General features: G+C 35.5%; 7 protein-coding genes and 1 long non-coding RNA gene across 12 annotated transcripts in view; 3 read left to right on the forward strand and 5 right to left on the reverse strand.

Moving 5' to 3' along the window:
- Positions 1-3,303: 3,303 nt before the first annotated feature.
- Positions 3,304-4,711, forward strand: LOC147291420 (2-oxoglutarate-dependent dioxygenase 19-like). The gene is made up of 4 exons (XM_086237862.1): positions 3,304-3,564; positions 3,656-3,900; positions 4,016-4,343; positions 4,466-4,711. The coding sequence occupies exons 1-4, from the start codon at positions 3,304-3,306 to the stop codon at positions 4,709-4,711; spliced, it is 1,080 nt and encodes a 359-aa protein (XP_086093988.1).
- Positions 4,712-27,287: 22,576 nt separating this feature from the next.
- Positions 27,288-31,402, reverse strand: LOC147291421 (uncharacterized). Its single transcript, XM_086238813.1, has 2 exons — positions 30,667-31,402; positions 27,288-27,662 (listed from the first exon to the last, which is right to left on the reverse strand). The coding sequence occupies exons 1-2, from the start codon at positions 31,208-31,210 to the stop codon at positions 27,421-27,423; spliced, it is 786 nt and encodes a 261-aa protein (XP_086094939.1). The 5' UTR covers positions 31,211-31,402; the 3' UTR covers positions 27,288-27,420.
- A 6,716-nt stretch (positions 31,403-38,118) lies between these two features.
- On the reverse strand, positions 38,119-42,362 carry LOC147291422 (uncharacterized). 3 transcript variants are annotated; one of them, XM_086238711.1, is made up of 4 exons: positions 42,247-42,362; positions 41,140-41,193; positions 39,300-39,669; positions 38,119-38,791 (listed from the first exon to the last, which is right to left on the reverse strand). In XM_086238711.1, exons 3-4 carry the CDS (start codon positions 39,630-39,632, stop codon positions 38,321-38,323), a joined length of 804 nt encoding a protein of 267 aa, XP_086094837.1. In that variant the 5' UTR covers positions 39,633-39,669; positions 41,140-41,193; positions 42,247-42,362; the 3' UTR covers positions 38,119-38,320. The 3 variants fall into 3 exon arrangements, with proteins under 3 accessions (XP_086094837.1, XP_086094838.1, XP_086094839.1); XM_086238712.1 differs by having other exon boundaries at positions 42,204-42,261; XM_086238713.1 differs by lacking the exon at positions 42,247-42,362 and adding an exon at positions 41,294-42,159.
- Positions 42,363-55,598: 13,236 nt separating this feature from the next.
- LOC147291423 (ubiquitin C-terminal hydrolase 13-like) lies at positions 55,599-77,304 on the forward strand. The gene is made up of 32 exons (XM_086234692.1): positions 55,599-55,754; positions 55,890-55,965; positions 57,089-57,233; positions 57,345-57,502; positions 61,330-61,595; positions 61,678-61,896; positions 61,995-62,103; positions 62,191-62,306; positions 62,578-62,676; positions 63,397-63,506; positions 65,010-65,084; positions 66,030-66,108; positions 66,196-66,342; positions 66,442-66,522; positions 66,646-66,765; positions 67,566-67,688; positions 69,584-69,661; positions 69,785-69,873; positions 69,946-70,054; positions 70,445-70,513; positions 70,702-70,812; positions 71,693-71,748; positions 71,885-72,062; positions 72,186-72,287; positions 72,373-72,444; positions 72,700-72,765; positions 74,414-74,479; positions 74,612-74,695; positions 74,935-75,048; positions 75,160-75,234; positions 75,389-75,475; positions 76,643-77,304. The coding sequence occupies exons 1-32, from the start codon at positions 55,725-55,727 to the stop codon at positions 76,682-76,684; spliced, it is 3,351 nt and encodes a 1,116-aa protein (XP_086090818.1). The 5' UTR covers positions 55,599-55,724; the 3' UTR covers positions 76,685-77,304.
- Positions 77,305-79,401: 2,097 nt separating this feature from the next.
- Positions 79,402-80,957, reverse strand: LOC147291424 (uncharacterized). The gene is made up of 2 exons (XR_015121501.1): positions 80,783-80,957; positions 79,402-80,060 (listed from the first exon to the last, which is right to left on the reverse strand). It is a non-coding gene; the product is annotated as an uncharacterized LOC147291424 (long non-coding RNA).
- A 3,421-nt stretch (positions 80,958-84,378) lies between these two features.
- On the reverse strand, positions 84,379-90,939 carry NAP7 (non-intrinsic ABC protein 7). The gene is made up of 8 exons (XM_086238517.1): positions 90,813-90,939; positions 90,211-90,643; positions 89,906-90,127; positions 89,194-89,316; positions 88,522-88,698; positions 87,530-87,630; positions 84,793-84,889; positions 84,379-84,641 (listed from the first exon to the last, which is right to left on the reverse strand). Exons 2-6 carry the CDS (start codon positions 90,586-90,588, stop codon positions 87,544-87,546), a joined length of 987 nt encoding a protein of 328 aa, XP_086094643.1. The 5' UTR covers positions 90,589-90,643; positions 90,813-90,939; the 3' UTR covers positions 84,379-84,641; positions 84,793-84,889; positions 87,530-87,543.
- Positions 90,940-96,242: 5,303 nt separating this feature from the next.
- Positions 96,243-117,039, reverse strand: LOC147291426 (SH3 domain-containing protein). 2 transcript variants are annotated; one of them, XM_086236552.1, is made up of 28 exons: positions 116,903-117,039; positions 116,683-116,795; positions 116,285-116,593; positions 116,092-116,151; positions 115,890-115,982; positions 114,791-115,019; positions 112,951-113,057; positions 112,162-112,224; positions 111,363-111,463; positions 110,674-110,768; positions 110,521-110,541; positions 109,558-109,653; positions 109,329-109,449; positions 109,053-109,196; positions 108,626-108,822; positions 106,177-106,448; positions 104,630-104,731; positions 103,977-104,153; positions 103,550-103,738; positions 102,970-103,211; positions 102,746-102,892; positions 101,546-101,762; positions 99,143-99,271; positions 98,925-99,041; positions 97,581-97,655; positions 97,320-97,499; positions 97,021-97,080; positions 96,243-96,855 (listed from the first exon to the last, which is right to left on the reverse strand). In XM_086236552.1, exons 2-28 carry the CDS (start codon positions 116,686-116,688, stop codon positions 96,781-96,783), a joined length of 3,624 nt encoding a protein of 1,207 aa, XP_086092678.1. In that variant the 5' UTR covers positions 116,689-116,795; positions 116,903-117,039; the 3' UTR covers positions 96,243-96,780. The 2 variants fall into 2 exon arrangements, with proteins under 2 accessions (XP_086092678.1, XP_086092679.1); XM_086236553.1 differs by having other exon boundaries at positions 116,683-116,785; positions 116,903-117,012.
- A 10,831-nt stretch (positions 117,040-127,870) lies between these two features.
- The window catches only part of LOC147291427 (uncharacterized), a 10,720-nt gene continuing 4,304 nt past the window's right edge, over positions 127,871-134,286 (forward strand). The window contains exons 1-7 of one of the 2 annotated variants that reach the window (XM_086238627.1): positions 127,871-127,997; positions 128,087-128,187; positions 128,655-128,751; positions 129,215-129,292; positions 129,476-129,578; positions 131,377-131,465; positions 132,344-132,455. In XM_086238627.1, the coding sequence (XP_086094753.1) occupies positions 128,735-128,751; positions 129,215-129,292; positions 129,476-129,578; positions 131,377-131,465; positions 132,344-132,455 (399 nt within the window). In that variant the 5' untranslated portion in view covers positions 127,871-127,997; positions 128,087-128,187; positions 128,655-128,734. Of the gene's footprint in view, positions 127,998-128,086; positions 128,188-128,654; positions 128,752-129,214; positions 129,293-129,436; positions 129,579-131,376; positions 131,466-132,343; positions 132,456-134,286 lie in introns of those variants that run through there. The other variant, XM_086238628.1, reaches the window with a different exon arrangement.

A 134,286-nucleotide genomic window follows, 5' to 3' on the forward strand; every position in this document is an offset into this window, starting at 1 on the left:
GTGTTGTAGAGATCAAAAGAAAATGTGGGCGACTAAAAATAAATGAAAGGGGTACAGCTTCAACCTCAACAAGGATGAGGCTGAAGCTGAAAAGCTTATACCTTTCTCATACTGCTCTCTCCGTGTAGCGCCGAGACTGGGGGGAGGCGGGGCTGTTTGGTTAGTGGGTTGCCCTTCAATTGTTTCAAAATTTTCCTCTCAGCAAATGCAAGGGAAGCTTGTGAATTAACACCCACACTTAGCTGCTACCCTAATCGAAATACACAATCACAAACACAATTTGAGTCTTCAAGCTTCAGCCTCAGCAAAGCAGGGGCTAAGGATGAAACGCTTCCATCCTACCCACACCTCACAAGACAAACAACAACACATATGCAAGATGAAGCTTCAGCCTCGGCGTGGCTGAAGCCGAGGCGAACACCACTGTTGAAAGCTTTGTTCTTCAACCTCTTTTTGAACTTTACCTAGTTGTTTTCGAACTTTACTTAGCATGACCCATGGTTGAAGAAATGGAAACCATGTAAATGTTAACTCCCACCCTTTAATAATCTTGTTAGCACATGACCGTCTTTTGAAATATTTTGTTTCGTAGTTGTTGTACTAAATATATGTTTTTTTTCTTCTTTCTATTTACTCTATATGCATATATATGTTTTATACACACTATTAATTATTCAATGGTTTTCTTTGGCTACTAAGAAAAAAAATTACTAATAAGAGAAAACGTTTAGTTGTTTCTTGAATCAAGATGGCTGGAATGAAAACAATATTATAATGGTGATTCCAATGGTAGCTTTGGAGTAATAGAAGCTAGTGCTTCCGATCAGATCGGTATTGATCGAGGCTTACCAAAATAAAAAAAAAAATTTGGTATTTTTTAATTTACGTATCTTTCGGTTTTGGTAATTTTTAGTAAACTTCGGATTTCAGTTCGACTTTGGTATCTGATACTTTATGTTCATTTTCGGTTCAGCTCCGGTTTATTTTCTGTATATCTTCAATTCATTTTTATTTTAATTATGATAATACTAATTATATGCTGAAATAAATTGCAATTTAATTAAATATGATGCATACAAATTCCTTCATCGTCCTTGGCTTCGATGATCAACCCTAGGAAAAAATGACCCCGTAACTTCGAGAATGGGTGCTCTCTTATCTTTTGATAACATATAATGTATATTAGTACCTATCTTATTAATTTAGTATGTATATACACCGATAAATATGAATACTATGTATGATATATATATATGCATTACTTACTTATTAATGAGGTTCTTATTTTCTTAAAAATGATAACATTTACTTAATTTATTAGATAATGACTTTACATCTCAATTCACACTTTTGATAATATTAATATGATAACATTATACATTTATATTTTTTTATAATTGTTTATAATATTAGTAGTTTAGTATTTATGGTCATACTAACATAATAGTATTATATAATATAATCATATATATAACTAATAAAATTTCGATAATATATTGTTTTAGTTTTTTTTTTTTTTATATATTTCAGTTTTTGTGTAATAATCGATTTGGTTTTCTCGATAATCAGTCAGTTTATCAACTTTTCCGAATTTTTTTATTTTTTAATTAATTGTGAAAATCAGTTTACCAATCAAAAATATATATGGTGAGACTCGTTACCAAAAATCATAACATGTTTATTGTGCAGTGATGTTATTATTATTTTTTTTTTGAGACGAAAGCAATGCTTTTATTTCTTAACTCATGGTACATGATCATCACCCCCCACTCATCATGCAATCACACACACATGTAATATGTATATATATGCATAACAAAAGGGACCACATTAATCAAGGCTAGCCCTCAAACATTTAACAGGTAAAAAAACAAGGAAATAGCTCAACTAGAAAAGTGATAGCATCTCATGATTCACATGTAATTAGCTCATACTGCTTCTTCATGATACACAATTACACATGTAATTGCCAATTTGTATGATTGGTGCGATTGTTAGGAATTAGGATCACCGCCTTTGAGTCCAAAAAAAATTACGTCGTGATTGATTTTGATTACTGCAATTCAATAATATTACTACTCATTGTTAGTTGTTTCCTTAAAAGAGGGGAAAAAAAAGAGTTACGTGAAAATACGGCCAGATGCTCCTAATAACTATAGCATTAAATTAAAGACCACCAAGAGAGATATTGCTCCCATTAGCATCTAATGCATGATAAATTCAACAGCATCCATGTTCCACCACACAGAGAGAGAGAGAGAGAGAGAGAGAGAGAGAGAGAGAGAGAGAGAGAGAGAGAGAGAGAGAGTGGGTGGTGGGTCAAATAATTACTTGAATCAATGGGTGCTATCATTTTGGTAAGTATCATTTTAATTAGCCTACAATTGGGTAAGTATCATTATTTTTTTTCCCAACACTTTCTCCTATTAATTTCTTCTTGCATGCAGCTAGTATTTATTTCTTCCAAAATCATACAGCAACCAAACCCATTTTATCCATTTTGATCTACCTTCACTTAATTACTAGGGGTTGGTAATTAAGAATCATTTTAGTACTTTCTCAAAAAAAAAAAAAAGGTATATATCATTTTAGTCCTAGTAAATAAATGAAGGTATAAATTAAACATTACCAGTTTAGGTCCATGAAAAAGGACCACCACCTCCCAATTAATTAAAGCTTCAAGGTAGTGAACATATATATTTTACTATTTTAGTGAAAAAAAAAAAAAACAATCACATTTATAACTATTTTTCTAAAGAAAAAAGAAATGGAGGTCAGAAACTCTATTACAGGTAATTGACGATTATGCATGCAATTAATAATAATTAAGTTTTATTTATATTTAATTCTTTATTATCTGTGATAACTGGTGCATAACACATGGGATATGTGAATCATGTTGAAGATACTTTTGAATTTATTGGGCTCTACCTGCACATCCTGCCAACCCATGCATATTCACCACCCATTAATTCAAGTAATTTATTGGTTCTACTCTCTCTCTCTCTCTCTCTCTCTCTCTCTCTGCAAATATTGCAATGCTTATGAGTTTGTGCATGTTGTGTACGTGTACCAATTTATGGGGTAAGGTAACGTATTCTGCATGCATGTTGACCACTTGTAAATTGAGAGTTCCCCTTGAAGACTGAAGTACCTATAAATTTGAACCATTTCCATGACTTACAACTCAACACCCTCCCTCTCTCTCTCTCTCTCTCTCTCTCTCTCTCTCTCTCTATATATATATATATATATCAATCTTCTTAGTAACACTCATCTCACTCTCTTCCAATCATCTGCTCGATGGCTTCTCCAGTTGCTGGTGAAACCTTGGAGGCACTGAAAGTAACAAGCGTCAAAGCACTTGCTGAATCCCCTGCTCTCAGCTCTGTGCCTTCTCCATATGTGTTCACCATCAATCCCAACGATGAAGCTGATCCCAATGATCCTGAATTCGCTATTCCCATCGTTGATATGTCCCTTCTTACCTCTGGTTCTCCAGATCAACGCTCAAAAATCATCCATGACCTCGTCAAAATTTGCCAAGAATGGGGCTTCTTCATTGTATTATATATGTTTGATCAGTTTGTGTCATTCTTTTTGTTAATTAATGATGAATTTCAAAGCTAACCATCGTACCATCTTTCCTAATCAGGTGATTAATCACGGAGTTCCAGAGAGCCTCATGAAGGAGATGATTGACGCATGCTATGGATTTTTCAGTCTTCCAGATGAAGAGAAGCAAGAGTTTAAATCAGGAGATGATGTGTTGGAAATGTTCAAGTATGGCACTAGTTATAATCATAATCAAGCATCGGATAAAGTCCTTTGTTGGAGGGACTCTTTCATGGCTAGAGTGCATCCGGAATTTTACTCCCTCTCCAAACCTGCTCGCTTCAGGTAAATATAATTATCTAGATCATTGATTAATGATTTGCTTAATTACCAAATAATTATATTGTTAGATTGTAAACCTGGACCATTGATTAATGATTTTCTTCTGTGATGCATGTAGTGAGATTTCATTGGAGTATAGCAAAAGAACTAGAGAAGTAGCATTAGAAATCACAAAAGCAATATCAGAAAGCTTGGGATTAGAGGCAGAATACATTAACAAAGCAATGAATATGGATCGTAGCTTACAAATGTTGGTAGCCAACTACTACCCACCATGCCCTCAGCCAGATCATGCAATTGGAATACCCCATCACACTGATCATGGCCTTGTGACTCTCCTCATTCAGAATGAGATGAATGGTTTCCAAGTGGAACATAACGACAAATGGCTCACTGTGAATGGCCCTTCCAATTGTTTCTTTGTAAACCTTGCTGACCAAATGCAGGTACTCATTTTCTCTCCAATATATATATATCAATCATTTTTTTTTATTATTAGTGTACAATATTACTGCAAATTACCAAATGCATGTTCTTAATTTTTTTTGTGTTTGCTTTGTTTTTTTAGATCTTGACCAACGGTAAATACAAGAGTGTGAAGCACCGTGCCACTGTAAACAACAAAGCGATAAGGATATCCATAGCCATGCCACATGGACCATCAGTGGACACACATATTGCACCAGCACCAGAGTTGTGTGAAAGAGAGGGCCAACCTCCAAAATACATTGGCATGAACTACACGGAATACATGCAACTTCGACGAAGTGCCAAAAACAACATGAGGTCCACCTTTGATCTCATAAGAGCATAATTATATAAGCTTTTACAGTGCATGCTTCAACCATATTGAAATACTTGCGCAGCTTCCTTTTGGTTTCGGCTTTATTTCTCTTTCAATAATTAATCATGTTATCTTCGATGTTTGAGGTATGCTACTCAGTTAATGCCTAAGATATATCTTGTTGTTTGATTGGGATGTGGTAGTCATTAAACTTAATTAATTAAGCATGTAATGCATAAGTAATATTATAAATGCATTTCATATTTAATTAGTAATATTTGTTTTTTGTTATAATGCAGAGAATCGAACCCTTAATCAACTTATTTTAAACTTAATATATAACTCATTATCCCACCACCCTCACCATTTGAATGAAACACAATGGCTTCATATTTAATTCTTGTATATAAGATATTGGATAAATCATACTCATTATAACCAAAACCTGGTACGTTTTAGGATCAATCATACTCATGAACTGATGAACCCATCTACCACTGTATATCAATGACGTCCTAAAAAAAGCATACCAAAATAAGAAAACCTCATCATCCAATCCAACCGCTTGCCAACTCCATCAGTCTCTTGCTACTCGTAAAATGATAAAGTAAGGTTCTTAATTAGTTTAATTTCATTTTTCTATGTAAAAGGTGCTCAAACCTACGTACGTGCATGTTGAACAGATAAGGGAATGGGCCACTGCCATTGCCATGTAGTGGTTACTGGAGAAGTGATTTTCATGTGTTTACACAATTTGGTAACGCATCCTTTCAGTTTGAAATTCAAAGTAACAGATGGAATGGTCCAAAACATGTGAGTTGTGACATTTACATCCTTGTATTCTGGAAAACTGTTCTAATTCAGGATTTTTGTAAACAAAAACATAACCTACAATTGAAAGTTGATAGCCCAATTCCAATTATCATTTAATTGTTTTGAATTTGGTAGGTTTGATGGACATTATGCCATGTCGATTTTGGACTCAGTTTGGTGGTATCACCAAGTAATTCTATCAATTTAATTAATATAGGTTTTATTACTATCTCCCCCTCCCCCTCCCCCCCCCCCCCCCCCAAAAAAAATATTTCTCAATCCCACTTTACCTTCTCAAACAATAATCTGACTTAATCATCTAAAAATTATTTTCCTATCTCACTTTACCCAATTTCGTCAATGCCATCATCAGTTTTGACTATGTAGAGCCTATATATATATGGCACCGATATACCTGATTTTTTTTGGCTTGTGTAAGATGCCACGCGAACGCGAAAAAAAAAAAAAAAAAAAAAAAATATTGTTATTTTAAGAAAATGATAACTGCACTCCAAAACTATGCTCTCACACAAGAGATCAAAGTGCAAGTAGTTATTTTTTGTAGGGGTGGGTTCGGTACGGTTATCGTACCGAAACACCATACCGAATTCCGACCGATATGGGTCGGTAACCGATAAGTTCGGCATCGGTCGGAGAGTGGCGGTATCGGTCGGAGAGCGGCAGTCCGACTACAACACCAAAATTAAAAAAATCACAGAGAATCGTGTATCAGAAGCAGAGAATCGTGTATCAGCGACTACACCCTGCAATTCCTTTATCGCACTTGCAGACTAGACCCAAGTGATCAGCTAGCTAGCTTCATCGATCAGCTAACTCTCATAAAGATCGATAGACAGAGAGAGGGAAATAGGGAGGGGTGCAACAGAGAAGGAGAAGGGGCTGGGGCTGATGGTGATGATGAATTGATTGTGGTGGACCTGGTGGTTGGGGCTGTGGTCGCACACAGAAAGAAAAAGAAGGGGAAAAGAAGAGAAGAGAAAAAAAGAAAAGAAGAGATACGGGTGGGAGGAGAGAGAAGAAGAAAAAGAAAAGAAAGAAAGAAAGAAAGAAGAGGGGGGGGGGGGGGGTACTAAAGAACCTCCACAGGACCACAGCCTCCATATTGATTGTATTTCTCGTTCCTTTCTTTTCCTTTAATCTTTTTTATATCATATTATACAATATACTAAATTATTAATATTATATTATATTGATATAAATTATATAGAAAGGTAATACTAAGTATTTTATATTTAGGGTATACCAGTATAGTATAGAAATGTATAAAAATGAATTATTTTAATTATACTTTTTTAATATACGGTCGGTATCGGTATACCGTCGGTACCGAGTTTTGTAAACCAATACCGTTACCGAATTCATCGGTATTTTTCGGTATAAAATCGGTTCGGTATCGGTATTTCGGTATTTTTACCCAGCCCTAATTTTTTGAGTGCAAATAACAGCTCATTTATTTAAAAAATTTGATATCTTAAAAAAATTTTTGATTAAATATATCTTAAAACACTTTAAGTTCACTAAGAAATTAGAATAATAAAAAAAAGGTCCATTTTTTTTTTTTAAATTTCAAAACAGACAATACTATTATAAACGGTACATGTGGATTTTTTTTTTTTATAAAGAAAATAGGATTCATAAAATTAAGAGAAAAAAATATGCAATAGGAGGGCATATATAAATTTAGGCTATTTAATTAGCTATACATCTTTTGACATTCCAAACCCAATGGCTTAATATATTTCATAAGTAGATCAGCAAAAATGTAAAAGGAAACTTAATTGGAATTTTCTAGTTCTTTGATATCATTCTCTTAGTTGTGAGCTTCTGCTTCTAAAATTATAATTCCCAATGTTAATGCACAAACTTACAAAAAGCTAGTCAATTACTGAACTTTTTTGTTAAACTCGCTCAAAAAGACAACGAAAATCATAGGATAATTATTTGATTGAAATTACAATCAAATATTGCATTAAACTACAAAACTTGACAATCTTGTAGTAAAAAATCCATGTCGTTGTCTTCTAATAATGCTTATAACAGATTGCAACTAAAACAGGTTATAATTTCATGCTATAATAAATTAATTTCAAATTCAGTTGCTGCCAATTTTGAGGTTCCATCACAATCCCAGGATTTGAATATACAATCTAATTGACATGAGGATGAAAAAGAAAATCGTGAAAATAAAATATGAAATAGTGGCATACAGAGAAGACATATTTACATATATTTGACTTTTATTACCTCTTATTTAAATGATATAGAAAAAGAGTACAATAAATAAAAAAATCCAATAGTATATAATAGAACTACAATTGTATCTTATTTCCCATTTCCGATACATGCCTTAATTGCAACCCAAATAACAACTACAAGTATAGAGCTTAAAAATATAAAGGTGGTTCCATATAAACACTACTACAAAAAACGTAATACACAACGGATAAAATCCGTTGTGTAAGTTACCAAAATACCGTCGTCTAATCGACCGACGTCTATTGGGGTACCAATAGACAACGGGTAATATCCGTTGTCTTGTAAACATTAATACAATGGTTTTAATTTAAAACCGTTGTATATACACCCTCAAAAACTAATGATTTAGGAGATATCGTTGTTGTGTACTTATCTAGACATCGATTTTTATTTAAAGACCGTTGTGTACTAATAGGCGAGACAACGGTTTCTATACCCTAAAGTATATATTTTACAACTGTTTTAAGTATAAACACGAGGTGAAATAGCCATTAAGACAACGGCTTATGTATAATAACCGTTGTGTAAAAGAACAATTTCAATTTGCTTTTGATGTATATAATGCTTTGGTACATCGATTTCTATTGAACAACGGTTATAACCATATAAACGTTGTACAAGATAATAATTTCAAATTGAGTTTGATGTATATAATGCTTTGGTACAATGGTTTCTGTTGAAAACCATTGTAGGACGACACTTTAAACAACGGTTTTAACCATATAACCATTGTGTAAGATAATAATTCCAATTTGATTTTGATGTATATAATACTTTGGGACATTGGTTTTTATTGAAAAGCAATGCAATACAGCGCTTAATTATAGTATACCAATGCACGCTCATGCTCAGAATTAAACCAAAAGATACTTCATAAATATATGTAATATTACATTACATGATAGGTTCCATAAGTGTGATCAGTTGTACAAAAAATACATTCAGTCAAACTAGCTTAAAAGAAAAGGCACAACAAAAAAAAAAACTAGCTTAACATATATAACACATTTACTTCCTTCCAACTTGACCCCCCTAAGTCACAAGCATATGCATCCATATCTGCCTGCTTCTTACTGTCAACTACAATCAAAACAAAGCTAATAGGATACCAATGCAATGCAAAGCAATAGGTAAGTCATATGCAAGCTCTCAAAGAATTGAAAACACTATTATAATCCTTGATAATTTTGTATATTTACACATCGATATCTTCTTGGGTATAAGTGTTGTCCTTTCTCTTCCCCATACCTTTTTAAGTAGCTGCCCCAACTCCAAAGTTCTAAGAAAACTAACAAAGTTCCTGTAAAAGAGCACAAACACACACAAAGTCACATTTAGATAAATTTCAGAGAAATTTCAAAAAGATACAAATATTCACTTATTTGGTCAAGTAAGAAAGTTTTGAAAGAAGGAAAATCTACTAACTTTTTGTATCTTGACCAAATATTGTTGGGTCTATGCATTTTTTTCATTGTTGGGTTTCTCATTTGCAGAAAAGTGAATATTTTTATCTTTTTGAAATTTCTATAAATAATCATCACTACAAAGTCTATGCAAAAATCATGTTTGGTCCATTTTCCTAGTGCCCGGCCAACTTATTATTTGAATAATCATGCAAGCTTTAAAATTTCATTCTGATCCAGCATTCAATCCCACAAGAAATTAGAATACAAAGCTAGGCTTGAGGTCCAGACCTCACCCTTCAGGACTGGACCTCCAGTAAGATTGGATTTAGAAATTTAGGTTTGAGGTCCGGACCTCATCCTTGAGAACCGGACCTCCAGTAAGATTGGTGTTTGAGACCTAGGCTTGAGGTCCGGACCTCTCCTTTGAGGACCGGACCTCCAGTGGCGAACTCAGTTTTCTGTCAACATGAAGCTGAACAACCAAAATACTGATTCAACTAAAACCAAATCAATAAACAAACCCAATATCAATAAACAAAATCAATAAAGATCAAGCAAAATAAATAAGCATATATCAGTAAATTCATATCAATAAACCCATATAATTTACAAAATCAATAAACAAACCCCATATCAGTAAAACCCAATCAAAAATGTTTTGAAGGTACATTGCCAATAAAATACAATCAGATCAAAAAGATATGATACAATAAATCAATTCATATTTACAAAAAACTAGTTCCAAACATCAGAAAGTAATAGGTTTATTTAAGCACCTTACCATCCACTCCAATTCTCAGTCCACATTTTAGGACTCTTTTGAGGTGAATTGATCACAGTAAAATCCATTAATGCAAGTGCTGATTTGTAAGTAGATACAACTCAAGAAATAAATAACAAATATTAACAATAAAAACTACGGTGAGCTAGCATGAGAATAGAAGCTTCAGTTTTTTGAGTGTAGAAGCCATAAAACTCATACCTCAAATAGCAACTATGATAATTAATATATTCTTGCACCAATGGAGAAATAATGCCAGTTTAAAAAATCTTATATGGCTCTCTGAAGATATTTATCACAGTCATCAAAAAAGAAACCAATACCTCTAAAATCAAAAGTAAAGTTCAAGAAATCAGTAAAATGAAATAAATTAAGAAAAGAATAAATTTGATTAGTGCACTAGAAAGAAGACAATGATAGACATTAGATTTTTTTTTTTTTTTGAAGTGTAAGAGAATAATTACAGACATTAGATGCAGCTAAATAATGTCAGACCCTCATTCTTAGAGTAAACAACATACCACAAATCAAGATGGAGTTTAAGAAAGCACACTACACACTTACGGATACTTGGTCTCCAAAGGATTCCCAATTCTGGATTTCTGAAAAAAAAAAAAAAAAAAAAAAAAAAAAAAAAAAAAAAAAGCTTTACTAATTTACTACTGACCATAGCTTCATAATGAATCTTTGTTTTTCTTTTTGAAATTTTATCAATTAGCATATACAAACCTTTGCCCAAGGAAGCTTGTCATTTGAACAACCTCTTGGAACCCATTATATCTAATTCCTACGGAAGACAAATTAGCATGGAAGTCAAAAAGAAACAACATGTGGGAAAGTTCAATAATCATAGTAATGATAGACAATGGATACCATAAAATAAGAAGCATATGACCAAAACTACCAATGAAATAAGAAACATATGATAGCAGAAATTACCAATCAAGCCTTAGTTAACCTTATGCAAGTCTTCAAACTAGATAATATGTTTATGCAATAGAAACTCTCAAGAAATTAAGAGCAAAACTTATAATTAAGTAGTCTAATCTATAGCATTGTCTTATTGATCAAAAGGAATACAAAAGTTTTTTTTCCCTATTTGATGCTTTTATAACATTATGCAAATACAAATATATGATACTTTCATCAAATATAGAGCTTTAAATCTATAGGCAACTCCTTTTTTTATTTGAAAAGATATATAATATTGGATATTACATTCACCATTTACAAAACAGACATAAATGTATGTAATTGATGCCCCCTCTTTAACTAAAACAGAATGTTTGACCAAAAAAATCATCCAAAATTGTACAGAAACAGAACAAAAAGTCTTTTACATGACAAATATCACTCTTGGTGATTGAAACAAATAACACTAGAATCCTTATTATTTAAATCAAACACCAACTAGGATTGTCAAATATGATATGGAAGTTGAAACAAATAAAATAGAAACTTTTATATTCAAATCAAGCAGCAACTAGAGTTGTCAAATGTAATTGGTAGCTGTAACAAATAACACTAAAAACCTTATTATTCAAATCAAACACCAACTAGCATTTGCAAATATAATTGGTAATTTGGTATCGCCAAAGCATAATCCCCAAGATTCCTATCCATATCAAATACAGGGTCGAACATATAATTAGTACAAAACATAGGAAAATACCTCAGAGAGCAGAACGAGAGAGAGATAAACAGAGAGATCTTTGGTTCATCAGCAAGAGCAATGCAGAAAAACATAAACTTGACTACAAAAATCCAAAATTTCAAGACAAAAATCTCAATACTTCAGACCGGCCCCAGAACATGCCCAATTCCTAGATCCCAAAGAAAATACAGAAAACCTATCAACCCAGCTAAAAATAAAGCATTTACGCACTACCCTAAACCTTAATTTTCCATTAGCCCTAACTAGAAAATGTCTGCAACCACAACTCCATCAATAATATTTCTATTTTTATATATAAAGGAATAGAATAATAATAGACATATAAATCGAACCTTGATCAAGATAGTGTCGCCACAGAAGAGCTGAAGCTTCTCCATGGCCTCTGGGTGGAGATCGAAGACCGAGTTGTCGTCGTTGATAGCTTCATCCTCAACAAGCCGATTCGCAGCCTTCTTGCACTCCAAAATAGTCGTGCTGAAGTCCCTTTTGGTCCCCTTACTGAAACAAAAACCACAATCATATTAAAACCCACAAAACCCCCAAAAAAACAAAGTTCAAAACAAATTTAAGCAAAGCAGAAGCAAGTAAAATTGAAGAAGGATTTGGGGCTTATGGGTCAGAAGATTCGGCTTTGTTCGACATCTTCAAGCCCAGAGCAAAAGACCAACGAAGACGAAGAGAGAGATTTAGATATTGTTTCGGTGTTGAAGAAACACAGAGAGATCTAAGTGCAGAGAGAGAGAGATAGCGTGAAATGAAATTTAGGTAGAGGAGAGAGAGAAAGCGTGTTTTTTTAAGTGGGAGGAGAGAGCGTGTTTTTTTTTTTCACCTGCCCAATACAACGATTTTGCCTAATACTATTGTGTATAATAATTTAGAAAAAATCATCAAACCAAATACCATAGGATAATATACCTTCATATAACGGTTTTTAAAAAACTGTTGTGTGGTAAATTAAGATAACGGACAAAACAAGAACCGTTGTTTATTGACCGATGTCTATTTACATTTTTGTAGTAGTGAAAAGTAACGTTGATACGCATACAATACGGAAAATACAAGATGATTCCTCAAGAGTAGTTTTCAAAGGGAAATTTATACTTTATATTCATATCCAAGAATTCAAATCAAAGACAATATAAATTTAGCACAGTTGAGTAAGGATTTTTTAACATTCAATAGATACAACTTTATAAGTATATTAAGCAAATCAAATTTTTAAATCTTCAACCTGCATGGTTTAAAAGGCTAATAGAGAGAATAAGACATAATAGCCTTCAAAGGATCAACAAAAGCAAATATATAACTAAAGAGAACGTACTACATAACTTTTGCCGTCCAAATTAGTATATATCAATCAAGTCTTCTTAAACCATGATCTCGGTTCTGTATGCATATATGTCTTTGTACACATGTCTATTAGTAGTTTTATATCTAGTTTGGTTTTGTCTTTGTACACATGTCTATATAGTAGTTTTATATATAGTTTAGTTTTAAAAACTCAAGAAACCATACAACTATATATTCGGAATGATTTACCCTTTACACTTTGTATAGGCTGCCTATATGGTTCCAGCGGATGGAAAGGAATCGGGGGGGAGTTCATGCTTCCCCTCACAACTATTGCGTGTAGGAGACTAGTATTGGAGCAAAAAATCGCAGCGACACATAGCAATTTATTATTTGCTATAGAAATTCAAATACCCAGTCAAAGATGATGTGTAATTTACATTTATGGGAGATTTATTAAATTAATCATGGAAATATAATTTGAAAATGATTCTCATCTAATCTTAATTATCAATGATCTCATTTATTTTTATTTATCTAGGGAAATAATTAAGTGGTAATTGTAAGTAAAATAAGGAGGAAAACTGGGAGTGAAACACTTCAACGTACTGTTCACCATGTTTCAACCGAACATGGTTGTTGGAGAAATCCCATGATTTTCTCCAACAAAGCTCATGACCATAGAAGGTTGTTAACAAGGAAGAAATCAAGGAGTTGGTTACAAAAACTACTATAAAATCCCATGGAAGTCACTTGGAAAAGGTACGTTGAAATCTTTTTACAGACTTGAGAGCTTTTCTTGTTCTGACTTTGGCTTTGGAGGGTTTTTTCCATGTAAACCCCACTCATCTTCGAGGAGGAGAAGTTTTGACAAGTCAAGCAAGAAGATACAACCGCAAGTCAGATGTTCATACATCAATCCTAATTATTATTGACTAAATTTCTCTTTGAAAAATTTCGGGTTCAACAGTTGACGCCATCTATGGGAAATATCTCCATTATCGAACAAAATTGCAAGAACGATGACTGGAGTTGATTATCTTGAAGACTTTGACCTGAGCTCAATACAAGATTCAACGCTTCTGGCCATAATCAAAAGAATGGCAAAAGAGACCAAAAGGGCTCGAGAAATTGCTCAACAAAAGATGGAAAAAACATCCGAGCAGTACAAGGAGCCTCACCTAAGAACAGACAAGTACAAGGCGTTGACCTTAAGAATTGATCTCAAGGAAACCAAGAAAGAGGACCTCGAGGAGATCAAGGGCCCAAAAGACTCCTACTCAACGAAGAAACAACAGAACACCGATTTCCGCGAAGCACTTCAAAAGATCATGAAGAATTACGCAACGGCTAGGAACCCCGCCAAGCTCGCCCTCGAGGCGGTGAAAAGCATTTGCAAGTCCCCTTTCACAGACGATATCCTCGAGGCTCAAAAGCCTAAGCTTTTCCAACAACCGGAGTTCAAGTTGTTCGAGGGAACAACCGACCCTCTCGAGCACATCTACCATTACCAACAGCAGCTTGTCTTGGAAATAGACAACGAAGCCTTGATGTGCAAGGTTTTTCCCTCGAGTCTTGCAGAACCAGCCCTGACTTGGTTTCGGAAGCTCAAGCCTAAATCCATTAGGGGGTTTTCTGAATTGTGCGAAGTATACATCGCACAATACATCTACAATCAGAAACAAAAGAACGACATCTATGTACTCTTCAGCATTAAGCAATAGATATGTGAGAGCTTGAGCGACTATCTAGCTCGATTCGTGGTCCAAATGTCCACCCTCAACAGTTGCGATAAGCAGACCGCGACCATAGCTTTCCGTGAAGGCCTAATCTAGGGAAGTAAGTTACACGAATCTCTAGTCATAAGGCCCCGGAAGAACATGCAAGAAGTGATCACTCGAGCCAATGGATGCATCCGTCTCAAGGAGTCTACCTCAAATCGTCAACCAGTCGTCAAACCAATTCTAACATTGTTGAGGAAAAAGTCCCTGAGGTCCTGGACATTAATTAAACGGGGGCAAACATCTCCCGAAGCAATGGAATGCAATCCATCTAGAATTTTATTTTATTTTATGCAAAATAAACTACTGTATCAAGCATGTTCGATCTCTTTTTCCAAGAGGTTGGTCATCTTTTATTTTTTATGCAAATAAATTGTTGTATCAAACATGTTATATCTTTCTCAATTTCCAATCCCCCATTGTAATTGCATGATTTTAATAAAAGAACATCAAGAGTGTTCATTCAAAGAAATACTTCATTCAAAGACCTTCAATGGGGCAACAACCTGGATACACACTCCAGCTTAGACGAGCTCGAATTAGGCCAAAGCTCCGCGAGCTCTAACCAGATAGAACTCATGTTGGAGAGAAGCTGCTAGCTTAACCTGCGAACTCCGGGAAAGCTACAAGCTCACATGCGACAGACTTCGAACTCCGAGCTCGGAGAAGTAGCAACCTCGACTAGAGAACTCGCGCAACTGCAGTGAACTTCAACTAATGATGACCCGCGAGCTCCAACCTACATGCGAACTTCGACCTGCAACGACCGCGAAACCCGAGCTTGACCAAGAAGAGACAAAATAAAAGTACATTCATGATGATGTTTTCAGTTTGAAGGAACAAATTGGCTCTTCGTTTTGGTAATTTTGTGGTAATAGTCCTTATCTGGACGCTTGTGACATCACCATTGCTGACAAAAACAGCAAGTCTGAGTTCCAAGCTAGCTCCTTGCTACACTACAATGTATCCTCGAGAAATTTCACCTCTGCTACGCGTCTGGATTTACACTATCTATACCATTCTGTTTATTTGCCCGAGCTCGACCCAAAGGGAGCTCCCTGCGAGATCGACCGTTGCTAAGAGATGGACCTAAATTCGATTGAAGCTTGGAGAAATTCGATCTTAATGCATGCTTAAACCTCGATCTCGGTGCTCCACGACCCTCCAAAAGGATAATTCAATCTTCCTCCAAATGATGTGAATTATCACCAAAATGAGTGCTAGAAGTACTCAAAGTCTATATATCATCAATACGTGGGGAGGCATGTCATATCTCAATAAAGACTAGTTCACGTACTCCCCAAAAAATGCATAAGCTCAAAGAGAAAACATCATGAATGCTCTTTATGGAAACACTCCATTTTAAGACTTCAACAATTCAAGGCACCAAAACATACAAAAGTTGTCAAAAAATTGAGAAAAAACATGCAAAAAGCAAATCTCAAGGCAAAAAGCTCGGGGGCAACCCTCGAGCACACAAAAAAGACTTGGGCAAAATTTATAGAATACACGCTCAAGCATCAAAGGAAAAAACTCAAGGCAAAGCCTGCATTCGAGAGAAAAATTCCAACGTCTAATACTATCGTTCCAAATTATTACAAAAATTTTGGAAAAATACGTCACAACAGACGACGTTCTAAATTCAATCCATAACTTCCCAATCAATATCTGGGGAAATGATGCAAGCTATTATGCGAAGAAAATTCGAGCCATGAATGAAACCATTGAAGTAACCCGTAGTGTAGGTTGAACTCAGGGATCGATAAGCCTCATTCAACTCGGTCCTTGAGCGCTCGACCTCGGCCTACGCCACCACATGCTTCATCCAAACAAGTAAGACAACGTCATTCTTAAATCAAACGGTGGGCATGGTTTTGATCATAACGTTACCCCGAGCTCGATGAAAGATCTCGTAAAGAATGTTGAACATAATCAACGTTATTAAAGAGATACATGGCACTTAGGCTCAAACTCAGGATCGACATCTTCAAAGCAAGTTTTGGACCCTTGAAGATGGGGCAAACACGAAAAATCCTAAAGGGATAGAGACGACTAAGACTCCTATAGGCCATCTTTGGAGGTCGTGGCGTCAACCATCGTTTCATCATTGGCAACGGTCGCGACCTCGACCTCGGGAGAATCAAAGACTCTTTCGAGGCTAAAGGATCAGGAATAACGTCATCTTTCGCTAAGTCTTTCTCGACATCCACACACTTCATAAGTTCCAATTCAAACTCGAGCTCGAGGCACCGATCTTGAGAAGACAAAAGTTGTCCGGCAAAGGCACCTTTCTCCACTTCCAACAAACTAAACTTTCTGGAAGCTTCACGAGCAGAAACTTCAAGCTCTCGAACTCAGTCATCAAAGTCACGGGCAAGCTTACTTTCTTTTCTCGGCCGCGAGGCGAAAGTCCTAAAGAAACAACACAAAGGACTTGCAGTACAAAAAGAAGTAACGCATGTTGATGTGTTGAACCCGTGTGCTTCAAGGTTAGATAAATAACCTACAACATAGACCCAAGAAATCAAGAATTCTACTTCAACGCGAATGGCCTGAGAAATAATTTCATGTCCCTTCTAACTCAAGGAGTTTGAATGTCAAAAGGAAAAGGAAATGAGGCATCTGTTGAAGCAAAAAATCGCAACGACACATGACAATTTATTATTTGCTATGGAAATTCAAAGACCCAATCAAAGGTGATGTGTAATTTACATTTATGAGAGATTTATTAAATTAATCATGAAGATATAATTTGAAAATGATTCCCATCTAATCTTAATTATCAATTATCTCATTTATTGTTATTTATTTAGAGAAATAATTGAGTGATAATTGTGAGTAAAATAAGGAGGAAAACTGGGAGTGAAACACTTCAAAGTGTTCACCATGTTTCAGCCGAATATGGATGTTGGAGAAATCCCATGATTTCTCCAACAAAACCCATAATCATAGAAGGCTGTTAACAGCTAGGGAGAAATCAAGGGATTAGTTACAAAAACTACTATAAAATCTCATGGAAGTCACTTGGAAAAGGTATGTTGAAATCTTTTTACAAACTTGAAAGCTTTTCTTGTTCTGATTTTGGCATCATAGGGTTTTTTGCTGGTAAACCTCATCCGTCTTCGAGGAGGAGAAGTTTTGACAAGTCAAGCAAGAAGATACAGCGCTCCAAGTCAGACGTTCAACAACTAGCATGATAATTTAATCAAACAAATCATAGCAAGCGGAAACTAAATCAAAGTTTTCTAGTTTTAAATCGAAGATCATATGAGTTGCAAGGTGTAAAACGTGACTTAATAAAATTTAAAGCAAGAGAGGATCAAAATTATACTCTTTCTCTTCATAGGAGGCATACCCAAGTAAAGAGTTTTGTCCAACCCTAAAACACTAAAAGAAACACAAAGATTACAAAATATTTTTTTTTTTTTCTCCAATATCTTCATGTCTAGCTAATTCAATCGTTCTTATTAAGTCAATATTGCCTATCAACCTAATATTATTCCATATATATATGAAGTTCATCATCATGCAAATTTGATTATACAAAACAAGAAATATATGTTTCATGATATATCAATAACACAAGAGAGTTATGATCAGCAATAAAATTGTTGAGCATGATCGGAATCCTCTACCTTGTGTGCTGTTTCCAACCTTTGGAGATACCACGTCCCTTTAATTAATCTAATGATGAGATTTTTTATTTTTTTAATCCAACCTCACCGTTCTTCTCATCTCATGAATCACAACTCAAGTTTGGTAATTAATATTTCAAGATCAATATGATCATCTTCCTTCACTTAAATATAGATCCAAACTCCCTCGCACCATCATTTAACTAAAAACTCCAATAAATTAACAACTATTCCATTTGAAAAACGATGAAAAGTAAATCAAAAAATGATCGAAATTATAAATTCCCGAGGAAAATTTGACAGTGGACAATCTTACTAAATAAGCAACCTAAGCTAATTAAATCAAGAAAATAAATGTGAATTACTTTTTTTAACTAAATAAACTGGCAATATAAAAAAAATATAACAAATGGAAATGAATAAAAAAAGTTGATTTGAAAAATAGTCCAAAGTTAGATGTTGATGTGTATAAAGTATATGCAGTCAATGTCCTAAAATTATATTCTAAAATGTCATCAGGTTTAAATTAAAAATAAATTTTTTAGAGACCCTTAAATCTTTTACAAAAAGAGCTTTGATACTTCCATGCTAAAAATTGGAATAGTTTTGCAGTTATCAGAGAATATGCATGGATTATGCTCATAAATGCATGTGTTAAAGTGCAAAAATCGATGTGTGAGATTCACTACAGATCGAAAACCAATAGCTCCGGCAGCATTGTCTTTCCAAGAAAAATTACTAGACTAGGTCTTAGTCGGCTAGCTCCAAAAAGAGATTGCGAATAATTTCAAGGAAAACAATAATCAAAACACAAAAGAGCTAATGTGGGTGTTAATTTTTTTATTCGTATTTATTTTTAATTTCTTTTCTTTGCTTCTTCTATACATTATTTATTGTCTATGCTTTGTGAACCAACATATTCAACATGTTACGAGGAATTATTTCATTTTGATTTTTCTCATCTATAAGCTTAAGGTTATGATATTCAAAATTATTAAAATAATTTATTACTTTTTTGACATGCTATAATTACCAATTCTTATTGTATAAAAATATTATCAATGTATGTATATATTATAAGGGGCTAGTATTTTTTAAAAGGTTTTTTTAGACAAATACCACATGTACTATAGGGGGTGTACACAAATACCACCCAATAAAAAAGTTTTGGCCATTTACCACCCAGACATACACAAATGTGCCAATTTGACACCTACTGTCACATTCTATCAAATATTATGTTAAGTATAAGGATACTTTCATCAATTCAAATATAACATTTAATTTTTATTTTTTATTAAAAAAATAGTGCTACTATTTGCACACCCAATTTCTTCTCTTTGCACACCCTCCCCAACTTAATTTGTGAATTTACCCCATTGACACAAAGAGAAAAGACCTTACACACCTCATCTCTCTTTCTCTCTCTATCTCCTCTCTCCATTTCTCTGTCTTTGTCTGGAAACACAACCCAACTCCCTCCCTCCCCCACTTCACCCGAACCACCCAGCGCCTCCCCCCTCACCAACCACCTCCCTCCCTCCCCCCTCTTCACCCGACCTACCCAACCCCTCATCTCTCTCTCTGTCTTTTTCCCTATCCTCTCTCCATCTCTCTCCTCTCTATTTCCCTTTCTCTATCTCTGTTCAAGGAAGCCATGGCCCTACCCCGCACCGAGCTGCCGCTGCAGCCATAGTCCAAGCACAACAAGAAGAAACCCATGTCATCACCATGTCGACAACGCAGAGCCCACCGCCAGAGCCAACCCTACCATGCCGCTCTCCTTCAGCGACGCCGCCATCGACGACTCTAAAGAGTCGAGCAAGCTCCCAAGCCCATCGGTGCCGCCCATAACCTTTAAAAAAAAAACTGCAGCTGGTTCGGAAGTCATCCACCAAACAATCCTGTTATATTCGGCGGATGACTGCCGAACGAAACTAACATTTTCAACGGACCAATGCTGAACGAAATGAACCACCTCAGATATGGAGGCTCTCATTCTGTCCAGCCGAGAAGGTGCGAAAGAAAGAGGGGGAAGGAAGAAAGAGAAAGAGAAAGAGAAAGAAATAGAGAGAGAGAGAGAGAGAGGGAAGGAGATGGGGGTGAAAGACGTCGGCGCTGGCAATGACAGAGGTAGGTGGGGTTGGGGTGGGGTGTGTAGTGAGAAATTTGGTTAGATTAATGTGGTTGGGGTATTTCGGTAATTGGGAGGGGCCGGTGTGTATATGAGAAAATTCAAATGTGAGAGGAGTGGGGGGTGTGTAGTGAGAAAGGGTATGCAAGGAAAGAAAATGGGGTGTGCAAATAGCAGCACCTTAAAAAATTTAGACTAAAAGTCAAATTAAAAAGAATAGAAAAACATAAAATAAAATAATAAAAAAACCCACTTGCATCCCCACTCCCCACCAAGTCAATCCCTAACCCACCCTCACCCCACTCCCACCCACCCACCCACCCTGCCGTCGGATCAACCACCGGCGGCTCATCCCTACTCTCTCTCTTCCTTTCTTTGCCCTTAATTTCTCTCTCTCCTCCCCTCTCTCTCTCTCTCTCCCTCTATTTTCTGATATCTTTATTCAGATCTGGACAATGCACATCATCTCTCTCTCTCTCTCTCTCTCTCTCTCTCTCTCTCTCTCTCCTTCAGATCTTGAAAACGCACTTGGACCACCTTGCTCACATCTTTTGTGCTATTTTGGTAGGCTCGAGATCTAAAAAACTGTAATGTGTGTGAATTTGTGATATGGACTAAAGATAATTTAAGGGTTTGTGGAAGAACTCGTGACCTCAAGAAACAATAAGGTTAACAGAGGAGCCTTTGACCTCTAATGTTGTTTACTTAATTCTCTTATCCCTTTTCATTCATTAAGTAGACACCTTATATAGGTGTTTATTACAACCAATATCTCTAGAAATAAGGAAACAACATCCTAGTAACTAACAACTACACCATCCCACGTTAAAAGCAAGATCAAAACCATCCCAATAATCCTACTTATTAGCCCACAACTGATCTATCCTAATCTGACTTCTACTCAAAGACATATCTTATTGAAAGTAAATAAAATAACAACTTAATAAAAATAGAGCACGTAACAATTTGACGATTTAGATTTTATCTGTTTAATTCTTTTTTTATCTGTTTGAATTTTAAAAAGAATGGTAGAACTTGAAGGTGCATCATTCAATGCTTCGTTCTGCATCGTTGACCCATTTGTCTTCGATCCCTTGCTTTTAAGTAAAATTGTGACATTTGCTTAATGGATGATGTACAAGAAAGTTCTGCTTCAGTGTGTGGAACTTGGGTATCAATGGGGGGGTTTGGTTATTTTGTTTTTATTTTTAATTTGATTTAAGTGTTATTATGTAGAAACATTTTTCATTTTTAAATTTTAATTTTTTTAATGTTTATTCAAGGACAAAATGGGAAACTTAAGATAAAACCTTCTGATTTAACAAAGAAATTAACATGAGGTGTCACATTGTCACCTTTGTGTAAGTTTGGGTAGTAAATTGCCAAAAAAACAAATTTTGGGTGGTATTTGTACACATCATTTATAGTATAGGTGATATTTGTACAAAAAAACCTTTTTATTTTACAAAAAAACCGGCCTTGTGTTCATGACACTAGAACAGGTGACTTTATGTCTCATAGGCGTACTTGTTGGGCTAGGCTAAAAGCCAATTGACCGATTCACCTAGGGCTCACCAAATAGCCCAAGGCCTGAAGCCCACCCGAAGCCCGCCCGGCCCATTGGGCCCGAAGCCCGATTTGGCCCGACATTTGGGCCGGCCCGGCCCGGCCCGAAAATTTCTTGGGTTGGGCTTGGGCCATCCCCTTGAAGCCCACGGCCCGCTTAGGCCCGCCCAAAGCCCGGCCCGAAGCCCAAAGCCCAAAGCCCGTTTAATATCTTCAATAAAAAAAATATAGGATTTTGGCTATGTTATGAATTGAACTTGAGACCTCATAGAACAAATTTCAACTCTCAACCAACTGAGCTGACTAGTTTATTTGTCTAATTTGTGAATCATAACATATTTAATAGGTTTTTCGTTTGTTTACTCTAATAAATTATTAATATGCTTATTAAGTTATTATATAATTCTATAATATTAGTAAATAGTAATAGTGTAAAGTGTAAACTATACTATGTAATACCATAAATAATAAACTTTGAAAATTATATACAACATTACAAATTTACAACTATAATAAAACATAAATGTATATGTATATATACAACTTTTATAATACAACTATAATTAAAGTTATTAAACCATGATTGTTCATTAATTTAATAATTTGAACCGTTCATTTTATATGTTGATAGTCAAAGATTATCCTTACAAAAAATCGGCCAAATCGGAATTCATTTACCCATTCGATTATCAATAAAAAAACCATGATCATTCATTAATTCGACCATCGTTACGTCACTTTTACATATAAATACACTTGAAGAGTTGAAGAGTATAATTCTAATAACTTTCTCGTTGAAACCTTATTGTTTTCATAATTGTGAAGACCACAACGTGATTTCAACAATCTGAGCCGTTCATTTTCTATATTCATAGTCAAAGATCATCCTTACAAAAAATCAGCAAAATCAGAACTCATCTACCCATTCGATTATCATTAGAAAAATCACGATCGTTCATAAGTTGGACCACCATTATCTAATTTCTACATTTCCAATTGAACTAATTTTTTGCAGGGATGATCTTTGAGTGAAAAACTAAAAAATGAACGGTTCGGATCATTGAAAACTTGGAAACACGATCGAGATGTGAGCTTCTACATATAAATACACTTGAAGAGTTGAAGAATATAATTCTAATAACTTTCCGGTTGAAACATTGTCGTTTCCATAATTGTGAAGACCACAACGTGATTTTAACAATCTTAGCCGTTCATTTTTTATGTTAATAGTCAAAGATCATCCTTACAAAAAATTGGCTATATCGGAATTCATCTACCCATTCGATTATCATTAGAAAAACCACAATCGTTCATTAATTCGACCACCGTTATGTCACTTTTACATCTCCGATTAAGCTAATTTTTTGCAAGAATTCTCTTTGAGTGGGGAACTAAAACTTGAACGATTCGGATCGTTGAAAACACGATCGATATGTGAACTTCTACATATAAATACACTTGAAGAGTATAATTCTAATAACTTTCCCGTTGAAACCTTATTGTTTCCATAATTATGAAGACCACAACGTGATTTCAACAATTTGACCCGTTCATTTTCTATGTTCATAGTCAAAGATCATCCGTACAAAAAATCGGCTAAAATCGACATTCATCTACCCATTCGATCATCATTAGAAAAACCACGATCGTTCATTAATTCGACCACCATTATGTCACTTTTACATCTCCGATTAAGCTAATTTTTTGCACGAATTATCTTTGAGTGAGGAACTAAAATTTGAACGGTTCGGATCGTTGACAACACAATTGCATCGTTTGTTTATAAAAATATGTAATAAAATATATAAGAAAACATATGTACATTTATGTTTTATTATAGTTGTAATGTTGTATATAATTTTAAAAGTTTATTATTTATGGTATTACACTATTACTAACATAATAGTATTATAGAATAACTTAATAAGCATATTAATAATTTATTGAAGTAAACAAACGAAAAAGCTATTAAATATGTTATGATTCACAAACTTAACAAATAAACTGGTCAGCTCAGTTGGTTGAGAGTTGAAGTTTGTTATGTGAGGTCTCATGTTCAAATCACAACATAGCCAAAATCCTATATTTTTTTTTAACATATATATGTGTCTAAACAGGCTTTGGGCCTATTTGGGCCGCCCGTTTGGGCCTCCCGTTTGGGCCTAGCCCGGCCCGGCCCTCCAAGCCCGCAAGCCAAAGCCCGATGGGCGGGCCTTGGGCTTGTGTATTAAAGCCCAAGCCCGGCCCGAAAGCCCTATTGGGCTTCTATCATTCAAGCCCGAGCCCGGCCCGAACCCGAAAAATTTGGGCCGGGCTAGCCCGGCCCGGCCCATTGCCGACCCCTAGATTCACCTCAAGCCTATTTTAGTCTCCACCAAATCTTAGGAGCGACTCATTGATGTACTTTTTGGGTTGGGCCAAAATGTAGTGATATGAGCAACCCATTGTTGTTGCACGTACAATTGTAAGTGAAGTCTATCTAATATTGTTGTTGCATTTTAAATGCCTAATTTTTGTGTGGATGTCATAAAATGTTCTACCAAACATAAAGAATATGGGTGGTCTGTTGTTATTTTCTTTAGGCTCAATTACAAACATAAAGATTACAAAAGAAGAAATGAAATTTTTAATTTTCTCCAATATCTTCATCTCTAATTCAATCACTGTTATTAAGCAAATATTTGTCTATCAACCTAATATATGTTATTCCACAAATATATTAAATTCTTTTTTTTTTTTTTCAGTTGTTAGACATTACATAAAGTTCACTATCATGCAAATTGGCAAAATAAGAAATATACGTTGCCTGATAATCTGTAAAGCAAGAGAGTTCTCTACCAAATAAAAAGCAAGAAAGTTGTGAGCAGCAAGAATAGTGTTGACCATAATCAGAATCTTTTTTGTTTTTTGTTTTTGGCCAGGACCATAATCAGAATCCTCTGCCTTTAATTTTTGTGTAGTTTTCAGCCTTTTGAGATATTGTATCCCTTTAATTGATCTAATGGTGTTAACTCTTCCACGTAAGCAGTTTTTTAAGCAGACCTCACCATTCTTCTCCCATCGGATCTGCTCGTTTATATTATTCTTTTGATCTTAAATATGTATTTATTATTTAAAAATATAAATAAAAGATGAAATAAATTCGTAATACTTTTTAAGTGTGAGTGAAATTATATATACCTTTATATTTATATTATATAAGAAAAATTAAATATAACAAAGAAAAAACTAGTTGAGAATTCAAATCTCCATCATCCCTCCATCTCCTCTCATGAATTAAATTACAAACTTGGTAATATTCCAACATCAATATCATCTTCCTTCACTTAAATACAAATCCAAACTCCTTCATACCAATCGTCTGACAAACAATTCAAATAAATCCACAACTCTTTGAAAAACAATGGACAAGTAAATGGGGAAAGGATCCAATATATTTTCTTAGGAAACTTTGAGCAACATACAAACCTATATATATAGGAGCACAAAAAAAATTTTGTTTTTTAAATTTTGTTTAAGGACAAAATGAAAAGTTTAGGAAAAAACATTGGTTATTTTGCAAATTTACCACCGGCCTAAACTTTAAATCTTATGCGCAAATATCACTCATACTTTGCATATGATGCTAATGTAGCACCTGTCGTTACATTTTTTGGATGTATTGTAACGGTAGATGCTACATTAGCACCATTTGCAAACTATGGGTCGCAATTGGTCAAAAAAAATTTATGGGTGGTATTTACGTACATGGTGCAAAGTCTGGATATAAAATGTGCAAAAAAGCCAAATATATATATATATATATATATATATTTCTAGGTTTAATAAAATCTTAATGTTATTTTTATTGTTAATGAACTAGCTAATGCTCTAAGAGAATCCTCAATTTTAAAGGTTACGATGAGTGAGGGATCAAGGAAATTGAGTGTTAATGGGTGTCTAATTGGGGTCCTCTGCAAGTGCTTCTCTTTCTGTTGTGTTCTTAGATACTATTTATGAACTGTTCTTTGGGCGTTTTTCTTTGCTATGACCTTAATTGCATGGTGTGTAAAGAAGGGTGGAAAACTAACACAAGCAGGAAAGGTCACAACATGAAAATTATTAGGTATATCTGATGCACTGTCATATAGTGTAACTAATCCAACGTGTAAGGGTATTATTGGACAGTCTATTTATATCGGTTATACAGAATAATTTTTCAACAACATGACCATCCCTTCTTTACAAACCATGCAATTAAGGTCACCAACTCACAACAACTCCATAACTTACAATTCCCTACAACACAAATGTGAATAGAAATAGAGCCTCACTAACTTAATTTATAAGAATCATTTTACATGAAGATGCTAAATATTTACCAAATAAGAAACTGCAAGAAGTCGAATGTTCCAATCCAACGTCCACTGTTTCCCACTGCTTCACTTGGCTTTGTTTTGGCTGTCGTGGAAAACAATGAACCACACATATATATGCCTCATCCAAATCTTTATGCAAAATAGAAACTGATATGTTTGTTGCTGATTTTGATATCCCAATTTTATGATATTCTCATCTATGCAGATTTGTTTCTTCTTCTATATGTAAGTATATTTATGTCTTTATCTTGGAGTTGGAGAAAGAGAGGCCGGATGGAAAAGTGATGATCCGCAGATGTTGGCAGAGAGGGCACCGGCGTCCGGTGGAGAGGTTGCTGGAACGAAGGGAAGGGGAGGGGATGCGCTGCTGCAGATTGGGCATGGGCTGATGGATTTTTCCTTTTTCTTTTTTTTTTCAATTTTAATTTTAAGTTGAGATAATTTTTTTAGTAAACTATAGTAAACCCCTAATTAGAGCTTAGTTATTTTAGAAAATAATAATTTTTTTATTGTTTAATAATTTTCTCTCTCTATCACTTTAGAGTTTAGGCATTTGACAGCATTTATTATGAATAATTAACTATAGTTAGTTTGTAGAACATGTGGCACTGCAAATTCGCTCTCTAAGTAAAGAATTTGTCGTTCTTTTTCTTGTCCACTTAGTACTAAAAAAGCCTTATTTTGTTCGATCATGCAGAAAGAAAAAAACTTTTTTGGCCACCCCTCTGTTGAAGAACACGTTGAATGGAGGCATGCAGAGAGGCGTAACATGATAATGAATTACTGCGTTAACACATGAATTTTACCTGGTTAAAACAAATTTACATTGAAGGAATTCACAAAATGAATGTGTATTGAGTTTTCAATTTCAAGAGGAAAAGAAATCGATAAATGCACAATAGAAAAAATTACTAACATGCACGGAATTGCGTGTCAAGAAACTAGTGTATAAATTACACATAAAGTTGTGGAAGAAGTAATTACCATTCGTCAGTCTAAGAACATTAATTTTTGTTTCCCAACTTAACTGTTCTGTGTGGGTCGAGAAGCATCAGAAAACATGACAGAAGGTACATTCATTTCTCCATTCTTCTTAGAAGGAGATAACCGATGTCTTGACCACTCTTCCAGAGCCTTGCGATGTAGAGCATTCATGCTAATGTAAGGACGTCTTTCTCGAATTAATTTCTCAGCATTCTTCCAATCCTCTGCCACGCCGAGAGCAACTAACAGTGCACACATTACAGCCACACTTCTTCCATGGCCTAACAAAAGAAAAATACAGGACAAATGCCAATTACACCTTAACACCAGCAACCATCCAAATAGTTCAGCCATCAAATATTATGTGAAGGGAAAAGGGGGAGGAGAGAAAACAAACTTGACAGAATTTGTTATGAAAACATAAATGATTCTCAGAGACAAGGATCTTCAAGTCCCACCAGTAAAAGAAAAATTCTCACCATTAAAATGGTAACTCTCTGTATGCATATTCTCTGTATGCATTTGAATTTGAGAATTGAAAATGAAGGTATTTGATTTAACTATTTAATTAAATTATGTAGGGACAAGTTCTCAACATCACCCCAAATCTCCAAATTATATGGAATACCAACCACTGCATCTTTAAGCATAAACTGTAAGGGCTGATCCAAATACTAGAAACCTAGGCAGCTCAGTCTTGTTTGAATTTTTTAAACCAAGTCATTCCCCAATCTCTGTCTAGTTGCATGGTCTCTGGTATTACTATACTAGAATAACCAGGTTATATAACAAAGATTTTAATGAAACAAGTAAAAACCTCAACAAGAAGCTGAAGAAAAAATGATGCTGTTTGTGTACCCTCTTTTCTTGTTCTCAAACATAAAATTGACACTACGTTTATGTGCAGTCACACCAATGAAATTCTTTCACAAAAAAGCTTTGATCCTTTGAGGCTGAAAATTTGGATGCGGAAATCAGGGTGTATGCAATTGATTACCCTCACAAATACATGTGTTAAATTGCAAAAATTAAATTTAATAATTGCATGTGAGATGCACTGCAGAAAACCAACAGCTCCGGCAGCATTGTCTTTCAAAAGGAAATGACTGGAAAAGGTCTTATCCAGCTTCAAAAACAAATGACTGGAAAAAGGCCTTATCAGGCTTCAAAAAGAAACGGTAGGCATAATTTCAAGGGAAATTCATGTGAATGTTACTTTTTTTTCTTTAAAAAAAATAAAAGAAAACATATTAGTGCAGGATATTAGGCTTTTCAAAGACGTGTTGTGAAGCCCAAAGAGTATGAATCATTTCACCTTTTTGTTGTGTTACAACATTTTCACTTATGTAAATATTTTTGTTTTCTGTTGCATGAGGCCTTTAAAGTTATTTCAATTTCACATAACCAAGACAACTACGGAACTGTTTGCTATTAGGTTGCCATCAAGTAGCTACAAGAGATAATAGAGCTTTGTGCAAGCTAAGTATTAAGTTGACAAGTAAAGGTTTACCAATACTGTAGCCATCCAGAGGTCAAGGTTCAGATTACAGAGCTTACATGGGTTTGGATAACAATGGATGGGGAGGTAAGTGAGAAAGTGGTGAACAATGGATGATGACTTGGGTTGGATAGATGGGCTGACTATGAAATCAGAGGGAGCAAGGTAAAAGGAGGCTAAGGAGCTGCAAGAGGGGTCAATGATAGACAAATTGTAACAAGGATACTTGTTAGAATAAGAAACAATTTTTCTTTATTAGAAACAGACTTTTATTGAATAAACAGAATCGTACAATATAGTGGATAAGATATCCACTAAACTTAAATCGAAGGTTAAGAGGTAGGGCCATTTCCCATATGGCTGCAAATAATGAGAACTAAGAATTTGAGGCCTCCACTTAGGAGGATGGCATGACTGAAGCATATGCTTCCTTGTCTGTACTTGTTGGTGTTCCTTTGTTTCCGTTGGTACCGGATTCAAAGGATTAGTGTACAGTTCAAGGCAACATAACAACATTCATTTGGAAACCAAAAAAGAATAATTTATTTGAGAGTTTGTTTTCTTCTTTGTGGAGATAGTTTGCTGGAATGTGCCAGGTGCTGGCAGTAAAAGCTATTGAGCTCTGTTAGAGAGGTGATTAAGTACTACGAAATGGTAGTTTTTTCTATATTTGAACCTTGGGTAAGTAAAGAAAAATCTGGTAAGAGTAGTCAACAAGTTGGGATTTCTTAAAGCTGATGTGATGGATGCCAGTGGTTTTTCAGGAGGTATTTGGATCTTATGGGATGACAGAAGACCATATATAAAGATCATGGCCACTAATAAACAAGTCATCACAGAATGCATTGCTAAGAACTGGCTTTCTTCTGTTATATACGCTATTCATGCCTTACTTTTAGCTGCACTATGGTAGTTTTTTGACACCATTCCTTGCCTTGGGTGCTGTCTTGATACTTAAATGGAATTCTTTGTAGCAGTGAGACGAACGGGTGTGTGCTAACAAGAAAAATGAAAGGTTTAGGCAATGGGTTGATAGGAACCATATCATATATTTGGATTCACAGGATCCAAGTTGGGAAGGTCCAACAAGAGAGCAACTGGAAGAACTATGATGGAATGGATCAATACAGGGCATGTAATGAGGCTTATGTCAGACACATGCTCAAAACTACATCAGATCATTGTCTAATTATGTTTGTCTTGGAGTCAGATAATTCTTAATCAAAACCTTAAACCTTATAGGTTTGAGGCTATCTGGGTGAAACATGAGAACTTTGGTAAGCTGGTGGATGATTGCGAGGAAGTATGATGGGATGACAGATGCACATGGGGGGAAGAATACCGAATGGAACTTTCTCAGACAAATTAGCTTACAATTTAGAGTTTGACGGGTTGGATATTCCATATTTGAAGCGGCTTTTTATGTGGAAAATAAAGATTCCTATTTCCGCCAAAGGTTAGAACTTTCATAGCATAATGTTTATTAAAATTAAATTGTAGTAATATCATTAAAGCTCACATAAGTTATTGAGTTTTACTTGTCTCAAGATTTAAATAGATTACAATGTGACAATGGGTCAGGCAAAACAAAAACAAGAGATCTAAGGCAAGCTTATGTAAATGCCTAACTACCCTCACCTATATATAAATCTAAAGCAAATACCAGAGACGTTTCAAAGAATACATGTACCAAGAAGACCTCAGAATGAATAACAACTATCAAATATGCATTGCAAAACAAGTACCATTCATCATTAATTTCATAAATTCAAAGTTTTCTGGCTTACCATACGCGCAGTGGACCAAAACAGGCCTCTTCTGATCCTTCTTTCGAACAGCCCACTTGACAGCGGATTCAATCTCATTCGGCTGAGGAGCCCTTGTATCCCAAGTTGGGACACACAAATACGAATGCCCCGAAAACTCCGACCTCCTCGGCAACTCACAGGTGCAGTCAACAATGGCAGGGTCACCTGGTGGCAGTTTGTCAGGTGAAGAAGGCCACCCACCAACATACAAACCCTCACAGATTTCAGTGTAAGGAGGCTCCCCACTGCGTGCTCTTCGCAATGCCGAAAAAGCCCGGACGAAATACAAGTACGGGCTGAACATGATTCTTGACCAAATCGGGAAGCTCCCATCTGGGTTTTTGCCCAAGAGCATGGGGAGATTGATTGATGGATGAGAAGCGATTGAAACTAACATGGATACCAAAGATGCATACAAGAATGGTATTGAGAACACTGTGAAACCCAAGTTTTTGAGGAATGCAAAGGACATGAACAATACAGCTGCCTTCAACCCTATCAGAACTGATAGACCCACACCCATCTTTGCTCTACCCTATGCAGAACTGAAGAAGAAGAAGAAGGACTGTGTACACCAAAAAGGGTTGCTTCAAATGGTGAAGTTTCAGAGATTTTGGTCTTTGAAATTGGTCAAACTAACCAAAGCGCGGAGAATGAGTGTCACGAATTAAGCAACACAGCGACATCATCAAGACTCTCAAGAGAAGTAACGAACTAATGATGTGGGCAGTGATTTTATCCTCTATTTTAGGTCTTTGGTGAGACCCAATTTTTGTGACTCAAAATTTATTTTGGGTCTCAAATAGTGTTAGAAACTTAGGCCTGTCCGGTAATGTTTTACAGAATAATTTTTTAAAAATTATATTGTAAAATGAAAATGACAAATTAAATTTTGCATTCTCAAAATATGAAAAGACGTCTGGTAGCGTAATTGAAAAACAATTATATAAAACAAAAATAATGAAAACACATTTGATATTAACCAATTATTACAACCAAATAATTATATTCCCAAAATATATTAATTATAAATTATTATTAACCAATTTCATAAAATATATAATTAAAAAAAAGATAAGTTTTATAAAACCCAACCCACTTCGGCCAGCGCGACTACCTTGAAGGTAAAAGAGTTGTTGGTGGCCGTATTATTAATGGAAACAAGACTGCAAGCACCTATGATCTAGTTGAACGGATGTATTTTCTCTATGTAAGAGTTGTTAAGGCTCGTAAACTTCCTGCCATGAATGTTACGGGGAGTCTTGATCCGTTTATTGAAACGAGAATTGGAAACTATACAGGGATTACAAAGTATATATTTTGAGAGATGGGTAGAGAGAGAGAGAAATAAATAGAGGAATAGAGGAGAGATGAAGAGAGATGGATGAGGTGGGCAGCGGCGAGGGGTAAGGCTGCCGCCGGAGGTGGGTTAGGCTAGGTGGGGAGGAGGTGCATATCACATGTTTTTTCATTTTTCTATTTTTTTTTTCAGTTGTAATTTTTTTTTTTTATTTGTATCCGTATTCTCTATATTTTCTAAATTCATTGAAAACATCATTTAGTTGTTTTCTGAATTTACACTGTAAACTAGAAATTCTATTTTGTGTTTTTCAAAAACTGTTTTCTCAATACGGCAACCAAACGCATTTTTTTCATTTTTTGAATTTGTAAAATGAAAAACTGTTTTGTAAAACGTTACCAAACGCACCCTTATTTCTCCCTCCAACTCCAATGTTGCTGATCTTATTTTGAATCTCAGTATTTTAAATTTATTTAAAATATAATTAATATTAATTAAATGATGTTTAATTTATAATTTAAAACTCAAATAATTATAAAAATTTTATTATTAATTTTATTTTAATAAGATCTTTAAAATAAAATAAGTATTGGATATATTTAGAACGACGACGACAATCTATATACGAACCACGACAAATATTTAAAGGAAAACACACTAAAACAACTAAATAATAGAACGAGTACATAAAATTAACAACAACAACACCCAACGGTCCATTAATCTGGGCCACACAATTTTTTGATTTTTTGAAATTTTTTCCAGTGTTTTTTTTTATTTTTAAATTATTTTTGTAAAAAAAAAAAGGAAGAAGCAATCTGGACCATTGAATCTCAACGATCCATTAATCTGGGCCACACAATTCAAAAACCGACCATTAAAAAAAAAGGACAACTGGTCTTTAATTCAGATCATACATCATCAGCAATCATTTAATTCAGACCGTTGGTGATGCACACAATGTGATGGGCGCGTGGAAGGAAGCAGCGGCAAACAGGCGGGCCCACATATGGCTCACACATTAGTCCAGCTAGCAGCCATTCTCTCTCCTCCTTTTCCTTCACATGGTGGGCCCTCTCCAATTTGGGTCACATTACAAAATAGGTCATACTTTGGGTCTCACAGCTTTTTGGGTTACATAATTCGGCCCGTAGTGGGGAGTTTTGACCAATTTGGTGTCCAAAATGGCTTTTTGGGTCACACTTTCCAGTGCGTAGTGGTAAGCTTTACAAATCGTTGCAATTCAATAACATGTTAACATTTTCGTTCATCAAATCGTCAAATTTATTATGCTTTTGGTTATATATCTTATAAATCATTTCAATTTTGGTCATATATTTTACATATTGTTAACAATTCAATAATAAATTAATGAACAAAAATCTTAATATGACCTTAAATTGTAATAATTTATAAATTATATAATTAAAATTAGAACAATTAAAACTATTAAACGAAAGTAAAACTTAAATCAAAGTACACAAACTAAAAGTGAACTCTGACAAAAACAAAAGGTTTAATTATCGATTTACCACTCAAAACTGTAACTCATTCCCACTTTGCCACCTGAAAGTTTTTTTGTCCCAGATTACCACCTATAACTTACATCCGTGTCCCATTTTACCTTGTTCCGTCAACAATTCCGTTAAAAATGATGACCTGGCAGTTAATGCTGACGTGGCGCGCTGGATGTGCGCCACGTGTCACATCTTTGCTTTTATTTTCAGACTTTTTTATTTTTTTTATTTTTATAAACTTTAAAAATTAATTAAAAATAGCTCCAAACTCAGACAAATACATGAAAAATTCCTACGGACTCGTCTTGACTAGCACTAATTTACTATTAGGTTAAATTACCAATTTGCCCTCTAAAAATTTCCAAAAAATTTAGAAAGTCCAAATTTATTTCTAAAAAATTAAAATAAATTTCCCTCTAGTAAATAAATTCTAGAATTTTCGTAAACTCTTGGACAAATTCTCAAAAATATTTTGGAAATTACCAAAAGCCTGTTTTAGAGAATTATTTCGAGACTTTACAGAAATTCTAGAATTTTTCTAGAATTTATTTTATAGGGAAATTTATTTTCCTCTAAGACCAAGAGGTCTTTTGGGTAGCAAGTGTTCACGAGAAAGGTATTGTTAGTTTTTAGAAGACTAACGGTGCTGACCTCATATTTTTTTGAGTTCGGGAGATTATCGTATGAATTTCCAAAGAGTCTAGAGTATTTTAATTTTCTAGAAATAAATTTGGACTTTCCAAATTTTCTGGAAATTTTTAGAGGGAAAATTGGCATTTTGACCCCATAGTAAATTAGTACTAGTCAAGACAAGTCAATAGAAATGTTCCGTGTATTTTTCTAAGTTCAGAGCTATTTTTAATTAATTTTCAAAGTTTATAAAAATAGGAAAATAAAAAAATCAGAAAATAAAAGAAAAGATGTGACACGTGGCGCACATCCAGCGCGCCACGTCAGCATTAACGGCCAGGTCATCATTTTTAACGGAATTGTTGACGGAACAAGGTAAAATGGGATACGGATGTAAGTTACAGATGGTAATCTGAGACAAAAAAAACTTTCAGGTGGCAAAGCGGGAATGATTTACAGTCTTAGGTTGTAAATCGATAATTAAGCCAAAACAAAATAATGAGGACCAGGTTAGGGAAAAGCGGAAAAGCATATACGCGTGACTCATTTTTGACAAGGCAGTAAAGTAGTTGACCTTTCATGGGCTTAATTTTTGGTTCTCAATTTTTCTTTATTTTAGGTTGGATAAGTTATTCCAATGGCCAAAAAAAAAACTTATTCCAATGGCAATGGCCAATGGGTAAAGAGTGACTCAAGTTGGGCCAAATAATATTTAATCCAGTCCAACCATCATTTAATGAGAGGGCTGCTATTTGCACTTTTTTTTTTTTCTTTTTGCACACTCTTTCTTAAAAAAAAAACTCAAGGGAAAAGATCTTATATCCCATCCTTTTTTCTTTTTGTACACCCTTCCTAAACAGAAAAAAAAAAAAAAAAAAAAAAAACACAGGCACACCCCCAACCACCTCCCTCCCTACCCACCTCTTCTTTCTCCGGCACACACCCCATCCCCGGACCACGCTGAGCAGCCTACCACCACCGGCGACCACCCCACCCCCTCCCTGCCCCTCTCTCCTTTCTCCCTTTCTCTCTTTTTCTCTCTTTCCCCACCCCCACTCTTTCTCTTCTTTTTTTTCCCCTTAGCCCGACCACCTCCCTCCCTCCCCCACCCCCACCCTCACCCGACCCACCCCCTCTCTCCTGCCCACTCCACAACTGCTCATCCAGCTAGCTCACCATCGCCAGAGAGAAGAAAACTTTTTTAAAAAAAATTGCAGGTGGTTCGGCGGACCAATTCTGAAACCACCAGTTTCATTTGGTGGGTATCTGTCGAACGAAACCACCGAGTTTGGCACTGGTTCGCCGAACCCGCTGCAATTTTTTTTTTTTATAAATATTTTGGACCTTTGGCTGTCTGCTTGGGTGAGAGGAGAGAGGGAAGGAGAGATAGATAGAAAAAGAGAGAGAGAGAGAGAGAGAGAGAGAGAGAGAGAGATAGGGGAAAAAGGTGGTGGTGGCTGGTGCATGCGGGGAGGAGGGATTGGGAGGTGGCAAAGAGAGAGGAGCCGGAGAGGAGAGGAGGGGAGGGCTCGGGGGGAGGTGGTTGGGGTGGGGGGAAGAAGAAGAAGAGAAAGGGTGGGGGTGGGCTTCGACGGTGAAGAAGAAAGAAAAAAAAAAAAAGATGGAGATGGAGATGGAGATGGGGATGAGGTGTGTGGGTGAGGGAAGGTGAAAGAGAGGCAAAGAGGGAGGGCCAAAGTGGTCTTTTCCCTTGAGATTTTTTTTTTTTTTTTCAAAAAGGGTGTGCAAAAAAAAAAAAAAAAAAAGATGTGCAAATTGCAGCCTTCATTTAATGATGTTAGTTTCTAGGATTTGTTATATTGGCTATTTTCCTTGTCAAAACCTTTGTATTTAATTTTATTAATCACTCACAAGCTCTAGGCTAGATTAAGGACAAGTTCAGCTGTATTGAAGAAGTCAAGAATGAATAAAGACTCAAGGTATACTGTACTTCATTCAATTCATGAAAAATAACAGTTTTTTGTCCATTTGACTAGTCATAAAGAATAATGTTTTTCACGTACAGTGGTTGATACAGTGACAGACACTGCAGTGGGGCCATTTCGGGTTTTACTTATTAAAGCCCATTTCATTGAAAACCCATTTTTCTATTTTTACTAAACATGCATGTGCATTGCACATGACTTGGTTCCCCCACTGTATCAATCAGATCTGATTGCATCTCATTTATTCACGCCACACACTTACACACACCTCAGCACTATTCATCATCTTCTCCATTTCTGATTTTTGCAAAATAAAGCAATATTTATTTTTACAGCTCCTCATTCCTATCCTTAGTAATACTAGGATACCCCTCTAGGACAAAAGAAATATGCCCCTTATTCGTCTCTTGTGGACAGTCATTGATTGGCTTCCACGTGGCTTGGGCAAATATGAAAATGGCGTGTGTGTGTACGGGTATATGAGATATTCGGTTCAGACTTTTTGGTGTGTGTTGATGAGCATATTTTCAGTGGGTATTTTCGTGTGTTCTTATCTGGGTATTTTCGGGGTGAGTGCTTATCTTTTATCAAGTTAGAAAATGTTTTTTTTATTTTCAAAATCAAAATGATTTTCTGAACTTGTTTGTTTCATCTAAAAATCTGAATGAGCTTGAGTGTTTAAATCTTTTCATATATTTTTCAAACACATTCATTTAGATTTTAGTTAAAGGATTCTGTATCAACCTTTTCATGCCTCTTGTTTGAGAAGGTTGATTTTTTTTTAAAGAATCCAAAATTTTCATATCATGTTCATATATTGATGAATCTACTGGGCTTGGTGTGAATTGGTGCCATGGGTTGATGAGCTTGGAGTTGGAGCTGCCTTCTTCATGAATGACCGATTGCCTTGCTTATGGAAGTTGCACAAAGGGGTAAGAAAGCTGCCACTTAGTTTAGGACTTAGTGATTGAGCTTGTGTGCTGTATGCTCCCTTTGTATTGAACTTCTTTTTTAGTGGATTGCCCGGTCAGCTGAAAAAGACCTCCAGTTTTTACCCTTTGTAGTTTTTCTGGGTGAACATCTTGTGTGCATTCGTCTCCCGTTTTGTGTTGGTATGCTTACTGACTCACTCAACTTATAAACACAAATCTGCACTGGGATGCCTACTGTGATGGGTCCTCTGAGTGTATAGGATGTCACTTGATCCTTTGTTGTGTTTGATTTGTGTTGTTCACAAAAGTGATTTTTGGTTTTAGAAGTCAATCTGGAGTTTCAGATTTTAGTTACTGAATCGTCTGAGTTGTGTCTGTTTGACTAGTTCTTGAATGATCATATAAATCAAAAATTGGGGTCCGATCACTGAAAGTGAAATTAATCAAGTTTATTAAGTGAATAGATCACCCAATACAAACTTTCAAATGACCATACATGATAGTGGATAAAAAATTCTTCAATGATGTGCTTTATCCTGCACTGGCCTTGAGCAACTTATGGTTCATTTTGATACGTAACCAGTTATTCTTATAATCAATTGTTGTTTGTTCATAGATTATCTCAGCTAGCTTTTCTTGTGGTTCCCTCATATACCCTTTTCTACCTGCTAAATATGAGCCATGTGGCCCATGTTGTATAAATGACATTCAGAAAATAGCGAAATACGACACTTGAGAGTTGAGGATCATATAGAGAGAGAATTTTATACACCAAGTAGCCAACTACCTCTCGGAATGCCATAGGGGTTAACCCAAGTGGTGAGAACGAGTGGGGTACTAAAAAAAAAGACGTTTAGGAATGCTCAGCACAGGCTCACCATATATAAGGCTATTTTCACACAAAACCAAAATGATGGCCCCAAAAACCAAACAGCTTCACACGTAAGAAAATATTCTATGAGGTCTAGTTTAATTGGCTACTGTAATTGTTAATTTGTTACTCAATTGAATCCGACAATCATATTAATGCGATAGTTATACAATTTTTTCCCAGTTACATTTCAAAATTTAATTTACTAATACAAAAAATTAATACACATAAGACGAAGAAACAACAATCGCATACACTCCAATTTTATTACTCAGTTACATCAAGTGTTAATAAGTGGCAATCTGTTCAATCAATTGGCATTTAAACAAGAGCACACTATCCAGTCTTCCTTAATACAACCATGTAACAATAATTTCTTGCGGTAGTACAATGAAAACTAAAAAGAGCAAGTATGCCCACTTTTCAATCCAAAACATCTACAGAACATATGGAATGAGTGCCTTGACAGTTTGGGGAAAATCTTCAAACTTGGAAAGATACCATCTCCTCGTAGCATAGCTCCTTCCTATCAAGTAGAATGTTGTTCCCATGGTGAAGGATAATGCATACATAGTCTGAGAAATAAAAGAAACCCCCACAAATCCTATGATTTCAAAAAGATAGTGTGGGCATATTACTAGCTCAAACAAACCACCCTTGGGAATCTTATACTCCTTGTCTCCCTTTGACCTCATTTTGGCAAGAAGGTAGTGATGGTAGAAATTGCCAGTTATCCCTAGTAGAAACAACAGACTCCCAGGGTACTTCAAATCAATTGGTGGCTCCGGATGCCCTAACGTGAGGGATTGAGCATAAATCATGCTTGCAGTAGACAGGAAATAACTGAGAGAGATAAGAACCGCAGAATCAAGAATCATCCCTCCACTGTAGCTGTGGACAAATAGAACCTAAAAAACATGGTAAGACAATATTGCCAAATGAGTACCACAAAAATGAAGAAAATTCTTAAATTAAAACAAAGAGTAACTGGTTGTTTGAGAGTAGTTTATTAAACCTTCCAACATTATTGTTTTCAATTCTACCTGATTATTTGAATGAATTGTTAATTATACAACAATAAATTATCTTCTATAGAGCTGTCAAGAATATGGATATAAAGGAAATATCCTACCATTAAATTTGTAGTACTCTACCTGTCTTGAAATATTATGAGCAAACCTCTCACCAAAAAATATATATATATAGATTATGAGCAAACCAATAATAAAAAAAATTGGAAATTTTAGAATATGCTCAATGAGCAAAATCACTATTGCAATTTTTATTATATCTAAACAGTAACTACCTAGTTAGTGGTTTTCAAAATCACTTAAAGAAATAAGTATGTGTATGTGTGCATCTGTGTGTGTATGTGTGTGTGTGTGTGTGAGAGAGAGAGAGAGAGAGGACTAGTACCTCAAAAATCCTTTTGCTAAAATGAATGGTTAGAGCTGAACAGAGCAATAGAATTCTGATATTCTCTTGGGGAAAAAGCACAAAGGATGAAACACCAGCAAGAAATGCCGGAATATAAAGTATTAGCATGCCTGTTCTACTAGATAGTTTAATTTGCTTTGCTACTGATTTTGTAGAACCGGAATTCCAGAACTTAGAATACAGTAAATGCTTTCCTCTTAGCTCTGAGAACCCAATACTAGCCGATGATGCAATGCTAATCACTGACATTGCTGTGATGAAAAGAGAAGGAGGTGGTGGGAAAATATATGTCGACAACATGGTCACTACCATCGTTAGCCTTTGCTTTCTCTTTCTCTCCCACTAGTCTCTGCAATGAACCACATATGGTTAAGATTTTAGGAAATATTAGATAAACACAAATCCCTCGTTGTGTAAATTAGAATTGGAATTAAAGAAGCACAATATCTGAGAGATAACTTAATATCCCTCCTTGTGTGTGTAAGAACATTGCTTTTTTTTTTTTTTTTTGGTAGGAAACTTAATGCTTATATTGATGAAAAAAGGTTAGTATAATCAAAGTGGACCAGCAGTTCACAAAATATACAGCCCTCTACCATCAATAAACAGAATACATAGAGCAAAATAACCTACAGAACACACCCCAACCCAACAGTAAAGAGAACAGGTCCACCGAAACTGCAATTAAAAGAACCAAGACATTGCAGCTTCTGTATTCCTTAAAAGGAGAAAGAAAGAGCAGTCACTAAATGCAGATGAAACCAAAGTCCAAAATGAGGCACAAATCTAGCCTTGTCCCAAAGACAGTCCACAGACTCCCCAACCTTTCCAACCAAACTACCCAAAAATCCGCTAGCACACTGCATCTCCAAAAGACCTTTGCCTTCTCTCCACAACCAAAAGCACAAAAACTCCCGAAAAATAAATAAATAAAGAGTTAGAGGATGAAGACAAAACCCAACTTAACCTAGTGACCTGAAACAGATTACATCACTATCTCAAAGTCATTAAAATAATAAAATATGCAGAGATTGTCCATGTTCCCTGCTTCCCCTTTTCACATTGAGCACCAATGAGGGGACAAACAAATAAATGGTCTTTTCCGTTGGAGGACCTCACAAGTATTCGGCCTTCTATGAGCAACAATCCAAACAAAAAACTGAACTTAGGGGGAACCTCAGCCTTCCAAACCATAAGAGATGGATTGAAAATGGAGACATTGTGATCCTCAATTAAGGAACTGAAATAAGGCTAGCATAAGATCATTGAAAGAAGTATAATGGTATGACAGTCCAATCTTCAATTTTGATCACTTAAGGTGAGTAACAGAATACTTGTACTGAAATCGAGCAGCCTACAGGCTTAAATGGAAACATTGTTTAGTTGTTTTGCACGTAATAAACAAAAAGAAAATTAGAACATAGAAAGCACAAATTCATTGAAGTGAAAGATTAGCATACCAACTTTGCTTAAGTCAAGATTACATACACCAACATAGCATAACAAAAAGTGCCGTCAATTCAGCATTCCTTAAAAAATATATATATATTTTACAAATTGATCAGCGAGGCAACCAAACAATCATAACTCCCCCAATCTACGAATGCATCAATGACACAATATAATGCTATCACTAAGGCATGTCCCAAACTACAAATACACACAAGCCTAACAAAGTCCTCAAATCTCCACCTCCGAAGTTCCTCAACGAGGCAGCAACAAAACCCATCCATCAATACCATATAAGTCCCTTTATCAACCAACCAAACCTTCAATGTCCAATATCAATAATAAAGATTAAATAAGTTTGAAAGCATACCTCCAAAGGTCTGCCAAACTGCAGCTCACAACACAATAAACAAACAGCGGAAACCTAAAAACCAGAAAACAAGGGCACATTAAAAGTATATCATAATTTACTAAAATTACTCATATGAAAATAACTGCTAGGCATGCATCATGTAATCTATTACCTATAAATCCTTTATCAAAAAGTAGGCCTTAACCCATAGAGGATTGTTCACCGCACTGCATTCAGTATCTAGAGTACTTTTCTTATCCAAAGAAATTTCAGCAGCATTTCCATATTTCCTCTAAATTCCCCAGATACGGAACTAAATATAGGTGCAAATGCACCATACCTAAGTACGTATCCAGAGAATAAAAGGGGAAGACACTGAAATTCCTCCATACAAGAATAAAATACGAGAAAACTGTTGCACTGTATGTGAATTGTACAATAAAATTGATCACTTTTAGACAATTCAAGGATCATAGGTCACTACGTCCTAACCCAGAATACACACAATTCTTGAATGGGAGTTTATATGTTAAAGTACATGCATATATACATACAAATATGACCTGTTGAAAAGAACAGTCCACAAAAGCTGCATAACTAAATGCAGCAGCATCAAGTTACAAGAATTAAATTTTGGTCAGAACTCTCAAGTCATATTCAGCATCAGACTTGATTAGTATTAATTCTAATAATCAATAACTTAATTTAGCAGTGAAAAAGCAATGAGATCATCACATATGTAAATAGCATAATAATCCCACTTCACAGAGTTAACCATAATAATCTCATAACATCAGTATATAGCAATTTCTCAAATTTACATAATCCAAATGGTCAAAAAAAAAATTTACATAATCCAAGAAAAGAAAAAGCATAGAAATATCCAGTCCAAACTTACCAAACCTTATCTCAACATTAAAAAATAGCATAAAAAAAGGCTAAAAATTAGAAATTATATTAATCTGGCACAAAGGAATGAAACATAGTAATGCATATAATTGACAGATGAAAATCTGAAACAGAGAGAGATATCAAAAAATTAACAAATGAAATTCAGGAATCCAGAAGTAAACAAACAAAACCTAAAAATCATTTTGAGAAAGAGAGAAGTAAAAGAAGCTGCACCGGTGGTGGGGGGATTGACTTGGTAGTGGTGCTGAGGCCTGAGAATGAAAGTCAGACAAAAGGAACGCGTTGAAAATAACAAAGACGTCTTTGCCCTGGTGTGTTGCTGTTTAGACACTTGACGCCTAAGGTTACATTTTAGTAATTTGGCCTTATACTTTACAAATTATTGCATTTTAAAGACGTATTAACATTTTTGTCCATTCGTTAAATTCATCTTGAATCGCTAATGGTTTGTAAGCTACCTCACAAAAATTGCAATGGTTTGTAAAGTAAATAATTACTAAATGACAAAAAGCACAATAAAGTTGATTATTTAATAAATAAATAAAAATATTAACATGTCTTTAAATTGTAACAATTTCTAAAATACAGAAAAAAAATCAGAATAATTGAAATTATATGAACCATAGTAACATAGTTGCACTTAGTCCAAACTACAAGAACCAAAAATGAAATTTGGCAAAAAAAAAAAATCATGTCACAATTAAATGTCTTTTAAAAAAAAAAAAACTTTAGGTACGGATTGGTATTTAATTGAATAAATTGAGAGTTGTACACAAAATAATTTATTGATTCATTAATGGAATCAAACTCTACTTGCGATTCGGTGAACAATTTAAGCTAATAGGCTAATAGGCTAATACGAACCAAATCAGATAGAATCTTTTCTAATATTATCATACTCATTACGTATTTGTTTCTTCAAACTCCTTCCATCTCTTCTCCCTTCTTGATCACAGCCTTCCTTAGTCATTGTCTGCATGCCATTTTTTTCTTTGCAACTTCTATATGTCTTCTTCTTTGATTTCATCATATTTTTCTCTCATTCATCTTCATCCCTCGATTATCATTTTCTTTATTTTTTTTTGGTCCTCTCTCATCAAACCATTCAAACTGGCCCAGCCTAATTGACGATGAATGGATCGGTTTGGTTCGGGTTTGTCGTAACCCTAATTTTTCCTTATTTATTTTAGCCCTGCCAAATTATTTTTTGACTCATTTAATAAGAATCAGGCTTTATTCTTCAGTATTGACAAATTTTTCTGAATACCAAGTGACTAAAGATAGGCTTTAGTAACATAGAGCTCAATCTTCTAAAAATAACGACTTTTTGTTCGTTGAAATCGGAGTTCGAGAGAAAGATTTATGAATTTTTGAACTTGGATAATTATTTTTAAGTCATTATTTGATTTACCGGAATTTAATTTTGGAAATTTGTATTTTTCATAAAACTTTTGGAAATCAAAATGATGTTTTGAGGCCCTAGATAAATAGTACTCAGTCTCACGACAAACGTAGAAATTTTCGGGAGTTTTTTCAGAGCTCAGCTGTATTTTTGTGATTTTTCTAAGTTTAGAAAATAGGAAATTTGAAATGCTGACTGGACTGACATGTGGATCGACGCGAATGGCTAGAATCGTTGACGGAGCGCCCACGCGGATGGATCCCAGCTCAAAACGTTAACGGTTTGGCATTTTGAGATTCACGGATCAAATCGATCGGATCCGCATATCTTGGATTTGGGTCACCGCAGTTTTCTCTCTTGTCTTGACCTGCCTTTCTAACCGATTCTCTCTACCCATTTACCCACAGATATATCCATTTCCTCTGACAGAAGATTCGCACCTCGACCTGACAGGTATCGCACGACCCGGTTTGATTTTAGCTTTTGATTTGCTTTTTTTTTTTGGACAAATCTCAACAATTGATTGCCCAAAAAAGATCCTAGCCCTTGATTTTCATGGAGAAATCTCAACCATTCGTTCCCTGTCCTCTCCTATAAATAGGAGGCGACCCCCTCCATTTTTTCTCACTTCTACATTATGAATTCTTAGAGAGTTGAGAGTTTCTCTCTCTAGAAATGTGAAAATATACCATATTTTGAAAATTTCCAATTTTACCCTTGAGACAAACCACTTGTTGAGAGTCTCTTAGTTCAAAATTTTTATTGGAACAAATTTCATTTAATTTTGAAGTATTTCCTAGTTAATATTTGATTGGGTTGTTCCATTGAGTGCCTATAAGGATTTTGCACCTGGAACATAACAATCAAATATTCGGCAATTTGTAGGGAGACTCTGCCAAAATTCTGACTCGCCCTATAGGTAAGGTACACGGTAAGGTACTTTAAGAACCTTGAACTTAGTTATGTTAATTGGAATTAAGTTTGATTATTAATTAGGCTTTAATCCCTTGTAGTCGCTTGTTGATTCGCTCGGTTGAAATTTTAAGCTAAGAAGGTCTACAACCAGATATTTTTTCCAACATTCTTTGTTTATTTATCTCCAGGCTTTAATTTAATAATTGTGCATGTTTAATTAATTAAGTTGGATTTAATTGTTAATTAAGCATGTTTAACTACTTAGTTAATTTGGAGAATTTATTTAATTAAAAGAAATAGTATATATTTTTTTTATTGAAAAATATTTTATTGAAGAAAACTAAACAAGAGTTACAAGACTATTGAAGTTACTATTGAAGCCATACATGAGCTTCTTCCAGCTAATTAGTAAGATCTACACAATATAAAACAAATCAGACAAGAGCATATATGTGTCATATCTCATTATAATTCTAGACACATAACTACAGCAAATTTCAAACAATTGAATCCAATACTCTCTTAGCTAAAAGGTGCCCGTCAAGAGCTAAATCATCTTCCATCTTCAGAAATGGAACGAACTCCAAGAGAAGAGAGGAAAACCCAGCACCTAAGACAAACTGGATCCCATGCAAAAACTCAAATCTCTACTTGTTGGGAGGAAGCAATACGACCAAGAGGGAAGGCCATAACCACCGCAACCTCTTTATGCGATCACGAACAATCAAACCCGCATCACCTACCACTAAAATAGGGTCTAAAGCACCATCAGACCTGAAAAAACACCTAGACTTCGTGACAAAAAGTCAGAGGAAAACCCTAGACAAACCTTTTTAGAGAGTAAGAAAGTTAACTCGACAAAACAAAACTAAAACTAACCCCTGATCAAGAGAAGGACATAAAACCTAAGAAAACTAAAAAGTTGTCCTACAAGAGAGCTTTTTTGGAGGTTGTTTTAGAGACTATTTTTCTCTCTAGCGGCTAGGGTTTTTCTCTAGGCCAGATCCGCAAGAGAGCTTTTTTCACGAAAACAGTGTAGGGAAATATACTTAGAAATAGACTTTTTTATTAAAGAAATTAAGTTGGATTATTTCAAATTGGATAATTAAACTGTTACAAACTAAGACGCGTTTACCCTTGTTAATTAACCAACTTAATTAAATATTGAGGCCATAGCAGTGGTAACTAAACGACGTGATGACTAAGGTCAGTCCATGAGCATACGTGCATTGGGTACTGAGCCAGAGCTCTCTCAGTTTCCCCATACATTGACCTGGTCACGTTGTAGGTTCATATCTGATCAATCTTCTCGACCTAAGTTAAAATTGGACTTAAGTGAATAGAAACCCTTAGGTTTTTCGAAAGTACAGAAATACGATCTTAATAGACAGGCTTATGATACTTTTTGGAAACGGATAACCGAAAGGAAATGTCATGCCGAAACTCTGCCGAATTTTCCTCGTAAACTAAGAGTTTGTCAAATTTGGATTTCCATTTACCCAAGAAGGAGATTAAGTATTGTTGATGGTGTAGAGAAAGCTAACTGGGGTTTGCTTGGAACCTAGGTGGGTAAACCACTATTTCTCAATTTGTATATTTTGGTGAAGACATGTATATAATTTCATTGTAAGGCATAATTGTATGTTTGACTTAGCTGGGGGATTGTGTGTTGTTTGGGTTTGAAATTGAATGGTTCAACTAATGGTAATTTGTTAATCACTTTGGTTAATATGTGAATTAATATGGAAATGGTTATTTTATAAAGATTGTGGAATTAATTCTGGTTTGTAAACCGGTGATTGTATGTGAAGTGAGACCCGAGATGGGTGTGATGGCATAGTTTAATTGTCAATTGTACTCTATTGATTGAGCTGATATATGAGTACAGCGTGGGCTGTTTGAATTAACATTTGAATCACTATTATCTAAGTTATGTGATTGACCTAATTTTTGTAATTTAATTACATGATTCTGAAAAATATTAAATGTGATAGTTATTTACCTGCTCACTTATTTATAAGTGTTTGAGTAAAATAATTGGATTAAGCACTAAGACTTCACTTGTTTGTCTACTTGTCCCCTTAGTTATTAAGCTAATATTTTCATAATAAACTTAAGTGTTAGTAATTCATACTTAATTAGTAATGAAATCTATTTGTCTAGTTTATTACTATTAACTAATAAATAGAATTAAACTAAGTTGGTAATAACTTTTAAGTTATTGGTTTTAAATTGGGAATTTTTTTTAGGGATTCTGTTTAAATACACCTGTGTGTAAGAACTTAAATACCTCTTGAATTCTGAAATTGGGATGCATATATGTTTGGATAGAAGATGGGCCACCTTCCCTTCATGATGTAATTGTCTTGGATGTTCAACATCCTCAATGAAGTATTTTATTACAAAAAGATACACACACTACTACTCCACATGATTAAATAACACAAAATTAACTCATAATAAAATATAAGAATGGTTATATAACTGTATAAGTATAACCGAACATAAACCTGGCAAACGGGTTGTGTTTTACGGGTTTGGGTCAAACCCGACACGACATATTAGTGCTAACGGGTTCACTCGACACGACCCGATAACGTTCGGGTGGTAAAAAACTCCTAAACTAAACCCGACCCGAAAATTATCGGGTATAACTGACACGACCCGTTTCATCCGAAAAAAGAAACCTAATATATTTTTTAAGCAAATATATAGTTATTTTAATAAGATTTCATAAAACAAAAGAAGAAACAAGCATCTAACTATCTAAGCAATAAACAGTCAATTCATTATTTTATTTTTTTCGAATCATCTGCTAGAAACTTAGAGTTGACATAATACAAGCATTTAAGTTTTCGTAACATAATTATTAAAATGTCATTTCCTTAACAGGTGAAATGGGTAACTGCGAATTGATCCGACCTGACCCGTTATCTTAACGGGACACTAACGTGTGACACTTATATCAACCCGGCTTTATAACCTTTAACTCAAACTCGTAAATTTTTGTCTCATGTCATGTCGTGTTATTGGGTTGTGTGTGTTTTTTCCAGGTCTAACCGGACACAATTATTAAGCAATCAAAACAACAGTTCAAAACCAATAACAACTTAAATGGTAGACAGGTTAACAACCAGTTGAATATATATGAACCATTTTCGATGCACAAATTAAATGTTTGATATTTCTTTTTAACATACAAACATATAATTCAAATATTAATCAGATACAATATAAGAACATGCAAGTCATTCAAAAGTGTCAAACTGGCAGCACTACCACTATACATGCCTAAAGCAAATTTATCTATCATGCAATTATAAATATTTATAATGCATGTTTCCCGACAAATAGAAATCCATCAAAGTGCCAGATTTTTTTAAAAAAAATTCTAAGTGTCTCTATCATTCATCAGAAGAGGAGCCAGTGTTTACATCATGGACCAAAGTGGCCATAAGCCATTCAGGACCATCTTCCATCCACACAACTGGGTGATAATAATATATCGATCTAACCCATATATATGTCTAGTTAAGGAATGATCAGATTGATTTATTACAAGAACGAGAAATATAACTGAAGGAACTAAAGTGGAAAGAACCTACAAGCCCAATGATATATCTCTTGCTCAAGTTCACCTTCTATGCAAAGAAGATCATCTCCACAATAGATTTCATAACAGCCAACACTAACTCTCCTGTTATAAAAAAGATTAACAAATTCAACTTGGACTTTCATAAAAGATATATATATATATATATATATAAAGACCTATAGAATAAATTGGTGCAATTGCGTCATGCAATGTGAACATCAAATGAAGCAATTAAATCAAGCAATCTCGTCTAGGAAAGTAGGGTCGAATTGCTATATTTATAAATAAATACATAAACGTACAATTTAATGTATACTTAAAAAATAATTTTTTAAACAAAAAGAGAAAGAGTTTACAAAAACCTTAATATTATATCGAGGCTAGTATTTGATACTATGTCCTTAAGACGAGCTAGATTGCCCCTCTCTAGTGTCTCAAGGTTTGAATTAGCATCGTCTCTTAGGATACAACGATCTTTCTTCTTGCGGAAGTAGCACTCCAATCCACAAGAAACGGCGAACACATAATATGTTGATATCTCTCAATTAGTGACTTTGAATATAACACAAATCATTTTTGTCTCTAAAACTCTGCTTTTAAATGACAAATGGTTTGAGTATTTATAGAAGATGAAGTGCATTTTGAAAAGGTTGTGCTTGTTGAGTAAAGGTAATAGTAATACATTTTTGTTTTAAGACACACTCATTTACAATTATTGTAGTACCCTTTTCTTTTAGAGCACACTCATTCACAATTACTGCATCCTATTAGGCACCTTTTCCAAGTAAATGTCATTTGTATTAAAATTTATGTAATTATTAATTAGTGAATCATTTTTTTAACAGTATTTGCCTCTAGCGCTCATTATATTCATCACATATCACATAAAACCTACCATATAATTTGATTTCTTCAATGTTTTTTATCAATGTAGGAAATATTATGTTAAATAAACATATGGTAAAGTTTCATTCAAAATTTCCGTATTTTGATAGCAATTTCTGTCATTTCCATCTAATTTTGTCGAAATTTAAAAATCTTCGAAATTTCCGTCGAAATTTTCATCAAAATTTTCATCGAAATTTCCTCGAAACCCGAAATTTTATTCCTTATCAATCTCATGTTATTATTTGCAACAGTGGTATTAGAGCCTATGTCATATAATTATGGAATTCATGGTTATTTTATTTTTCCGATTATTGATTGTTTTTTTTTTGGATATCCATCCTATTTCATATATGAATTATATGTTATTGTTTGTTGGTCGTTCTTCATAAGTGTGTGTATATATATGTTTTATGATGGTGGCTTGATCGATCAAGAAGAAGGATGGTGTTAGGGTTTAGGTTCAAGAATGAACCAAAGACAACAGCAGGAAGCTCAACAACACACTCAGTGGCTTAGAGAGCCCTAGCCTGAGGAGCCTAAAAGGACTCCTTACTATCCCTCTTTGGAGGTTTCTATAGCCATAATTGAAAATCAGGATTTAACTAATCCTCCACCAGAAGTTGCTAAAAAGTACCTGGTGAATTACTATAGCCCTTCACAGGGAAATAAAACTCGTGAATGGTACGAGGCAGTCTTAATAGACTGTGGATCAGTGCAAATTAAGCACCACTTCAGAAATAGAGGGATTATTGCCTTTTCTCACTTCATCATCTGTGACTTTATCACACCTGATGAATGAGGAACATCCCTTTTCGCTAAACAGCGATTTAATACTGACCAAGGCCTCATCCCAAACAGATTTGATTACTATGATTATATGAAAGCTTGGGAAGCCTCTTTGGTCTACCAGAACAATGAATTTACTCATTCATGGCTCCAGTTTAAAACAACTGGACTAAAACCCCTCCCAAACTGGCTTAAAGCCTGGTACGCTGTTTTGGGTCATTCTCCAGACATTATTCCTACCTCTGTTATGGACAGCTTGACCCGTTTTAAAAATTTCAATCAAGACGTTGTTCCCAATTGGGAAATTGGGTTATGGTTCTTTTATCTTTACAGTGTACCTTGAATCCTCAAATGGTCATACACAATCTCTTTGCCAAATGAAGATGAAGACATCTACATACCCAACCTTCGCCGCTTTATTTGTGTCAAGTGGTGGGACAAATTTAACTCCAAATCCATTGAAGGAGTTTCTTTTAAGCCTAAAAGGGTTAAAGATATTTTAAGATCCTCCTCATCATCATCTTCTTCCGATTCAGATAGACTAAGGCAACTTGAGGTTGAATGCAATAACCTGAGAAGCCAGCTCCTTCGTAAAACAGGTAAAAGGCCTGACTCTTCAGCAACCAGCCTCACCTTTGACAACGACAACGAAGATGACTGTTTTAGAATCTTCACTCCAACCAAATGACTTTACTAAAAGTAAAGTAAATTCCCGTGATGCTTATCAGTATCCCTTATGGTCCCCTCTTCTCTAGTGGCCACCTTTCAGTGGTTGGCATTATGTAAAATAATTGAGTAATTTACTATTCACTTTTTGACTTTTTTCTCAGTGGTTGTACCAACTCTACTTTCACTATTTGCTTTTAAAAGGATAAGGATTCCTTGTCGGGCTAGTTGTTTGGTCTGGATCCTTCCTTTCTATCTATTTAAGGAGGCTCGAACCTCAGTTGTAATCATCGAATAATTTTCAAGTTTTCAAAAGTGTGTAAGTTTGTAACAAGTCTCCTGTAAAGACTCGGTATTAATAAAGGAGTGAAGTTTGCTTTCAATTTGGAAGAGTGGTGTGCTTTTGAATCCTGTAAGTTTGAATGTTTAATTTAATTTCTGTTCTTCTGTTTGTTTGTTCATTTCAGCTCATATTAATTATACTGTTTATCTTGTACATCTGGACTTTGCCTGTTTTCAAAGTAAAAGATTAAATCTTTGGTTTTAAAACTTTTCTCTTTTTCTGGGATAGTTTTGGTATTAGAGCCATTTTTCACGGGAGATAGTTATTAGGGATTCTAGATTCTTGCATAAGTGTCGAAATCGGTGGAGTGTAAGGGCAATTGAAGGCAGTATTTGCCGTTTGGTAAGTCCCTGGAAGTAACTCGAGTCAGAAATTAGACACTTTGTATTTCTCTAACATCTCTTATGGCAAGTCTCTTTAGAAAAATGTCCAGATCTTCTGAAGCTAGTTCCTCAGGAAAGATGAAGTTGAATAATACTGAAGAAATAGTCTTTGCTAACTATGAAAAGCAACTCTAGAACTGGTCTATACCAGCTTTTCCTACTAAGGAAATATATAAGAAAGGCACCTTCGACTGGAGGACAGACTATGTGATCAAAACAACTGAAAGAACAGTACCTATCTCCAATTCTCAGGACAACTTCCAGTTGTTCACCCCAAGTATGTTAAATCAGCATGTTTCCAAAAAATTCAAATATCTACACATAGGTGTAGTACAGGTTACAGTAAAACCACTGGTAATAACATGTTTAAATATTTCTGTCTTGGTCTGTGTAAGGGATCAAAGACATAATAAATTCTCTGATTCACTCTTGGGAGTAGTTGAATCCTCTCTGAGTGAAGGTCATATATTTTTTAATTGTTTTCCTAATTTCTCAGTATCCTTAACTGAAAAAGGGGTCCTAAAAGCCATAACCCTGAATATTAAGTCCCATGGATTTGATATGATTCCAGGGTCTGAGAACATGGTTATTGTTTACATGATCTATTATAAAGCCATGACTACCTTATGTCCAGGAGCAAAGGATTTGTATGAAGAAGGAAAAACAATTATGTTTCGAACAGATCTAAAACAATCTAATGTGCGTTCCCAAAGGCAATTAGCTGGAACCAAGTCAATCTCCCTTTAGAGTGGACAGTAGCTCAAGAGGCGCCTCAAAAGCCTCTCCAAAACCAGGAAATTGACCAGATTATAGAACATGATAATGGAGAAGTAGAAATTAGAATCTCCAATGAAAGATTTACACGCCTTGGAACAACCACAAACTCCAGGTTTTCTTATTCAGAAAACCCACCAAGACGACCAGTAACCCTGCCAAGATCTGCCTCATCCAGAACTATGGATGAACCCCTGATGGTTGGAACATAAAGAGAAGGATTAATCAGTAAGCCCATATATACTGATTTATTACTAAGGTTTAACTATCTCCCGTCATCACATATCACATGAAACCTACCATATAATTTGATTTCTTCAATGTTTTTTTATCAATGTAGGAAATATTATGTTAAATAAATATATGGTAAAGTTTCATTCAAAATTTCTGAATTTTGATAGCAATTTCCGTCGTTTCCGTCTAATTTTTGTCGAAATTTAAAAATCTTCGAAATTTCTGTCGAAATTTTCATCAAAATTTTCATCGAAATTTCCTCAAAACCTGAAATTTTTTTCCTTGTCAATCTCATGTTATTATTTGCAACAGTGGTATTAGAGCCTAGGTCATATGATTATGGAATTCATGGTTTTTTTATTTTTCCGATTATTGATTGTTTTTTTTTTGGTATCCATCCTATTTCATATATGAATTATATGTTCTTGTTTTTTGGTTGTTCTTCATAAGTGTGTGTATATATATGTTTTATGATGGTGGCTTGATCGATCAAGAAGAAAGATGGTGTTAAAAATTATAGTGCCTAATTTTAAACACCCTAATCACAAAAAAAATTTGTCTAAACCCCCACCCATCTAGAAACTCTTTCAAAACCCCCTACAACTTATAATCCTAAATTACCCTTCTGACGCGCGCTGACGCATGCTGACACGTGCTGACGTCACTGTAACTGAATTTTGGTGAAACTGTTTTTTTTTTTTTTTTGAATTGAAGTTTTTGCTAAAACTCAATATTTCGCTAAAACTAAAATCAAACACTGAAATTGAATTTCATTACACTAAAACTGAATTTCAAAAATTCAGTTACACTGAAATTGAATTTCAAGAATTCAATTACACTGAAACTGAATTTCAGAAATTCAGTTACACTAAATTGAAGAATTCAGTTATGAATTCACTTATTGAAACTGAATTAAGTGATGAAACAATTACACCTCGACTAAAATGCAATTACACCTTAATTAAAAAACAATTACACCTTTACTAAAACAATTACACTTCACTAAAACAGTTACACCTTTACTGAATTCTGTTTCACTAAAAAGAACACAGCAACCTTATAAAAAAAAAAAAAAAAACAACAATACAACAAGTCATTGAGATGAGAGGAGTAGCCAACAATACAATGTCGTCCGATCACCTCACGCGCGACGAGTACACGACAATCGCCACTGCCTCGATCTGTTTCTACCTGCAAATTTGATTCATCATATTTCAGAACCATAATTTCATTCAAAATTCATTCAAAACTCATGTTTCACGAACTGAAACTGTTTCACGAACTGAAACTGTTTCACGAAATGAAACTGTTTAATCAATAAATGAAGTAAATTTGTATATACTTATAAATCAATTAAAAACCATATTTCTATCTGATTTATAACAAATTCAATTAAAACAGATTCACAAATTATACATTTCACAGACAGATTCACAAATCAATTTCAAATTAGGGTTTTCAAATCAGGGCTTTTAAAATTCAATGCAATTGAACCAAAATTTGTATACCAGTAGAGAAAGATTGTCAAGGGGAGAAGAATGAGACCGGAACCACTTCAATCCGCCGCCGGAATCGCCGGCAACGGCGGCGATAAGTCTCAGACTTTCTCGGCGTCGATTCGCCGTCCACGGTGGTCAGTTGGAGAATCAGAGACCACCATCACACTCACCACGTCGAGAGGAAGCTTCTGGAAGTGGAGAGCGGCTGCGACGTCGCCGGAATCTCGAAGTCACCGCCGGAGATGACGATCGGACTTCGAGCTGTATTTGGGTTTTTGTGGATTTTATGGGAAAGAAAAGGCCATGGATAGATAGAGGAGGAAGAGGCAAGAAGAACCCAACCGGTTCGACACCTCGTCGTTGCCGGAATTGACGTATCGCCGGTGAGAGAGCTCGGATTTGCCTAGACCCGATCCGGTGTCGACGTTTGGTTTCACGGCACGTGGAGGGCATAGGGAGGAAGAGAGAAGAGAGACGAGAAGATTGGGACCGGTCTTGCCGGCAACCGTTGCCGGACGACGGAGCACTCGCCGATGACATCCACGCGGAAAAAGAGAGAGAGAGAGAGAGAGAGAGAGAGAGAGAGAGAGAGAGAGAGAGAACGCAGAGGAGAAAGAGAATATGAGAGAGAGAAATGTGATTAACTGATTAAGTAACCAGCTGGGGTTATAATTGGAATATTAGAAAAATTTGGGGTCAAATCCAGCTGGTTGTTAGTTGACCAGAGGGTTTTGGGAGAGTTTAAATAACTAATAGGGGGTTCTGAATTAACTTTAGTACAGCTGGAGGTTTTGAAATAACTAAGCTCTAATTTGAGGGTTTTGAATAGTTTACACTAAAAATTAAATGGGATTTTCGGCAACACCATGGATATGTCCATGAGTGCCGAAAATTATTGATACATGAATTAATGATTTATTAATTTGGGAGACCTCCATTCAGGTTTTTTAATTTTACATTCTATATATAGACATAATGTACTATGTTTTATAATTAAAATGGTTTATAGAAAATTAGAATTTAGTCATTCTAACATTTATTATTTGGACAAAAACCTTATGACTTTGTTTTTTTTTTTTTTGTCTGAAAAAAGCTCTTTGACCATTGCCTTGTCAAAGAAATATGTCATTATTTTTTTTTTTTTTAGGGTATAGGATATGAGTTCACTTCATACCTTCTTAGAGTATAGAATGAAGTTTTTGGAAGCTGCATGTTAGGTTTTAACCTTGAAATTTTGGGCGTCCAAAATCTGTTAAAACTTAATATAAAGTTGACAAACTAAGGCTTGAGAAATAAGTAAAAATGCACTGCCGAACACTCGAAAATGATCGCCAAGCGCTCAACGCCTAATATGTGTGAAAAAAATAGAAACTAATGGATCAATATTATATAACATGAAATAGTTACAATATTATTAGAATTTAGTAAGAATTTTAAAAGCTATTAGGATTTAGTTTGTAAATTGTAAAATTAAAGGATCTACATGAAAGTCTCTCAATGATTTATTGGCATGCATGATAGTTTGTGCCAATTTTGTTAAATTGTCATTAAAATTCTACCACTTGTGTCTCACGTGATGTGTCATATAGGCCAATCCAATTTCAATTTTATGTAAGAAGTGATAAATTATATTGGAAAAGATAAATTTACTAATGATATAAACTAGTCGAGTTTTGATGTCAATTTGACAAAATGAGTGAGATTGAAAAATATATTAAACTACAAGTTATAATTAATAATTTTTAACCCCAAAATGTATTTTGTTTTATTAAACATAAAATGTAATATTAAAACATCACCCCAGTCACCGTAGATACCATTTGTGAAATTTAAACTTAAAAAACAAGTGAGGGTACAAAGAGCAAATTGAGAGTAAGAAAGGGCAAGTGCGGTATCAATAGAAATCCTTACTTTTTTATGGTAAAAAAAAAATCCTTACTTATTCTTATTTATTTATTTTTTATTTTTGCCTTTCTTACTCTCCTAATAAGTAATAACTTTGATTATTGATTTATTGCCTTTCTCGTCTCCGGTCTCCTCCTCTACCATTTTACGAAATTCCGAATCTGTCCCTACCACGAACTAAGGCCATTAGCATAGCAAACCCTCTCTTCGACGTTTTTAAGTTGCAGACTCTATCCATCTCTTCACTCCACACCTCTCTCTCTCGGATTTCTCGATCGTACGGCCTCCAATCTCCGCGCCCATGACTCTGATGACTCCTCCGCCTTTAGATGTAATCACTAAACCCTACATCTCTCATTCGTTTCAAATGGCGATCCCAAGATGGTTCGCTTAGGTGGTGTATGAATGTTCCCCTAGGGTTTCAATTAGCAGATCGGAGCTCTCATATTGACCTCGTTTTTTGCAGCAACAGCAACAGCAGGAGGACGATGAGATGCTGGTCCCACACTCTGACTTCCCCGAAGGTCCTCAGCCCATGGAAAGTAATCATTTTTATTTTTATTTTTATTTTGTGGTTTACAACAATTCTTCATTTCTTTTTGTTTCCGGAGAAAATTCAGAAACTTGAAAATGAACTGAAATTTCTATAAGGGTCTATTTTGCTTAACTCTAGACAGAACAGAAGTTGTTGCTGGGCACAGTTCAGTGTTTCTTTTCCCATTTTAATTTTTAATTATTTTATCCGTCATAATTATTGGAATGCTGATAATTACGGATTAATTTGGTGACTGTTGATTTATGAATCCTTTTGCTGCTTGGCTTTAAAGAAAACTAAGGAAAGTGAATTAGTTTTTTCTTTCTTTTCTTTTTGCTTACAACAATGTGGAATATTCTATCAAGGTTCTATTTTGCTTGACTCTAGACAGAACAGAAGTAGTTGTTGGGCACGGTTCAGTGTTTCTTTCTCATTTTTAATTTTGAACTATTTTTATTAGTGATAATGATTGGAATGCTGGTAGATGGGGATTAATGTGGTGGCTGTTGATTTGTGAATCCTTTTGCTGCTTGGCTTTCAAGAAAACTAAGGAATGAGAAATAAGATTAATAAAAATTAGGGATAATGTGCTTGTCGCTTATGATTGTAGGAAGTCAAAAATTTGCCTGTGCTAAGACAATTAATTATATGAAACAATTTAAAGTCTTATTACTCAGACGAAAAATGGGGCCATTAGTGATTTCAAGGTTTAGTCATAAAAAAATTATGACAGGTTTTATATTGGTTTTTATTTTTTCTATAAATTACTTATATGAAAAGTGGGCCATTAGTGACTTGGGTTCTTCCCTTTGGCAATTTTAATCATTTTTAATATAAAAGTAAAAAAAATAAAAAGGCTTAACTCGGAAAACTTACCATATTTGTTTTTTATTGAGCTCGGTTATGTGGTTTCCTGGTTTTTTTAATACAAAAGTTGAGAGAGAACATCTAACTTTCTTTTCTTTTTTTTGCTGCTCGGCAGTCAAACAAAAATTGTTAATGTTTTGATTTTTGGTGGCTTTATAATACAAAAGTTGAGATAAAACATCTAACATTTGTTTTTTTGGCTGCTCTTGACATTCAAAAAAAATTATTAATGTTTTGATTTTTGGTTTAACTTTTTTTGGCAGCACAAGCAGAACCTGCCAGTACAGTGGATGCTCAGTCAGTGGATGATCCATTGTCAGCGAGATTTACATGGACAATTGAGAACTTTGCAAGGCTTAGTACCAAGAAGTTATATTCTGATATTTTCCTTGTTGGAGGCTACAAATGGTATTTAGATCTCTTTTCATTGGCTAAATTTTAATCCTTACACATATGGATATAGGTACTTGATTTATTATGACTGATCATCATGATGTCCTTTCAAATGTGCTTTTTCAGGCGGATACTAATTTTCCCAAAAGGGAACAACGTGGATCATCTATCAATGTATCTGGATGTTGCAGATTCAGGAAATTTGCCTTATGGGTGGAGTAGATATGCCCAGTTTAGCTTGTCTGTTGTCAATCAAGTTCATAGTAAATACTCAGTTAGGAAAGGTACTTGTACTTCTCTGCCACTGGTATTCCTATTAGAAATAATCTTTGTAGTAGGTTTATAAGATTGGACAGTAATGCATCTTGTCCTTTAGCAAACATCATATACTTCCATTTACCTAATGGCTGGAAGTGCCATGAATAAGGGGATACAACTTTGGTGCATATTATGTGGTTAGATTCTGGACATCCCTTTGGGCATCGATATCTTCTGAGTTTAGGGATTATTCCTTGCATTTTTAATTAATGAAAGTATGTTATCTTTAGAGAAAAAGTAGGAAATTAGGGAAGCGATTTTTACTTATATAAAAAAGAGGCAAAATATATAGGTATGCTCAGTTAACATGTGAAGAATACTTTCCTTGTCTTTACTGATCAGACTTAAATAAGCCAAAAAAAAAATAAAAATCTGAAATGGTATTTTCTTTTACTTCTGGTTGAAGCCAATGCCTCACTGAAATGGTATTAGTGTTTCTGTAAATGTGAAATTTTTGAGGATAGAGAACTTGACTCTGAAACTTTGATGAACAGTAAACATATATGTTTAAGAGAGAAAGAAAAGAAAAAAGAGAACAATGTTAAAGTTATTATAATATTGTAGTTTGGGACCAAGATTTGTCCTGAAGTTACTATGATTTGTCCGTCTCAAGATGTGTGATTGTGTATTTGAAAATATTTAAAACTGTGCGAACATTTTATGCCATGTTCACTATGATATGCAACTTTTCTCTTTGTTGATTATTTGCCTTTTTGACACTTGTCAGTGCAACATATTCATCCAATCACGTTAACTCCTAGCCAGAGAAAGACCAATATTTTTATGAAGAAGGAAATGAGTTATACGTTTCTTTGTTTGTCATGGAAGTTGCTATAATATCATGCCATCTTTTAACTATTTTATTACTCAGAATCTTAGGTTACTTGTAACAAAATAGGCTCTTCTCCTAGTGTTACGGGTTTGTTAGGTGATTTAGAATTATCCCTAATTTTATTTTTAATGAGATGTATCTTTATATATTGTTCAATAAGAACCATTTTTTAGCACTGTCCATATGCATTGGGATTATGGTGGCGATTGTTTGAACCTGCTGGTATAAGCTCGGTTGTTCCACAAACACTTCCAGTGATTGTGTTTTTGGTTGGGGGTTGGGGGGGGGGGGGGGGGGTGGGAAGGCAAAGGTGCTGTGGTATAACTCATTTCCATGACAACTGCATAACAACTGTGTAACATCCATAAAAAAGAAACGTATAACTTTAACCTGATCATGCAACTGCGTAAACATGTGTGAATGTGATGATCGCTTTTAGTAATAGATTGATGTCAAACATGTTACGAAGATGCAGTTATGGGGCATTTGCGTAAATATATAGGTCCATTAAGAGTGGTGGTATTGCTGTATTGGGCTACTGGTACCTTACTTTTAGTTTCTTTGCAACCAAAATGAGTGTGCTTGAAATTCTATATAGAAGGAAATGCAGCACCAAAGCTAAAATGATGGTCCTGATGGGACTTGTCCTTCATTGGTTTGGTACTAAAAAATAAAGGACAGGGTTACTGCAATATAAAGTATATTGACATAATCAGTATCTGAAAATTTCAGGTTACATCTGGATGGGTGGAGGAAGGGTTGTTTTTTTAGAGGTGGTAGACTTGTCTTGATTCAGTCATTTTTAAGTAGCATTCCTATTTACTTAATATCTATCTCTAGACTTCCAGCTAGGGTGGCCTGATCCCTTGATAAACTGATCAGAGATTTTTTATGGGAAGGGAGTGCTGAGGGGAAAAAGACCATCTAGTTAATTGGACTCTATTTCACTAGTGCAAAATCCTAAACTAAAGGGGGGATTAGCTATTGGAACTTACTGAGGAACAAGGCTTTTGGATAAATGATTGTGGAGATTTCCTCTTGAGCAGGATTCATTTTGGTGTTCTGTTATTTGAAGAAGTTTGGTTTGCTTTCCAATGGGTGGGATGCTAGGATCATGGTACATATTGTAGTCCTTGGAAATTTATAGGGATATCATTCTTTCATCCAGGGGTTTACGTTGATGGTGGGCAATAGTGCTAAAATCAGATTTTGGGAAGGTTTTTGCTTAGGAGAGTTTTATTTGGAATCCATGTTCCCTCATCTCTACTAGGTGTCCACAAATCATTTTGCTACAATTTCTTCTGTAGCTTCTTCACTCCACTTTTATTGGGACTTGGCTTTTAGGCGCAACTTAAATGAGCGGGAAGTGGTAGAATTTTCCAATCTTCTATCCCGTATCTGTGATGTCTCTTTAAATACTTTCAATAATGATAGAAGTGTTTGGAATCTTGCTACTTCAGGGAAATTGTCTTGTATTTCTTTTTTTCATTTCCTAATGGATTATCCTGATCTGTCTTCCTTTGAGCCTTATAGGATGATGTGGAAGCTGGGTATCCCCACTAATATTCAGGTTTTTGATTGGATGGGGGCCCATGGGTAAAATTAACACCTGTGATCTTCTCCAAAAAGAGAAGGCCTTTTACATTTTTATTGTCTCATTAGTGTTATTTGTACTGTAATAATGCTGAGAGTGTTGATCACATATTTCTACATTGTTTGTTTACTTCTCTTTTGTGGGGGAAGTTGTTTCAATTGTTTTGTATCATGAGTGCGCTGCCTAGTGATTGCTACTCCTTGATGGAGGATCCTGTGGGGGTCAGATCAAACCAAGCGAGAACTTTGTGGCGTTGCACAGTTTTGGCAATGTGGTGGAATGTGTGGTTGTGTTGCAAGAGCAAAGGCTTTCCAAGTGGGCCAGCTAGACACTTGGCTTGGGTTCTAATAATTAGGGTTTTAGTTGTTTGTTTATCTTTTATTTGGCTTGTTTGGTTTTTGTGTTTTATTTAATTTGATAGACAATAGTTTTGCTCGTAGTCTTTGTTAGCGCATGTACAGCTGTAGTTAACTTGTTTGTATTAGGAAAGTTTGTTAGTAGTTAATTTGATTTCCTGTAATTAATAGGAAATTATTAATCCTTTCTTGTATATTTTGTACAGTATAAAATCCTCCTAAGGTGAAAAATAAAATTGACTCTGAATTTTACCCAATATCGTTTACAGTCTTTTTGAATAGTCATGTGACAGTCATGTTAGCTTTTGAGTATTTTGAGGGCTATGATTAAATAGTTATTCAAGCAATCAAGGGATAGGATGCTAGGGCTGTTGTAAATACTCTATTAAGAGGTTTTGTATGTATTTTTTTGCAGTATTGTTCAGAAATTTCAGATTATAGAGTTTTTCTTGGGTCTCTTTGCCCTAGAACTCATCTATTGACGTTCCAACTTTGGTCCTATTGCTTTGTTACTCTTTCTTTCTGTTGTTTGTTGCTGGAAATTCCTATTCTAGTGTGGTTTCATACTGCTACAGTGACCTGGCAGCCGCCTAATGCCACTGCCCTGCACCAGGTTGGGAAGAATTAGAAGGATCTTTGAAGATAAGAGGAATGGGGTGGGCTTCCTGTGGAGGAGAAGCAAATTTATGGCTTCCTTATGATTGTCTTTGACAAAACATTTTAGGAGCATTCCAATTAGTTTCATATGTTTAGTTTCCCGAGGGGGGGTTTTCTGTTTTGAGTTTTGGGGTTCATTTGCTTGCTATTCTGGTTCTTGTTGGCTTTTGTTGTCTGCCATTTTTTTTTTCTTCTGGTGACTTGTTTTTTTGTGGATTATGGGTAGTTCTTAACTTTGTGGATTTCTGCTCCACTTTGATTGTGCTTCCTTTCTATGTTTTATTAATTAGATCTCTATGTTTCCTATAAAAAAATTCATGTATATTTGTTTATACTTCTTTGTTGCGTTTGCAGAAACACAACACCAGTTCAGTGCACGTGAGAGTGACTGGGGTTTCACTTCGTTCATGCCTCTTGGTGAACTATATGACCCTGGTAGAGGTTATATTGTGAACGATACATGCATAGTTGAAGCTGATGTTGCTGTTCGTAGGGTTATTGATTACTGGTCACATGACTCTAAAAAGGAAACTGGTTATGTTGGACTAAAAAACCAAGGAGCTACTTGTTATATGAACTCTCTCCTTCAGACATTGTACCATATTCCTTACTTTAGAAAGGTTAGCATGATTGCTATGCATAATTTTTTTATTTATTAAACTTATGTACAAGGAAGCTCCATATCTCAAATTGTTATTTTAGGCTGTGTACCATATGCCAACAACGGAGAATGATAATCCATCTGGAAGCATCCCTCTGGCTTTGCAAAGCTTATTCTACAAGCTTCAGTACAATGATACTAGTGTGGCGACAAAAGAGCTTACGAAGTCTTTTGGATGGGATGCATATGATTCATTCATGCAGCATGACGTCCAAGAACTTAATAGGGTTCTTTCTGAAAAGCTTGAAGATAAAATGAAAGTATGGGGTTCTTACTATATCAGTCCTCATACTTTGCACTTAATTCTTTTACATTTCTTGTCGAGGTTACTTTAATTGAAATTTGTTTACTGGCACAGGGAACTGTTGTGGAGGGTACAATACAGAAGTTATTTGAAGGGCACCAGATGAACTACATTGAATGCATCAATGTGGACTATAAATCAACAAGAAAAGAATCATATTATGGTAAATGATTGAGGTTGAAGTAGTTTACTATATAATCAAACATAAATATTGTGGGTCTGACGGAACATTCTATATGTGCGTTTCTAGATCTTCAGCTTGATGTCAAAGGCTGTCGGGATGTTTATGCTTCATTTGACAAGTATGTGGAAGTGGAACGTCTTGAGGGTGATAATAAGTATCATGCTGAACAATATGGCTTGCAGGTAGATGGCATTGAAATAGGGACTCATTTTCCTGTTGATTTGTTTTTGGTGGAAGAATGTTAGCCAAATATAGTGATTTACTAGTGTCATTTCCATCTTCTTCTTTAGTCAACCTGCCCTTTTCTTTTCTTATGCTTGTTTTTGGGGGGTTTATCCTAACTGTAGTCGTTATTTGTCTGTGCTAACTGCACTAGTGTTTGCCTTGTATGGCTATTGTTTGAATGCCTGAAGATGGTTTTTAATAACATTTTACAATTGTTTGACCTTTTAGGATGCTAAGAAAGGTGTCCTGTTCATTGATTTTCCACCTGTCCTTCAACTTCAGCTAAAACGGTTTGAGTATGATTTCATGCGGGATACCATGGTAAAGGTAAGTAGCTGATAGATTAATCTACCCTCACCAAATATTTTAATCAATTTTGTGTGACTAGAAGTTAGGGCATGCATGAAAAAGGATACAGATATATGTATATAAATATATATACATACTTTAATGTTTGTTGTTATGTTGGATGTGTGTAATTATGTGCATATATAGTCATCATTACATTAAGATGAATATGAACTCAAGGCATAGGGATCTTATCATAGAAATGGTTACACCAACAAAATCATACTTGATTTCTGAACCAACCAACTGAATACACTAAGTATGGGTTTGCTTCATTTTCTTTGACTCCTCTTCCCTCTCCTCCAAAAGAAGTGCACCATGCTACAAAAATTTTCCTTATTGAAGGTTTATAAAAACTGAAGAATATAGAAGATTTGGTTAAAATAATTAGAACTCGAAATTCTTACTGAAGTTACTTTGCTTTTAATATAACTAATGTGCATCTGAAATCACTCATGTAAAGCAATATCAATTTTCTTTCATTTTCCGTCTGTTTTTTTAAAAGTTTTGACTGTCAAACTTGTCCAATTTTTTTTCTTTATTTTTGATTTGATTATCTTTGCATATGAAGAACAACTCATTAGATCTGTTTCTGATATAGTAATTGCTTGGGTATTATTATTTTTTTTGTTCAAATACTTGTATCATTTGCCTTAAACATAATTACCTGGAATCACCTGTTCCGCTTATCCTCAACAGATCAATGACCGCTATGAGTTCCCCTTGCAACTTGATCTTGATAGGGAGAATGGGAAATATCTATCGCCTGATGCTGATAAGAGCGTTCGCAACCTCTACACTCTTCATAGGTATTTTTAGTAGTTTAAGTTTCTTGGTCTTCGATACGACATACCCTTTGTTGGTGAAATGTTTTGTTTATATGGTAAAAATTATGTCTAGTTTCTTTGATGGACTGATAGAGTTGCTTCATTTCCATGTTCTCTATTGGAGATAGAGGCTGGACGTACTGCAATGCAATTCTATGTAGCTATAAAATATCGAAAGTGAACCTGACTTATGTATGAAAATAACACACCTGTCTTGACTATCCCATTTACATTGCTATTTTTTTAAATGGGAAACCAAATTTTTTTTAACAGTAAATGAGTTCAAACAGAATCCAGACAACGTTAGAGAGGACAAGATTTCCTCTGGGAACCGAACTTAACAGTTACCCAACAAAGTACATAAAATGCAATCTGCATAAATAACAAAGAATGGTAACTCCCAAACCCTGCAGAAACCAAAACCTACAAGGAAGACCAATAGTGGACCTTATCCAAATAACCCAAATTACAGCTAACATCAGGCAACCCCATCTTGCAAAGGATACACCAATGTGGAGAAAAACATAAATACGGTGGTGTGAGCAGGCTAGAAAGTATTAAATTTGCTGGTACCTTTATCTTAACTTTCAAGCTTGCAAAATAAATGCGGAAGATTCCTTAATCTGTTTGAATTCCTGAAGCAAAATTCCAGGTCTCACACCCCCTCTCCCCTAAGGTTGTTAAACCCTTCTATTCCTTTTTAGCCAGTAAGATATTGTGCATCACATGAAATGATCAGTCTAGTGAATATTAATTTTGCTTTAGACACTCTGCAATTTATACGTGGGTTTGGTCCCTGTTGAATAAATGACTTTTATATATGGCCATACAAAAGAGGAAGCAACTGGTAGTCACTTGGAAGAGAATCTTAGTCAATCTATGGTACAGTATTCTGGTAGGATGAATCCAAACCATTACAGTTACATTGTTTATTTGGAGGGTTTTTTGATGTTAGGCAAAAGACTGAAAAAGGTATTATGTTAAATACAATTGGATGACTTACTTTTCTGGAGAATTATAATGAAAATTAAAAATTCAAGTTCTGGTTTAAAATTTTGATATAAGATCTGATATAGGGGACCCATTGGATGAAGGGTTGTCGTCCTTTATGTATTGTTGAAAGTTAATCTGGATTGTACTAGAATAGAATGTGTGTGGCATACATATTGTAAGCTTCTTGTATGTAAGTGTGGTGGTTCCCCCAAATCTATGATGGTATATGCTCCTTGTTTAACCATACATATGCATTTTGTTTCTGCCAAATCAAATGCACTAGCATGTTCCTCATTTTCATGGTTAATTTTATCTTCATCAATATTAGCTGGAGTTGGTTATACTATGGACAGTTTTAGTGATTTCTACTGTAACAATTCCTCTTTCTTAAAGATTTGACTCTGTGGGCCCACATTCAATACATGCACACATACATAGCTATTGTGGATGTGTGCATGGAGATCACTAATGTCCATTGTTATTTGTTTACAGTGTTTTGGTGCACAGTGGGGGGGTGCACGGTGGGCACTACTATGCTTATATCAGGCCAACCCTCTCTGATCAGTGGTATGCATACCATTCTTTCTTGCTGTAATAAAAAATTTGATTTGCTTGCATTTGTGTCACTTATCTGGTAAATATTCTTTGAAACTCCTGAGTGAAAAGTTATCAATGCTTCTTGACTTTAGTTTATATTTGTAGCCATGTCTATCTTCTTTTTCTTCTTGGTCGTTTTCTTTCCTGGTTAACTGTTTAGAATTGTCTTTTCTGATTTTTATTTAGTAATTTTTCTTTTTCCTTTTACAACGCTTGTAAACGAAATAATGTAGTTTTACAAGTTATTACCTGAAATAAATTTCCCAGTGTAATGTAATATCTTCCACAACAAGCAAGCTCAGCCTTTCTGAAGGGCAGCAATAGAAATTTGTGTTTTTGAGATCACGTTTCTAAATATAGGCCCGTATACATTATAGTTGGAGACAAAAGGTTAGTAAAAGTATGTTTCTCAAATTTGTGTTTTTGAGATCATGTTAATAAAAGTATGTTTCTTATCGAAAAAAAAATAATAATAATATAGGCTCTTGTTCAATTTAGTTGGAGAGAAGGTTAAAGTTAACTGGATCAATGAGTGGGATAATAAATGAAGTTGTTTTACAGAATAACAAGGGTAGAAAGGTGAAAACATTGATGAATGGGTTGGAGGATGAGGAAGGCAATTTAATTGAGAGTGAGGAATGTACATTATGTAAACATCGACGCATTCATTGGAATGTACATTATTAAAAAAAAGAAGAAGCCATTTTTGTTTTTGTTTATTTTTTAGGAATCCCTTGTAAGCACTTAGGTGTGTTGTGCAATTTTGCAACTGGAGGGCTTAAAGCTCATGCATGTTAGGAAAGTGCTAAAGTAGTTTGATTTTTACCATTGAGAACTACTACCGGATGATTGCATATCCTGACTTGTCCATTCTGTCCTCAAATTTTAACATCCTCTGCAATTTGTTGCTTTCAGGTTTAAATTTGATGATGAACGAGTAACAAAAGAAGATATGAAGAGAGCTTTAGAGGAGCAGTATGGTGGTGAAGAAGAGGTAAAATCTTTTTGATTATTGTTCATGTTTTTCTATCTCTAATTTGTCTTTACTGATTTTCTTTGTTTCACTGTTTCCATCCAACAGTTACCACAGGCAAATCCTGGGTTCAACAATGCTCCATTTAAATTTACAAAATATTCAAATGCATATATGCTTGTTTATATACGTGAAATTGACAAGGAGAAAATAATTTGTAATGTGGATGAGAAAGACATTGCAGAACATCTTAGGGTAAGAGAATTGTTAATATTTCTCTTGACTTGAAATTTCATTTTTTTTTTCCTACAAAGTCATGCTGTGCTGCTGTGTCATTTGAACACCAAATTCCAGATAAGGTTGAAAAAAGAACAAGAAGAAAAGGAGCAAAAGAGGAAGGAAAAAGCTGAAGCGCACCTTTATACTATCATAAAGGTTACAATTTTTACAATCTTCTATCCCCCTCTTTTTTTGTTCCCTGGTACATTTTGTTTGAGATATGTAAGATTTGATTTGTGGAAAATTATTTAATTAGGATGCCTTTTATGGGGTTTCTAGGTTGCGCGTAATGAGGACCTACTAGAACAGATAGGAAAGAATATCTATTTTGATCTTGTGGATCATGACAAAGTTCATAGTTTTCGTATTCAGAAGCAGATGCCCTTTAACCTCTTTAAGGTACTGTCTTCACTCTCTTTAACCTTCTTGTATTGAACGTTTTGAACAGTCTTCCGGTGGAGGTGTTTACAGTTTTCTCCATATGTGGCTTGACTTATTTCCATTAATTTCTTATTAGTTGGCATCATAATTATCCATGGGTAAATTAAATTCAGATTTGTATAATGACTATTAGGTATCATTCAACAAATCTGAAATTACAAATTGTATGTCATGCAAAAATAATCTTTCATCTTTCATCATGTGATTGGATATTGCATGATATTTCTAGACCAACTGCAAACATTTTGAAAATATAGTTGAGTACTTTTATCCATACGTGTCTTTACTTGCTTTCGCTAATTTCACATAAGTTGGCATCATAGTTATCCATGGGTAAGTAAAATACAGATTAGTATGGTGACTGTTAGGTTTCATTCGACAACTCCAAAATTGTACAAATTGTATCTTTCATCTTACATCATGTGATTGGATGTCTTTGAATTGAATCATTGTTCTAGATCATTTAAAATTTTTAATCTATAGGTACTTTCATCAATTAGATCGTCCCAAAATTTCTTAAATTTTCAGCATTGAAATCATAAAATTTCTCAAGTTGAAAGGCTTTTTGTTGCAAAGGTATGAACAAAGGTTATTGTAAAACTGGATATTCATCAAACATGACAATAGGATTTTCCAGATGAACTTAATAAAGTGAATGAACTTAGATGCACTTACTTAATGGTGAAACTATAGTTTTTACCTAATATTATAGTTGGATCCAAATGATTAGTAGCATTCTAATTGAAGTCCACCTTCAGGAAGAGGTTGCCAAAGAGTTTGGTATACCAGTTCAATTTCAACGTTTCTGGCTGTGGGCAAAGCGTCAAAACCATACATACCGGCCAAATCGACCATTGACACCTCTTGAGGAAGCACAATCTGTAAGTTCCTTTAGCATGCTACCTTATTTTGTCGTTGATTCTATTGTTATATGTTCTATGAGTATATGTCATGGTTCTTACATTATGGCCCCGTTTGTTTGACCGGAATGTTAAAATGGGAATAGGAATTGTATTCATTTCCTGACTAATCCCGGAATGAAATGATTTTGAGATTTATATTTCTGCATTTGGAACACGACTGGAATCAAGGTCCAGAAATGATTTGTCATTCTCATTCTAGTGTTTGGTAAATCCTAGAATGGAATAAAAAATACAATTATTTTCCAATAATATCCTTTTACCATTTAAGAATTATAGATATTCAATATTCACTAAAAAATTAATATTCAACTTTTAATAATAGTATTAAATCTATTATTCAACTTTATGGTTGGACACGATTTTCAAGAACTTTTTTATTAGAAAGTTGTAGAACTGAAGTGATATATACAATTTCAGATTCAGACCATTTCAAAAGTAATATATACATAAAATGAAAAAATATAATACCCAACCATATATACAGTGTAATCAGTTGCTTCCAATGGCCATGGCGGGGAGGTTGAGTGGCCCTTCTCGTGGCAGTCGAAAAGCGGCCTCTTTGGTTTACAAAATTGCATATTTATGGAGGTTGAAACCATTGTTACTACAAAAGACTAATTCAGCTAGTGAGTCATCCTTTTGAACAAAACTATATATACTGTGTATTGAGAAAGCTGTTGAGAGGGGACCAGATAAAAAAAAAAATGGAGATGAGCAAGCCTATTTTACACTTTGCTCTATGACTACTCCAACATCTACGATGGAACAAGTTGTATCACACGAGTCTTTATGAAGAATTAGGTTTGATAGTTTTTTTTAAGGGATAATATATGTAATTTTTCATACCAGTTGTTTGAAAGAATTGAAATACCACCTCCTAGTCCAGATTTCTATTCTGTCTCTTTGATGGAATTTGACTCCAGTCAAACTCCTTACTTTAATTTCCTTTCCAGACATGAGATGCAACCAAACAACTTATAATGATGGAATGGGAATCCATTTCCCATTCCGACTTTCAATTCCTTGCAAACAAACCTGGCCTATGGGTAATTCTATTCCGTGGTTCACGAGTAATAATAATTTTTTGTTAAGTTTATTTAATTATTAATCAATTTACGGCTGAAAGTTTCTAGGGAGAATGTGATTTTGAGGTTGTCCTACCTGTGATCTGGATGTTGGATGGAACTCTAAGTGCCGGTTTGGTGTAGCTATAACAAGTAGGGTTTTTTTTTCCTTGAAAAAGTACTTGTGTCAGACGGTTAGTAAAGCTTTTTTGGGAAGTTCTGATACCAATTTTCTATTAGGTTACAAAAGGGCATAGATGAAATTAGTTAAAGTTGTAGGCTAATAATATTGGCAATGTAAAACTTCATTGTACATGATAACTGCTTTCAACATAAGCTGTTTTTGATAACCATACATGAAGGGGAAATTTGGGCGGATTTAGCAACTGCGCTGGAAAATAATAGGAAGGCACAAAAGTAACAAATAAAAAATTAACCTCATTATTATAAACCAAGTTATTGAATAATTCAAATAAATCCCTAAATTCTAAACTACCCGTTATCCAATAAAAACCTACAAAATGCAGAGACTTGCGAGGGTCCGGAAGGTCCTAATAATAAATGTTTTCTGGAGAAGATATAGATTGGAGCTTCTCCAGATCTGTTTTTAGATTCTTCGAGAACCGAAAATAAACAAAAAAATTTCAAGTGCAGCCAAACTGAAAAAGACGGAAGCATTTTTTCACTGAACAAGCTCCTTTGTAGTATATGAGAAGCTATGCCAAACAGGAACTCAGAAAAGTTTGTAATTGAGTAGCTGATTATGGTATGCTGTTCTATGTATTGCAGGTTGGACAGTTGAGGGAAGTTTCCAATAAGTCAAATAATGCAGAGCTGAAGTTGTTTCTAGAAATAGAACTTGGGCCGGTAATTTTGTCTCTAAATCTTCTATCATCTTTTCCCATCTAAATTGTTGTGTGATTCATAGAAACTTTTGTCTTGTTGTTTCAATGGCGTGGGTCCACTGATTGTTCCATTACTGCTATGCAGGATTTGCGGCCTCTTTCTCTTCCCGAGAAGACTAAAGAAGATATTCTTCTTTTTTTCAAACTTTATGACCCTTTGAAAGAAGAGCTCCGGTATGTTTGCATTCTTTCTTCCCTTCAAGTTGGAGTTAATATGATTACTTAGGATTTCTTCTATGACATCAGGTATGTTGGGAGGCTGTTTGTGAAGGAAAGTGGCACGCCTATCGAATTATTGACGAAACTAAATGAAATGGCTGGTTTCAGTCCTGATGAACAGATTGAACTTTTTGAGGCAAGTCATGGGCATTCTGCGCACAAAATTTAGGGATCTTTCTTTCTCCTCTATATTGTTAGATTGAAAGTTTCTGTGCTCTTATGTTGCGGGTGTCTGTGTTAGGAAGTGTTTAGCTTTATTGTACAAGATAGATTTTGATTGATGTAGTGGACAGATGTCCACAGATTGCATAGTTTTTCTTGGTTAATAAAATTTTGTTCTCCAAAAAAAAAGCCATGTGGATTCTTTCATTTGTGTTATAGTATTATAGCTTGTCACCTGCTTAACCTACTTAACCTTGACATGCATGCATACAAACACATGCCTACGAGAGTCCATGGTGCATCATTTTTTTTAAAGAAAAGAAGGAAATTAAAAAAAGCTTTTAAATATTTTTTTATTTTTCAGGAAATAAAGTTTGAGCCTAATATCATGTGTGAACACATTGATGAGAAGGCAACTTTCCGTTCTAGTCAGGTATGAATTTCAAAGACTAATTTCGACTGTTTTGATTTGTAAATTTGTGCTCTGCCCTCTCTCTCTCCTCTTTCTTTTAAGTTGGGTTGGGGGCTACTGGATTAGGTTAATTTCATACTAAAGTCTTTAACAAGTATGATATGTTCCCTACGATCTTATTCCATTCTGCATTTTGTTTTGTTTTCCAGCTTGAAGATGGGGACATCATTTGCTTTCAGAAATCTTCTCAGGCTCAAAGTAGCGAACAATTCCGTTACCCAGATGTTCCTTCATTCCTGGATTATGTTCGTAACCGTCAGGTACTTTCTCTTTTAAGGGTTGAATCTCCCCAAAAATTTATTCCATGTTGGAGTATCAATATTTTAGCTTCCGTGTCATGTGGATTAGCCGTCTTTCAGTCTCTGATGCAGAATATGAAAATGCAGCTAAAAGGAAAACTTAGAAAATTAGAGATCTTTGAGAGCCAATCAAATTGGTGACAATTTAGTACTTCTCTAATTAACATTTCTTGTTGCAAGATTAGAGAAACTGTTAAACCTGTTACTGAGAAATGAGTGGCAAGAGAATGGGGATGTTGGGATTCCCTCCGTAAGTGGAGGATGATATTGTAGCATGTAACATGTAAAAGCGTTGTACTTGGTGGAGGGGTTGGTAGTGGGTAGGGAACAATTTGCGAATGACATGGTTTTCTTTCTGCCAGTGGGTCTGCATAATTTTGGAAACCTTTGGACCCAGTGGTGGATAAAGTGGAAAAAAGATCGGAAGAGTGGGAGAGAAATCATTGTTGTCAATAGGAGGTGGAGTGAAAAAGAGATTGGAAAATGTTAAGGCACTATTTGTGGGTAAGGGTGGAGGAAGGAAGAAAAGGAACATTTAGTGAGATGGGAGGTAGTAATGAGAGTTGAGGAGGAGGGTGGTCTAGGCATTACTTGGTAAGTGTTTGTGAAAATTTCTGATTGAGAGGGATTCCTTGTTGTGTGCTGTCATTGGAAGCAAATACGGAATACATGACCATGAGTGGGATGCCAAAACAGTGGTTAGCAGCTCAAGCCGCTGTCCTTGAGAAGGCATTCAGAGAACTGTTGGCATTTGTTATGCTCTTTATTGGTGCATGTATAATGTCTTCCTTTTTTTTTCAGTTTCGTTTTTGTTTATTATTATTGTGTTGTAAATCTACAGGTTGTTCGCTTTCGTTCTTTGGACAAACCGAAGGAAGATGAATTCTGTCTTGAGTTGTAAGTTTGGCATATAAGAAAAAAGTTTTTTTTTTTTTTTTTTTTCAAAAAAAAAAAAATGTTGGATTTCTTCTGGAAGGGGTGAATCAGTTTAGTTACCTTGATATTCATTGAAATTTTTTCCTATATCTTTTAGGTCAAAGTTTCACACTTACGATGATGTTGTCGAAAGAGTTGCTCAGCATCTTGGCTTGGATGATCCAACCAAAATTAGGCTCACATCTCATAATTGTTACTCACAGCAACCTAAACCACAACCAATCAAGTTTCGAGGAGTAGAACATTTGTCTGACATGCTGGTGCACTACAATCAGGTTTCTTATCACCAGATTCTTAGCTCTGTTTAAGAAGCTTCAACCCACTCTTCCCCCCCCCCCCCCCCGCGCCCTCCTTGACTATGTTGTGGCAGCTGAAAGATACATTTTTTCTCTTATTAGACTACAGATGTGCTCTATTATGAAGTATTGGATATCCCTCTCCCAGAGCTGCAAGGCCTAAAAACATTAAAAGTTGCTTTTCATCATGCTACCAAGGATGAAGTAAGTGCCATAAACAATCAAACCATTAATTATTTTTGTATGTCGAGAAAGTTTCCTCGTACAGAAGCATTTTTTATTTTCTCAGGTTGTGGTTCATACTATTAGATTACCAAAGCAGAGTACTGTAGGGGATGTGATTGATGACCTTAAGAAAAAGGTAATTTTTTGCAACTTCTGACCTTAATACGAAGAAGAGATGTACATAATTGATATAAGACCTTTTTCTTTTCCAATGAAATAATTGTCTTTGTTGAGATTTCGTCATTTTCCCTTTTAAGTTTATATATCTGTCATACAGTTTGTATACCTGTCATACAGTTTGTATAATAATCTCAGAGGTATTTGCAGAGAATTTTAAATATATGATTTAGGAAAAAGACTTATGTGCCCCCCTTTCCCCAAACTGGAACAGGTGGAGTTGTCTGATCCCAATGCCGAACTCAGATTGCTTGAAGTTTTCTATCACAAGATCTACAAGGTATTGCATAATGTTCATATAAATGCTTCTTATGAAGGGAGTTATTTTTGACTGCCCTTAAATTCCGTAGAAAATAAATTGGGAGTTATTTTATGAATTCGAGCCTTTTCTTAGCAATGTATTTTTGTCTCCCTCAAGATAGATCAGATAAATCAAACAATACTCAGCAAGTAAACAGAAGCATGCTTCAAACAAAACAAACTAGCTACAATACGTAATACTTAAACATATACCTATAGATATCTTATATGCATGAGGATGCAGTGTGTACTTTGACTTAAAACTTATTTTGAGAACCATATTTTTCTAGAAAAACCAAGAGACATTATTGGCTTAGTAGACCTTAACTTGTCATACTTATCATAACTTATAAGAGCCATAGGTCAACCGTTGGCGACAACCACATAAGTGGGACAACACAAGTGAGGTACTTAGAAGCCATACGATATAGTTACCCCTACCCGAAGCTTGGAGCCATACTCCTACTGTGATCATCGGCAGGTACTCTCACATGAAACAATTTCCTCCACATGAATCTGGAAACACTTATATAACTTAGATGCTCAAATAATGTGTACCTAGCATATAATAGTCTGAAGGTTTCCTAGATAACAATAACTTTCTTACAATTCATGGATAAGTTCTCATGTCCATGTGAGATGTTTTATGCATGTTCATGCTTGAACACCATACATATGTTGATATCAAAGAAGGATAATAGTAGAAAATATAAATTTATCACGATTCGAGAGCAGGTCTGGGCGATACTTACCTCATAGCGAACACAACGAACACAATGAGAATTTTAACACCATACATATGTTGATATCAAAGAAGGATAATAGTAGAAAATATAAATTTATCACGATTCGAGAGCAGGTCTGGGCGATACTTACCTCATAGCGAACACAACGAACACAATGAGAATTTTAAGCATAGGCTATATAAACAAGTTCTTATCCTACCAGAATTCAAGAGCATACAGTAGCATACATACACTTTAAATTCTATAATATACCTAAGTCCTAACTTAATAAATTTACACCAGATACAATTAATCATATGTGCCTTATTATGGTATATATATATAAGAGGTCATATTCACTCCCTTATCATGGTATAAATATCAGGTCATACTCCATTAATGTATTGGGAACATAGTCCCATACCAAACCTCAAATTTCCCAGACAGGTTTCCAGCAGTGGGGTTAACTTATTTGAAAATTACAGTTAAAAGTATAAATCAAATTGAACCCAAAAGACAAGCAATCAAACTAGAGACATTAAATTTAATTCAATAAAAATATAGGGCCTTTTTGAGTCCAATTAACAACTTAAAACTCGTCCTTAATTATCCTTGATAATTTGTCCATTAGTATAATACTTGCAATTTCGAAGATACTTTCTTTCCTGTTTTATTTTTGGCTTATTTATGCAAAAAAATTAGTGCACTTACTGTTTGTGTATTAGGGAGTGCATTTGTGTTTTCTCTGCCTGTATTAGGCAGAAGCCAGAGTTACTCATTGCTTCTTGCATGTTGTGATCTGGCCCTTGGTGTAGCTTCAGCTTTGTATTGTTGTTTCATCTATCTGAAACCTAATATAATTATGTCTTTTGTTTTTGTAATTGTGCAATTGTATCTCTGCAGATTTTCCCACTAAACGAAAAGATTGAGAATATAAATGATCAGTACTGGACATTGCGTGCAGAAGAGGTTAGTCTGAACAAAATCGTGTTCATGATAATTGTCATGTCTGAATCCTTTATTATTATTATTTTTATATAATTAATAAAAATCCATGTCTTTTACAACTTTGCTGTGAAAATTTTACTGTTTGTTGCCCAGATTCCTGAAGAGGAGAAAAACATTGGTCCTCATGATCGTCTAATTCATGTTTATCATTTTTTGAAGGACACAGCTCAGAACCAGGTTGGAAGATATACTTATTGCTTCATTTTATTTTTTCTCTCCTTTTTTATTTATTCCTTTCTTTCACTTATGTTACTTTCTCATGCCTCTTGTGCTACAACATTACACGAAGGCATAAGATAAATGGGTGAGTGCATGCATATATAGTGAGCAAGGCTTATTATTAATATCATCAGCATCATCATTATCATTGTATCGTCATTATCATTTTTTTTAATATTGATTTTTTGATTTAGCAGGTTCAGAATTTTGGAGAACCATTTTTCCTGGTAATTCGTGAGGATGAGACATTAGCGGAAGTTAGAGTGCGCATACAGAAAAAGTTAGAAGTCCCAGATGAGGAGTTTTCAAAGGTATTCTCTTCATTGCAGAGGTCATCATACTGAGGCTGATGCAGTTCCATTGTTTGCTTTTAAGTGTTGTCTATCTTAATTATTCCCTATTGTTTTTTTGGTTTGGCTCAGTGGAAATTTGCATTTTTGTCTATGGGCCGTCCCGAGTACTTGCAGGACAATGATGTTGTGGCCAGTCGATTTCAGGTGTGTTTCTCTCTCTCTCTCTCTCTCTCTCTCTCTCTCTCTCACTCTCACTTTCTCTTGCCCGCACGCTCATGCACATATCGAGCCACCCACACCCTCAGGGGTTTAAGTTATATTTGGATGTTAAGTTCCATTCTTGAATATCATTTTTCAGAGAAGGGATGTTTATGGAGCATGGGAACAGTATCTTGGGTTGGAACACACTGATCATGCTCCTAAAAGGTCTTATTTAGCCAGTCAGGTATTTCATCTGCACTTAACTATATTAGCTGCCCATACATATTTTGTTGAGAATCCTGGAGGTAAGCCATTATACATTTTGGCTGTAGCTAACAAGGGTTTATGTTTTGGTATATTCTCTAAATTGAGGCCCAATCCAAGATTGTTAATTATAAAATGTATTGGTTGTGCACTATGTAAGCTATTAGGCATATGGGTGTATGAGCTACATAAAACATGGTTTTATGTTTTTGTATATCCCTGAATTATAAAATATTGGACTAAAAAAACAATATTGGACCTATGGAAATATTGGACTAAAAAAAAGAACCTATGGAAATAGATTTTGTATGTTGAGGTGTCAATGGAGTGAAGCATTTGCATTGTGGTCATATGTAAGAAATCTGTAGCAACTGGTCTCATTATTGTCAGAGATGATCTTATGGTTGCTGCCTTTGTTCTATCTGTGATATCAGGCAGTAATATTTCCGTTTCCAGAAGAATAATGATTAATGAGCTAATTTTGTGACGTTAAATTCTTGGTTAGGTATTGAAGTTTAAGACATTTAAAAAATGATGCCTGTAATTACTGATGCCTTTCTTTTGTAAAGACCCTTGAGGAAAAATGTCCAAAAGGAAAGGCATGGAACAAAATTTTCAAAATTTTTATGTGAGTCAAAATGAGTTGTTGGGATAGCTAAGTTGGGTGGTTTTTTGGTCTTCTTTTTGGGCATATGTTTTCAGTTGCTTTTAGTCTTAATCCCATCAGTTTTGTTGGATTGGAAGGCATCTGTTAAGTGTTTGTAAGGTTGAGTATGGTTATTGCTCTGTTTTGCTTGTACTATAAGGGTGGACTCCTTGTACACTGTTTATATATTCGGATTTTGTGTAATAAAAGCTTCTTTCTTAAATTACACAACATTAGTAATCTCATTGGGCTGTAGAACCACCAACCTCTATTTTTCAATAGTGTTTCTGCTACGGTTGCCATCATGACCACTACAACCACTGCCACCTTCACATTGCCCTGCTGGCCCTATATGCCAGCCTATCCACTGGGCTTTTGAGTAGTTAGCCAAATTGAAGAATGAAAATGACAATATTCTTAGTGAGCATTTTAAAACAAATTTATAAATTGCTATTGTGAAAAAAATTTGTCTGTCCTGCTGTGACTCTATTTATTATGCAGAATCGTCACACATTCGAGAAGCCAGTGAAAATCTACAACTAGAAAGAATCAGATGATTTTGCCAGCTCATTTCACATATTCGACCTCCTATGCACTTGCAGAGTCCTGTGAAGAGTTCGAGAAGCACAAATGAAGCTTCCATTCAGTTTGCAATAGTTTTTGGTCTTACTGGATATAAAATTCTTTAGTGGAGGGACGTGGCAAATTTTAGCTTTAACTTCTGTATCCTCGATGCTTCAGACTTTTCTCCCTGTCAGGCAACCCGTCTTTGAGATGTGAGCTAGGTGGCATCTCATCTTTAAACCATGTAATTGCGTATATAAGATTTTGGGGTGAGCAATGTATAGAGGGTATAGGTGCAGGTTTAAATGCAGTTTCTTTGTCCAGTTCAGTTATGTTGATCCTTTTACATGCATGTGGATGGAAGCTGTGTATAATATCAGATCTTTGGCTTCCAGGTGTTCTATTTATTTATTTTTTGTTTGTTTTGGAGCGCATGGGAGGCTGTTGTGGGCGTTGAAATGGCTTTCAGAGTTTTGCTAATAAGAAATTAGTTAGCTGCAGTTGCATTCGGCCCAACGACTTTACTAGATTTTCCTGTTTTGGTGTTTACGATTCTGTGTAGCCCTAGTTCAATTTGCTAAATGGATTTTATTGTCTTTTTTGTTGGCTGTATAGATTAGCTTTATTGTTCAAGAAAAAAAACAAAAGTGTGTCCAATGTACCTTTTGCTATGCCCGTAATAAAGAAAAAAAGTTAATTATACTGATGCCCCTCAACCTCAAATGCTCATGGTGAAACAAATGTCTCACCAGAAAAGGAAAAATGAGACATTTGAGGTTGAGGGGCATCAGTATAATTAACTCTTTTCTTTATTACGGGCACATAGTTAATGTCTCATTTTTGCACCCAAAGTATATAATCGGCCACTTTGGTCTCTAAACTTTGAATCATATGTTAAATAATGCCAAATCATAGTCTTTTAATTTTCTTTTCTTAGTTGTTGTCTTGTGCAAATTAGATAAGGTCAGGTCATGTCACTGTGCAAGTAACATCACCTCATTAACATTTCCACCGCGTCCTAACATTATATCACTCTGGTTGGATATTATTCGATATTGGTAAATGGACACTAACAATTGTTGTGTAGTAGTGGGCTCCTAGATGGCTGGTCACCATGGTATGATACTATTATTAACTGGTCAAGGCTCACATGTATATTTCTTATCCTTTACTTTTGAGAAATTTTATTCAATATACTATTTTAGTACTCCATAAACTATTTTGACCCTCAGCCCAAAATATAACTTTTATAACCCTTTTGCTTTTTTTCAAACCAAAAGACCCTTATACAAATACATTGTGGCGACCAGACAGTCCTCTTGGCGACCATGTGGTGAGTCGAGTTACTGTAGTAGCCAAACCTTCCTCCATCTTCTTCATGTAGGTTGCAACAGTCATGGAGAGCGACCTCCATTACCGGCCAACACCCATCATCTCCTCTATCTATCTCTCTCCCCTTCTCTCTAAAACCAAATCTTAAAAAAGAAAAAAACACTTCAAAAACCCAAATTTGGGTTTTTCTCTAAATGGGTTGAGAGGGAAGGGGAAAAGAGAGTGACATAGACATAGAAAGAGAAACAAATATGAGATGTCGGTGGGGGAGGTGGAGGATGGTGGTGGGCACAGGCCAGCGACCATCATCTTCTCTCCCATCCCAAATCTTACAAAAAAAAAAATCAAAAACAAAACAAAACAAAAAAAAAATTGAAAACCCAGATCTGGTGGAATGTGCTATAGCCAGATCTAGTTGAATTTTTTGTCGCTACATGGTGGAATTTGTGGTAGCCACATGGTGGAATGTGCTATAGCCAGATCTGGTTGAATTTTTGGTCACCACATGGTCGCGACCAAAAATTCAACCAAATTTGGGTTTTTTTAGAAAAAAACCCATTTAGAGGGTATTGTTGGGTTTTTTGTGGGTTTTGCTGGGTGACGTGAGTTTTTTTTTCATTGGATTTTGCTGAGTTTGCTACTGCATCTGTTGGGTTTACTAAATTTGCTGGGTTTGTTGCATCTACTGGGTTTGCTGCAGCAGCGGGGGATGGGAGCGCCGACAACTAAGACTGCGAGTGGCGCGGCGACAATAGGGCAGTGGTTGGCTTGGGGGGAGGGAGGGGAAGGGCAGTGGTTGGCTGGGGAAGAGTGAAAAAAAACCTATAGTAAAAAAAAAAGTTTTATAAGGAGGGTATTATGAATATTTCAAATGCAAAAGGGTCATAAAAGTTATATTTTGGGATGAGAGGTCAAAATAGTTTATGAAGTATTAAAAGGGTATATTAAATAAAATTTCTTTACTTTTTATGAACATGTTGCGTAGCCATTTTAGTAACATTGGCCCATTTCCTTTGTATATGGGTATAGGCAAGGAGTAAAATTTCGGTTTCGAGGAAATTTTCAATGAAAATTTCGACGGAAATTTTCGATGGAAATTTCGACGGAAATTTTCGTGGAAATTTCGATTAAAATTTCGTGGAAATTTTGATTAAAATTTCGATTTCGACAAAATTAGATAAAAACGACGGAAATTGCTATCAAAATACGGAAATTTTGAATGAAACTTGACCATATGCTTATTTAACATAATATCTACTATATTGATAAAAAACATTGAAGAAACCAAATTATATAGTAAGTTTTATGTAATATAAGATGAATATAATGCGCGCTGGTAGTAAATACTGTTAAAAAAATGGGTCACTAATTAATAATTATATAAATAACACCTCAAATTTATTTATATTACAATTTTAAATCATGAATTAAATAAGTATTCAATACCACATAGAGTTTCTAGCAGGTTCAAAATTTTCGCTGTCTTCAGTATCATCATGTCCAGAGTAGGTGAATTGCGAAAAATAATCACCCCAAGATACATCTCCAGCATAACTTTGCATATAATTCCCAACATGCCAACCGTATGGATCAGGAGGTGGTATTTGTGATGGGATTTGCCCATAGCCATACTCATTTGAAGAGCTACTGCCAGACTCACCTAAGTAAAAGGGATATGGTGGGTAAACTATTGGAGGGTTTTGCCCATAATTGTAATTATCATCTGCTACCCCCATAGAACCAAAAGTGGTGGATAACGAATCCTCTTCTTCTGGTATCATACCCACATTACCTCTTTTCCTGCGATTGTAGTCCTTTCCAATGGCACCAATTTCCCGTCCTGCACGCCTACTCCCATGATCCTCATCTTGTGTTGCATGAGTGTAGTTTTCTTCGCCAGTAAATCGAATGATATCGTATTGATCATCTCCAGTGTTATCTTCATTTCTACCACCACCACCACCCTCACCAGCACCTCTACTTCCACTGTTGGTAGGTGTGTCTGATCCTGTGTTAGAGTTGCCTGATCGAGAAGGATTAGTGGGAACATTTTAAATACTCAACATAAATAATCAAAACTGCAAATTGAATTCAATACTCAACATACACGTATCCAACTAACTGAGTTTAGATTTGTATCTTACAATTATTTAAAATGTTTCTCCTGTTCCTTTGTGTAGGCCAGTGTAGTTATTGTAAATTTGTAATTATGATCTGCTCATCTGCCACAATATTGCAGTAGATCCACATCCACTCTTGTGTGGCTTTGGCTTGGATATATGATCTACTTTCTTCAATTTATATTTTTAGTTGTTCAATTCATCACAAACATAAAAATACATGAAGTATTAAGTATTAACATATTGCTTCTTTATATGAATTATGAAGAAAAATTAATAATACAAAAATGTACAGAAAGATTAAATTTAATAGTACAATACTACAATGTACAAACAAAATGGTAAAGATAGAAATATAGAATATAATCCATTATCCATCTCATATTTATTGCAACTTTGCAAGCAGTAGGCTAGTAGCAGACTAGCAGTACGCCAATACTAGCAGGCATATATATATTATAATATTAATATATACTAATATAGTAATATCCATATTGCAGACTTGCAGACTAATGGAAGTTGCAGTAGCCAGTATCTTACATATATAATATATTATATATATACTGATACAAGATGTCTCGCGCCGATCAAGATCATTATAGATCAATAGATGTATACTACAAACCTTGCAGGGGTCTCGCGCCGAGGAAGAAAGTTACAGAGAAGGAGTTGCAACTTGCAAGCGGAGAAAAGAGAGAGAGTCACGCCGGAGATGGAGTCGCAGGCGAAGAAGAGAGAGAGAGTCTCGCCAGTGATGAGGTAAGGGGAGAGAGATCTTTGGCAGGGGAGAAGACAGAGAGAAGAACTGAAGAAAGATAGATCTAAGTGTGTGGTTGAAAAAGAGAGATCCGAGTGAAAAAGGAGAATACAGCCGTACAGCAAAATTTCGCGAAATTTCGCTTAAATTTCGACGAAATTTCACAGGAATACACTTGAAGGGGGATCGAAATTTCGGCGAAAAATTACCGAAAATTAAGGGTTATGTGATAAAATTTCGGGATCCCAAAAAAACGAAAATTTCGCCAAAATTTTCGAAATTTCACTCCTTGGGTATAGGTAGTATTGTGGCTTACTTCCAAACCTAATTGAGGGTGCGACTTATTCGCCTGCTGAGCTATGAGCAAATGTGAGGTTCATCCTCACAATAGCTTTTTAGGTAAATTACTAAAAAGTCTATTTTAGAGCCATTTGTACCCAAAAAAAAAAAAAACTTAAAAAGTTTGAATAAGAAATAAGTCCACTTTATACAAATAAGTTCACGTTATGTTTTATTTTATGGATTTTTTATTTTTCAAAAAAACTAAGCAAATTACTACTATCACACTGTCTGCCCATGCCTCCGGCAATAATTGCCACTGTCGTAGAGTGACAATTAATAGAGTATTTTTGCAATTTAAATAGTTACTGTGTGATTGCCACTACCAAATAGTGGCAAGGAGAATTTTTCCTTTTGCCAATGTGGCCGGAGTCATCGGAAATCAGAGGGAGCGACCGTGGGTTTCAGTGCTTCGTTCCAACGGCTACGGTGGTCGATTGGACTGTGTCACAATGGCTGAGTTGCGGTAGATTTTGGCAGGAAGACTGGCTTAGTACCGGTTTTTTGCAACTGAGCCAGGTTGTTCTTTGGGTTCTAGATTTGGGTTTTAAAAAAAAAAAAAAAAAATTGCAGGATATAATATGTAAGACTGGGGCAATGTGGACTTGTAACACCTTGACGATTTTTTTTTATATTAACCAATTTGATATGTGTTTTGGAACTTATGTTACACTTACCACATTTTTATACTATAATTTCATATTATTTTACATGACATTCATACATTGGACACTAAAAATAAAAAAATAAAACCTAAAAAATAAAAAGGAAATACCCTTCCAATAAAGTAATGACACATCAAGTAAGATACAAATGTGCAAAAAAAAATATAGAACAATTAGCATTATTGTATATTTATTGTTAGCTTATTACCTATTTGCCTGCTTTCTGCATTGTAGTAGACCGATGGTACATCTAATTAATTGGGGATTTGACCTAGTTTGATAGAAACATCCTTAGGCTCGCAATGTGGACTTTCACTTTTGCTAGGAGCATTCTTATCCTCGGTCTGAACATGATGTGGTTGTCCTATCCTTCAAGGCTTCAAGGCGTTGTGTTCTTTTGAGGATTCAACACTTTTTGTTGTCACAGATTCAAAGTAGTAAATTCTATTTCAACAAAGCCAACGACACTTGATGAAAAGCCTTGAATTAGTCTTAGTGTTCACGCATTCAAGGACAAAGGCCTACAACTAAAAATCAACGTCCTAAACAAACTTTGCTCTGTGGAAGCAGAAGTAAATCTTAACAAGTCGTGCTCTACCATAATTTCCGAACCGATCGATTTTTGGGTTTTGGAAAACAATTTTTCAATTCGAAATCCAAAAATCTGAACTGAAAAATTCCAAAAGAGAAAGTTTTGGGATTAATCAAATTTTACCGATAAGTACATACAGGAGGAAGCTTCTTCAAGTAAGAATGTTTTTACTTGAAGACAAGTAAGAACATTCTTTCTAGGTATCACTCCACAATGAAGTTCAATAATCGGAATTATCCATTTTTTAGGTCATTCCTTGAGGGTTGAATCTATAAAAAATTAATCAGGTAATTGTTTGGTCATCTAAACTGTGTAGACAAATACAGTCTATCAAATAAAATTAAAACTATGTTGACACTAATAAACTGGCTAAATAGTTTCCAATTGAGTTGATTTTTTTAAGAGTGATTTTTGAATGATGCTCTAAAATATGAACAGTTTTGATTATTAAATTATAGGGCCAGAGAGAATGTTTTTATTTTTTATTTTTTTTAAGTAAGGATATCCTTATTTTAAGCTTCCTTTTATATCTAATGGACATTCTCAAACTTATTGAATTGTTAAATCCTAATCTTCCAACACCTTCTCTCACCGTCCCCCAATATCACCAAGACCCCATATATCTTTGACTATGGTGACCAAGGAGTCGGTGGTGGTTATTGAGTAGTGGTGGAGAAGGGTTTGAGGAGGTGATGAATATGGAGGAGAGAGGAGAGAGGAGAGAGGAGAGAGGAGTGGGAAAGGTGGAATGGGCAGCCGAAGGAAAGTTGTGGATTTTACAATTTTTTTTTTTTTTAGTTGGATTTCAATGTTTTCACACATTTTTAAAATATTTTTATCTATTTGGTACAAATGTGCCTTCAACATTAGTATAAAGAATGGGTCTCATGTGCGCGCCAAGTAGGTGGTTAACATATGACTTGACTATCAATGTAACAAAGGGACAACATTGTTATCATCTCATTGACCCTATACCACAGGGTTTAACATTGGAATGTTTTATAAAATATGGACCAAAGTGTTGTTAGACCAAACCTCAAGGTGCAAAATGTAATTGATCCTATATTTAAGTAATAATGTCATAAACCAAAGAAAAACCAAAAATAAATTGAAGATCAACCGAAAACCAAAGTACTAAGTAATGAAATTACCATGATACACCGAAAAAAAAAAAAAAAACAAAAAACGAAAAATTACCAAAATTGAAATATACTAAATTTTTGGTTTTGCTTTCAGTAAATCTCATTACTGATTCGAACCAACCAAGTGACAACCCTAGATGACACGCACCTAATGATATAGTGCCTTTATATCATTAGGGACTGTTTATACCATACTAGGTCTCATGGTTTTTTTCCTTTAAGATTTCCCACTTTAAAATCATTGGTGTTGATTAGTGCGAATTGGTTGCTTTACTGTTATAATTGGTTTGTCAAGTTAATCTCGGCTGCATGTTTATTGAATTGGTAGAAGGCTTAAAATTGGTTAAAATTAGGTTAAGCCTACTCAATGGTACTCTCAAACCAACCAAAACAGACGCATCATTCTTTCTCCCAATGGTTCATAATGAGTCTTTTATCGTCTAAATTTTGTAATTTTCAATTATTCCAACATCAATTCAATTTTCTAACTTATCCATTCCCATTTGTCTTGTGTGAAATTATTCAAATTCAACTTTGCTAATTAATCCATTCAAATTCAATTTTCTAATTAATCCATTCCCATATAATCTTCAAGATCTCAACTTGTAAAAAAGTATGGACCCGAAACTTTGCTTCTAGACCATTTAGCACTTCGTTAAGTCAAAAAGTATGGACCAGATAACAAGCCGTTCAAATAAATGAGATTTTACCTAGCTAAAGGGCCTGTTTTTAAACATAGCACAATAATCCACATCATGGTTTCTACAACAGACCGCAAAATAATGATCTAATACAAGGAAAAACATAAACAAAAATTAATATGCAATCAAAGTCGGCAATACGAAAACATGTAAATATAGGCCTGCCAATCAACGAAAGGAACAGTAGCTGGTTTTTTCTACAAATCCTTAGTTTTCTCCAATGTTTTATTATTTGGGAAGAAGTTACTTTTTGTACACCTGCTTTTCCAGAAAACTATTATATCATATCTGCAAGAATAGTCCAAAACAAAAAAACATTAAATTTCATGACTGAGAAATAAAATAAAATTAAACACCCCCAATATCAACCCCCAGTCCCCACCCATGGGAAAAATAAAATAAAATTAATGATCAATCCCAACATTTCTGGCAAAGCAACCTGAAGCAGTTTCAGAGACGTAACATCTGAGCTTTGCGTCCAGAGCATTCTCTAGCATGACATCTTCTCATCTTATGAAGCGAACCCGAGTCATGAGCTGTTCAGCCACAGAAAAAAACAAAAAAAACAAAAAAAAAAGGAAAACAAATTACGTAACCAATAGATGTAGGGAATAAAGAATTTTAACAAAAATTACATTCAACCAAACAAATGCACAAACGGTTCATTTGAGCCTAAACAACAGGATCAATGGGCGGCACAAACAAAAGGTATCTTTTGCATCAGGACAATGGTCTATATTTTATAAAGTCCCTCTAAAGAAAAAGAAAGTTCTAGATATTTCCTTTTTTGGGGCTACATTGGATGAGATCGAATCATTAACCTATCCTAATGCTAAACCATTTCCCACACTCCCTCTCCACTTGGCTAAACCTAAGGGCTTCTTGATAAATTCAACTTTGTATGTAATTAGCAGAGATGCTAAAGAACAAGAATAATTGAATGCCTGATAGTTGAAGGAGCAGTAACAGCCAGAAATCCAGACAAAAATGTCATTAAAAGAACAGGAAATTCAGAGGCAAAACAAATTTGCATATTGAAGTGGTGACGCCACTACTCAATTCATCTCATCCTTGAAATTGGACAAGAGGAACGGAGGCAAGTTGCTTAGTTAAAAAGCAGATCAGAGGCAATCACCTCTTCTTCTAGATCTAAAGTCAACCAGCTTCCTCTTCTTGTGGTAGAAACAACAACTCAAATGTTATATTTTTTTTCTTTGGTTGGAAACAAAATTTTCTTTCAATCAATTCAACAGTACAATCTCTGTGGACAAGTTGTCCACTTTAGACTGTACAACAGTGAAAGCTAGACTACAATACAATGCAATTTCTTCAAAGAAACAGAACCTTAAACCTAAACCCATAACTAGAACATCAAAGAAAAACTGCTTTCCAACAAGTGAAAAGAGCCAGAAAAGGGTATATCCCGAAATTCAGAAGACACTGAAGCACAAAGTGATGACCAAGATTTAACTTCCCATAACACCTCTCCTACCCCAATATAGTTCAGAAAAATCCTATTGTTTCTTTCTAGCCATAAACCCCAAAATACTGCAATCACACTACAGCCCCTCAAATTTAGCCTTCTTACCACCACCAAAGACTTGTGCCTTTCACAAAACAGAGAAGAGCACCCATCTGGAATTGCCCAACTCGCATTTCCTCCCCTAAACAATCTCAGCCACAACCTTAAAGCTTCAACTCGCATTTCCTTCCCTAAACAATCTCAGCCACAACCTTAAAGCTTTAGGAAAATGAAGAAACACATGACCTAGGTTTTCTCTCCCACTTTTACAAAATATAGACCAATGTGGTGGTGAACAAACATTTGGTCTCCTCCTTTGAATCACATTACAGGTCTTAAGACTCGTAACCCTGCCAAAAGCAACTAACCAAGAAAAAACATGTACCTTAAGGAGCACCTTTGTCTTCCACATCAATAAAGCAGGATGAAATATGGAAAGATGGATTGTCACATAAATGTCTAAAATATGATTAACAAGAAAAGCTCCCTAATGATTCTAAGCTCCATCTTCTAGCATCTGATCTAGCAGGAAAAATAAAATATTCCCCAGTATAGACAGCAAGAAGTAAGCTCCCCAACTTCCATATCATCTATATTTCTCCTGAAGCCGAAATCTCAGGTTAATGGAACTAAATAAGTGTCTACAATTCTAGCAATGGAACTACCCAAATGTCATATTCTGTAGCACATAGGGAAAACATAATTCTGCCGTATTTTTTGTTAATTGGACACAGGTAAACTCAAGTAAAACTGTAGAACTTCAGCCTAACTAAATGGGGGGTGGTTAGATGAACTCTCTTTAGTCATTAAACCATCCCTGTGGTAAAGTACTTTAAAGGATCCTTAGAAACCATATCCTCCCTCACAATGTTCACCCATGTCATTTTTGGCCCATAGTTTTTTCGATCCTTTTGGCTCAAACCAAATTGAGCTATCTAACAGGTATTTAAAGCCCTTCTTCGCACCTAACTGAACCATCCCATGTGACTCCTCTTCACAATAACCTAAGTACGTGCTCCCCAACCTTCAATGAATATCTTCATTCATGATTCATCCATCAACTAAGCATCCTCATCTTAGCTATGCTAATTTCATGAGCATTTTTCTCTTAATTGCTTGACTAGTTGACGTTCCTTTCCATAAACTCATAAAGCATAGCTAGCCCTATACTAATCCTATAAAATTGGGCTCTATTTTATATTTTTATCTATCATTTACCATATGTAACAGTATTACAAATGCAGGGAGGCCAATGGGTCAGCAGAAAATACGAATATAAGCTAAAATTCATTCAATGTTGTATGAGCATTACAAGCTGGAAGATCATCTGCCATTTTAAAGAAAGAAAAAAAAAAAAAAAGAAGAAGTGAAAAAGCAGAAGCATAAAGGAAACATAGCAGGACTTCATAGATCCCAAATAAAAGGCAAAAAGCTAAAAGTTATGGCCTTCGGAAAATACTTTTACATTTAAATACTATCCCATCATTCAACATTCACAAATGAGAAAATTTAAACCAACTTACATATTTTCTTTACCTCCAGCCGCTGATTAAGTCAATGACACATTCTTCACTCAAGTACAATACACAATTGGGGTTGCAAAATTTAACTAAATGCGTCTAATAAAATTGAGGTGAGCGAAAGAAATCAATACCTTTTTGCATGTTGTTATGATGCCGAAATTGCTTTGTACCCTTCCTTCTCTAGTGTCTCTGCTAGGGAGATATCACCTGTCCTCAAAATCTTCCCATCCTCCTATAAAATCAATTATTTAAATAATTAGATCAATACTGAAAGAGAATACAGCTTGTATGGAAGAGGATAGATGATGCCGACAATATCAAATACCTTTTCTTTGCCTTGATAGGAAAGGTATTTGATATGGTTGCTCTGTATAATTTCTTACAAGGCAACCATATCAAATACCTTTTCTATGCCTTCTAAAATGTTTTCATATAGCAAAAGAACAACTTTATTTTCCAGGTTTGGTAAATAAAGTAACAGCCTATAGCTCCAAAGTCATGCCCATTTCATATATTTTAAATGCGACAGGCACCTATCTTGATTGTATTGATCTACTATGGGGTTTCTATAATCAAACCCTCCAATCATGCCCACCCTGTTCCCCCACAAATAAAAAAGAAAAAGGACAGACAACTCCTGAGGAAAAATTACATTAACCATGTGCTATTTGTGCCCAAAAAAATTACACTAAAAACTTCTCCAGCATATTATATGGCAAAATATGAATTTTTCATTCTTTCCCAGGGGGAATAGCAATGGCATCAATTATGCAATCAGTGGTATTTTTTGGCATTCTATCCACTAGAACGATAACGCATTGCTTTTATGGAGCCTTAACCATAAAGATAGCAATGCAAAAATCTAAGCCATGTGTTTGTTTATGCAGTCCGAGATAAATTACTAGACACATGAAACTAATAAACTTATTTACAGGGGTGTGATACTTTATGGGACAAGCCTTTTTATTTGTTCTTTTTTGTTTTTTTGTTTTTTTGTTTTTGTTTTGTTTTTTTGCTTTTTATTTGTTTTCTTTTTGTTTTCTAATTTCAAAAGACTAATTCATGCAAAGATACCCAAAACCCCTCTCATCCATGTAAGTTTTCATATCCTCCAATGACTTACCATAATATGGATACATGTTGGCTTTATAAATTCTAGAAGTCGCAGATAATGAGTAATCATCAATGCAGAAGTTTTTGGAGTCAGAAGCCCATTAACTGCCTTTGCTACATCTCGAAGTGCATCAACATCCAACCCAGAATCAATTTCATCCAATATAGCCAAGTCTGCCCCCAAAACCTGCATTAAGCAGAAGCATTTGCATATATGAAAGACAAAAAGTATATCATAAACAAATACAAAGGAATTTGGTTTCTTTTTTCAACAAGTATTAAGTAACCATTTTGTATTCATCAACTTGCCATGGATCGCCCACACCAAGAGAGAGAGAGAGGGAGGGAGGAAGTTAAAAAGTTTTGTAACAGGCAAAATTCAGTTGGAACAGTGAAGACTTCAGCCATTCTGCCACCTTCCAACAATCAGGAAAAACAAAAGCGCCTAACTCCAAGACCAAGGGTTTACAACCTATTTAAAATCTTAATACCATAGGTTAGTAATCTCTTCACAAAAATATTTTCAGGTTAGTAAACAATTTTCCATACCCTTCCATTAGTCTAAAAATATTATAATTGCACTAAATAGGTAGCACATAGTCACACACCAGACATTTTTTAAAAAATAAAGTTTTGGTCAATATGACACAGCAAGAAGATATACTAAGAATGACAGCCATACCGCCAGTTGTAAAATCTCATTGCGCTTCCTTTCACCTCCACTAAAGCCTTCATTAACATTTCTATTAAGGAAGTCTGTCTTCATGTTCACAAGATCAAGTTTTGGAAAGATATAAGCATAGAACTGCAAGGACATAAAGATAGCAATGAATCATTAAACCAGAGACATCAAACAACTGCTATGAGAATAATTTGTTTGGCTCATTAGTTAGGAAAATAAAATAATAGCAGCAATTCTGAAGGAAAAATGTAAAAGGTTCATATAATTAAAATTATAACTGCATAAAAATCCTGACTTTCAAAAGTGTAACCTTCGAGAATTTATCAGTCAATAATACACTATATCTAAAAGGTGGCCAGGAGAATATGTCGTCAATGTTTCTTTCTACACATCTTCCATTGAAATTCCAGAAAATGAAAAGAGTAGAATTATTCTGATTTGCATGTTATAGCCTGTCCTGAACAGAAATATGGAGACTACACAATTCCAATTCACAGATTGATTTGTATGATTACACTAGATAACGCAATGCAGCCTATATTGAGTTTAGTATATTAACGTTGTAAAGCAAAAAGTGTGAACAGATTTTTGTTTTACTATTTTCTTTCTACACAGGGATCACTTATTTCCACTACAATATTCGAAAGTAATTGGTTCAATGAGTGTATGATAAATATTTTAAACGAATAAGGTGGTACTAAGAATATTTTACCTCAATTGGTCCAAGCTCCGGCAGCCCAAGTTTCTTTCTCCGGGCATTGTAAGCCATGTTAAGGAAATCAATATTACTCACACCTGGGATTTCAACTGGGGACTGGAAACTCATAAAAAGCCCCGCAAGGGACCGCTCTTCGGCCGCCATTTCCAGCAAGTCCTGCCCTTTAAACACAACGCTACCTCCTGTAACTTCGTATTCCGGGTGCCCAACTAGAACCTATAAATGTAAATTTACTTTTCCATATGAATTAATAAATAAAGACCAAACGCAGAGAAAGCCCTTCAGAATAAAGTAGGTACCTTGGCGAAAGTGCTTTTCCCTGAACCGTTCTTTCCCATTACAGCATGAACCTCTCCTTCGTAGACGGTGAGGTTAACGCCCTTGAGAATTTCCTGCTTGGATTCGGTAATCACGGCTCTTAGATCTTTGACTTGGAGCAGGAGCTTCTTCTCGCCTTGACTGCCTGAAGTTTCCGGAGAATCAACGGTGGAGGAGAGGCTGCTGGCGTTCACCGGTGTGAGAGGCCGGCGGTGGTTTAAGCGCGATCGGAGGAGAGGACGGAGGGCAGGAAGCGTAAGAAATAGGGAGTTGGAGGGTGAATATTTGAGACAAGGAGAAGAAGGTTGTGTTGGCGAGGGAAGACTGCAAGACGGGTGATGAAATAGCGACAGGGCCATTGTCTCTCTCAGTGGCAGACCGAATTTCGTAAAATGAGTTTTCAAACATCCAAATCTGCACACACACAAAAGTATTATCATTCCAAATCCAAGATATTCAATAATTCAAATAGGACAATCAAGTATTGATAATCAAGTTGCCATAATCAAATAGGAAAACCCAGAACATAGTAGACTCAGTCACTCAGAGAAATGAAAACCCAGAAAAAACCCAGCAAGATTACCAGTCGCCGCTGCCCAGTTCTTCTCGCCGCTGCCCAGTTCTTCAGACAAGGAGGAGCTTCCTAGTACAAGCTGTGTTTTGTTTTCGCGTCTTAGGTTCTTAGATAAGCCTCCACTTCCTCGTGGGTTTCGCAGCTTTCGCTAAGCCACCTAAGAAGGGCTCATTTAAGAGTGAAACTTACCTGCCCCCGGGATATCACTAGGTGGTATCCCATCATCTCTTTTCTCTCTATCTCTCTCCTCTCTCCTTTTTTTTCTCTCTCTTCTTTCTTTCTCCCTTTCTCTCTTTCTCTCTCCCTGGTGACACCACACAGGTGGCATCCCAGGGACAAGTAAGTTTTACTCCTCATTTAAATTAAAGAGGATTCACTGACTTCATTTTTTAAGCCGAATGGCTTAAAATTAAACTTTTTGGTTTACATCACATGTAATCCAATTTTACATAATACATTTTTATTTTATTATGATTTAATATGTAGAGAATTATACTTTATTTTGTTATTATAAAATAAGTAAAAAAATATATTTTATAATTTGGTAAAACTTTCTTAAATAATGTAATATTATTTTAAAATTTAAACATTTATAATAAATTGTACAACACTAAAACATAAGAAATCTGAAGTTAAATTGGCTCACACTCACTGCTTGTAGGTTTTGCAAGTCTTTTGTAGGGCTTGCAGGAGCGCAGTCGAAGGTCATAGATTTTGGAATTTGGTGGAAATATAAATCGAATGGCTGTACAAGTGTACAGCCTGTACGGGTTACTTTATTTTGTTTTGTTGTGTTATTTATTTACTTTTTTTTCAAGCCGACACTTCCGTCCAAACGAACGAAAATACTTGAGTCCTGGACTCGTGGGGTGTCACTCTATTTCACCCCAATGAACAATGTGCATGGAACAATCCTATTCTTAGACTCTTTAAAGACACTTACCAAAAGTTTGGTCAAAAAAGAAAAAAGAGACTTACCCAACTGTTTATTATACACACACCCTCATAGTTTTTTATGTAAATAATTATAAACCCCCAAATCATAATCTAATAAATTCATAGCCTCCACCCATTATTATGATTATTTCATAACCCCTTCTTTTGCTTAAATGTTTCCCTAAACCCCCTAAGTCAACACATGTTGACTGGTATTTAACTTTATTTTTTGGTAAATACCGGTTGTGCCCTTTTTTTGGTTTCGCCCATACACAACAACGGAACAACCATACACAACAACCATTCTCTCTCTCTCTCTCTCTCTCTCTCTCTCTCTCTCTCTCTCTCTCTCTCTCTCTCTCTCTCTCTCTCTCTCTCTCTTCCTGGAAATGACGAATAGAAAAACCCATCAACACCAAACAGTCACCGGCCAGCAGCACGAGCTCTTCCTCCTCCTCCTCCGATCTTCCTCCTCCACTGTCACCAAACCATACCCGAGATCTTATCTCGCCGAGGCCGATCTCCCTCGCCGGCGATCCGTCAATTCCGGCGACGACGAGGTGTCGGACCGGTTGGGTTCTTCTCGCCTCTTCCTCCTCTATCTATCCATGGCCTTTTCTTTCCCATAAAATCCACAGAAACCCAAATGCAGCCCGAAGTCCGATCGTCATCTCCGGCGGTGACTTTGCGATTCCGGCGACGTCGCAGCCGCTCTCCACTTCCAGAAGCTTCCTCTCGACGTGGTGAGTGTGATGGTGGTCTCCAATTCTCCAACTGACCACCGTGGACGGCGAATCGACGCCGAGAAGGTCTGAGACTTATCGCCGCCGTTGCCGGCGATTCCGGCGGCGGATTGAAGTGGTTCCGGTCTCATTCTTCTCCCCTTGATAGTCTCTCTCTACTGGTATACAAATTTTGGTTCAATTGCATTGAATTTCAAAAGCCCTAATTTGAAAACCCTAATTTGAAATTGATTTGTGAATATGTTTATGAAATGTATAATTTGTGAATCTATTTTAATTGAATTTGTTATTAATCGGATAGAAATGTGAGTTTTTTTAATTGATTTATAAGTATATACAAATTTACTTCATTTATTGATTAAACAGTTTCAGTTCGTGAAACATGAGTTTTAAATGAATTTTGAATGAAATTATGGTTCTGAAATATGATGAATCAAATTTGCAGGTAGAAACAGATCGAGGCAGTGGCGGCTGTCGTGTACTCGTCGCGCGTGAGGTGATTGGACGACGTTGTATTGTTGGCTACTCCTCTCATCTCAATGACTTGTTGTATTGTTGTTTTTTTTTTTTTTTGATAAGGTTGCTGTGTTCTTTTTAGTGAAACGGAATTCAGTAAAGGTGTAACTGTTTTAGTGAAGTGTAATTGTTTTAGTAAAGGTGTAATTGTTTTTTAATTAAGGTGTAATTGCATTGTAGTCGAGGTGTAATTGTTTCATCACTTAATTCAGTTTCTTAATTCAGTTTCATTAAGTGAATTCATAACTGAATTCTTCAATTTAGTGTAACTGAATTTCTGAAATTCAGTTTCAGTGTAATTGAATTCTTGAAATTCAGTTTCAGTGTAACTGAATTTTTGAAATTCAGTTTTAGTGTAATGAAATTCAATTTCATTGTTTGATTTTAGTTTTAGTGAAATATTGAGTTTTAGCAAAAACTTCAATTCCAGAAAAAAAAAAATAATAATAAGTTTCACCAAAATTCAGTTACAGTGACGTCAGCACTTGTCAGCATGCGTCAGCGCGCGTCAGAAGGGTAATTTAGGATTATAAGTTTTAGGGGGTTTTGAAAGAGTTTCTAGATGGGTGGAGGTTTAGACAAATTTTTTTGGTGATTAGGGTGTTTAAAATTAGGCACTAATAGTTTTTTAGACATCCACACATTACAACTGTTTATTATATTTTAAAGTAAATTAACATAAATTCATAAAAAATTGTAAGTTTTACTCATAAATTTATATAAAAGATTTATTTATTTTTAAGCCACAAAGAATGACTTAAAATTTAACTTTTTTCTTGACGTCGTATGTAGGGGTGGGCATTAATACCGAAAATACCGAAACCGTCTCGTTCCGTCCCGAAATTTTGTTCCTTCATCCCGTCCCAATCTCATCCCGTCCCGTTCTTAAATGGGACGGGAACGGTTCTGATGTTTGAAAACCATCTCGTCCCGTACCGTCCCGAATTAATTATATTTTATTTATTATTATTATTTTTTTATTTTTTTCTCTTTCCAACCATTTAATTATTATTTAAAATTTTAAAACTCTCTCTCTCTCCCCAACCCAACCCGTGACTTTTTCTTTCCTCTCTCTTCCTTTTTCTTTCCTTCTCTCTTTCCTTTTTCTTTTTTCTACCTTCCTTCTCCTTTCCTTCTCTCTCCAGCCCGTGCCTTCACTTCTCTATTCCTTCTTCTTCTTTCTTCTTCTTTCTCCCTTCCTTCTCTCTCCAGCCCGTGCCTTCACTTTCTTTTCTTCTCTTCATTTCTCTTCCTTCTCACTTCCTCCATCTCTCTCTCGCGACCAGCACCTGTCCAGCCACCCCAGCCACCTAGCCACCTTAAACTCGAGCCACCCAACCACTTCCAGCCCATGCGCGACCCAGCCCAGTCACCCACCTCGCCGTCCGGCCACTTTCCCAGCCACCCAGCCACCTATTTTTCTTCTTTTCTTCTTTTTGTCTGGGATCGGGTTGGTACCGAACCCGTATCGAATTGGTTTGGTCCGAGACGAGACGGTACCAGAGCTCCAAAACGCCCACCCCCGTCCCGTACCGATCCCGAATCCAAAGCATGAGATGGGAACGGGATGAGGTTAGTCTCGTCCCCCCCCCCCCGTCCCGTGCCCACCCCTAGTCGTATGTAATCATCACATAATTACACTTTATTTTGTTATGATGCAGTATGTAGAGAGTTACATTTTATTTTGTTATTATGCAATATGTAAAGAGTTACACTTTATAATTTTATAAAACTTTGTTGAATGATGTAGTATAATTTTAAGGTTTAAGCATTTAGAGTTTAGGTTTTATGACTTCATATTTAGGAGTTTAGGGCTTTAGTCCTAAATTCTAAAGACTATACAATAAACAGTAAACTATCAAAAAAAATTTTAAAAAAATTAAACTAAAACTTGGGTATGCTTGAGTTTTAATAGTATTGAATGCTCCATACTTGATTTTTTTTTTTAAATTGTGGCTTAAAAATAAATAAATTCAAAGTTTTAATTTATAACTAAAAAAAATTGTATGTTATGCCTTATTGATAAATAACTCTTTATTTTTTTGAAAAAATAATTTACCAAATAATTAGAAACCGAACAGTCATTGAGTATCTTCCAAGCTTAGCAACTACAATTGGACGGCTATCGAGACGGAGCACGGCCACCTGTCAACTGAAACTCGACAATGAACACCATCACGTCGCCCATGTTTGACGGCCATTGAAATACTAACTGTACCTTTCAGCAAACCCATTCGAAATTTTGCAAATCTTCAAAATATGATCAAATCTTCAGCATATATCAAGAGTAGTTTGAAGTTCAAGAACCTGAGCTTTAGAAAAAGGTATTGAGGCGGCTACATCCTAAATTCGGTGGTATGTAGTTACTGAGTTTTGCCTAGAGAACGAGATGAGGAGAGGTAGGGAGGGGAGATGAGAGGAAGATGAAGGGAAAAATCAAGAGAATAAAACTATCCAATTTTTATTTCCATTAAAGACTCTCAACTCTTTTTAGAAATTGTTAGAATTGCAAACCTCAAGTAGTACTCGAGTTCTTCTTGAGAAGTGTTCTACCTCTCTCAAGTAATGCTCGAGGGATGTTCGAACACTTTTAAAGGAGAACTTGAGCACTACTAGAAGGGCAAATTTTTAAAAATTAAAAAAAAAAAATGCTACCCAGAAAATCACCTTCCCTTCTCCCTTACTTGCTAAAGCTCTTCCGTTGCATAATGGTTTCTTCCATGCTCGAAGGGAGGGCTACTTTAATATTCAAGTAGAGGGTGATTCAAAAACTTTGATAGACAGCACCAATAATGTTTATTTCATTCCTTGAAATCTTCGTACGGTTATCAGGGGTATCAACCAACTTGCTACTTCGTTTGCTTTCATCTCCTTTCACCATATTTTGAGAGAACCCAACTTTGTTGCATACGCAATTGCCAATCATGGCCATTCTAACTCTTTGGATACGCTTAGCAAAGTGTGGATTCATGATGTTCCTGGATATGCGCTACATGCCCTCAGTTTTGACCAACTTGGTCTTGGAAGTGAGCGGGTCTCTGCTCCTTAAATGTATTTTCTAGCCAAAAAAAAAATAAAACCCCAAACTGGCTAATAATAGCAGCAAGAAAAGCAACTTGGTACCATGCCAAATTTTGAGTTTTATTCTGCATTCACATTCTAAACATTTTTAGCTTTACTAATTAGCACCTAAATGTATTTAAGCCAGCAACAAGATCATAATCCTTTAAAAAGAACACTAGAATAATGATCGACTAATAAAGTAATTAAGATCAACTTTTGGCATAGTAAATCAAGTAATGATTGAACATAACTTCGACAAGAATCCCACGGCATAGATAAAACTGAAGTACCATGCCAAAGGGTAAAGAATACAATACATGCTGCTATTCTTTTGGACCCAGGGCCAAATCACTAGTCTCTTGTTTTATTCATATACAAGACCAAATAAGTAACCAAAACAAACAAAAAAATTCAAACTGGCTACATTGCTTTTAGTTACAACATCAATACCACACTGAACATACAACAATACAATCAATAATTATAAACCAATGGCCAACACAACGGCTGATCTCCACCGGATGCCGACTGCTCAAAAAATGTGGATGTACTTCGAGAATCAAGAATGTGGCACCGAAGTAGAGATTGGAACTTCTAAGTAGCATAAGCAAGCCTATACGAGAACTTAGCCTAAATACAAGAGCAGCTCTGACACTTCATTGCCACATAAGGCAGTGCAATGAAAAATAGAGGATTAAGCTTTCTTGTATAGTCTGCATTCAAGACCGATTAACATAGAGAACTGGGACCAGCCCAGCCATTTTGCCATCCCTCCCAGGGCGTTTCTTCTTCACCTGTAAAAGAGTGAGAAATGCCAAACGTTAGCAATTGACATGAATAAAATATGGTGCCTCACTTGCAAGGAAGGAAGACAATGGACCCATCAAAGAACTAGGAAGCCACAATAAGACTTCCCTTCTTTTTTTCTTTATTTAATCCTTTTCTCCCTGTATACTTACGTAAAACCAGCCATCCACTTCGTACTCGATTTCAACCTCTTCTCCTGCTGTTAAATTTAACTGCATGGACAGAAAACCATATTAATCACCACCATGTTTGCACTGACATTGCTCAACAAGTCTGACTGAGAGAAGACAGCAATAATTTGGACATATCAAAAGGCAAGAAAACCTATCCAGTAATTTTTTGTATCATTTTTTTTTTTGGGTCAGAAACACCTGAAATGTTAGGAATGAGACACCCTTGGATGATAAAACACAACTCAAAGGCCAGACTGAATCACCAGGAGTTGACTTACCTCATCATCTCCACCAGCAGTGAAGTCATAAAGTGCCGATCCGTATTGAGGATTTCCAGAAGACATGTGCTCGTCGTCTTGGGACCCAAAACTTTGGGATCCACTCCCTGCTAACGGATTCTCAAATGACTCAAATCTTTGTGTGCCAGGTGACGAGTATGGTGGAGGCTCTTCTCTAATCTGGAAAGTGTTGGAAGATTTAAAACTTTGACAGAATCATAAGATACAAAAATAGATAGATGAGAGGCAATGAGCACTAACTGGAGAACCTAAACCCTCACTGAATGAGGGACCCCCCATAGATGGATTGCTATATCTGCTTCCTCCAGACCTCTCCTGTTACAAACAATTAATTCATCAAGAAAATAAATACTGTATTCCAGATGATACAGAGCATGTTAAGTAAAAATCTATAATCCTCAGTAACAATCAGAGCATCGATCAGGCAATAAAATAAATACGGGCAAAGTAAATGCTTTGATCCTAGCTCTTATAAGTAACCAATAACAACTGTTAATCGATCCTTTGCAAGACACACTACTTAGAGAATGTGCCAATAAGATAAATTTTAACTCTAAACCCTAACCCTATGTTTTAAATGTTTAACCAAAAAAAAATTAAAAAAAATAAATAAATACATATCCATAACACGGCATTTTTAGTTTCTTGGTTTGCCCAGATTTTCACTCACTATATTGAAATAATTATACAGCTTCATATATCTCATACAAAGCCCATAATCAAAAGTTCTACACAATTTTGCCCTCATATATAAGGTTCCTGATATGTCTACATGCAGAGCCACAGAGCGTATCTCGGTCAATTCTTTATTAGCTCCATTTATCATTCCTTCCTATTTGCACCATTCATGGTCCCATGATACTTATTAAGTTTATCTTCCTCAGAAAATTTAATATTAACACATGCAGACAATTGATAACTCTTGACTTGTTTTTTTTTTTACCTGTATTATACAGAAACAAGAAAATCCTAGAGGGCTTATTGTTAAAAGTAAAATCATATTGCATGGCCAGTGGCCACTTTCAGAATGTGTGCACTTGTTATTTTTCCTGGTTGTTCTCATTGTTAAAACCTACGAACAACTAGAAATTGTATTAAAGTTCTAGAGCCTAAAAAAACTATCCCGGTACTTAGAACCTTGGTAAATCCAAAGCAGGTGTCTAATGAAAAGTAAAATCAGAATAGCAGTTTGATACCAAAATAAGAATAAAAGAAAGGCTTATTCGCGTCAATGCCCCCTGAAAGTAACTTCAATTTTCAATTTGCCCCCTGAAACTTCATTCCTCCCACTTTGCCCCTCAAACTTTACAAAATACCATATTCCGTTAAGTCTATCTATGAGTCTGTCAAAAAAGCCTACGTGGCGCTTATGTGAAGGGGGCAATAAACTGCCACATCAGCTTATTTGACGGAGCTTGTAACAGACTTGACGGAATATGATATTTTGTAAAGTTCGGGGGGTAAAGTGGGAGGAATGAAGTTTCAAGGGGCAAATTGAAAATCGAAGTTACTTTTAGGGGGCATTGGCATAAATAAGCCTAAAAGAAACAAACTGAACTTGAAAACAATTAATGCATCTCATACCGGCCGTGAACTGAAAAGTGAAGGGTAGTTCATTCCACCAAAGTGGGATGATATCGAAGTCTCGACTGATCCCGTTGATTCTGGGGAAGATGCACCAGAGGACCTCGCATCATCTTCCTGCAATTCAAATGAACATGATTAGTGACCCCCACTTTATACATGAATACTCCAGCTCTATTGCATCCTTGCCAACTCAAGAATCTTTTTAAAACACTTACTTCCAGCTCTGAAGTCTCTAAAAGAGTCTTTGCCCACAGATCATCATAACTAACTGAAGGCCTAGAGATGATGTTTTCCTCATCAACATCAGGAGCATCAGTTCCAGCACCAGCAAGAAATTCATTAACCTAAAAAGAAGAGGAGGTGAAATAATCATCTATTCAAAGTGGATCAAAATATTCAACTGTAAACCAAGAATGCCATACAAGTTAAATACAAAACTTAAAGACAATAGAATCCAGATTCCAATTTCTATAAGCAAGCTTATAATCAATAATTAATAGCTCTAAAAAAATAATCAAAAACCAAAATTCCGTTATCACCATGTTCATTGTGTATCCCTATTGTAGACGTCAATCCACAGTTCGGAGGCTTAGTTTCATTGTATATACAAGGGAACAAAACATTTTGAGAAATGTTTGTACTAGTGGATACTATAGAGGCAGTGTTCAAACTAAGGTATTCACGGTTAGAAATTACCATGCTCCTTGGCTTTCCTTGCTGGCCTAAACACATTTCTAAAAGCAAGGGATTTACAAGTCATGTCAAGAATGCTCTTTTACAAAACGTTTATAAATGACTTGTCCTGCAGGAAGATAAAATGCGCACCTCATTTTCAGGCCATTGAATGAAACTAACAGCCCAAATTTTAAAATGAAATCTAACCACTTCTGCACTCAATATGGCTTCCTTTTAACCTGAATGTACTAAACAAGAGTACCAGATCTCAACCCTCACTCTCACTCATTCACTCACTCTCACTGGCTTGACTATGCTGAAATCGCTCGTTCCAAGTATTCTTCTGCTTTCACTTCACCTTGTACCTGTCTTAGTAAACCTACAATTAGACACAAAACCAACTACCAAAAAACCAAAAGAATACCCTACAATTAGACAATTAGACCTCAAATTGCCTTATCTTATTCAAGAAACTTTCGTAATTCCAAAGCATAAGGTCACTAGGGTAGGCTCCAATCATCTTCTGGAAATACCCATCCAAACTCTCACTCACATACCTGAGTCCCAATACCAACTCTTCCATCTCGACCACCACCACGAATTCACATTTATTCTCAACACCCCCACCTCTATTCCCTAACTTGTGGCTCAGCAGCGACCAGAGAGAGTGAGGTGTTCCTCTTGTTGAGAGAGAGAGAGAGAGCTGGTGATCAGGCATGGTACATTCTGGTCAAGGGGAAGCCATATTCTTTTTTATTTGATAAGAAACAAGAATTTTATTAAAGGGAAAGAGAAGTACAGAACATGATGGACAAGGGGTCCATCAGGAACACTCCCACCTAAAAATACAAAACCACACTAAACCAAAGCAAACATTCACACGTGGCAATGATCATACTAAAAGGGACATCCCTGAAATGCTTACACAAGGATGCCACGGGAAAGCTAGGAATATAAGTCTGTCCCACAGTGAAGCCAACTCTTCTTCCCTATCATCAAAGATTCTTCTGTTCCTTTCCATATCACAGGTATTGCTTTTGCCATTAACTACCGGACAAGCAAGAATTCAAACTTTTGTAGGCACCCCTGACTTCCAAATTATCTTATAAGGACCAAAGGCGGGAATGATCAAATACCTAGCAATGAGAGATAGGCCCCAGATCCCTGAATAACCCAAAGTCTAAGTCTTAAGATGCAAGACATCATCAGAAAATTCTATATATTGCTTCTCACTTAAATTCCCCTCCTAAACGTTAGGTTCCAAAATACAACATGGGAAGGTGAGAAATAAGCTAAGAAATTACCGCATTATGATTGAGGAAAGATCTTTACAGGTTAAGAACAAAGGATTGAAAAGATACCCAGATATCCTCCCAAAAAAAAAAAAATTTAGTCCTATTCCTTGCAGCAAATTTGGAAAGATTGTAAAAGTAAGAATACCCTGAGAGATGCATTTCCAGTTGTTGTTTAGCATAATATGTGTATATATATATATGTTCCTTATAGAAACCAGTTGAATATTGGCAACTGAATGACAATCCTTTAGTGAAATTGGCCAACTTGAACACTTTAGGTTGGGTCCAGCTTAGATTTTGCATCTTTAATATCTCAGCTATAGTTCCCGCACCATATTATCGTTAATGCAAACTCCAAAAAAGGGCTGAGGTAACTGCTTTCAATGTTTGAAGTATAATAAATATGAAGGAACTTATAATAGTATGTTTATACATCTCTCAAATATGAACTATATAAGTTTTGTTAAGGTTTCAAATTCAACATTTGTGTAGAACATAAGAGCCCAAGATGTAGATAAATGTTTCACACTCAGTCAGGATCCTATGCTTTTAAAAATAATTTCAGGGTGTTCATATTCCTTTCATATCCATAATTCTAAAAAGAAACCAAAATTTAAACATTACTAATAAATTAATTAAATTTGTTACCCTGCTCATTGCCGGTGCATTATTTCCCAACAGTCCGTCATCACCAAGGTTTGCTGCCCATGCATTTACCAGGTCATCATCAAGCGCATCAGGCTCTGCCAGTGCTGGTTTAGATTCATAAATAAGATCTGAAATTCCAGTAGCAACAGCTGGATCACTTAAACCGGCTGATGCACTAATATTGTGCCGCGTGCGATAGATGTCAATAAGTTTTGCACTGTCATAAGATTACAAAAGGGGATGAACAAATATAAAAATAAAAAGAAATAAAAAAAGCTAAAGCCTATATTAACAAGAAATCATTCACGGAATTTTTAAGTTCAGAATCATCCTACATCTAACCCACTGCAGCTCCCCAATCTAGTAAAATAACAGAAAACAATGGATCCCGAAAGACTGGAGACAGTGAAGCCCATAAAGATGACCAAAACCTGACTTTAGCCCACGAAATCTCTACTTCATCCCCACTATAATCCTTGAAGATTCTTCTATCTCTCCAACCAAATCACCAACATTCACTTTAAAGAGGGACAAGAAGGAAGAACAGTGTTCTACTTGCAAACGCCAACTAAGATTTTCAGTACACACATAAAATAAAATCCTCTAGTTTGCAGTGCATAAAATTTGGTCCCTCAACTACCAAACACAAAAATACCATGAACATCCTTAAAATGGATTATACACAATCCAAAATAGCAGATCATTACAGGTGGATCATACTAAAGGGGACAATCCTTAGAATGATCCATCTGCAATGGTCTGCTATTTTGGATTGAGAATAATCAATTTTAAGGATGTTCATAGTATTCTTGTGTTTGGTAGTTGAGGGACCAAAAAAGAAAACAGATGATTCTTCTGGACATGTCCTAAAAGAACTAGACAATTGCATCTCCACATTTCAGAATCATCTGTTTTCCTTTTTCTTTTCTTATTTTGTGATAAGAAAAAAAAATTATGAACTAAAGTACAAAGTTCATGGACAATATATTTGATAAAAAAAAAACACGTATAACATCTAATCAAACTCAACCTATTAAATCAAGTAGGAAAACAACAGCTACAAGTTCAAATAAAAACAACTAGACTACTGCAGCTTTCCAATTAGAAAAAAATCTCGAGAAAGAAACATCCCTAAAAAATATTTCAGAATCATCTTTTTACGCACAAAAAACGATAAAAGTACTTATAGTGAATCTGTACCTTATTGGCCCCAAAGGTAGATATTTTGCTCTTGGAACATAACAAAACAGTGAAACAAGATCAAGCAACCTTTCATGAGTTTCATATAGCTTCTTAAGCTCTTCATCTGTCCATTCCTTATTAGCATTGTCATGGTTGCGTATTTCCCTGATTGCCCACATACCAAACTAATAAGAATAAATAAAAAAGAATGACACATTTGAGGAAAATTTTGTATTACTTACTTTATCAAATCATCTTGTGCTCTATACATTTCATCAAGAACCTCTATCATGGGATTGATTAGAACTCCAAGGCCTGTGCCACTAGCTCCTTGATCTTCCCCATTACTGAGATGCATCTCAGAAAATTGAGACTGCACTCCGCCCTGTGCTAATGTGTGTAAAAATTCATAGATCTGTAGCCTAAAAGGCTCACCAGACCTTATTGCCATAGTTGTAAGAGCTTGAGCAGCAATAATCCGAACCTGGAGAACCCATGGAACCAACAAGGTATAAGAAAATCAAAATTCACAGTAACAAATTAACAATACATGCAATATCCTCTAGTAACAAATTAAAAATACATACAATATCTTCTAGTAACAGATTAACCCACGGTAGTTGGAGCATAACAATGCTCTAACTACAATTATCACCGTCCCAATGGTTCAGAAGGCATGCCTCAACAGATCACTACAACCCTCAACTTGATTGTAAGACCCATACTAGAAAGATAACGGCCAAAACTTGTATTTAATTCACCCTGTTATCATTGTACGAGGTAAAAACGACCAGTGGCTGAGAATGAGGTGGAAACTAATACCTCCCAGCTGCCACTGAATGCGCACCTCTGAAGCCTAGTCAATGCACTGGCTAGAGTAGGGTTACGAGAACTGGCAGCAGCAACCATTTTATCTGCATCTAGCATCATCAATGCAGTACCAGGCGGGGTAGCAGACTCCCAAGCATATTCAGAAGCAGCATAGTTTGCATTTTCTCCGAGAAACCATACCTAACAGTGCATTTATTCAGCAAAAAATAGAGAAGGAAATTGTTAGGATGTCATATTTGTCTTATTTATATGATGGTGGACACACCTTGTCCACACTTCTGTAATTCTTGAGTTTTGTTTATAAAAGCATCTCTCTTTTCAAAAACAAATAAATAGAGAAGGAAATTATACATCCTATTTGATAGGTAAATTAGAAGAGAAGCAAATAGAGCATCTATTGATTTAATAAGATGCTTACTGCTGCTTGTACTAATCTCTGTAATGCCAGAGCTGACTTTGGATCAGATGCAGATACCATGTCTACCGACGTAAGTCCCAACATTGAGCCAGGTTGTGGTGGTGGTAAATCAAGAACTATGGTAACCGCTTCTAATGCAGTGTGTTTCCCGTCACGACCAGCTCCAAGAAGACATGTCTGGAATCGGAACAGTCAATGATACCAATCAACCAAAACAATCACTGATACAAATTGTCAATCATCAAATGGAGATTTTATTTTTTCAAGAGAAAACACGAACTTTGTTAATGACAAACAGAGGGCAAGGAGTCTACTGCAAAAATCCTAAAGCATCCGTACAATATGTCTGAAATAGAAATTTTAGATATGCTATAAAACAGCCCAACAAGCATTTAACACAAACAAACAAAGAAACATTAAATACATGGCAGCTCTCCAATCTAACAAAATATAAGAAAAAGGAATCCCCTTGAAATCTTTAGAGAATCTAGAGACCAAAGCCAAAAGAGCCGACCAAATCCCCTTCTTACCCTGCCCCTTACTACAGACTGTGTAAATAAAAATGGAAGAAAATACAAAAACGGTGGACAAGACATATGCAACTGAATTTTAAATTGATAAGATCTGCCTGACTGGATTGAATGAAAACTTACCTTCCACAATAGTTGTAATACATCAGCATCGATCTTCCCCGGAACTTTAGTTGCAAAGATCCTTGCGATTTCAAGAAGAGTGACAGCCATATCTGGGGTTGCCTAATGACACAAATTAAGGACTTATTTTTAGACTTAAGACATGGCATGCACAAGAAAGAAATGAAAGAAAACCCTTATGTAGGGATTTATTAAGTGAAAACGTTGACAATACAGTTAGCTTAGAAATCCTTGTGCGCCATCTGTTCAAATACCAGAAAGATCAGTTAGATAGGATATGGTTAAATCACCCCTTCCAAACCCCCTCCAGCCTCTTCAAACTACTAGTGTTCTTTACATCTATACTCGTTATATCTTACACTTGCCGAATAGAACAATATAATCATTTTTTGAAGAGAAACATAATTTGATTAATCCAAACAACCAGTACAAGCTGACAAGTTGTCCACTACAACAGAACAAACTAAAATCTTGAAACAAGATCAATCTGCTTCCTTAAAATGGAACATAACGCTTTTTGCCAAATGGAATATCCTTAAAATGCTTTGTCAAAGATGTCCAGAGAGAAGCCATAAATTTAATTCTATCCAAAAGAAGATTTACTTCCTCCACCTTATCTTCAAAAAATCTATATGCCATTCCAACCGAACACCCTTTTTTTTTTTTTTTTAAATCACAGGGAGCCTTTCTTTTGATTCTTTTGTGTAGTTTTGGAACAGCCTTAGACAGTAATAGCATACGACTTGGTGTTGTTCTCATCTCCTTTGATCTCAACTTCAGGTTTTTTTCTTGGTTTTTGTGTATAAAAGTTGACATCAAAACAATTTTCCTAACAAAGCTTTATTCCTTTTCAATAAATTTCCAAAGGCTAACTATTTTCTGAAAAAGATCCTAACATAATTAAGATGTTCCCCCTGCCCACAAAGTGTCTCCTTGTAATCATCTAAACACAACATTTAGTCATGCATAACCAAAACAAATTACAATTAAAAAAAAGGTTGTACTCTTTAATACACAAACTACCATGATAAGCAGCAGGAAACAAGTTGGTGATGTTAGTAAGAATTGTTAATGGAAAAATAGAGAAACTTTATCTTGAGTAATCCCTTACTTTATAACAAAGTAAGAGACACATTCTTAGGCCTCACTCTGCAATGTGGTCTCATGATCGGAACCAAACATTTTTTAAGTCCACATTTGAGAATCACCCCCACAAAAAGCAGTCAAATTGGAAATCAAATCATTTGATTATCGTCATGGTCATTTCAATATCTATCAGGAACACTGTATTCCTCTATTTATTTGATCACATTTAGATGACTAAATAATTTCCAATTTGGCTTATTTTTTTGCAAGGATGATCCTTAAAGGGAAACTTAAAAAATGGGCAATTCAAATCACGGACCATATTGAGTGGCTCTATTGTGTCTGGAATCACTCAAGGAAAGGTTTTTGTATAAGATTATACATGTATATATAAATACTTCTATAGATATGCACTTCCCACAAATGTCACACCATGAGATACTTTCACGTTCACTACATACCTTAAAACGAGCATGCAAAGTGAGTACGATATCATTCAGTAGTGTGGCTGGCCAAGCTGGATCAGAGAGCTCTGATGCAATAATAGATTCTAGTTGATCAAATGTATCATGTGGACTTTGCATCCAGATCAGTGCCTTAATCACCATTGCTCGAACATAAACACACTCACACGCCACAGTTGTCCGCACAACTTCCATCAATGAAGCTAACAAACTAGCAATTGTATCATTGCCACCTACTCCAGTAGACAAAGAAGAGGTTCTTCGGGTACCTATGTGAAAAGAAAGGGCGGTGGGAAAGGAAACCAAGGGGCACACAATCAGATCACAAAACATAACTTTCAGTTCTTCATGATAAATAATTTGTTTTGGATGTATTTAATAATCCTTTAATGTGATGGAAAGCAGCTCCCTTGTCATTCAAGTTTAAACAGCCCTAAGTAACTGCTCCAGAATTATTTGAAAAGTTTAGAGGAAAAAAAAAAGTAAAATAGAAAGAGTGAAAGTATAAGCCTTTCTTGGAAAGAAAATTTTAGAAGTAGCACTAGTTTATCTATGCCTAATCCTACTCACACCTAGAGAAACACAGGGCCTTTTTTTTTTTTTTTTTTGATAAGAAACAGACTGTCATTAAAATAAAGCAGTACATCATAGAACACAGTGGACAAGATGTCCACTATACAAGCACCTAGACAACAAGCTCTAAGAGAATAAAAGATCCAGACATACAAAGGTTTAGGAAATAATCTCCCTAATACACAACAGCCCCCCAATTAGACAAGATTACAGAAAATGAATAATCCCTAAAAATTAGAGTGACGGATGCCCATAAAGAAGCCCAAAACCGAGCTCTCTCCCACAGACTATCCATTCCCCCCTAGCATCATCAAAGACCCTTTTATTTCTCTCCATCATAATTACCCACAAAATAGCCATCACAGCACATCTCCCCAACACCATTCTCCTCTTCTTCCCTTCAAAAAACTTAAAACTCTCTGACAGCAAAGCAGTACAAGAATCTGGAATCTACCACCTCAACCCCCCCTCCCTAAACAGCCTCTGCCACAAAGATAATGCAACTGGGCACTGCAAATTAAGTGTTCCAACTCTCCACCTCTCTTCTACAAATCATGCACCAATGAGGAGATAAAAAAGAAGAAGGTCTTCTTCGCTGAACCATATCACAGGTGTTCAGCCTTACATGAGCAACAATCCAGGCTAATACATTTAGCCCTCCAGATTACACGAGAGGGAGGAAAATGAGAAACAGAAGGATTATCCATTAATCCCCTCACAAAGGATTTACATGAAAAAACCCCAGCAGACTCCAAATTTCAAATTCTCCTGTCTTCCTTTTGCGGGACCAACACAATATTTTACTCACCACATATAGCCTTTTATCTCAGGTTAAATTCTACTCATAACAGCCAGATCTAAATTTAAAAAACACACATTTACTCCACACACCCTAACGTATTCCCAAACCACCCTTAAAAAGTTAACTATTTTAATTCTTTAAAACTTAAAAAATTAAAATGCTATATAAAAATTTCTCTCCCCTTCCTCCTGTTGGTTCCCCTACCCCTCTCCCACTAGGTCAATTGCACCATGGCACTACATTTTCTGCAGCACCATGGCATTGTAATTTCTGCAATGCCACAAAGCCATGGCTCATTAACTAAATTTTATTTATGTTTTTTATTACTGACTTTATGTTTAAGTTTTTAGATTTAAGAGAAATAAGAAAATTAAATAAATATAGTCCTGTTTGGCAATTTTGAAGAGGGATAAAATTGAGATTAAAATTTCATTAAAACTTGGGTGTGGAGATCAATTTTCTGGGTGTGAATGGAATCCCCTTTACTTCTTTTTCGGGTCTTCTTGGTCTTTTTAAGAGGAAACATAGGCCTTATCTGTAAGTTTCCCAAGACTTCAACAGAAAACAAGTGGACTTGGATAATCTTATATGTTTGGTATGATGAAACAATGGCACACCATCGTTCTGCCAGAAGCCCAAAAAGACGAACAATATAAATATTAGCATTTCAAGAAGTTAATAAATGAATCAAATAAGATGCATGTGTAAATTTTATGAATGCCTGAAAATTAGTTACTACACACAAAAATACACGGTTGCATTTCAATTAGTCGAGAAGATAACTAGTTTATAAACAAAAAAATCCCCAGTCGCCTCTGGTCAGAGAAACCACAGCTTAATCTTCCATAAAACAACCTTCCAATTCATTACACAGGAGGACATTTTTATAAGAAACACGGATTTTTATCAATAAGAAAAGAAAAATGATACAAGGAGGATGAATGAGATGTCCACCAAAATTTATGATCAATGACCCTCTAGAATATTACATGAAAGATGATATGCAAGATATGGAGCAGCAAATAAAAAGTTAAAAAAATTCCTATGAAAAATAAAAAGTTAGAATATTACTTTCAGTATGTGAGGTTTCATTACTATCCAAATCTTGTGAATCGAGAGTCTCAGAAAATGTGTTAACATGCATTGTTTCATCAATATCCTGTATGCCTAGAGAAAAAGCAGCAGCCCGACTTTTCCCCATCTCCTGCACAACTCTTGCTGCTGCATGGAGTACTGGCCTAGAGAAACTACGGAAAGCACTCTCCAACCTGAAACAAAAGCAGGAAACATAGAAGAATTAGAAGATTATTTAATCAATTTCGAAAAGATGGTCATTGACAAACTACAAAGTTTAACCAGACTCCTAAACATGAAAAACATGCTTCACAAACAACCTCCCAACATCAATTATTAGCAGCATCTGATACCAAAACAAGAGAGCAAGCAAAAGATAGACAGGCAGGCAGAGAGAGAGGGGGAGAAAGAGAGCTCCTTAAACCTTCTCATTACAAGTTTAATAAGGGGTTGTGGACGCCTTGTCTTCTGAGATTTATCTTTGGCGGAATCCTTCACAGAAGGTGCTTCTGGCAACTTGAGGATCTCCCTAGTTAATCGGTACCATCCAGCAGCTCGCTCTTCAGTCCTACATTATGAAAAGGTAAGGAGAAATTTATTTAAAAATAAGTAGGTGAGTGGAAGACCAGTTATAGAATAATTTACCATCCAATTATAACCTTGTGATGTTAAAAAGAAAACAAAGGCATAGAAGACACACCTCTCTGCATTATCGTGCTTTCCCAATACACATAAGATTGCCTCAAAACAGACTCTTTCGCTGGGATCCAGGAAGAGTTGATAGAGCACAGAGTTGAACACAGATTTAATATGAGGTCTCTCTGTACACAAATCATTTTCAAGAAACAAATAATATAAATCATACAACTTACAAGGATACAAATACAATAAATAGAGAGAGAAAACAAAAAATCTTCAAAAAGAGCTACCATCCAATGCTCGTGCTCTAGAAATTGTATGGCACAACCTTGCTAGAGCAACTCTAGCAAGAACATCATGCAAATGGAGAACATCCTGTAAAGCCCCTGATATATAGAAGAATAAAACATGGTGCCACAAAATACAGTGAGAAGAAATGATTAAGCATATTAAGATAACAAACTAACTTTATAATTTGGACTACCTAGATTAAAAGCAATCTAAAATGGTATTAAACCAGAGAAGACTTGAAATCATTTCCTTCACAAACTTCATTGTATAAGCATATCTGAGAGCAGACCAAGTCTTTTCTTTTCTTTATTTTTGTACAACTAAAACATTAAAAACAATTTATTAAGGCACCAAGTTGCATAAATATCAGAAAATGTAATAAACCAAACATTTTGAAACGCTCTAGTCAACTATATAACAACTTTGATAAAAAGAAACAAAATGGGGTCCACATGACAGAACCTCAAAGGATTGGCTAGAAGCTGTGTCTCAAACCAAAGACATTTTCTTATTCCATTGTAATAATTAGATCCCTTGTTTATTCTTTTCTTTTTTGGCTAGGAAACAAAACTTTATGAAGGAAAAAGCTACAAATTAGTTCCGTTGTTAATTAACTGACTTATATTTTTCCAAGTTATTACAAAAGTTCAGATTTCTTTCAATTGGAATGGCTATCCAGAAAATTATGCAAATTACAGAAACCACTGACCAGAGTGTATATGATAAGTTTGCAATTTGCAACCATGTAAGTCAAGACATCAGATGAACAATAGCATAACCCTAGACTTTGAACTAGGAATAAAGCCTAATAGTTTAAGAAACTTTGCTCTCAATTTGGGCATCATAACCAAAAATATAGAAACTTAAATTTTTTTTGTAAATATCAGTGCATGTCACCTTAAACAACAAACCCATCATTAACAACAGTAACAGAATCTGACAACAAAGATTGGGAAGAATACCTCCAGGCTGTGCATGATTCCCTACACAAAGGCAATAGATTTTAAGGCATTAGAGGTATAAACACTACCAAAGTTTAGTTTCATGATTACATGGTGATTACAAGTACACAATAGAAATGTGAAAGCTTTGCAAGGTTAAATTAATTAAATCACCTAAGCCCATTGCAACTGCATAAGGGTCCTTTGTAGCAAGCTCAGATAGAATTTCCAAAGCATGCCTTACAGCAACAGGATCAGCAAATGAAACCCTGAAGTGAAACACAAAGTTGTTTGACTTGGAGAACCGATTTCACGACACAGATGCAATTTCTAAAATTACCACGGCATCCATGAAGTATTTAAAGAAAATTAAATCAATGTTGGAAGTTTAAGGATAACTATAAAAACAGATTCAAAGCATAAAAAAGGACAAGAAAAAAACAGAAACCATAAAATAAATAAAAATAAAAACTTTCAATCAAAACAAAGTGCTCCAACTAAAAATTAAAGTCATGTATCGTTACATCATTCTCCTCTATTCTATTAGATTGGAAGGCAGCAGCTGAATAGATACATGTCTATTTAGTCATGGGTTGGGTGGTGTTTTAACTTTGACTGTAGAGTGCTTTGTAGATCTCATGTGGACTCCTTGTCTACAGCTATTGTACATTTTGAATTGTTCAATAGAACCACAAATAAATATATGACAAAAAATATCAGAACCAGATAGATCTACGCCACATCACTTATATAAGGAAATTGATATAACCACATCACTTATATAAGGAAATTGATATAGTGAATTTTCCCATGCAACAACTTTATGCAATCAAAAATTGACTACCAGAGTTAGGAAAACAAACCCTTGAATAGCACGATACAGAAATGCTGGGTTTCCTGGATCCAATGGAAGTCTCCTCAAAGCACTTAGGGCAGCGTATTGCAAGTTACTCCGGAGGATGAACTGAAGTTGAAAATATAAATGAAATAAGTAAAACAAGGAATAGCTCACCCAACCATATTAAAAACCAAGAGACACCATCCAGAAACAACCCTAAACCCTTCTTCAGAGTTTAGAGATAGTTCCTTTAATGCTATTTTGTTAGATTGAAATCCTGTTGTGCTTTAGCTTACTGTTCCTTTTATCTCATTGTAGCATATTTGATGCCTTTTGTATGTTTTCTGTTTGTTTTAGCTTGCTAGAGATTTAAGTGGACATCTTGTCCCTTATTTTGTAACCTCTATCTTTGTTTCAATAAAATCTGTTTCCTATAAAATAAAAAATAAAAAAACAAATGACTAATGTTTCACAAAGTGAACCAGACACCTAACTGGTCTCTGGTATCTTCAGATTTCATGAATGGACATGATTTTTCTAAAAAACAATAAAATACTAGAAATTATACTATGGTTACTAACTGCAATGCTGCATACTAAACAGCAAAATTTAAGAAAAGTTCATGACCTGCCACCAAAAAATAAGAAAAGTTCATGACCCACTAATGATAAATAAGTGCTAGCAATGAGGTCTGTGCACAGTTCTTAGTTGTAAGGAAAATGACCAATACCACACACGGTTGAGCAAGTAGAGGAATCCACCATGAAACACAATTCCAAGCCTTCCAGCAGAAAAAATACAAAACCTAAGCAGATATATTTTACCTCCTTATCACCACCTTTGGTCCCAAACACACCTTTCTTGCGTTTTTGCGGGCCATCAGCAACCTAGAAAATAATATATGTATAAGAACAGACCTTTAGAAAATTGAAGCTTAAAGGCATCATAGATCTGTCAAATAAGATTCATCTTGATAAAACCCAAAAAAAAAAAAAAAAAGATATCTTTTTTGGTTGTGGGCAACTAAAATACCAATGAAATGGCGACATTTTCTTGTCCTTTGTATTGAATTTTCTCCTCCTACCCATTCAGTTTCGTTCATTGTAAAGTTATCAAAACAAAGAGTAAGTTTCTATAATGCAAAGGTGGTTTTGAAGAGGCCACTGCACACCTATTATTCATCTTTAAACCACCAATGAGACCTCAGTCTTCTAAGGTTCTTCCCAGGCTTTTTATTATTATTATATGATAGAAAACAGATACATTTATTAATTAAAATGGACAATGGTACAATGACGGTTTGGAACTGAAGAACAGTGTTACACAAGCAAATGGATTATTTTAAAAAAAGAAACATATTTAGTTACTCAAATCATATGTACAAACACGTGGATAAGGAATCCACTGCCTAGATACAGTTGTTGTAATCAGTATTGCCTTTTTTAACATTTTGAATCAGTATCGTCTTTGGTTGGATTGCCAATGTTACTAAATACCTAAATTATTCTTTTTAACCAACAAGAAGAAAATTCTACAGATGATTCTGACATAAGCCTTTAGTAAGCACAAAAGAGTAAGACACAGATGACCATTACCCGGTCCATTACGCATACCTTATCAAGAATGCCAAACACAATTTCGTACAATTTGGACAATATTTCAGAATTGGTTGAAGGAGCATACGTAAGAGCCTTCAAAGCTTGCAGTCTTCGTGCATGAACTTGAACAAAATAAAAAGTAAAAAATAACAAACAGAAGTCAAGATGTAATTTACATTGATAAACAGAAGATAATTATGAGACAATTCAATTACTTTTTTTTTTCCCCTTTTTAAGCATCTTTACCCTGATGCTCTCACTAATGTAAGATCAAGTTGATAATAAAAAGCAAAAATATGGTAAGACTGTTCCTCAAAAACATGAATGTTTTTATTAAGACCATAACCCACACAAGTAATGTAACAACAGATAGAAAACTTTCAAATCAATTAGTAAAATACACTATCTACAAAGTGAGGATACCTAAGTTGCCCTCACATATTTTTAAAATCAAGTTAAATCAAAAAATATCTAAAAGCATTAATTACATAGAAGGTACCAGGCCACCAACAAGCTGCCATTCCCACCCATTATTCTTTTCTTTTTTTCTTTTTAAAGAAACTTAAAGTTTGAATTTATTTTAGAAGAAACACAACTTTATTGCTATGGACAAAAACAATACATGATAGTGGACAAGAAGCTCAAACCAACACTACAGTACAAAGACAATACAGCACAAATCCTCCCAAACTACAACCTGAAAACTGGACGAAACTTAAATTATAACACGGCTGCTCTCCAATCTGATAAAATAACAGAAAAAGAAGTAACCCTAAATTCTGAAGAAACCAAGACCCAAAGGGAAGACCAGAATCTGACTTTGTCCCTAAGCAAAGCTCCTCCAACCCTACCCTTTTATAGTCTATTCCCACCCATTATTCTTGAACATTTCGAAATAAAGACTAAATTAAAAATAATATAGTTGGCCAAGAATATAACACAGGAGACACAAGAGTGAAAGTGAATCACCAAGAATACTTCAAATTCAAAATAAGAAAAAGAACAACACTGGATAAGACCACTCAAAAATCAGGCCAGAAATTTCATCCACCATCTCTAGCACTACAAACAAAACAACTAAAGGAAAAGTAATCTAAGCACCATACTCTACATGAATTATATAAGATTTCATTTGAATGACATAATTTACGTACTTATTAAAGTCAGTCAGTCTCACTCACCAACTTCTATGCATATAGTTTTATAGACCTAGTTCAAATTAAGCCCTCAAAATTTAAGGCTTAGTTAACCAAGTTCACCATATACAGACTTAAAATAGATAAATTGTGTCCTCAGTATGCGCTTGAAACCAAAACTTTGTGCAGTGTGTTTTCTTAATAGACAAGAGGGGTGTGGTATTGGGGAGGTGCGCTGTGATGGCTGTCCTTTTGGGTAATATGGATGGAAAGTAATAGAAGGATATTTGATGATGTTAAGGGGGAAGGGTTGGAAAATCTATGGGAGAGAGCCTGGTTTTGGGCGGATATGTTTCGGTTTCTTCAGAGTTTAGAGACTATTCTTTTTCTGTAATTATGTTTGATTTGAGTGTAGTGTTTTAGAGTCTTGATGGTTTCTGCTCTGTGTAACTGTTATATTTGACATGTTGCTGGTATACTTCTTTGTTGTAAGTTTTTAGATTTTAAGTTTAGTGGATATCTTATCCACTGTATTCTAAAATTCTGTTTGTCTTAATAAAAGTCTGTTTCCTATCAAAATATAAAAGGTTTTCTTAATAGACAACATGCTACTATAAAGTTAAAAACTACGCCAACAATCAGACAACCATGAAATGTAGTGATAAAAAGAAGCCAAAACAGTATTAAATCACAAGTGAAATCAAAGACTGATACCGTACATTCTACATCAGCATTTGAAGCCTCTGTTGATAGCTGATTTACTATTCTTGGAACAACATCAGCCCTAGTCACCCCTCCAACAGCATCAATGTCTGCTAGAGCATCCCAGTTTGGGGTTGGGATGCCGCCACCGCTGGTCACACCCTGTGCACCGGTATCTGACAAAATCCTGGCCAAGTAATAATAGACATATCGAAGAACGCTCTTATCTTCACACTGCTGATTGAGCTGAAGAAAGAGAGAAGAATTATCAAAAAGCATTGCTTTGAACCATGCAATTTATGTATCAGTTATCATAGGCAGAGTATAAGACCTCTTTGATCAAAAACAAAAAATACTAAAAAAAATTTATTAGGGAGAAGTTCATTGACACCCCCTGAGGTTTGGACTTATTCCAATCAAACTCCTCAGGTTTCATTTATTCCACCAAAACCCCAAATTTTTAACAGATGTGAACTCCTACTAACAGTCAAAGGGCAAACCCATCATTTGAACCTTACAAAAATTAAATATAAAATATAAAATCTCTTTTAAAACTCAGACTAAAAAACTAAAATGTTGGGGAGGCGCCTCCTCACTACCTTCCTCTTGTCTTGTTCATGGAGAGATGCTAAGATCTCCCTTCATCTTAGGCTTCAAGAAGACCAAGAGGTCCAACACCATCGGAAATAAATGCAAAGATACCCATCACTATATTTACAGCTCCAAACATTTCAAACAAACCCCTCAAATCCCTCTTCTTTTCACAGCTCACTCTTCTCTCTCTTTCTCACACTCACACAAACCCCAGTTTCTCTCTCCACATGAAGCCTCAACTTGGAAACTTTTTACTAAAAAAACCCACATTGTTTCCGGTCCTAACTTTAATTAGACTTCTGGGTCTTGCTCCAATGGTATTGTTCATGTGAATTCTAGATCCTAACTTTAATTAGACTCCGCAACTACATCCCATCAATAAGTGAAAATAGCAAAATATATAAATATGTGCATAGGAGCATGGACAAGATACATAGTTAAAATGCAATTGGAAACCCATTTGAAGATGGAATAACAAATGAAGAAGGATATGTACGCAACATGTAAATGAGAGAAAGATACCATGAGAAGAGAAGGTGCGACCGAGGGGTCAACAGAATTGTATACGGCAAGCTTGGGAAAGACGTGATTCACTAACTGCTTCTGGGAACTTTTCTATTCACGATGAAGAAGGAATAGAAAAACAGAACTTCCATTAAAAAAAAAAAAAGGAACATTTACACTACAAAATAGGTGAGTGAAAGAGGTGATGAGTAATAGCTACCTGATCGAATGTAGCAGCTAATTCGTGAATACTCCTCGCAAGTTGTGCATATGAAACGGGCTGCAATTCCAATTAACACCAATTACTCAGAATTCATTGAACTCAACCAACAACTAAACGGATCAGAATTCATTGCGCTAATTATACACACATATATATATAAAGAAAATAAGAAAATTTCGACGAATTGGACCTTCTTCTTCTGCCTCTGCTTCTGGGGCATCAAGATGTTAGTGCGAACGGGATTCAACGCAGCTTTAGCGGCAGAGATGGTGTCGTTTTGGATCTGCATCAGCGCCGCCCTCTTCGACCTCTTCTCCCCAGCCGGCTTCCCCAAAGCCGTCGGAAGAGCTGGGCTGCCTTTTGGCGGTGGTGGTGAAGCCGCATAAGCAGACTGAGCCGACTGAGAGGACGAGGAAGACGACGTCGTTGTGGACGCGGAGGCTGATACTGTGGATGGGTCCGCCGTTATCAGATCCATTAGCGTCGTCCCTGACGAATCCTAAACAAAAACACCAACATTTCAAAATTAAAAAAATAAGGAAAAGAGGAAATGTGGAAGTGCGAGTGCATCTCATGATCAGGACTTACCGCCATGGCTAAGCTTTTGCAATCAGAAGGAGAGGAGAGGACTCCTGCTTTGCTTTCGTTTTCCTCAGTACAACTTAGGTACAACCAAATCCACGCAAAAACCCTGAAATTGGCTTATTATGATTAAGCCAAACCAATTTTAAAATCTTCAATATTTAAGCAGAGATTCACAGATTCACAATGGAACAAAAATCTAATAGGACATAAATTCAACAATTACCTTTTGAATTTTTTTTCTTTATTACTGAAAACCTTAAGAGAAACCCCAAACTGAGAGACAATCAGAAAAGAGCTGCGGCAACTGCCGAGCTGAAATCCGATGCGAGGAACGAAGAGAGAGAGTGGGGGGGGAGAGCGAGAAACGTCGTCCTTTTGGTGTTACTGTAAATCCATGTCAGCATTTGTGGTGTTACTTTTTCGTTAATAAGCTGCCACCTGTTTATTAATTTTACTAAAAAAAAAAAGGGCTGCTATTTGCACACCCTCTTTTTTCTTTTTGCACACCCTTTCTAAAAAAACAAAAAAGAACCTCCAAACAAAAAGACCACTTTGGCCCTCCCCTCACCCACACACCCCATTCCCATCTCCCCCCCTACACACCCCATTCCCATCCTTTTTTTTTTTTTTCTTCTTCACCGTCAACCTTGGCCGCCGCCAACTTTGGCCACGCCTGCCATCGCTGGCCACCTCCCCGCGAGCAGAGACCACCAGCAGCTCTCTCTCTCTCTCCTTCCATCTCTCCTCTCTCCCTTTCTCTGTCTGCCTTCAAGATCGGCGACCACCTCTTCGCAACTGCCTGCGCGCAGCACCCAGCCCGCTGTCCTCCCACACGCTGCTACACCTCCTCCCACAGCACCTCGTCTTCTACCTCGAAGCCCAGAACAAGCCACCATTAAAAAAAAAAAAATTCAGTTCGGCAGGTTCGGCGGACCAGTGCCGAACCGGGCTGTTTCGTTCGGCAGTCATCCGCTGAATATAACAAGATTGTTCGGCGGATGAGTGCCGAACGAAACAGCCCAGTTCAGCACTGGTCCGCCGAACTTGCCGAACTGAAAAAAAAAAATTTTAATGGTGTTCGGAGGGGAGGAGAAAGAGGGAGGGTGGTGCTGCGGAAGAAGAGAGAGAGATAGGAGGGTGGTGCTGCGGGGAGGAAAGAGAGAAAGGGAAGTGGTCGGTGAGGGAAGGAGAGAGGGAGGGAGGTGGTCAGGTGAGGGAGGGGGAGGGGCTGTGTTTTTTTTTTGTATGAGTTGATGAGGTGTGGTGGGTGAAGGGGTGTGTAGGAGAAATTTTAAATTTTGGGAGAGAGATAGGGAGTGTGTGAAATGTATAAAATAGGGGTATTAGGGTAATTAGATGGGTGTGTTAAAGAGAAATTTTAAATTTTGGGAGAAGATAGGGGGTGTGTAGGAGAAAAGTGTGTGCAAAAAGAAAAAAAATGGTGTGCAAATAGCAGCCCTAAAAAAAAACTCAATGGGCTATTGTCTCCTCCACAAGGAATAAAATTTTGAATATTTTTAAATTTTGACAAAAATTAGATGAAAATGATGAAAATTACTATCAAAATACGAAAATTTTGAATGAAACTTTACCATATGTTTATTTAACATATTATCTACTACATTGATAAAAAAACATTGAAAAAACCAAATTATATGGTAGGTTTCATGTGATATGTGATGAATATAATGCGCGCTGTAGGCAAATACTGTTAAAAAAATGCTTCACTAATTAATACATAATGAAATTATACGAATAAACCACCAATGTGGCAACGTGAAGTAGCAAGCTTACTTAAAGAGACTTGGAAATGGTTTTCGATAGTCAAATTGAGCCGAATTGAGTTAAAAGAGAACCAACCCAGTGGCAGCAGTAGCGACAGCGGTTTATCTAAAATTTCAATTTCATAAATTCTTCAAATTGGAAAATCAAACATTAAGGGAATGAAATCTCATGGTGAGGGGATAAATTTCTTTTTCATAATTTATGTTTACAAAGATTTAAGCTAAAAAAATTGACTAGTGATTGTTTTTAAAAATGTTTGTTTTAATTAAATTTTTTATAATTTAGTTTGACTCCAAAGTTGACTATTTTCAATAATGGGTTTTTAATCTTAATTTTTGTGCCGTTGGAAATGTCTTGAGCTCACGAACGCATACACGCGAACCGTTCGTAAATCGGAGTTATGGTTTAAAAGTTACGGACGTTTGATTTGAAGGGCTTTTGGGTAATTTCTATTTTGAGTTTTAAAAAGTTAAAAACCCAAAATTAGGCTAATCAACTTCAACTTCACGTGCACACAGTACAATCTCATTCTCTCTCCTCACCACGACACCTCTGTCTTCTCTTTCCCCTCTCTCTCTCCCTGCACTTTCTTTTCCGGCGATTCTTCAGAGTCCGGCAGCGGATGTTGGTGGGTTTTAGCCTATTTTCTTCGATTCCTCTTCCTCTATCTTCCTACGGCCTTGGATTAACCCATAAATTAGCAAAAACCCATATTTAGGGGAGAGAGACCCGATTGGGGATTGCTGGTGACTGGGCTTTTCTAGCGACATCGTAGCCTCCTACTGCCATCATCTTCTTCCTCTCTTCGTGCTGAGCATGATGATGGGTTTGGATTTCTCAAACGACCACTGTAGAGCGCAAATCGAAGAGAGATAAATTTGGTGAGAGAGAAAAATGGTTGGATTTGTGTATAGGTGAGCGAAATTTCAAACATTTCTGCGAAATTCTCACGAAAAATTGATGGATGTGTGATAAAATTTCGATACATATAGGATATTAAGGTTTAAACCCTTTAGGGTATTTTTGATTATTTTTTATATAGAAGTATATTAGGGTTTAAAAACAACTAAACGAAACACCAAAATGGCCAAATCAAACCCCAAATAAAATTCCTAACTTTTTTTTTTCTTTCCAATTGCCTAAAGACTCCAAATCCCAATTGACCCTAAAACTCTTTTTTTTCTTTTTTTTTCTTTCCTTTTCCTCTTCTTCCCCCGTGACTTACAGTGGTCTTCGTCTTCCACTCATCCTCTTTTTTCTTTTCTTTTTCTTTTCTTCCACACTTCCAGTTTTTCTTCTCATTTGTTTATCTCTCCTAGTCCGTCACTCCCTTCTCCCTTCCTAATCTCTCTCTTCCCTCTCCCTCCCCCGATCTTCTTCTCTTCCTCCTCTCCCTCCCCGGATCTCTTCTCTCCCTCTGACGACGGCGCGCCTCTACAACTTTCTCTCTGATCTCTTATCTCTCTTCGGCGACGGTGCTCTGCCTCTGCCTCCCCTCTCCCTTCGGTCTTTGCCTCCCCTTTCTCTCTCTGATCTCTATATCGAAAATTTCGCCAAAATTTCGAGGATTTCAGAAAATTTCGACGAAATTTTTCGAAATTAATTTGGTATGGTGTTAAAATTTTCATACCCCTAAAAAATGAAATTTTACTCCTTCCCTCCCACTTCTTCCACGGAAATAATAATAATATTATGTATCCCAAATTTATAAATTTGGATTCAAATTTATGTGTTCCTTTTTTACTTAGGGAAATTTTATTCATACTCAACAAAAATTTTGAACATGAATAGACCATTTTATCTCACCATAAAATTACTATTAAGGACAAAATATATTTTTTTAAAAAAACTCAATTTTCTCTCTCTATTCTCAACCCCTTCATCAACCTCAGCCTTCACCTCACTCTTACTCATACTCTCAAACACACTTTGAACCTCACTTTCTAACAAACACCAAACCCTAAAGAATTTTGAAAACCATAACATCAAAACAAGGCTTTTTAGGCGAATTGATGTTCAAATTGTTCCTTATGAGCCTCCAAATGAGGTATGTGTACATATTTTTTTAATTTTTCTGCACTTTTTCACGCTTGTGATTTCTTGGGAGATTACTGGTTCATGATTTGCTCGATGGATCAGCACCGAAAACGATAACCGTTTTCGTTGGATGTCAACCGAATATGTAACACTAATTTGGTGATTAGTTGTTGAACAATGCGTTTGAAAAGTGTCTCAAATTGTTTATTCGGAGTATGTCAACCGAATACATGTAATTTGTTCGGCTGCCAGACTCCGAAAGTATATACTTTGTTCGGAGGTAGATAACCGAATTTAGGTGACTTGTTTGGCTGCTTTTCTCTGAATATATTGATTTTGTTCAGGTGCCTATCGTCGAATATATTGATTTGGTTCAATTCTGTGCAACCTAATACTGAAAATTGGCCTTAAATTATGTTTTATTTTGTAAGAGGAGGAAGAGGGTGAGCATGAAGATGATGGTGAGCAAGAAGAGGGTGATGCCTCTACTCGAGGTAGCTCAGTTGGAACTGAACATGCCGACCACACTAATGAATTCATAACTGATAAGGTATCAATTGAAATCAACTTAAGTGAACTATAAATTGCCTAACTCGGTGTCTAAATAGTTTGAATTCACTGTGCAGATATTTTCAACTAAATTTGAATTGATTAGTTGGGTCTATGGGCAAGGTTTGAGGCACAACACAATATTAATAATTAGGAAGTCTGATTCATGAGGGGTTGGAAAGAGGATAAAGAAACCTCGAATATTCTTTGGTTGTGAGAGGCATGATGAATACAAGCCAAGTATGTCTACTAGTGCAACTGATCAGACGACTGATGTTGAAAGGTGTCTAAATAGTTTGAATTCACTGTGCAGATATTTTCAACTAAATTTGAATTGATTAGTTGGTAGGGGTGGGCATTTAAACCGCGAACCGGACACACCGAACCAAACCGTGTTGACCAAAATTGGTCAAAGATTGGACCGAATTGGACCGGACCGGTCCTATACGGTTCCAGTTCCGATGTTGCTTTCCTTGAAGCCGGGCCGGGCCGGACCAGACCGTGTATGTATAAACATATATATTTATACCATTTTATATTTTTATACACTTTTTTAGCACATTTTTATACACATTTTAACACACATTTATATATATTTTAGATAATAAAATTAATATTAACCTAGATATATTTTAGACCCTAAAATATATTTTATATATCCCTATATGGCCTATATAGTATATTATATATATATATAGTACTATATAGTATATAGTTTATAATACTATAGTATATGTATATCCAAGGGTTTAAATTTCGAAGTTTTCGGCGAAATTTCGCCGAAAATTTCGTTTTTTCGGGGGTCCGAAATTTTAACACCAATTCGACCGAATTTCGGTAAATTTCGGCGAAATATTCGAAATTTCGGATACCCTAAATGCAAATTTTTTTGAATTTGAGAGAAATTTCCACGAAATTTCGCTTAAATTTCGTCGAAATTTAGGGAAACTTCGATGAAATTTCCCTCAAATACCCAGTAACCCAGCAAACCCCAGCCCCCAGCGCACCAAATTTCCCTCACTCCCTCACTCCCTCAAATACCCAGCCTCACAATCTCACCTGCATAGTCGTCGGCGCACACCTCCATCGAAAGCTAAGGCCCGATCTGCAGTGCACACCTCCGTCGGCGCACACCTCCTTCGTCTTCTCGGCTCTGTCTCTTCTCTCTCTCTCGCCTCTCTCCTCCATCGTCTCGGCTTGCAGCGCCGTTCCGGCCACCTTGAAGCCCCCTGAAAATCTGAACCCAGTTTGTGCGAAGCCGAAGTGCCATACTGCCAAGTCTGCTACTCTGCCTCTGCCATCAACCCGTGACTTGAGTCTCTAAGGCTACATAGTGATTCATTGGCAGTATGGCAGTAGTCAACACAGTCTGCTAATCGATCGTCACAGTAGCCAAGAAACTTGTATACTTGACTAACCTTATATTTTATATTCTTAATTTTAAGAAATAAAAGGAATGTGTAGATTGTTTTACAAACTGAGTGGCTGAGTGCAATCTTATCTACACCGACTACACATTGTTTTATTTCTTAAAAGTTTGGACTAGTCCACTCTTTGCATAATGGGTTGGGTGAGAAACCCATATCAAATGGGCAAGAAATGTAGAATGGTTTGGGAAGTTGGGTTGAGAAATCTTTAGAGAGTCGAGCCCAGAGCCCAAGTCTGAAGTCCCAGCGTTCCCCATTAGCAGTAGGCTACTTGTATTCATTGTTTTTTTAATTAGAGTTTTATAGTTTTTGTTTTTTTTTTTTTTTATTTGGTCGAAAACAGGTTCCTGTGGACTTATTCTTAGACTTTACTTTGATTTTAAAAGTTTGACTGTTCAATATTCTTATAAGAATTCGTTTTGAATTTTTGATACATTATTATTTATTTTAAAATCTTTTATGCGGTTGCCCTGAAAATTGAACCATTTAATAGTCAAATATAAAATATCCTATTAAAAAAGTAGTCATATATAAAATAAAATAAACACTAACATAATAGCTAGCCAACTTCGATCTCCACATTGTAATTAATTACTTTAATCTCATATTTTGAACATTCTGAATAAGAATTAGTCCTGATTCTGTGGGCTGTGGCTGTACCGCTGTAGTTAGATTTCATTTTCAATCAAGTTTCTAATTTCTATAGTTAGGTTCTATTTTGAATTAGGTCCATCAGTCCATGTCTTAAGGCCGTGACTGTGAGTAATAGTCTAATAGACTAATCTAAAGTTCTAAACTTTAAACTGTCTAATAGACTTAACTAACCGTGTAAATGTCTAAATTAATGTATCATGTATTGATGTATATGAGTATATCTGTATATATGAGGTTGAGTATATCATATTTTGGGTCATAAGAGTTTGGCACAAGAAGAAGAAGATTCATTATCCACCACTTTTGGCTCTATGGGGGTAGGAAGTGACAATTACAATTATGGGCAAAACCCTCCAATATTCTACCCACCACATCTGCCTTACTTGGTTGAGTCTGATAGTAACTCATTGGCACAACAAGAGACAAACTCTTCAAATGAGTATGCTTATGGGCAAATTCAACCACAACAGGTTCCTGATCCATATGGTTGGCATGTTGGCAATTACATGCAAAATTATGCTGGAGAAGTATCTTGGGATGATTATTCTTCACATTACACCTACTCTGGACATGATGATATTGAAGACAGCGAAAATTTTGAACCTCCTAGAAACTCTATGTGGTATTGATTACTTTTGTAATTCATGTGGCAATATTATAGTAAAAATAAAATTGAGGTGTTAATGTGTTATTGAAGTAATTATTAATTAGTGAAGCATTTTTTTAACAGTATTTGCCTCCAGCGCGCATTATATTCATCACATATCACATGAAACCTACCATATAATTTGGTTTTTTTCAATGTTTTTTATCAATGTAGTAGATAATATGTTAAATAAACATATGGTGAAGTTTCATTCAAAATTTCCGTATTTTGATAATAATTTCCGTCGTTTCCGTCGAATTTTTGTCGAAATTTAAAAATCTTCGAAATTTCCGTCGAAATTTCCATCGAAATTTCCATCGAAATTTCCTCGAAATCCGAAATTTTATTCCTTGAGTATATCCAAGGAGTAAAATTTCGGTTTCGAGGAAATTTTCGATGGAAATTTCGATGGAAAATTTCGCGGAAATTTCGATTAAAATTTCGATTTCGATAAAATTGGACAAAAACGACGAAAATTGCTATTAAAATATGGAAATTTTGAATGAAACTTGACCATATGTTTATTTAATATATTATCTACTACATTGATAAAAAAACATTGAAGAAATCAAATAATATAGTAGATTTCATGTGATATGTGATGAATATAATGCGCGCTGGAGACGATACCGTTAAAAAAATACTTCACTAATTAATAATTATATAATAAAATTACACGAATAAATCACCAATGTGGCAATGGAAAGTAGCAAGCTTACTCAAAGGGACTTGGAAATGGTCTTCGATAGTTAAATTAAGCCGAATTGGGTTAAAATAGAACCAATCCGATGGCAGCAGTGGCGATAACGGTTTACTTAAAATTTCAATTTTACAAATTATCATAATTGGAAAATCAAACATTAAGGAAATAAAACTTCATGATAAGGGGATAAATTTCTTTTTTATAATTTATGTTTACAACTAAACGAAACACCAAAATGACCAAATCAAACTCCAAATAAAATCTCAAACTTTTTTTTTTTCCAATTGCCTAAAGACTCCAAATCTCAATCTATCTTAAAAAAAAAAAAAAAAATTTCTTTCCTTTTTTTTTCTCTTCTTTTTTTTCTTTCCTTTTCTTTTCTTTTTTCTTTTTCTTTTTCTTTTTTTTTTTTATTTCCTTTTCTTTTCTTTTCTTTTTTTTTCCTTTTCCTTTCTTTTCTCTTCTTTTTTTTCTTTGCTTTTCCTCTCTTCCCCCGTGATTCACGCCTAGGCTACACACTCATTCTCTCTCTTCTTTCTCTTCTCTCTCTTCTCTCTCTCTTTCTTTTTCTTTTTCTTCTTCTTCTTCTTTCCTTCTTCAGTTCAACTTCAACCTCCCTGCGCAGCCCGTGACTAACAGTTTGATCTCACCTCACCTCTTCCTTTTTTTTTTCTCTCTTTTCTTCTTCAGTTCTGATCTTCTCTTTCTCTCTCTCCTGATCCCTCACTCCCTCCTCCTCCGTTCTCTTCCCTCTGCTCCCTCTCCCTCCCCTTCCCGATCTCCCTCCTCGGATCTCTTCTCTCCCTCCTTCGACGGCGACGGCGGAGGCGGCGGCTCTGCCTCTTTCCCTCCGGTCTCAGCCTTCCCTCTCTCTCTCTGATCTGTACATCGAAAATTTCGCCGAAATTTCGAGGATTTCGGAAAATTTCGGCGAAATTTCGGCGAAATTTTTCGAAATTTTTCGAAATTAATTTGGTATGGTGTTAAAATTTCCATACCCCTAAAAAACGAAATTTTACTCCTTCAGTATATCCTAGCTTATAATTTTTTTTTATATATATTATTGTTTACTATAAGACTATACCCTATACCCTATATGGCCTATGGCCCCTATACTCTAAACCTCAATTGAAACCCTAATTGAAACCCTCAAACCCCAATTAGATTAGTTAATTACAAATTACCAATTTAAACCCTCAAACCCCAATTAGATTAGTCAATTACAAATTACCAATTTAAACCCCAATTGAAATACTAATTATATATTTGATAGTACTATATAATATATAATTTATAATACTATAGTATATCCTAACTTATAATTTTTTTATGTATATGTTTACTACAAGACTATACCCTAAATACCCTATACTCTAAACCCCAATTGAAACCCTCAAACCCCAATTAGATTAGTCAATTACAAATTATTAATTTAAACCCTAATTGAAACACTAATTATATATTTGATAGTACCCATATAGTATATAATTTATAATATTATAGTATATCCTAATTTATAATTTTTGTATGTATATAAGTTTATTATAAGACTATATCATATACCCTAAATAGTAAATACCCTATACTCTAAACCCCAATTGAAACCCTCAAACCCCAATTAGATTAGTCAATTACAAATTACCAATTTAAACCCTAATGGCCTAATTGAAACACTAATTATATATTTGATAGTACCCATATAGAATATAGTTTATAATATTATAGTATATCCTAATTTATAATTTTTGTATGTATATGTTTATAAGTTTATTATAAGACTATATCATATACCCTAAATACCCTATACTCTAAACTCTAATTAAAACACCAAAATTAAGGGGGGTGTACTCAATTCAGACTTTTAATGACTTTTGTTAAATTAAAAAGTCAGAGGGTACTCAATCAAGATTTTTATAGACTTGTTAAAAATCTATAAAAGTCAGGGACTACTCAATGAAGACTTTTTAAAAGTCTATGAAAGTCATACGATACTCAAAATGTCAATGACTTTCATAGATTTCTCGAATTAATGAACTTTGAAAGACTTTTGGCATTAAAATACAAATAACAAACCTCCCTATTTCTCTTTCATTCCCCCCACTGACTTTGAAAGACATTTTAGTCACACCTTGTAGTTCCTCTCCCTCATTTTGAGACCGTTTCAAAATCAAGACCAACAACACTCCCAACCATCTTGTCCATTGGTGCCACCCTCACAGCACCATGACCCAGGCTACTACGAGCAACCACAAGGCTACTATGATCATGACCAACACCCACAACATGGTTCACATGGTAATTCATCGGGACATCCACTGACACGACATCATATCCAGAGCCCCCACCCACATAGCTTGCATATACCACACCCTCAAGAGACCAACCTCTTTACATGGTCTGCAGTCATTTTTTGTGCAATATTTTGGGTTGTCATAATCATAGGAGGCTTAGTGGTTCTCATTGTCTATCTAGTTTTTCGTCCCCGGACTCCAAAATTTGATATCTCTGCTGCCACTCTGAATGCAGCCTTTCTTGACATGGGCTATCTGCTCGATGCTGACCTTTGCTAGCAAACTTCACCAATCCAAAATTTGATCTTTATTACGGGAATACCCTTATTACCAATAAATTATTTGCTAGAGTGCTTGCAATATTTCTGCAATTTTTTTATCATAAATTATTATTTTTTGCATATAATTTCCACATGTAGTTGCTTATAGTCTCAAATCCAAAGACTAATCAATAAACAAAAATAATCAGAACACTTCAAATAACTACTAATGCAAAATTATAATAATGCATGGCCTTATGTTCGCAAAAGGTCTTTTTCAAGTTCTAAATATATAAAACATGTGTGAATTAACGATTAATAATTTCTTTTATGTCAAAATTATACTGGTTTGCACTTATAGAAAAGCCCGCCAAGCATAAGAAGAAGAAAAAAGGTTTTTGCATAATGAGGTCTACGTTCTTCATCCTTACACATGAATAATTTGTCTCTCAGTCCAACATGCATAGAGATAATGAAGTAGATGAAGAAAAAATTATAGAAGTCATTGAAATTCCATGAAAGTCTATCAATGTTTATGAAATTTTTTAATAAAACTCCATGAAAATCTTTGAAAGTCTGATATATTTATGAAAGTCTATGAAAGTCTGTCACTTAAAAAAAGTCTTTAAAAGTCATTATAAGTCTAAATTGAGTACACCCCCCTAAATGAAACCCCAATTCAAAGTTGAAACCCTAAAATCAAATGAAACCTCAAACCCCAATTGAAAATTTGAAACTCTCAAAAAGTCAAAACCCTAATTACTAATTAGATTAGTCAATTACCAATTTACGGCCATTTAGGCAATTACCCTACCCAATTACGGATTACCCCTCCCCAATTGATTTCTCACAATCTCACTCTCATCTCAGTCTCTGTCTCTCTGACTCTCTCACGCCAAGTCTGGAGTCTGGACTCTCGTCACTCTCTGCTCTGTCTCTCACTCTCAGCTCTCACACTCATCTCAGGTAACCATCTCTCTCACTCTCATCTTTCATCTCGCATTTCATCTAGTCATCTCTGTCTCTCATCTCTCACTCTCACTCGCGAATCGCAGTCAGCTGACTCAACCACTCAAGTCTCTGAATCTCTGATCTCGTTGGCGTCGTCGCAGCGAATCAAAAGCCGTTCCGGTACATCTCGTCGGCGTCGTCTCAGGTAACCATCTTTCTCACTCTCATCTGTCATCTCGCGTCTCTCATCTGTTAGTCTATAATCTCTGTCTCTCATCTCTCACTCTCTCATCTTGTCATCTCTTTGCAATTTGGGGTTTGATTTCGGGTTAGGGTTTATATTAAGGTTATTCTGTTTTTTTTGTGCAATTTTGTGGTTCTTCCTTGCAATTTCGATTTTAAATTAGGGTTTATAGTTAATGTGGGGTTTGATTTCGGGTTAGGGTTTACATTAGGGTTATTCTGTAATTTTTGTGCAAATTTGTGGTTTTCCTTGCAATTTCGATTTTAAATTAGGGTTTATGTTAATTTGGGGTTTGATTTCGGGTTAGGCAAACACATTAGGGTTATTCTGTAATTTATGTGCAATTTTGTGGTTCTTCCTTGCAATTTCAATTTTAAATTAGGGTTTATAGTTAATTTGGGGTTTGAAACTTTGAACTACATATGCAGGTTCTGGATTTTGTACTACATTTTGGGGATTCAATTGCTGAGCAGTGAGCAGCCTGAGCTACATTTTGGGTACTTGGGCAATGGGCAGTTTTGTGAGGTACATTACTACATTTAGTTTATTTTGGCAAATTAGCATAATGGTTGTGAACTTGTGAATGAGGGCTGCTGAAAATTGGGGTTTCTGTTTAAGACTTAGGAGGTTTTGATTTGTATTTGAACTTAACAGGTTTTGATTTGTGACTTTGTTACAAAAACAAGTTTTGAATTGTGATTCACTGATTTGTACTTAAAAAAGTGGGTTTTGTTATTTTTTTGCCCAAATTTTTAATTGGGCTCAGACTAAAAGGCCCAAAACAGTAAGGCCCATCCAGAAACAGTGCACTGGACCAGACTGGAACTGTTACAGTTTGGTTTGGTCCAGTTCTGCTGCAACAATTCCGGTGCTCGGCACCGCACCGGACCGTTTTATGCTCTACAGTGCAGTGCCAGTGTGGGGGGAGAACTGGGCCGGACTGCACCGTGCCCACCCCTAGTTTTGATTGCTTGCATTTGTTTTGCAGGATAATTGGCCCTGCAATGCCATCAGCTGAGTTACTTGCTGCTGCAGCCAAATTGACAGAAGCACAGGCTGAGCTGAGGTATTTCTTAAAATATTTTATTCCATAGGCACTTTATTTTGGAACAATTTCTGGAACTATTCAAATCTTGTTTATTTTGAATTACAGTTGTTTGTAATTTGGGTCTATGTGTGACATAACTGAATCATGTATTTTCTGATTGAGATGACTTGGAATGTGGTGTTTCCTAACACATATGTACAGAGAAGTTGAGTTGGAGGAAGATAATGAAGTTTTTGTAGGACCTCCACCACCTGCTGTGGTTGCTGAAGCTGAATCAGCTAATGAAGCTGAGCGGTTTGAAGAGGTATAGTAGTCTTATCTCTTAAACATAATTATCAAAATTTATAAGCATGTTGTATATAGTCTTGGGTTGGTGAGAGTTTGCTCAATGTTCATATCTCATCTCTTGTTCATAATTTATTCACAGAGTTCGTTCATAATATTTATATCTTTTTTATTTATTTGTACAATGGGGTTTGAAACTAGATTCAACTGCAGCTTCCCACTCTGCCCATATGTCACTTGAGCAGCTCAGCTATGGACTTTGTTCACTTTAAGCACATATTAATAATGCATGAGGAAGAGTTTTGATCTGTAAGTGAGTAGTCAAACAGTTGTTGAGAGGGTTAATAAATGAACTCTAGAAAATGCAGGGGTTAATAAATGAATTCAGTAACTATAAGCACTGCTTAAAATATCAAAATTATCCGTGAAATTTCACCAATAATTTCATTTCTTTGCGAGTGTTCCCACCAATTTATCGCAGTAACTTCAGGGTTTTGTTTGGACCGGGAATGAGATTTTCTTGAAAATGTTGTCGAAAGCAGTTGTGGCGCACGGCACAAGAATAGTCAGATTGTGTGTGTGTGGGTGGGTGTTGTTGGGGGGGGGGGGGGGGTTGAACTCATAACCTCATTTTTTCATTTCATCAATTGAGTATAATACATAGCCTTATATAGCCTCTTTACATGGAAGGTGGATGTAGAATTCCTAGAAATTAGCCCTTGAAATAAGCTATATTATCTCAATCAGTAGCCCGAAATTAGCTATACTAAATTAGCTAAAATAGCTCAGTCACTCTTAAACATAAGGCTGCTAGTAGCCTACATCAATTACATTCCCCCTCAAGTTGGAGAGTAGATATCAACAACTTCCAGCTTACTGCAAATAGAATCAAAAGCATGTTTACGAGTTTTTTGGAAAAAAAAAAAAGCTTGGAAAGCTCAGCCCCACTGGAAGTAATTAGAGCTCCTAAATTTTTTACTAGTCATGGAGCAGAATAATAGGGAAGTTCCTGCTATCTGCTTTGTCACCCATAAGGACCAAAGTAAATCAAACTGAAACTGAGGTGAAAATCGATTGAGATGAGAACCAAGACGAGATCTGATGGAAACGAGAACCAAAGCGAGATCTGAAATGACATTCGACCGAGAAGATTTAATGGAATCTATGACATTGACATAGTTGTGAGAGAAAATTTGTCCATTTTTTTTTTCTGTTCTTGACTCTTTTTTTTTTTTTTTTTTCTCATCAATTGAGTAAAATACATAGCCTTATGTAGCCTCCGCCATGTAGAAGGGAACAATGCAGATATAGGGAAGAATTTTGGTCATTAGATGAGGAGTCAAAGAGTCTTTAAGAGAATTTTGGTCATTAAATGTGTAGTCAGTCATTGAGAGGCTTAATAAATGAACTTTTGGAATTGTAAGGGTTAATAAATGAACTCAAGTAACTATAGTAGTCATTAAGAGGGTGTAGCAATGTAAGAAGGATGGTATTATAAAAGAGATGGGACCCTATGCAATGCAATCAGATTTCAAAAGTAAATTTCCACATTTTCCCTCCGATTCTAAGAATTCCTTTGCTTCAAGGTTTTCTCCCATATTTCACCGTTAAAAATATCTTGGCTCCAACATTTTTTGGAGTGTAATCATCCCCCTGTTTCTACCGCCTTTAGACTGTACCTCTTATGTACATCACACGTGGTAAAAAGTATGAGCTTTAAATTTTATCTGTTGATTGTTTATATATAGTGTATTTGAAGTTATTCTATTACTCTTATATGAATGTACTAACTCCTTGACTGACATGCATCCAATCAGGTTACAAGGATCATGGATTCTGCGGATGATAGTCCATATGATATTCTAGGAGCGAACCGAAATATGTCTGCGGAAAATATGAAGAAATGGTAAAACCATTGAATTTTCTGCATTGTGGATTTAATAACCTCTATGTAGGCGCCACTTGTGATCTCCCGCTGACTCTGTTATGGGATAACAATTGAAAATGTCTGGTGAATAGTAATTATTGCTTACACTAACCTCGTTCTGAACAATATATCAAAAAACTTGATCTACATTTGATCTTTGATATGTTCTCTACAAGATCCAGCTTGTAATAAAAAAAAGGGAAATAATGTGAATAAACTTTTTAACTTTTAACAATAAGTATTGGATTGACATCAATTTTCATTCACCTAGTTGTTGGTAGAGAAGATAAAAATAAAGCAGTTGGTAAAGAAGTTCTGATTTCACATTTGCAGTTCGCAGATGACACAATTCCAGAAAATTCTATTCCAGCTTCTAAAACCATCTGTATGTAGTATACTGTATCCCCAAGAGCTTGAAAGTGTCATTTAGAAAGTAGATGCCTCTTGAGTGCAGTGAACACCCACTTAACCAAAGTAGAAAACCATGGACCTGTACAGTGAAGAAACAAATTATCAAAAGTGTCTTGCCAATTATGCCTAGTTTGGACATGTCAACAATTTGTGAGACAGACTTACAATTGGCTTGTACAAACTATAAATATCTACTTTGAAAATTGCAAGTGATGACATATTTTTACACCAAAAACAATGGCTTGTTTGAATTTTTTTATATGGACAGAAGGGCTTGCTGAATAAAACTAATAATGGACACATTTTTAGTTGACGGGCTTGATAGCAGTCTGTTGTTTTAATTTGAGCTATTTTATATGATTGTGAACTGTTGAGCTTTGCTATTTGTATTTTCTCTTTGATTTTTTTTTTGTCTAATAAATTTCTTCATCTTATTCTTCTTTAAGGTACTGGAAGATGTCTCTTTTGGTTCACCCTGATAAATGCTCACATCCTCAAGCTCATCCAGCATTTGTCAAGTTGAATAAAGCTTTTAAAGATTTACAAGATACAGACAAGGTGAGTTGTGTACGCAGACATGATATGCATGGGAGATGTATTTACTAATTTAGTTATTTATTTTGCATGATCGCTATCACATTCATTTCATTGGTTGAATGGCCTAGTTATGTTACACTAATTGTGGTCTTGATTTGTGCTTGTCTTCTTCTGTATAGAGTGATAGATTATATTTCAACATCTCTGAACAGAAAAGATATGACCTTGGAGTTTGGGTGAAAAAAAGTTTCTCTTTCTCGATCTTAAATGATTGGGAGAGACATGTCTATGCTTTGGGAGCCAAGTGAAAAGAAAAGTAGAAAGGTCATGAATCTCGATATTAGTATGGATTGTTGACCAGAATCAAGTTTTTGTAGAACATCTTGCTGGAAGTCAGCCTATAAGTACATATTTTGCACAGTGAAATATTAAAAGCTGAGTGGTTGGATCTAGTGGGATAGGTAGATGTGGGCTATCCTATGTTTGTGAACCCAGGCAATAATTGGGCTTCACTAGTTGCTCTTAATTAAAAGGGAAAAAATTAGGCCTCACTGGAATAATTCTCAATCCAATTGGTCGTGGCTGGTTTAGTTAGCTTGTAAGAATGATGTGTGGCATACATAAAACATCCTGGCCCTCAGTGGATTGTTTTAGCTCTCCTGTTATATTTGACTTTACATCAACCCCAGTTGCATACTTTGACACTGTTTGAGGTTACATGCTTTTTGCTGTTCGATAAACTGGATTGTATAGAGACCTGTAATGGTGCATATGTGATTGAGAAGGCTGTGTTTAGCATAAAGAAGAGATTTTAAAGATTTTTTAACAATGTCCAAAGTGGTAGGTATCTCTAGAAGATTTTTCATAACTAAGACAATTGTTGAAGAATATAGAATCCCATATCGAGAAGTCTAAGCGCTGCTACCCATTGGCATTATTGATTTCTAATTGGTTTTGGTTCGATGCTCTAATTCTAACATGGTATAAGAGCATGAAATTCATCCAAGTGTTGGGCTCGATTGTCCCCACGTGCTTGACATCACCCAATGTAATTGATCCATGTGCTTGGCTCAGCCTGGCCACACATGGGGCGCATATTGGAGAATATAGAATCCCCCATCTTGAAGTCCAAGCCTTGCATAAAAGTATTAAGTGTTGAGCCTCTTCAAATATTGGCAATTGGTGGTTGCTAATTGGTTTGGTTTGGATGATCTATTTTCATTTTTTTTTCTTATACAGAAACATACTTTCATTAATTAAAGATGAAATTTACAATACAGAGGACAAGGGTAATTCTAACAACAATTAATTCACAAGGTCTAAGATATTGTTTTAAATGAGGCTAGTTAACGCAAATATATTAGGGAAGAGTGTAGCATTTATTGATGGGTTATTCCTTATAGTCTCTGCATAAATGACGATACCATCAAACAAACTTATAATTCTTAGTACTCATCATGAAGTTACCTAGGCAGATGAATATTGAGGCATATAAAAGTAGAATGTTTTAAAGTTGTTCAAATGGCTCTTTATCATCTATAAAATAATGAGTTCAAGTTTGGTTTGCCTAAATTGCACATTTGAAGCTGTGGACAACCGATAATCTTGAGCTTCTTTAGACATTTGGAATGCAAAAAAATATGCTTCAATTCTGCACAATTACGTTGATATAGGGAGCTGTGGCTGGTCAGATGAGTGTTACTATGTAAATTGGTTTTAGACATTGATTTTGAAAGAGTTACTTTTTAGGAAATGCATGTAGAAATTGGAGCGTCCAATCCAAAACCAATTGGCAATGGGTGGAGAGGCCCAAGACTTTATATATTGTTAGGCAAGACTTCACTTTCCCGAT

Source organism: Dryas octopetala, chromosome 3 (genome assembly GCF_963921425.1).
Source record: "Dryas octopetala chromosome 3, drDryOcto1.1, whole genome shotgun sequence".
Lineage (NCBI taxonomy): Eukaryota > Viridiplantae > Streptophyta > Magnoliopsida > Rosales > Rosaceae > Dryas > Dryas octopetala.

Bases quoted from the DNA above. Each gene is read 5' to 3' on its own strand.
- LOC147291420 (XM_086237862.1), top strand. From the start codon at position 3,304: ATGGCTTCTCCAGTTGCTGGTGAAACCTTGGAGGCACTGAAAGTAACA. The intron at 3,901-4,015 runs GTAAATATAATT...TGATGCATGTAG, and splicing joins TCCAAACCTGCTCGCTTCAG to TGAGATTTCATTGGAGTATA. The intron at 4,344-4,465 runs GTACTCATTTTC...TTGTTTTTTTAG, and splicing joins ACCTTGCTGACCAAATGCAG to ATCTTGACCAACGGTAAATA.
- LOC147291421 (XM_086238813.1), bottom strand. From the start codon at position 31,210: ATGGGTGTGGGTCTATCAGTTCTGATAGGGTTGAAGGCAGCTGTATTG. The intron at 27,663-30,666 runs GTAAGCCAGAAA...TTCTTTTGTTAG, and splicing joins TTTGGTCCACTGCGCGTATG to GCCATGGAAGAAGTGTGGCT.
- LOC147291422 (XM_086238711.1), bottom strand. From the start codon at position 39,632: ATGGTAGTGACCATGTTGTCGACATATATTTTCCCACCACCTCCTTCT. The intron at 38,792-39,299 runs GTACTAGTCCTC...CATGTTTTTTAG, and splicing joins TTAGCAAAAGGATTTTTGAG to GTTCTATTTGTCCACAGCTA.
- LOC147291423 (XM_086234692.1), top strand. From the start codon at position 55,725: ATGACTCTGATGACTCCTCCGCCTTTAGAT. The intron at 66,109-66,195 runs GTAAAATCTTTT...TCCATCCAACAG, and splicing joins AGTATGGTGGTGAAGAAGAG to TTACCACAGGCAAATCCTGG. The intron at 74,480-74,611 runs GTTAGTCTGAAC...TTTGTTGCCCAG, and splicing joins GGACATTGCGTGCAGAAGAG to ATTCCTGAAGAGGAGAAAAA.
- NAP7 (XM_086238517.1), bottom strand. From the start codon at position 90,588: ATGGCCCTGTCGCTATTTCATCACCCGTCTTGCAGTCTTCCCTCGCCA. The intron at 89,317-89,905 runs GTAAAATATTCT...ATGTCCTTGCAG, and splicing joins CGGAGCTTGGACCAATTGAG to TTCTATGCTTATATCTTTCC. The intron at 88,699-89,193 runs GTATGGCTGTCA...TGCTTAATGCAG, and splicing joins ATGAGATTTTACAACTGGCG to GTTTTGGGGGCAGACTTGGC.
- LOC147291426 (XM_086236552.1), bottom strand. The intron at 109,450-109,557 runs GTAGCTCTTTTT...ATTTGTGTACAG, and splicing joins TAGAGCACGAGCATTGGATG to AGAGACCTCATATTAAATCT. The intron at 101,763-102,745 runs GTACAGATTCAC...ATCTTATGACAG, and splicing joins CTACCTTTGGGGCCAATAAG to TGCAAAACTTATTGACATCT.